Source organism: Carassius auratus, chromosome 4 (genome assembly GCF_003368295.1).
Source record: "Carassius auratus strain Wakin chromosome 4, ASM336829v1, whole genome shotgun sequence".
NCBI lineage: Eukaryota > Metazoa > Chordata > Actinopteri > Cypriniformes > Cyprinidae > Carassius > Carassius auratus.
Window position 1 is genome coordinate 10,150,554 of NC_039246.1, and position 125,914 is coordinate 10,276,467.

Here is a 125,914-nt window from a genome sequence, read left to right on the forward strand (position 1 = left end):
TGTGTGGGCTTCATCTTCTCTCATACCCTTTTATTTTTTTCATATTCCTGATCCTGGTGCTGTTGCTTTCTAAATTACGTTAGTACTACAACCCTCGACTGGCACACAGCTGCGCAAATCTCTTTATGGAATATCTAACCCAAAAATGAAAATCATGCCATTCCAAACTTGTATGGTTTTTTTTCTTCATCCATCAAAACACAAGAGGGGAGGTAAATAAAAGCGACTGAATGGATGGAGGAATTCCTGGTTTGGAAGTGAAAGTGAACCAGCAGAGATCATTAGAAATAAGCTAGACCTACTCTATTTTACGTGGCACATTTAATTGTCAAAGTTATCAGATTAAATCTCACAACCTCAGTTGATAAGTTGAATGTTTCAGCACACATCTCTATAACATCAAATAACTGGAACTTATTATTTCTGGACACTACTAATTGTTGATGTTTACTTGGGTATGTGTTTACTTATGGTAGCAAATACTCTATTGTCAAACTAAAAAGGATGTTTTATGATATCATAACTAGCACTGCCCTCACCACTTTTTTTTTTTTTTTTTTTTTAGAACAAAAGATCTAATAATAAATGACTGAATGAAGATAAAGCAGGAGAAATGCATTGTGTGAAAGAACACTTTCAGGTGAGTCTTGAGACACTCGTCTCATGCACTTTATCGCATTAATCGTCGGTTTTAATTGCCGATGGAATGTATGTTGTTTAATGACATTAAAATATTTTCACCGAGCTGTTATCTGCAGAAGCTGTGTTTAAAACATAGACTGTATAAACCCGTCTGCAGGTCTTGTTTGAACAAGTGTCAAACTGACCGTAAAGCCGCTTACTCCGCCTAGTGGCGGGAATGGAAATTGGATTCCAGTTTCTAGTTTAGTAGAAGATGAGCTCTAGGTTCAAACTTAACATATTTTACAATAAATATGATTTTGTCAAGGTCTTTACCAGTTTAGATAAATGAACCGGATCAGCCCTCAACTGATGTTTTTTATTTTATTTTATTTTTTATGTGTGAGCTGTGACCATCTCTAGTACACATTCTTCTCTAGTACACATAACTTCAATCTTGTAAATAAAAGCAAAATGCCCCATTAAAAGTAAATACATTTACACAGTTAATGTGTTCAGATTCCATTTTCTTAATATTTTCTTCAAGTGTCAAAATTTAACTGGTTTATATAACAGGTGACTGGTGAAATAGTCACTTGGTACTTCCTCATGGTTCAGAGGATGCTGGTTTCAATTCCAGCCAGATCTCTGCAATATGAGTGAGTGTCACGTTAATGGACCTGAGCCCTGGAACCATGTCCAGCTGTGGTTATGCTTCTTGATATACAAAGTATAAATAAATAATATAAATAAAAAATGTAGCTGTATAAAAATTTTGAACCACCATCCTTCCCACCCATTTAGGTTACTGTTTAGGTGAGTCTCCAAAAAGAAAATGATAATGACTTATATGTCAAGTACACAATAAAACACAAACACATAAGTCTCACTTATAATAAGTCTCACCTGTCCATGAGGAGATGTCCATTTTCACAGCCAATGTCTGTCCACACGCCCCAGAGCTCTGTGTGGTCCAAACACATCTCTTCTTCTGTGAGGGAAACACATAATTAATTAAGAAATTACACAATATTGTACACATTAAGTTTTAGTTTCACAAATTCTCATAATTTACATTTTGTAAATGTCTAATTTGAATACTTGTCTCTATCAAAGACTTTTCCCCCAAGAACATGAGTTGAGTCACTAGTGCCACTCATGGCTTTCAAACTAATAGATGACATTCTTTAAAGGATGCCCATTTTCCATCAACCCAATGTTGTGTGAACAGAACCACAAGTGTCAACTATTTTTGTAGAGTTTCTCACATAGACACGGCCTTGCATCAACCATAGACATATAAATATATTTATGTCTATGGATAAAAACAGTCATCATCTGAAATTTCTTCTTCTGTTAAACAGAAACTGTTCTTTAGTTTCTACCAAAAGGGATGTATTATACAGCTAAAAGATAGTAAAGATGTAATTAAGTTTATGTGACTGATTAAATCATTTAACATTTAACGTTTAACGTTTTTAACATTTACACACTCAAGAAGAATAAATTTATACAAATTATTGTGTCAAGTCAGGTAGAAAACGCCCCCTTGTGGACGATTAAAGTAACTACTATGACAAAAAGGAGGCAAACTGTGGAAGTTTGTCAGCTGATATTTAAATTTCATATTTGAAAACAAATCGATCATTTTCTCAGGATCCAGACCAACGTGGATTTGTCAGATTGTTTAAACTAACTATAGCCCTCATCTTATGCGGTAAGAAAGATATAATGCGTTGAACTCAGACACGTGCTCAAACATTCAAACACATAGCCTATTTAAAAAACTGGACGATATTATTATTTTGTCTAGATTTATCTGTTTAAAGTAGATGTCCACTTGTCCTTAGTTATTAAAATGTGTGTCGTGTTTGTTCACAGTTAATTATTTAATATTATCTCGGTGTTTGAAATTCAAGCAGCATAAAGCTTTAGGAACGATTTCTTTAAATGGTTAAAGTGCGCATCCAAATGCACGTTGATAATCTAGAAACTAAAGACTGAAATAACGACCAAACTTGTAAATTGTTTATAGTATTTGCTTTTTACTGATTAATATAAAAATCACATGCCTGAGATCAGATCAGTGTATCGGCTCGGACAGTAAGTGTATAGGCATTAATAAATTTAATACACTTACTATACGTAAGTACGTACTATAGTGTCCCGTAAGTAAGTACACTATAGTATAATCGTGCTTGTGAAATATCATGTATGCAAAATATTCTATATAATGTAATGGCTGAGTCCAGAGCCGGATTATCCAGGGCACTTGTCTTGGGCCAGTGCCCAGGGGCACCAACTATTCACAACAACTAGGGGGGCACCACATGATACAAGCTTTAAAAATATTTTTCTTAAATTGTTTTATTATTCATTTGAAATTCTTGAAAGACCATACATAACTCGTTTATGAACACAACAACAACAACAATAATAATTAATTATTATAAATAAATAAAGATTACATGACCACTATCAGTCCCCCCCTTCCGTCCCTGTCAGAGTTGAGTTGGTCCACAACAAGTAAGCGCAAATGTGTATTTTTTTTAACGGCTACGGAAAATGAATCAGATTGACAGACGTCAATTGAGTGGTTTTGCAAAAAAGAAAGTTAAAGAAAGACAAGGACGCTACGTTTAGCTACAATTCAAAATGTTCCAGGAATCGAAAGTTTTTTTTAAAACGAGTGAAGAATGAGCTCAGGGAGACAATGACAGAAGCGATTGAATGCACTCTCCCTGTTTACCATTGAAGTTAAAGTTAAAACATTACCGTCTACAGCCGCGAGAGGGCGCTCTATGCTGCTCAGTGCTCCTGTAGTCTACCACTGAAAACATAGAGCGCCCTCTCGCGGCTGTAGACGGTAATGTTTTCTCTTGTTTCTTTGTTCTAAATAAATGCGACTGATAGTCCAGTGCGACTTATATATGTTTTTTTCTTTGTCATGACGTATTTTTGGACTGATGCGACTTATACTTAGGTACGACTTATAGTCTGAAAAATACGGTAGTTGGACAAGTTATTAAATGACATTTGAGAAATCACCTTAATTATGTCTTGGGGGTGGGGGTGGGGGGTCTTTTGAGGTATACACAATGTCTTAAGGCCCCTGGCTGAGTCACCAGGGACACTGTTTTTTTTTTTTTTGCGCTTATTTTTCTATTCTGCGCGTTACATTGTTACGCCAGCAGGTGGCGACAAACGACTGTCTTTATGAACGAGTCATTTGAGCCGATTCGCATTTTGTAAGAAATAAAGCATTTAGACATGAAACACTCTGAAATATTAACTTATACAAAATCATTGAAGAATACCTTTATTGGTAAATGCAAAATTATTGCAGGAATGCTGTTTTGGCCATGTAGTCAATTCACATGAGCTCCAAATTTTTTCTATTCTATTCTATTTTTTTCTCTTTAAATACGTTTATAGGATTGAATTATGCATGAACTGGCTCAAATCAACAATGCAGTAGTATAAGGTTTACAGAAAGACACTTAATAAGTGACGGATTGAAATTTTTTTGATAATATCTTTTCGAATAGGGGAGAGAGGGGTCGAAAGTAACGTGGGACAAAAGTAACAAAGCGATTTTCTCCGAGCCTCTTATTGCATTTGCATTCCAAGCTATGACAGCATGTTCAACACGCAACCCTTGATGGAGCTGAGAAATATCACATGATTTCATCATCGTTTACCGCAGTTAGGTCCGTAAAACTGTTTTCGAGTACAAAAAGTTAATTATTGAAGCAGTAATTTTTTTAAATTAGTTGTGTTGTTTTTTTTTTGTTTCATATGTCACAGTAATGATCAATCTACAGGTTCTAATCTAGTGCTTTGACACATCCTAAAGTTTGCATTTTCAGAATTTTTTTCAATCAGGTTTAAATGTCAGGAGTTTCTGTTGATTGTTGATTGTTACTTTTGTCCCGCTACAGTTACAAGAGGTATTTATTTTGTTCCGGTGCATGTTATTCTTTAAATTTCTGTGTCTTGCATCATTTATTAAAATGTTTATGTCATATTATACCAAAATAATATGTCAAGATTGAGGGTCAGACAGACAGACAGAGGTCTGGTTTTATCCAGATGTTTATGAGGGGGCTTTTCTGTACAGAGAGGAACAGTACTCTCTGGACAGCTGCTAAATCACATTTACCAGTTATATATTTAGGTTTAGGCATACTTTACCTTTGAAACCTCCACCTAAGAATTTGCAGTGTTTCCAGATGTTTTAATGCGCATTTTGAATTGATGCATAAAAACAACTGGATGGAAACATGAATAGGCCTACTATTACATTATGTTTAGAATTTATGTAATTAAATGTTTATATTGTTCATTCTGTTGAAAAATGTTTTATAAAAATACGCTTTATAAAAATCAAGTTTGTACAATCAGGTTTTGAGACATTTGATGAAACTTAAATTTAAAAGGAAAATATGAAAATGTAATTGAAATGTTTTTTTTTGCAAAGATAAAGGACAAAATATGTTTGCAGTTACATATTAACAAGGTTATAGTCAGGTATACTTAATAAAAAATAAGATTAAAGCAGTCTAGCTTATATCGTTGTGTTACTTTTGACCCACCTGTGTTTTACTTTGGACCCAACCGACAGGGTCAAAAGTAACAATGTGCAACTTATTTTCAAAGTGAAATTATACTGAAGTCTTTCTATATTTCTACAAAATACATGGTATTGATATACCACACTTCCCAGTTACTGGCCACAGCAGAAATATATCCGTCTATAACAATATCTTAAAAAAAAAAAAAAAGAATTCTGAAAAATTGTATTTTCGCCCCTGCTCTCCCCTATATGAAATCTTTGGTAATATTCCAAATAAGGAAATCATTAATGCAGCTAAATTAAGTTAAATTAGCGAAGGGAAATTAAATTAAATTAAGTTAAATTAGCGAAACATGAATGATTAGATCACCTAGCATCTATGGTGCTATCCATCTCTTTGTCCACTAGAGGGCCTCAATGTTCAGCTGTTGAAATGAAGCCTTGTGTTAAGTGCAGTAACAACTGAAAGAACACAGTGGTGGATGAAGTACACACATCAGTAAAGCTGCTTGGGTTAAGGTAAAGATACCCTGATGAAATACTGAAGGAAAATAAACGTTCTGCTTCTGAAAATGATTTAGATTTAAACTAGACCATTACAACTCAAAGTTTATGTGGTGATGTAAAGTTATATTGTAAATCTGTATGGTCAACAACTGAATCACAAATATTATCAAAGGGATAGTTCACACAAACACACACACACACACACACACACACACACACACAAAAAAATCTGTCATTTACTCACCCTCATGTCGTTCCAAACCTTTCTGAGTTGCTTTCTTACTGTATGTTGAACATAAAATAAGATATTTTGAAGATTGCTGGTAATCAAACAGTTGGTGGTTCCCATTGACTTCCATAGTAGAGAAAAAAAATAATATGTCAAAGGCTACCACCAATTGAATATAATTTATTGGTCCATGACCAGTGAAATACACAGTGGGCAATCGATCAAAACAAACATCAGATGTAGTTTCTATTGATTAAAAAGTGATTAAACCTACTCCGATCAAATTAAAACGTAATGCTTGATTAAACTCGCTGAATTGAATTGTTTTTGCTACTTATTCTGTAGTTTAAATCCAAATGGTTCTGATTCCGGCAAATTCGTGCTAATATTTTAATTAGACTTTTCTGTGCTAATAAGCCATTTTATAGCATAGGCCTATAATGAATATGAAATATAACACAGAACTGATTTACAATACAGAAACTCTTTTGTTTAATAAAATGACTTGAATACTAAATTCGCCAGTAGGTGGTGCCATTTAGCAAGTTTAATTATTTATTTTCTTTGATTCCATTGAATTAACATCTGGAAACTCTTTAAAAACCATTACCATTTTCTGACACAATTCCATTTGGGTATTTAACCTGTAAACTCACGAATGGGTTCTAGTCTCGGGCCGGACGGAATTGTGGGGGGGGAGTAGCTCTCTCCACCTTCAATACCACGACTTAGGTACCCTTGAGCAAGGCATTGAACCCCCAACTGCTCCCTGGGCGCCGCAGCATAAATGGCTGCCCACTGCTCCGTGTGTGTGTGTGTGTGTGTGTGTGTGTGTGTGTGTGTGTGTGTGTGTGTGTGTGTGGGTCACCATACTTGGCTGAATGTCACTTGAAATGTATACAATTTCATCACTTGAGGAGCTCTGTAGAACACACTTGAGGTAATCAATCAATCAAGACTCGACAGTTTATCACAGAAATTTAATGACGACCCAACACAGTGGTCAGTCGTGGTCATTTCTATTGACTGTACACAGATGCATGTCATTGAACATTGTACTGTAGCACAAGTGTAACATTCTTGTTTTTTCGATTGTTAAAGTCAACCACATCCCTTATATTTACACCATGTTCCATAGATTTTATTTCTCTATATATCTTTTGTACAATGTACAATGTTTCAATCAGGTGAAATAATAATAGCAAACAAATTCCGTTAGACTCTGATCCAGCCAAAGCATGCAGGTTTTTGTCGAATAGACGTGTCAAAAGGTGTGCATTAGTGGAAAGTTAAAGCATGTTGAACAGCCTTAAAGCAGAAAAAGCTGAAGCCAAGAAACACAGAGGCAGAGCAAGTCTCTTTTTTTTTTATGCGAGGAGGTGTACAGCTTTTACAAACACTTCATGACACTGGCCTCTGCTTTACATTTGGCTACATGGAGAAGCATCCATGCTAAGCACAAGTAATAGGTCAGACGGGAAAACTAACCTTGCATGGACATATTTGTGCCAAGTATTGCTTTTACAAATCCAGTTTTACGAACACAAATGGTGGGGTTTACCGAAGACATTGCAAATAAGCAAGTCCGATCTTTTAAAATTACACGAAGATGATTTATTATCCTTGTCAGTTTTTGTGTTAGCTTATCAAAGTAATGGCTTTTTGCAAATGCAAGGACACAGATACAGTTACATTATGACTTATTATCTCTGTTACACAAAATAGCAGACAGGGATTTCACAATAAATGTACTCCGTAAGAAAATAAAGTAACTATGCTAAGTTTCTTTAAAATAAATGTATCTTCACAGTTTTAAATTATTTGCATCATGATATTGTTATTTCCATAGTCAGCTACATATCAATAAACTATGTATTTCAATGGGTAAATTTAGTAATAATTCAACCTTTCATGTTACATGAGGATGTTCATAACCAAGTTAATCCATTGCCGTACATGAAATAGAAATCATACAACACACCTCTAATCAAAACCGGACTCTTGGACAGCGCTTTACCAGCATGTGTAAGATGCATACCAATATTATCCAATATTCATATCTCATGTGTGTTAATAAATGGAGTATTTGGTTGAAATTCTACTGTCATCATCTTTGGATGAAATGCCTTATATACTTCTAAAATCTGTTACTTTGGGTTCAGCCAGGCAAACAAAATCTTCTGCTGGTAACACCATGTGTCCAGTACAGTCTTGAACTTACCAACATTCTGAAGGGTTACAGACGAACACGGGAAGAAGCGGAACATGCACACTTAAAACCGCTTGTTTTGAGCTGGCTTCACATTTTTCACATTGAACGAAAGCAGTGCAGCAGGTGAAGACTGGGAATATGTACATTGGGTCACGAAGGTGGCGACCAGTGCAATGGGATCTCTCAGAACGCACGATTTCGACAGACTCGCAAGCAACGACAGTAGAGTCCTGCACAAAGGGCGGAAATCTGCATCCACAAAAAGGAAAATAAGTTGTTTCGTATTTTACAGTTCCAGACGCGATCCATGCAGATTATTTGACAGATCGTTGGTTACGTGACCTCAAGGCAAGGATGAACTGCTCAGTTTGAAGTGTACTAAGCACAGTGCTAGATTAGAGGGGTTTTAAAATGTGTGGGTTGAAACAGATAGCTCAGAACTAATGCACAGGTGGACACAATTAACTTTTGACTGAGACGTAAAACTAAAAGCAACAAGTTAAGTCTACCATTGGTTGGATCATTTGTGTTGGATCAGTCTACAAATGACTGAAGGTAGCAAATCTCTATTCCTTAAGACCGCAAGCGTTAAACACAAGTGCTAGGATTTCAACAGCTGGCATATTATTCTTCAGTGACACAAATACCAAAAGTTGTAGTTGGATGCGAGTATGAAGTATACAAAACACCTCCTTTGTAAAACTCTACACCTAGTGGATGTTATCGTCCAGCTCGAACACAAATAGCTGCATGGGGAAACTTGATGGCAGCATCACTTAACTCAACATGCATTGTTTGCTTAGCATTAAGTGTCACTTTGAGGGAATGTTACACAAATTTAAGGTTCAGAAGGCAGGCTAACAATATTACGTCAATTGGAGAGTTATATATACTTGTGTGTGTTACTAAAACTGTCCTCGGCAGTTAGCATGACAGTCGTTCCACCTTAAACTGAACCCGATCCATCTGAATGCATTGCCGAGGCAGTAATGACATCAGGAGCCACGGTTTCCCTGGGCACTAACATTGGTTGGGTGTCATAATGTTTTCATTGCAATATTTTCACCACGTAAACGTAGCCCTTGGAATGGTACGAGTTCAGCAGGCTGACGTTTCTGCAACATGGTGGAGGTGTGAGCCTGTGGAGTGAAATGCAGTCTCTCGGTCTTCCCTACAGTACATCCCGTCAGGAAGGTGCTGGTCATGACGGCGGTGATGTTTGAAATGTCTCCATCCGGTTGGCACACAATAATGGAGCTCTCGAAGAAAGCCAGCATGGAGCGGTTGGTGTGAGTTTGGGGAAAGCGTCAGACGATGGAGCCCTTGGAAGTGGAGAGATGGATGGAGCGGATCCGCAGGGCCAGGGTTCTCTCGAGGTCATGGAGGACGTCGTAGGACGGGCCTGGACCAGGGCTCTCCGCGGGAACCTCATACAGTAGCTGCTTGAAGTTCTCCAGCTCGATCAGAAGCACCATGTTCTTCAGGAAGTAGCCCTCAATGAAGGCTGCCAACTCCAGAGCCCCCAGGAACTGCGGATGTGTGAAACATAATGTGAGACTTAGCATTCCTCAAAGAGATCTGAGCACTATTCTTAATTTATGTTAATTTAAATTTTCTATTAAATTGTATTGAATCCTAAATTATGAAGTCCTGCAAAGGAAACCAGTATCCAGATGTACACAATAAAAAACATGCAGTTCTAGAACATAATGCACCTCATACAGAAAGGTTTAGTTTGCATCTAAGGGAAATGGTTACAAATATTGGTGCACACAAACTTATACACTTTTTTTTTTGTAGTATATTTCTAAAGACTAAAGACCAGCCGAGAAAATTAAGCTGGTGACATTTGCACAGATTGTCAAGTAATTAATAATTCTTCTTGGTGTGCTGTATTAGTCTAATGAATGTTATTAACCTCATGAATATGCAAATATGAATGTTAATCCAGGGTTTTACAAATATACAGTGTGCAATGTCCAAACCTGACTACACAGATAAAATGACTAATCTAGGGAAATGTATAAACAAGGCAAAACATGGAGCAAGATAATAAAGGATTATGTTTGGCAACTGGCTAAACTGCAAAAATAATAAATGAATGATTAAATATCCAATTTACATAAGTCATTTTCCCTACTGAGTCTGTGATTTTATTATTATTATTATTTTTTTTAAATTTTTTTTGCATATTGTAATAAGAATTATACATATATATGTATAACATATATATTTAGATAAATATTAGATCATATATTATAGTTGCATATTATCAATAATATTCAAATTATATAGTATTACTATTAATGAAAAGAAAGTATACATAAATGTATAGTGCACAAAATAATATTATATTATTGTAAATTATTATTAAATAAACAAATATATTTTATTAAAAAGAATAAGCTAATAAATAAATGTAGATATAAATAATAACAACATGCATATACAAACAATAATTATTTAATAAAAGAAACAAAATAAAAAGTATACTGCACAAAATAAATAAATGGAGATTTGTAAGTATGAATATTCTAATAGAACAGAATGTTCTTGAATGAATGGTTCAGAGTACCTTGGCATGTTTGTAAATGTCCACGCAGGTGTCTGTTGTGATGTTCTTGGAGCAGATGATTTCACAGTGTCTTTGGAGAGCTTCAAGTTGGAAGAACTTGGCTGCAGACAGGAGCTTTGAAGCAGAGGAACCCAGAATGAGCCAAACTCATCGAGCTTTCAGGTTCATCACAAGCAAGAGCAATCACTTAATTCAATTGAAAATACATAAGCATTTATCACAATTTCTGCTGCAGTCTTACGTGTAAGAGAGACTCCACCTGTTTATATTCGTATATTTTTCTAAAGAGTTTTCCATGAGAAATCTTCCCCATGTTATCAGACCGTAACACATTCATTCGTCACATTAAACATCCTTTCAAGCCATCAGTCATTAAGTCATCATTAGTGTGTGGTTGGGAAAAAATGGTCATAAATGAGGAAAGAGAAGGGAATATTTAATACCTCCATAACTTCAGTGTTCCTGATGTGCAGTGACTCAGTGCCGCCACAGTAGAGGTACTGCATGACCAGCTGAAACACAACAAAACCTTCTCAGAAACATTATAAGACAGACGAGACGAGCTAAGCACTAGTCACAAATGCACAGGCACATTTTGTCATTAAGCTGAATTGTGCTGACAGAGGTAGGAATTAGGCTTGCATAGTTTGACTGTAATACCGACATGAGTTTGAGTGGGATTTATGAGTCAGTAGATTCCAACCTGAAAAATGTTGTACTTGACATGACTGATCTCGATGCACGTGTTCTCAGCCGCTGGTCTGTTAGAGAGCAGAGACTTAAACCTGGAGGCCAGAAAGACATGAAGAGAAATATGAACATCCTTTAAAAGCTGTATTATTACTAAATCAAGTATTCAAAGAGCTCAGTAAAGATATATGTAAGATATGTAGGTGTACTGAAAGCCGTGTAGTGGTGGAGGAATGAGTTCTAGAGTGGAACGAGTGGGAGGTCGATGAGCAGGCTGTGATGTCATGAATATGATAATGAACTCATGAATATGAATGAGCTCATTCTGACATTACCCTCCTAGACCATCCAGACACTTTGCATGAATTCATATTCTTGTAGACCTTGCAGATTGAAAAGGTCTGCTCAGATATTTTTAGATGAAATTGCATTATTTAAATGTTATCTTGAGATGGAGTAGAGCCTATTTACAAGATATAAAAAAATATCAATTTAAATTGTATATATATATATATATATATATATATATATATGTGTGTATGTGTGTGTGAGTATATGCTATCTCTATATATACAATTAAAATATTAACTGAAATTATTTTGAGATGGCAATTTAACATCTACATAGATAATGTATGATGATTTAAATTAATAGTTTACTAAAGACAGATATTCATATAGATACATTTAGATTTAAACTGAATTTATAATTTCTAATAATCTTGAGATGGCAAAATTGAAATATGCAAATTTAATCCGGCTATACACACACACACAAACACAAAAACTGAGTTTAATATCTGTCATACATATCATTTCTTATATAATCCGTCAATTTAAATGGCCTATCTCTTTTCATAAAAATAAAGTTCTCTCTTCTGAATTCCTTGAGATTTGTGAGAATTTCATTCCATTCAATTAATGAGCACACATGCTGCTGTTTGAAATAATATCAGGAGCTAAAACTACTGTGAACTATAGTTTAAAATAAAAAAGTGCCTCTAATGTGGGCTGGCTATTATGAAATCTGTGCTAAAAATGACTCCCAAGTTCAGGCGCCCCTGCTGTGTAATAAACTCCACAAAATGAAGACATACCTTGGTGAGGCAGTAAAGAGCAACACTTTATGAGCATAAAAGGGCTTTCCTTCCACTAGAAACGTCACGTCAGACATCTCTTTATTATTGAGAAAGTGTGGATCTGTAGGAAGCAACAAATCAAATGATGAAGTCCCCACGTCGGAAATGCAATATTACACAACAGTGATTACACAAGCTTCTACATTATTCAGTACCACCATGTTTCGCGTTTGACAGACTGTCGTCGACACATTACGAGAAAGAGCATGAAATATTTCTGTTTTATAATTGCAATAGCTTAACCAAAATATAGATGGCACTAGTGTTCCTCCAAAACAGATATTTGAACAAAATTAAATATTTTTTAATTGTATTTTCGTGTCTCCTAAGAGAAACATCCTGAAAAGTGTCCTTGTGTGCTCTAAAACGGTAGTTTAAATGGATTTAACAAGTGCACTTCACCAATTAATTCAGATAAATGTGAATCCCTGTGCAGCACAAGCTGATTTGGCCTTTTACGTTGAACTGAACTGAACTCTATTTTTCATTATCAGAGCAAAAATAGACCAAATTACTGGCCATATTGTGTCTAAAAAGTAAGTTATGCTATTTAACTTCTTGCTCATAAAACTGTTGTGCACAAGCAGTTTTGTTGATATACTGAACTGAGGTTCTCGCTTGTTACTGATATTGTATGTAAAGGCAGGGCAGATCTAGAGTCACTTTTGAAGATGCACTCAACAAGGGGCTGCAACTGACATACCCACCCAAACGAGACGTTTGCTTCTTTTTGATCTCGGTGAGTTTGGGGATTGGGAAAGGCCCGTAGCACTGGGTAAAGATGACTGACAGCTGCTGGCTGATCACCTCGTTCTGCAGAGCACACAAACACACACACTGGAGTTAGACCTTGAATTCGGCTTTCTAAAAGGAAAATGCATACAAGCCTGCAGTAATACTAACATGGCACTTATGATGAGCTCTGTAATTAGAGGATTTATCATGTTTATTACTGAGAAAGCTGGAACTGGTGTGGCTGACGTTGATTGCCTGTTCGCTCGGAGTCAGGGACTGACACGCAGTGATAACAATAATGCAGAGACTTATGAGGGACATTAAACTCTGAAGTGCCAGTAATTGGTAATATGACAGCGAAACTATGCCATAATATCAGACAGACTAAAACACACACTGCTTAGCCAATAGCCTCGAACAGTAAATAAGATACAAATTGAAGGTTTTAAATGACATTTGTGTATAATTTACAAAAAAAATTATAATAATATCTGAAAACATTAGCTGGGCAGAAGAAATTATTTTAAAATATTTCTTTAATATTAATTGCATACAAATGTAATTTAATTTAAGAGATAGATTTTGTCAAAAAGTGTTGTGTAATGCTGTGGCATTTTTAAACATGTTTGAGTGTGACTATCTGTAAAAAATAAGATATAATAAAATACAATTAGAAAAGCTGCCTTTGGTACATGAAATAAAGTACCAAAATTACTAAAAGTAAAACTGAAATAAAACAAAGCTAAATAGAAACATGTTTGGGTGAGACCATCTGTTGTATTAAATGAATTTAAATGAAATTAAATGAAATTTAAAAAATAAAATAAGTTTAAAATTACTCATTTTAAACTACAGTTAGAAAAGTTCCCTTCACTACATAAAATTAAGTATCAAAATTACTGAAATAAAATAAAACTAAATAGAAATATATAAAAGATAATAATAAAAACACAAAAACATAACTAAAATGGAACTGAAAATATAAAAATAAAAGCTAATGCAAAACATTATTAAATACTATAACCGTATATAAATAGTACTAAAATAAACTAATGTCAGAAACGGGGGTGTGTAGTTCACACTTGAACAGAAACAAACAGGAGCCTGCACAGGTGGCTAAATATCGATAAATGTCTCCTGATATGATCAGGAAGTAAAATAAAAGTCAGACTGTAATAAAGCCCAGAGAATGGACCTTGCTGGCTCGAAGGATCTGGAACATGAGCGGCAGTCCGTGTGTGAGGAGCTCCTCCGTGTACTCGTCCTCTTTAATGCAGCTGAAGTCTTTCAGCAGGCCTTGGATCAGCGGCCGCCGCTGCTGCACGAAGCACGTTCGCAGGGACTCCAGCCACGTGTGCAGGGTCCAGGGTACACCTGCATATGAAACCAATCTATCAGTTAATGTATGTAATGTACCATCAACATACACCAAATATAAAGCCTGCCCCATCCATCAATCTGTCAATCTTCTGTAAGGGATAACATGTGTTCCATATTGCAGCTACATTAAAAGTCTAGGGTCGGTATGAGTTTTTCATGCTTTTAAAAGAACACAGTATAAAAAAATCAGTAGCAGTAATATTGTGGAAAAACAACTGCAATTAAAAAAAAACTGTTTTCTATTTTAAAATGTCATTTATTCCTGTGATGACAAAAATGAATCCTCAGCATAATTACTCCAATCTCCAGTGTCACATGATTCTTCAGAAATCATTCTAAATGATTTACTGCTTATTTCTTATTGATATCAATCTTGAAAACAGTTGTGCTGCTTAATATTTTCGTGAAAATGCTAAAATATTAAGAAAAGAAATATCTAAAAAAAAATCATGATTCTTTACTTAGTAAAAAGTTCAAAAATCTGCATTTATTTAAACTAGAAACCTTCTGTAACATCATAAATGTCTTTACTGTAACTTTTAAATAATTTAATGCATAAAAAAAAAAAACTATTCTTACTGACCCCAAACTTTTGAATGTTAGTGTAAATAGTTTAAGTAGATAAATATGGTGCATAGGGATTTCTTCACAGAAAACAAAGCGAAATAAACGATAGATACACGTCATGCTAGCTACTAAGGCCTCAAACATCTTTCAAAGAGTGTCTTTCAAAGATTTGATGCCACTAACCTGGTAAACTTTGGCAAGTGATTAGTTCAGCCTCAAAAATGGGTGCCATCATGAGTATTAATCACAATGGACTAATAAAGAACGGGCTTTGTGCGCTTCAGCAGGACTGAAAATTTTAGCTAGTGCTTGTCATTTTTATGTGCAGTATGCATCAGATGGCGTCTGAGGCTGAGACTAATGGCTGCATGACAGAAGTGAGCCAGGCGGTTGATGTCTGTGGTAGTCGTGCAGTGTTTTTACTAACCCAGGCTGCGGATGTCTATGGTAATGTCCACATGGCCGTGCTCGGCACTGTGGTACATGGCCTCGCGAAGGGCCCTTAGTTTGGCCTTGCCTGTCCGGAGGGTGGCTTCGTTCTGTGGCACTCTCCTCTCTACGGTCTCGGAGCCCTCGGCTAGGATCTCCTCCAGAGACAGCACGTCCCCCTTGTCCTTTTCCACCTGGGACAGAAGCTTCCGGAACACGTTCCTGCAGGAGCAAGTGCATGTAACAAACTCACTCAGATATTCATACTCATTAAGAGAATAGTTCAATCAAAATTATATCAAGTGTTTCCCAAACCAGCTGTTACGTTTACCATGGAACACAAAATGAGAAGTCTATGGACCACTTTCATGATACTGTATACGTTTGTACTTTTTTAAAGATTTGTTTTTAAATAAGCACCACCTTTCGAATGTTTGGAATTAGTCAAATTAAATGATTTTTTTTTTCAGCAAGAATGCATTAAAATGGCAAAGTGACAGTACAACCATTTAAAATGTAAAAAAAAGATACATATTTCAAATAAATGCTGTCTTTTGAACATTCTATTCAAATTGTTGAATAGAATGTTCAACAATTTAAAAAAAAAAATTGTTCTCCAAAAAAATAAATTTTTTTTAGCTTATTAATATTTTTAAAATTACAAATATTAAAACAGTTTTCAACATAATGACAAATGTTCCTTGAGCACCAAAAGTTTTAGCATATTAAAATTATTAATAAAAATAAATAAATAAATAAAATATAATAAATAAAATAAGTGTGGAAAGAAGTGTTATTTAATGCCAATAAAAAAATTATAATAATAAAACTAAATATATAAAATAAATGAAGTATGAAAAAGTCTGTTATTTGTCAATCCAGTGTTTATACACAGAAAAATGTAAAAAGTGTGGAAATCTCAATAAATCATAGTGCTGTCAATAAATGAAAAATAAATCAAACAAAATGAATGCAAATATATAAATAAATAAATGAATTATGAAAAATGCTGTAATTTTAGAAAAGGAGTAAATTTCACATGACGCATTAATTAATTTAAATTTTTGTGTGAATTACCTCTTTAAGAAGAGCTTGACTGAAGGCTGTTATTTTTTAAAGTATCATAATCTGACTGTTTCCTACAAAGCCATTAGCCATGAGGATGACTTGCTTGCATCACTTATATATAATCAGTGGAATTGATGAGAAAAGAGAGTTCTATGAAACATCTATGAAATACTTTGAGCGCTTCTTTGTTTATGACTTCCATTTATCAATGCGTTCCAACACGCTTTGCCGCATTTTCTCAGGATTGTTTGTCTTTGTAAACTCATACACCTTCCTAAAAGTAGCAGCGCTCTGCAACTGATCTAATATGCATAAACAACCAATCACTGCGGCATGCACCACTGCAAACATCTCTAAGACTTGAAAGCCAAAGACATCCCGTTTCTGGCTCAGACCTCGCTACGCATCCTATTCTGACGCCCGTTATAACGGATCGCCTTAATTCCACAGAGGTGGGTGAGTTGGCCGTCAAACACGCTGGATTCTCATTCAGATGTATGCAGTGTGAATTTCAATGAGCTTCCATTATGCAGCTCTGGCCATAGGTGAGAGTGAATGAATGAGCACGCAGTCATCCATACTGTTCAACTGCAGTGCAGAGTGATGGGCTTGGAGTTATGGTAGTAAATTACACACGGTTTTGCGGCCAAATACACCAGCTCAGCTTTTATGCATGCCAATAATAACACATCAGGGGTTACAATCTGATATATTGACTTTCAGCAGTCAGAATGATGCAGAATGACATGGAAATAATGATATGTGGTGACAAATGGGTCAATGAGCTAATGAAAGCTGGGTTTCCTGTTGTGCTGGTGGTGAATGTGCTGTCAGTTTATTCACTTCATATACTGTCGAGTCATTGGGTGTATGTTACCTGTGTCCATGTGATGCTGCAAGGCTGTATGAGTTCATTTCACCCAGCGGGCCAGAGGAAATGCCATTACGGTAAGTGGTGCCAATCAAAGGGTCTGCTCCTCTTTCCAAAAGCAGACTGACCAGCTCAAAGTTGCCTGTTAAAATGCAAGACAATATATCTTAATTTCATTTGGTTGATGGTTTCATTCAAAGCAATGTAGTTAGAAACATTGCTGGCTACAACTAGTGGCATATGTAAGTAAAAAAAATAAAAAGAAAAGAATGAAAAAGGAAACGTAAAAGCAATGTAAAAATTAAAACTAAATAGAAAAATATAAAAAATTAAAAATTGGTATTAAACAGCTCATATAGCATATAAACCAGAGAATCAAACCCATGATGTTGATGTTGCTTGTTTTACCAGGAAAAAGTATTTATCAGTCAGAACGTCCCCAGATTGATTTGCTAATGTAAATTAGCAGTCTGTCCCGTACACATTCACATCAAGTAATGAGTGAAAAGTGTTTCTACATTAGAAGGAAAACCCGAATGCTGACAGTGGGGGTAATTGACCCAGCATACAGCAAATGGGGCGTAATCAATGAGGCCTGATGAGTTTTGGATCCGATGAGGCTCAAACAATCCCATCCACAGCCATTTCTTTTGGGTCACAGGGGAACACAGTCATATGGTTAAACCTGTTTCTAGACATTTTGGGCTTGTGCTCCTTCATTCTCCTCCTCTGCAGGAGATGATACAATTTGTGTGCACCCCATCCGTTTTTATCACCATGAAGGTGTCCATTACCAGCTAACTGAAACCCAAATTACCCAAGTCTTCAAGAGTTTGTTGGCTAAGTGGGGCAGACAGGTAATTTTCGGCATTATGCTGGAATACTGTACACCCAGCAAATGCAAATGAATATCACTCAGGTCAATTCATATTCATAGGACTGCCACAGCCGGGATTATGAAATCTCATTTGGAACTAGTTTCCATACATCATTCCACCATGTGAACTTGTCACATTCACACTGTGGATGTTAAAAAAAAAAAAGAAAAATAAAGCTGCTGTCGCTAAGGCTCATTAGCAAGTTTGCAAAGGGCTCTTGAGAGCGACGGAGCCCCATCATTCTCTGAATAATACTATTACAGTTCTGGAACCAGACTGGGGCACAAAAGTATAATGTCTTCAGTTTGTCAGGTACAGTCTGCAAGGACCATTTTACAGAAATTAGAGGCACAAAAGGAACAGAATGTAACCATTTAAAAATGGGGCCTGGATGTATCGTACAAAATCATCTAAAGCAAGTTAATCTAATGCACAAAAATGTATTCGTTCACGATGTCGTCAAAGATTTGACTCACATGAAGTCTTTATAATGTAAATGGAAATGTCACTATAGGGCTGTACTCTCAAAAGTGCCTAATCTAACCCCTAAATAGTGCATATGTTGACCTTAAAGTACTTGGAAAATATTTTGAAAAGAGTTGTTTTGGACTGTGTTCACTTTCTCTGTATACGCTAAAACAGTTGTATTTACTATTTAAGGTCCTAAAATGCACCCTTTAGTGGTGGATAAGGTACAAAGATGTACCTTAGATGGTACTACAGCAAGTAAAGGTACAGTTTTTGCATTTCTTTACGCTGCAAGTCACAAAGATAATTTACAGTGGCTCTATAAAGTATTTGGACACTTAAGCCACAGCACAATGTCACTGCATTAGTCAAACCATAAATATAAAGTGACATTTTTAACTCCGCTTAGTCAAATATATATATATATATATATATATATATATATATATATATATAGTAAACAAAAAAAATGGGGGGTAAAAACTTTTGAACATGATGAAGATGGCCAAATTTTTCTTATTTATTTTGTTGAAATATAATGGAATTTATTCCATTTAGTTCTGCCCTTCGTAAGCAACAGAAGATACTTGTATGTTTCCAGGTACACAAATTGAGTACAATTTACCTTGATCTTCAAATTCCAAAAGTTTTCACCCCCCAATGCATCTTGTTTCCTTCAGAGCATCAGTGAATGTTTGAATCTTTTTTAATAGTTGTTTGAGTGCCTCATTTGCCCTCAGTGTGAAAAGATGTACAGTAGCTCAAAATCATACAGTCACTGCTGGAAAGGGTTCAAAAATGCAAAGATGCTGGAAAACTGAAGAATCTCCAGGACCTTAAAGATTTTTCTGAAGAACAGTTCTCAGTTTAACTGTTCAGAACAAACAAGGGACTCATGCACAACCATCACAAAACAGAAAGACAGTCGAGGATCATCCAGGATGGTAAATAAAATGGGGTTATTTTAATAATTTCAGCAATTTTTTTGTCTTGTGGACTTAATGTAAACATCTTTTATGTACAATATATTACTCAGGACAGTACTAAATAAAAAATAACATGCATTTAGTATGATCTCTCTTATTTTTTCACAGAATCTGCAAGGGGTGCCCAAACTTTCAAGCCCCACTGTAAATGAAAAATTTGTATTGTAGTCCACCTTAATCATATCAATAAAAGGAAAAAAATGAATGAAGTGTAAAGTACTGTTAGTGTAAAAATCAAGATAAAGAATTAAGACTGTGTGAACTTGATGGGAACGGACTTCTTCCCTAAACAGTACATCCAATAAAATAACTCTGACTTAAAAACTTATTGTCTTACAATTTAGCTCTATGTTTGCAGATACCACTTGATTTGACATTTTGATATTTAATCAATTAAATGAGCAAATTTTCGGTGTGTTTTCTGTGTCCGAACACATTTTGGGGTCCCTGTACTGTGTCGATGAGATGTTTCGTGGTACCTGCTGCAGACGCCAGCTGTAGAGGTGTCTCTGTGTAGTTCTCTGTGCCATCTTGAATCGCTCCCTCCACGCTTGCTCGGGCATCCAGCAGAAGCTGCTCAATAATGCGAGATTTACAATCATTATAAACACATTTCAGAGGATTTAACTTTAATATCACCAAGACATCTTGAAATATAAATGCTGTAATTGCATTAAATTAGCCTGCTCTTTTCATCATCTAGGCCACCTCCCACTAGCAAACATTTGTATGGTAATCTGGTCAGAATTTCTTTCACTCTTGATGCTTTAAGTGCACGGTTTTGGTCTGTTTGTCTGGTTCAAAAAAGAAAATGGGGAAATTATTCCTACAGAAAGAAGGATCTCCTACTGTGGTGGATGTGTGCTTCTGGGAAATTAAGCATCCCAAGAAATATCACCTTGCCTTTCCATTTTCTTGGAGAAGCTAAATAAGTGGGCCTTAGTAGGTCAACGCATTCAACACTTCTAAGATTTATAGTCAAAGGAAGACTTTATTGCACTTATGGGGTAAGAATAGAGAGCACAGTCAATAAACTGGCCTCATTCTTCCTATTCCTATACCAATCTACGTCCTTCCAAGTTCATTTGAACCAGGGCAGCACCATTCGGCCCAAAACTAACATTAAACTGTCTCTTTGTTCTATTATTATTATGATGGTGTCATCATAATAATAACTGAGGAAAGTGCAGAGGTGGAAGGCATCAAATCATTGACAGCGGCACTACCTGCACGACAGGGACGTGTCCGTGTAACACGGCGAATGTGAGTGGAGTCCCCTGCCTGGTTTCAGGATAAACTGAGGGGTGCTTGTGTAGTGAGCTGGGCACCTGGGAATCATATAGGTCAAGTTCAGGGAGAGAAAAATTCAGCCATCATATACCAGCACACTGAGCTCCAATTGAGGAATCGCAGGAGTACGAGCAAGAAAAAAAGGGGAAGGAATGAGTGAATGAGTGAGCGGAAAGTTGGATAGATCTCCCGCCGTCTGGTTGTTTTGTTAATTCAAGCAAAGAGAAGAAGAAAGAGCCACTGCTTGTTTTGTTCTCCAAACCCATTCTTTCCATCCAGCCCACGTTAATCTAGAGTATACTGGAGTTCGCTCTCTTCTGGTTTATCTCCTTTGGAGAACTCCTACACGCCTTCATCGCTTTATTCAAAATCCTGACCACCGTTTTAGGATGTCGTTCATGGTTTTCACAGTGATAACGCGAAGACTGCAGGAAGAATCATTTGCAGCGAGTTCAAATGCTAGAGGTGTAAGTGAGAAGTGACTCATGTGCAAAGCACCAAAAAAGAAGGCTTGTCTGTGTCTGGCTTTAACGCTTACAGCTGTTCTGCATGCAAAACTCAGCTCTCCTGTAATCAGTGGTAAATTATGCAGGCATCTGTTCATGTCTAGGCAAACATGACCTTTTGGCACCCATTTATTCAGGTTAAACAATTGTTTTCACAAGGAAACTGTATATCTGCCCACTTGTTGATGCTCTTCTTGTGCTTAAGGCAATTTGTAAAACAAGGTAATATCACTGCATATCTATTTGGTGCTTTGCCTAAGTCAACGACTCCGTATAAAAATGCCCTCTAAGGGTCAAACGGGAAATACGACAAAAGATTAAAGAGCACAAGATCACATCATGACATATACAGGAGTGAATTTCACTAAAACGGTCAAGAACATAAGGTATTAATATGGAATAATTAATCCTAGTAAAAAGGCTATATAATTAAAATACATTTATTTCATACATAGTTCAAATCTATTAACATATTTACTGACATATCAATTGAGACTATAACTTTATTTAGAATACTACTTGTGCACAATGCACATTTCTTAATATTAGGCCTAAAATGTGTTTTCATATCACTACTGATAAGGACTTCATGATCTTCGAATAATATTGGTCTTCAAATGCAAGATATTTAAAGTGCACCTAAAGTTTACTTGCAATAGTTCTTTTAGCACAATCAAATATACTTCAGTATGTCTTTAGTTGGACTTCCGCACAAAGTGCATGAAGTACAATATTAATTGTTCCAATTAAGCAGACTTTAAGTATACCAGTTTAGTATACTAAAAGTACAACTGCAGGGTATTTTTATTATTAAGTATATAAATATGTACATGTATTTGTAGTATACTTAGTACAAAGTAAATGTAGTTCAAACACATTTTAGTATTTTATTTTTCTCTAGGGAAAGTACACAGTATTTATTCATTGCAGTGGTATGTTTTATGCTGCCTTTAATATATGCTGATTTTAATCATTTTCTCAATTACTATAATACAGTTAAAAATAAACTAAATTACAGTAATTAGAATCATCGCAAATAGTGAGAATTCTCATCCAGGCATGTTATGGCAATCAGAAAACATAATTAATTGTCATGAAAAAAGGCAAAAAAAATGATAAAAAAATAATAATTTAATGATAGTAAAAGACTTCATTATCTGTACGCAATATATTATTTAGTATGGTAAAATAAGACTTGGAAACATTCTTGATCAATTTTGGGAGATTCACCCCTAAGGCAAATACATGAAACATGTTACTTTAAATATAAATAAATGATTTTCCCACTAGCATGACTGAGTAAATGTTATTTTAGCCAGCTGAATCCATTTCTTATCATGTTTCATGTTTTCAACCACAGTGCTTCACAATCAGTGTATCTACTTTAGGCAATCAGTGCATCTTCCCACATTTTAGATAAATAGTCTTTAAAATACGCAATTAGTAAAAATACATTCATTACTGTGTAAATCAATAGCATATGGCATTTGCTTGTAATCTCATTAAATATTCATGAGATCCATGAGAACCTAAGTAGACACACCGGCATACACGCACAACCACTATTTTATCCTACACAAGCTCATGCAAACAGCATCGGGAAGATGACAGGAAGATTAGTTAGTTATTTTCATAGAGACAGGTTAGTTAAATTAATAGAGACAGAGCAACAACATGCTACAAGACAGAAACTTCCACCATTAAATCCTGACCTCACTGTTGATGTCTGCTCCAGCGTCCAGCAGCATTTGCACCATGGCCTCGTCCCCACGGACGCACGCGTACATGAGAGGGGTCATGCCCTAAAAAGCAACCAAAAACACTTATCACCTACAGTACATTTGCCATAGTATGAGCCCTGTTACTGCAGCTCTAGTTAAGGGCTATAGAGAAAAAACTCTGAAAATAACAGTTTCTTAAAACCCTAAAGTGATGGACTGATTGGAACACTAATCTTTATGGATGGTGCTCAATTAATGCACTTTAAACAGAAAGCTATTTACTCTATAGGCCATCAAATCTACTTTAGTGAAACAAACATAAGCATCAGTGCATGAAAGCACAAAGTCAGCATTTAGCCGAGAGCGTTTAACGTCTTTGGACAGCATAAACCAGTAGTACCTTTTCAGAGTCTATTTTTTGATTATAGTTTAATAAAGTAATAAGGCTCGTGTTCCTCTACGTCACTGTGCTTTAACCACAGGGAAAGGGGTTTATGCATTCTGCTTCATGTTGTGCCTATAAACTCTCTATAGACACTTTCCTCTATGACTAACTCAAGAGCGTGCAGTTCTGCAAACAGATTTCACCATGAAGAAGCAGATTCATTTGTCAGTTGAGACGTATTTTCCCTCAAGGCTCTTCTTGAAATAATGAGTACCATATTTGCCAGCGTGATTTCCGAGCAACTCTTTCAGTGTAAGACGCAGTTACTCTCAATGATTCCCAGCTGGACTCCAACAATTGACTTTGTCATCACATTCTCTGCGTTTGTCTGGTTTTGCCTGTATGTTAGTTTAATCCACTTTGTCATCGTCGGCACTTCGCCGTCATTTTTTGCATAAACTGTCTGCTGTATTCAAGACAGACTGTGACAATAACACGACCCCATCGCCGGATGCGGATGACACTATTTGATTCATAATACGGAGTGTCACGACTGCTATCACGTTAGATGCTTCCTACACAGATCGGCTCAGATTTAAAGCGATTTTCCTTATTTAAAGGTCATGCAACCCTTTATTTATTTTCTTAGCTTCTAAATGTCCATGTGGGTCATTTTTCATCACACATATAATATAGAAGAAAGCCACTAGGGCATTTTTCTTCTTCAAATGAAATGCTGCAGAAATGTCATTGATGCTCAAGTATTTAATGGTTTGAGGCAGATACCATACAGAAGAAGGAGAAAACATATAAAAAGTCACAGTTTACATTGGCATTTACATCAGGGAGTAATCACAGTGCAAGTGCTGACTAATACTAATCGATGTGTAATTATTTCATGACAATTATTTTGTGGAGCTGCTCATAATTACACTCTGCAATTATGTTGTTGGTGTTGTAATTAATTATATTCAATTCAAAATGACTAACATGGCTACCATATTACAAAAGGTGGTGTACAAACAGAACTAAAAAAAAAACCACAACAACAAAAAAAAACTGTAGGATCTTTCATCAAAATGCCAGTTTGAAGGACAGCTAATTTTACAGTTAGAGATGTAGTGTTCCTAATCTAAAAACAAATCTACACAGTAAGGTAAAAATCTAGTGAAGTCAGGCCTGAATGTCACACAAATGTGGGATTATTTGAGGGTGTGTGCATGTGTGTGTAAATATATCAGTGCCCACCTGTTCACTCATACTGTTAATGCCATCTGGCCCGAGCAGGTTGACTGCTTGCTTGACCAGGTCAGTTCGTCCGCAGTTGAGCATCCGGAACCCCAGGTCCTGCAGGAATTTTGCTTCTGTGGATGCAGCATCCAGTTTCCGTGTGGCACAGAAGCAGTCGTCTGCTCTGTTAAAAAATAAAAGATAATATATTATAATATATAATAGAATATATAATATAAGCGCCATCTGAAATGTTCTTTTAAAATAAACATTTTTTTCAGGCTCATTTTAGATTCAAATTTCAGACAGCACTATTTTATTTGCACGTGTGTGTGTGTGTACACCTACATATAATTTATAATGTCATTTATATAAATTTGTAATTGACAGTACATTACATTCACATAGAACATCACATCATATAAATATCATATAAATATTTTAAAATATAAATACAAATTCTTTATATTACATGTTACATATGAATTATATACACATGAAAATTTATAAAATATTATAAATAAATAATACAACATAATCTTATTATAAAATAATATTAAATAAAAAGAAATATAAAAAGAATAATAATTAGTATAGCCAGCTTTTACTTCTAAAGAAACCTTGACATGACATGTTGTTTGTTTGCCTTCACATCCTGCATCTGTGAAGGTAAAAGCATGAAAACAACTCCAGAAAATAACTATGAGCATGTAAAAAGCCATTAACACAGCACTTCAGAACCTATCACTAGGAAACTAAAGCCACATAGTACGTTAAAGACACTTAATTCATAAGGGATGCAGTATGAGTACATGTGTTTGTACCGTCCTTCAGCGAATGACTAACTGTTAATTAAGGCATTCTACGTGCATAGTGAGCATGCCGACTGTGTGTTTGTGCATATATGGAAGAGAGCTTGCATCCCAAACATACTTGAGCTGCCGCGGCTCACAGTCCACCCCAGGTAACAGCAGTCGGGCTGCCTGTCGTACATCGTCGCTGTCCACAGAGAAGCTTCGGCGGTGCTCTGTGTGCGCCAAGGCCACCCGGATCCACTCCATCAGTGGTGGCAACACCAGAAACGGCCTGCAGAGACAGGAGAGAGAAATATTTACCCCATCATTGACATTAAGTTATTGTTTTCATAATAGATTTTTGCCCACAAACTTCATTTCTAGCATTTAAGCACTAAGCCTTCAAATCAAAGGTTTTTAAGATCATAGGAAACTAATTCAGTCCAATGTATTCAATGTATTGTCTGTTAGCATGTCTGTTTTTCTAACCACCATTGCGATTTCCAATGTTTGAATGGACACATCTGTTTGCGTGCAGCTTTAGGATGCTTTAGAGAAGTAATCACAAGCTCTCTGGTGGGATTACAGTTGCTACTAATTACCAGCGCTAAGATGCATCTAATTAGAGCGGCAGAACATTAAAGACCTGTTGCCATCCTGACAAGTTTTCAGTCAGAAAAATAAAGTTGGAGACTCCAGCTGCTCATTACCAAGAAAACGCTCTCATTACAGATAAACAGATGAATCTGAATGCGAAAATATCGTTAAACAGCTGCAAAAGTACTTCTATTTCAATGTGCAAACCACCAGTTTTACATATATAAGTTTCACAATTATTCTTTACAGGGCAGAGGTCGAGGAATATGAGGACGTTGACTCAACTGCAGTGAGTCACGATGACTATGACCATGAAAGTCTTTGTTTGTTGAATAGTTTGCTTCAAGCATTTCCGATCAGCATATCCAGCATTATTGCACTGAAGTTTAACCGAGTTTAGAGTCTTTGCAGGGTTGTTGTGGATCAACGTGCTAATAATGCCAACAGCTAAATATGGCAATATGAGAAACATACACAGTTGTGTGAAATGCCCTCAGTATATGACTTTCAAGTTTGAAAACAAACCAACAATGACTTCACAGCTTTGTCCGCCTACACTTGTTTTTGTGTCAAAACTTGTTGCACATACTGTACCCCTCTGTGTGAAAAAGCATGCAGTGTGTGGGACAAAGCATGTATTGGTAATTTCCAAAAAAAAAAAAAAAAAAACACTTTTGAGTTGTTAGTGCACACACTTGAATGCAAATAAAAAGGAGCAGGCATTTGACCCTAGAAATATGCCTTTACAAAGTCTGTTGAAGGGAATAAAGCCGTCAGGCTTCATCTTGAGCCCTCCATCTCCATCTAATTGTGCTTCCTGTGATCTGCGTCTAACAGCTAGTTTTGCACAATCCACATTCTTCCTCCCCGGACACCTACCCGCCGCAAGAAGGCCTGCCAGGAATCTGAGCTCCGCCAAAACAAACCGCAAACCCTGCTCTGTTTCTCTTCTGCCTGAATAATGTGCTTCTCTGCTCCCCTCCCTTCGAAGAAATGTTTGGAGGAAAAGGACGTGGTTCTCATTCCAGTCTGGAGTTTGAAAGTGAAGCCACATCTGGCTGGAAAATGGAGACGGTTTTTTGTTGCACTGTAGATTTCGACTTAGTACTGACCAGAGGAAGGGAGTTGCCCTATCAAGGGTCTCCTGAAGAATGTTAAAGTCTTCATAAACATTTTGCTGAGATAAATTCCATTGATCTAAGGAAATAATTAGCCTGTCATGCTACTCTGAACTAAGGAGAAATACAATAAAAAGATCACCTCAATCATCTCAGCAGATGTCCCACATTACAAAAACAAACCAGACCAGAAAGAAAAAGACCCAATGAATGATAATATTTGTGAATATACCTTTATAGTTATTATATTATACAAACACACTATTTAATAGTAGTTTTATGATATTTACATGATAGAAAATGTATTATATCTAATATATTTTATTAAATATTAAGTTACTTTATTAGAATAAAAGATATTATTTGTCAAGAAGTTACTAAAAGATAATTCATTCATACATACAAAAAAAAATCATAATATTCATAATGGTTTTACATATTTTTATTATTATATAACAATTACATTTAATATTGCATATTATTATAACAAATTCTAATTGTAGTTACATTTTACATTTATTAATTGTAAACATTTTTTTATTATTTTCACATTTATCCATTAGTTTCTAATAATACAGTTACAATACAGTCAAAAAGCTATTTACATTTATTAAATATTCATAAAGTTCAAATCAATATTAATTTAGTTATTTAGTATCATATATAATACATATATATATATATAAAACTGATAATAAAGAACTGAAATAATAAACTAAATAATAATCTTTAAATTTTTTAAATGTAAATTATTGATAATCTAAAAATTAAATATTTCTACCACCCAAACTCTTGGTTTGAATGATTCGTCCTTTATAAAAATAAAAATAAAAATAAAAATAAAAATAATAAACGGTCTTTAAGATCTAGGAAAATAGTTTTTAGGAAATTTCATGTTAGAAACTATGCAGTACAGTGTGTGGACCAAAACAGGCTAAAAATGACACAAGTGTTGATAAGTGTTCACGTGCCCCTGGCGTATTTTCCCTCTACAGCAGGAAAGTTAAAGGGTTGATGAAATGTCACTGAGCACATCAACAAAAGTCCACTCGACTGAATTCTGAAATCTGAAGCCACCACCCTGAACCTCTCCAGATGCTCCTTCACTCTGATCTCTTGTTTTCTTTCTCCATCTCTATTCATTACCCCTCCACTCATTTTTATTCCTCTCCTCACCTACCATCTATTTTTTTTCTGTCATTCTCTTTCACTCTCTTTCGTTCTCTACTCTCTCATTCTTGTGTGAGAGGCCACGAAAAAAGGAATAAAATGAAGCAGACAGTCTGTCCCTGGGGAAGAAGGCAGCTTGCTCATGCACCTATTCTGTCAGGCATTGCATGGGCGTCCCACAGGGTCCTTGGATGGGGGCTTTTTATCACACCTGAGTGATGTGGGACAGCCTGGGACGAGTTGTCCAGATGGATATATCAATGTGGAGCGAATGCTGAACATAACTCTACAGCAATCCATTAATGCTCTCTTCCAACAGGAGTCAAGAGTTCTACTGTATCTTCATTGTGCTGCGACACAGCACAAGGGAATTTAAGATTACGTCTAGATCACGTTCTCCTTGGCATCCGTGTGCACTTATAGTGTAAATGCAGTCTAAAGCAATCCCCACGGTGATTGAAAAACCCTTGGGAATAAATTGACATGCAGAGAAAGGATGCATGCAAAAAACAACAGTGCACTAGATGTCATCTGAAGAAAATGTCGCCACCATCATGTATCGGGTCACTGGATGCTGTATAACACTGCCAAGGTGTTCTATGTGAGGGTTTCTTGTTGCTATGCAGTTTTTGAGTGGCTGCAAAAGACTCTATGATATTCTGGTCGTCAGACAAGCGAAGGGTCCATACCTGAGGAAAAACCATGGGATTTTTCTGATGTTTATTCATCTGCCAGGTGAAAAGAGTTGACTTTTTTCCTCCTTTGCTCTGTATTGTATCTTATGGCTAATATTAATTAGTAAAAAAATATATAGTTTCCACATGGTCAATACAAGTAAATAGAGATTTACTTGAATTTTTTTTATTTATATTGTACATAATTTCTAGTATCATTTGTATCAAATAATAAAATGAAACACAAATATCATCATGTAAAATAAATGCTAATTAAATGTATTTATAACATTTGTTCCAGTGAATTTTGAGTAAATATGTAAAATAAAAATCTAATATATATATATATATATATATATATATATATATATATATATATATATATATATATATATATATATATATATATATATATCTTTTTTTTAATTACAAATTATTTATTTATCATTAAATTCCAAAGAAATATACACACACACACATACATATAAACACACACATACACACGCATGCACGCACACGCACACACGCGCGCACACACGCGCGCACACACGCGCGCACACACACACACACACACACACAAACATATATATATATATAAATGAAAAAAGTGCATTACCTGTTTACAAAGCTATAGCCTGAATTGTCAAGGAGGGCATGGTTATGATCAAAATAACATCCAATTTACCAACTTGGATATTGTTAGTAATAATATTAGATTTATGTATCTACACGAACCCTCTGTAACGTCCTGTGCTGCCTTAATTAACCGCATTATTGTTACGTAGCAACTTTCATGCTTCTCATACATTCATGCTTCTTACCTCTCAGTGTGCAGGGTGATCTTGGAGGGCTCAACATTAGGGTTTTCCCACTCCATCTGAGGACAGTGCATGAAGTAGCAGAGTGTGTAGAGAGCCTCTGGTTCCCAGTGCACAGTGCCGGTGCGGTTCTGGTGTACAGGCGTCCCATTGCTGGGGTTCTTGATGTGCAGAGGCTGAAGGTGATGCATGGCACGGGACACCAGGTCACCTACAGGGGGCAGTATAGACATGCGGTTGAATGTATGAGAATGTACTTTCTTAAAGACCCCCCTTGAGACTGTGGCTTTGCATCAAATAAAGCTTTTACACTTTTACACTTAGTCTTTGACATAAAACTAGAGGCCTCATACATCACTGCATGCACAAAGAGACACAGACCGTGGCAGATTTGACAGCTAGACATTCATTACAGCAGGAAATGACAGCTACAGGATAACAACCTTTTCCCTTTCTCACCGAAATCTGGTACAGGGGATACAGAAGATATTGCTCATCTTATGAAAGGAAACTTGTCAACATGTCACAATATTTCTATTAAACCTTAAACTGACAAAAGCTTAAATTTCTACAAAAACAACAGAAGAATCTGAAAAGACGCAGCTCTTCTCTGAATTCAGCTCATCTAAACTCTGTAACAGACACTCAAGAAGTTTAAAGTGACTAAAAGTGCTCGAAAAGGCTCTAATCCAGCAGAAGTTTAGCATTTAGCATTTAAATCATTATTCATAAAAATTTTCCCATACATTTTGGATACATACAAATAATAAATAAATAATAACAATACACCTGACCTGGTAGACAGAAACATGGAATGTGTTAAGATCTATACATGCACACACACACAAACATATACTGTATACACACACACACACAAACACACACACACATAATTTTTTTTATATAAACACACATACACAGAATATTATAAACAAACAAAAAGTAAGAAATGTAACTACAATAAACATGATTAAAAAAAACAAATAGGACAAGAAACAAAAGTTATAACAAAATGATGTGCACCTACTGTGCATATGGCAGAAGTCTGTGTTTCTACATGTGAATACTGGTATGTATATAAACTTTGTTTAAAATATATACTTGTATAATAAGACCTATTTTATATTTTATATTCACACACACATACACTAATTGTTAACTTCACTGATAAAACGATTAGCTTGGATGAATCACTGAGTCTTCTTCGCAAAACAAAGGAAAATTTAATTGGTTCTTTCCGAAATCTCAGCGGTTAGAACAACATCACACACGGACACACACACTGCAAATAGTGAGAATGTGCGCAGAAGGAAGTCTGTACACTCCGTTTGAAACCTTAATTTGTTAACTTGTGTCTGTGTGTGTGCTGCTTTCTTAATTTTATTGGATGAAGCAGTAAGGCAGCAGCTGGTGAATATCACTCGCCATCAGACAAACACAAACATTCCATTTCGCCCCTCTTAAGTGTGCGCACACACACACACACACACACACACTCCTCCTTACACACAGCTACACTGACGGTGCTACTATAATGGCCTTGTGAATTATCCAAAGGAAAGCCTTATCAAGAGCAAATCTACTCTCCAAGTACACTTTTTATAGAAAAGAGCTGGCTTAAAGAAGGCAATCAGAAACAGGTTCCTAATAGTCCCTAAGAGCTTTTTTTTTAAAGAATTTAAATATTTGAAAGCAGAGTTTGCGGTTAATATGCCTCACATAATATAGGCTATATATATTTATTTTTTAGTAAGATGCAACTGCTTAAAAGTGATGATCAGCAGGCATGTTCGACTGCTCATGAACAGAAGCACACATTTCTTCACCTGTCCAGATGGTCTGAAACACGTCTTTCAAGCTCTGCCAAGCACCATTCATCTGAAGCTAGCCTTCGCTTGATTGTACCGGTGTGTGTGTGTGTGTGTGTGAGGCAGGAGAGAAGTGGCAGCAACTATACAGCTGAGCTGCTGTTGTTATTCAGTAACGATCTGTGCAAAAAGGGAACAACTTTCTCAGCAAGAATGCAAAAGGATTTGATTCCAGTGTGACCACTGTCCACCCTGGGAGTTACTGTTAACATTGTACATTTTGCCTGAACCAGTTTCTATTTTGGCTTTTGCTGCTTTTAGGTGAAATTTTACTGACTTAGAGCTGAGAGACGAAATAAGAGACGAAAACAGCCAAGACAAAATTGAAATCTTTAAAAAAAAATACTACATCATTGTGTTGACCTAATAAAAAGTAACTGATTATGTTACATCAACACACTTGATGGCAAATAACATGGTAGATGTTCAACAGGGGGTCTGCTGTTTGAAAGCAATAAATAAAAATGATTGGACCCCATCGGCCCGTGCTCCTCAAATACTCATCGCTTGGCTCAGCTGAAATGTGACCTGTGAATCACCTCTGGAGCTCACGGGTGTGTGAGGAGCACAGCTGCAGGCCAGAGGAGTGGAAAGACCTCTGCATAGCACTCATACTCACCACTGCTGAGCCTTACAGCCACTGACCTTTCTGAAGCACAAAACATACGGCATCAGCAGAAAATATGACTGCTCTGTCAAAATATTAAGAATCAGTTAACCAGTGTCGCTTCCATCATGATTAAATCTAATCATCAGAGCTGCACTGACCAACATAATAGAGAGGAAAAGGATAAAGACATCACTCAGATTCAATTCTTCTCTCTTGTATACCATCTACATGTTTTAGAATTAGTGTACTGTTGGTTAGCAAATAATAAAATAAAATCTAAATGAAAACCGTTATCTGAACTAATTTAACTGGAAAAACTGAAAAGACATGTTATTGACTCCAAAATGAATTAAAACAAAATTGGCCACAAATTAATTTAAGGTTTAGGGTAAAAAAAATAAATAATAATATTGTAATTGTATAACCTGCCTTCATTAAACATGCAAATGTGAAAATTGTCTCTCTTATACGTTAGAATCAGTGTAATTATGGTTGACAACAAGCTAAAATTGAAACTAAAGGGAAAACACTTTTGTTATTTGAAATAAAAATAAATAAATTTTATTAATGTAAACTAAAATATATTTGTTAAATATATATATATTTGTTAAATGGAAACTACATGTTTTTATTTAAATTTATTAATTAATACATTTTAAATAATGACATTAAAATAATTTTAAATACAATATCATTGTACACTACACTGACAGCAAAAGAATAAACTAAAATAAAAACAAAAACACTAGAAAACACTAAAACTAACAATCGTGAGAACTAAAACAAACTGAAAAACAAAAAACTTTGGCAAGCTAGCAATGTCTTGGCAACCGCCCACAAAATTGTAGTTTTGCACAGGCAAGTACCACTCAAAATGTCTTTATAAAACTTAAAAATCTAGTTGACACTATTATAATAGACACACAACAGGCTGCAAAACACCTGCTGATAAATGGCAAATATGGCCCACATATCCAGGTTAGTTAGACACCTCATCCTCCTGGAAGGTACATTCTCTTCACCACGATACAACAGAGACTCACATTTTTTCCACCCCAAGCCTTAAGGCTGTGATTCAGCTTTGAAATTGCTCCAATTATAGATCCACAAATTCTCCTTTACTTCCATCTTGGCTTGTTACAGAGAAACAGGCAGCCTAAATGATAGATCCTCTACATGGCCTTCTCTAGTCTGTAGTTTGGAGGGTGTCAGAAGAGGGGAGAGAGCGGAGGCATTCTCACATCTTTATACTCTGCGGTAATTATTCTCCGGTCGTTCCCAAAAGGCCTCTCAGGCACACCTGCATTAATCATGAAGAATGACTCGAAGGAACTCCCTCTCTCTCCTCCCTTCAGCAGATGCTGGAGTAGGAGATGTAATTATGAGGAACGGATCACGCCCCCGTCGAATATGATGCCGAAGAGATGCCCCGCGAGCCCCTCCACTCTGCCAAGTGCCATGCTGAGGCATAATACTCAACTTTGTTATTTCTTGCTGTATAGTTTTGCATAATGTTGAAAGAGGGAATCTTTAAAGGTAAGTGAAGATGGGGGCAGCTGTGGCCTAATGGTTATAGAGCTGGACTAGTTACCAGAAGGTTGCCGGTTCGAGTCTCTGTAATAATTTACACGGAATCAAAATTAAACGCATTTATAATGCAATATGTGCAACTTTCAGTTTTTGGCTGATGTCACCAGCCACCGTGTTTCATGATCGAATCAATTTCTGACAGATATTATGAACTCCTGGCTTATATTTCTGAACATCCTTTTTGAATATGGAAGTGTGCCACATTTTGGATGTGAAATAGGTTGCGAATGTGTTATTTTATGTTAACTTAAACACATTATCTTTCACTACGGACAAGAAACCATCAGTGAAAGTGACCTTCAATTATTAGAATTTTTTGTAGGACGCAATCTAATAATGATGAAGCACAACCTGAAGCTTCAAAGAGATGGCAAAGGACAAAGTCAAAGCTGAAAGACTGAATGCGTCCCCTTCTTTTCTCTCCTGCCCTTTCAATGTCAAAGAAACACAGCCCCTTTGAAGTTTATTTCAGAAGTGTGCACTGATGGCATTTACAGAGCCAGGCAATCTCTTCAACCTTACTGTGTCACTTTACAGACAACTCGCCAAGGCCTCATACAGACAGGAGAGGTTTTTTCTTCTCTAGAGTGTTTAAAGAATTAAAATAAGTATGCTTTTATTGATTTTACATGTCCTACACACAAATGATTTACTGAAAATTGAGCTAGTGAAATAATGAATCATTCATTTTTGACCTGGTTCACAACTCGAACTGAACGATTTGTTCATTAATCTGAGTTCAACTCACAGACTCAGTGATTCATACTCATATAGACTCTTATAGAGTATTTTTTGGACCTTTGCAGCAGCTGTAGTCCTGATAAAAAAAGTCAATGTAATAGTGTTGTTATCGGTAACTAAAACAGAATTCATATTTGGGGTGACTTATAAGTGAAGAAATTAACCAGGGAACCAGGGATTTTTAATCAGATTTCTCTCTGTTTTCAGTCTAATTTGTTTTTGTTTATCGGTAAAAATGCTGTCTCTCACCATCAGCGATTCTGATTTTGACTCAAGGTCAAAGCTAGCAATGGTTTGCCCATCAGCGAGGCAATCTGTAAGAGATCAAGGCCGTTGAATCACTGGTTATGCCTGACTAGTCAGCAAATGTGTCACTGAAATAGGTACCTTCATTTAAAAGTCACACACATACACAAACAAAATTATGCAGCGTGTTTGCGCATGCATATGTTCTCTGGAGACTGTCATACTGAATCCTCCAGAGAATGATGATTGCCTCATCCACCTTGTGTGGCTGTGTGGACCGGATTTATAAAGGCAAACCATCACTGCAGGCCATGATTCATCTAGCTGAGGACTTGACACCATTAACAATGCCGACTAACAATATCCATCACCCAGAGGCCAGAAGCACAGAGTGTCTCATCTATGGGTACATTTCCAACATGACATCCATTACAAATAACCACCTCTGGGAAGCCATAACTACACCCTCTTAGTGCAGTTACTATATACTAATGACACTCAGAAAACGGTTCGAGTCTTGTAATTTAATTTGATAAACCGTTTGTGTCATTCTTTTTGTATGTGCACAGGGAAAATGTAACTATGAGTGCAATATTGTACAACAATTCAATAAACAAAAGTTCATATTAAGTAAATGAGAGTTTAAACAGATTATAGCCAGTTACTTTGTGCAGTTTAGCTCCACCAACGGAAATATTTCAGAACAAAGTTAAAGGCCCATTGTTTATTCTTAAAGAATTGTTTTGTGTCTGAATAAAAGCTTTTGACTGAATTAAGTAAATGGTTCAATTACTAATTTATAAAAATGTTCATTTGTTTCCGTTCCTGAATGAATCAGCACTCTTGAATGAATCAGTTGACGGAATAAATCAGTGACTCACTGATAAATGAAGTCACCACCTGTCGCCACCTACTGGCAAATCAATGCAACTTTCAGAAAGAGTCACTAAAAAATCCCATCCACAAATACACAGACTGATAGACTGTTTGAAAGGAACACACACAGAAAAACAGAGTGATACAAACAGTAAAAAAATACCAGTTGCACTGTATATTCAGTTCCTTAATAAATCACATATATTACCACAGGCATGCAAAACACAGTAACCATAGAGTATAACACTAAACTTGGGATTCAAGTCAATTTATTTATCCCGAAGCAACCCTAAACCCTGATTCCAGCAGCCAGGGGTGTTGCTTTCTAAGCTTTTCTCATGTTTTATGCATGTGTATGATGGTACCTCTACAGGGAAACCTTTGCAGTGTAGGATTAGTGAGTAGCAGTCTGGCTTACCTTTATGCCCCCAAATCTCATTTTATGATGAACATATGTTGAGATGTCGGATATAAGACAACTCATCTCATAAAACTGATCTCTGGGGTGACATGGGGAATATAATGCAAGATGTGCATTCAGCTGCACTCTCAAATGCTGGGAAATGAGACTGAAGTAGTAAGATGATCTGGGTCTGAGGATGCTTAATAGCAAAGTTCATACAATAAACCTTTAAGACACTCAGGAGAGTCCTTCATTTAAACACTGTTCTTAAATGCTAAAATGAAGTGATATCTCTTTTACATGATGGTTCTAAACATTCAAAATTACAAAATATCGTCTTTTGTGGTCCACAGAAATAATTAAGTCATATGGAACATGATGGTGAGTCAATCATTTTTGGGTGAACTATATGCCTTAACAGTTAACCTAAAAAAGAAAATTTGCTGGAAATTTACTCTGCAGTGAATGGGTGCCATCAGAATGAGAGTCCAAACATCACATCTAAATAATCTGTAAGTAATGCACACACAACCATCAGTTAATTACTTGTGAAGTGAAAAGCTGTTTATTAGAAACAAATCCATCATTAAGGCATTTTTTACTTAAAAACTTTGCTTCTGCGCAAACTATGAGTTTATAATACATAAAAATGCTTCCACCAGTAAAAAAAAAAAAGTTTATCTCCCATTTTCTTCTCACATCAAAATCCACCAACATATTTATTTATTACAAACTGTTTTCACATGTAAACGTTGCTTAATCTGCAAATATTTCTCTCCTGATTCAGAAAAGACAACTTTTTAAAGTTTTTATAGTGATAGAGGATTCTTTTTTGTCAGTTAAAATGTCTTGATGAATTTATTACAAACATTACTCATCTTTTCACTTCACAAGATGTTAAGTGATGGATTGAAGTCATGTCTTACACTTGGGGTGATTATTCTAGTGTTTCTGTCAGCTGTTTGGACTCTTATTTTGACGGCACCCATTCACTGCAGAAGACCCACTGGTTAGGAAGTGGCATAATACTAAATTTCTCTTAATCTGCTCTGATGAAGAAACAAACCCATCTATATCTCGGATGGCCTGAAGTTGAGTGCATATTATTTTTTTGATAAACCACATACACTGCAATTGCTTTCCTGAAAAGTACTGCTACCGTGTTGACACAAACTTCCCCTTAGATCTTAGGTAAGTCTTAGCTTGATGCCGAAGCAAATTTCTGCTTAAGAGATTGTCTCCAGTAACGTGACAAATGGAGGTGTCTCAGTATTAACCACCAATGTGAAAGCAGCAGGAAATAGTGCCGGAGCCTTTATAATTACTCCCTCTCAGTATAATTACCGGGTTTTCCTTTGACCGTGAAATAAAAGGCACCTTGTTATGCAATCTGCTGCATAGCTCGTGGGATATTCTTTCCATTGAGGCAGCACAAGACTTTTGCCTCCATTAAATTTTAAAGGCTCTCACCTCATTTTCTGGAAGGGAGCACAGCTCAAGTGCACATTTATACTATCAATATTCAAACATATGGTAAATGCATATTTCATACTGTACTGTGTGTTATCATAAAAATTCACGCATAAAACTCAAGCGTGTGATTTCCCTGCTGACAAACGCTGTTCCAATGACAACCTTGCCTGTCTAAGCTGCTGTGACTAAACTGTTTAAATATAATCTTGTGACGACATAGTAGATACTTTTGGCCCAGTGTAAAAAATGATTAACAGAATGTCTTGGCTGATTGGATTGAAAACAAGGATAAGATTTGAACTTATATTTTAAGGTATGTATTTCAAAAGTGTTAAGCAACCCAACATATTCATTTCACTATTACAAGCAATTACACTAAATTAGCAGCTGTTCTATGAGCCAATGCGGATGTATGCTATCTTAATTACACTACAATCAAACACAATTATATTTTTAGTTTGCAGTTATCGTATGCAATATGAGCGTCGTCAAACTGTAACAGTCAGGAGGCTTGCATTAAATCTCACAGTGATGGGATTATTCACTTGAATCATCTCATGTACAATGCTCTGCTTAAGGTGCAGGCTAGTAAGGTGAACTAATTAGAATCAATTCTTTCAGCTATTGTTAAAATACAATGCCCTTTTAATAGCAATTATTGAAAGGTGACTGCTGAACGTTGGGGTTATTTTCACAGTTTGCTCTTTGGTGTTTAGGGCTTAAGACTTCAGCTTGTAAAAAGGATGAGACATATTCATTCCTGTCTTATGATCTGTTTTCTACACCAAAGAGTCAAGTAGGCGGCAAATCTTTGTGCTGTGCATTTAGATTACTAACAAAAATGCTTGAACAAGGATTAAGTAAAGTTCAGAGCATGTACCCTTTAGACAGAAAGCTTTCAGACAGATGATCAACTTGGCAGTAGCTGTGTACGTCTAAATGTACATGTAAGTTTGTGTATGCGAGTGTGTGTTTGGCAAATAACTGTTTTTTTTTTTATACCACAGTCTGCTGTCAAGGAGTCAGAGGGGAAATTGTGTATCTCAGCGGGTAGAAATAAATGGTGAAGAAATGATAGACATGTCAGGTTGAAAGGACATTGTGCCCTAGAAAACAGAAAGAAAGTAATTGAGAAAAATGTCTGAGCATCTACATTTGCAAATTGCTACACTGAGTTTTTCTAAACTTTGCATAACTACAGTTATTAGGCAGTCCAAAGAGCAAGTGGTGTGTCTTTTGTAAAAACTAGAGCTGTTAATTTTTCCCCTTCATTTCTCACAAAAGAGGTGAACAGCCCAAATAATGTTGGAGTTAAGGAGAGCTATTTAAAAATGACTTTGTACTTTTCACAATAAGTTTAATTATCACACCAGTGATCACTCTTTATTTTAGAGAAGAACTTTAAGGGAAAGTTTGAGTTTTAAAAAGAAAGAAAACTTCAAAAGTGACAGTAAAGACGTTAGACTACTTTCTTTAAGTTTAATTGGAATCTATGTAGTCAAATGTGCCCCTTCCTGAATAATTCACCCTGTCCTTATACTTCAAATTTTCTCTGGTCTATAATTCTTCACCTAGAAATGACTTAAAATTAAGTAATTTCAATACGTCACATCTCAGACATTCTGCGACCGCAAAAACAAGAGTAACAGATGCTGAGTAACATGATGCGACAAAACCCAGCAAACATGTCTGTTGGTGCAGTGTGAATTAGCATCAAACAGCTGCTCCGATACTGAAGTGGCACTTGGGTTTTTTCCGGGTTGCTCAGGCCCATCAGGAAACATCACAGAGGATGGGGAAAAAGGGGCTTGATTGGACCATCTTCGTTTACAGGCAAAACGGAGATGATTTCACTTCTCTCACAGACACTGGACATCCTTATCATCAATACTGCTGGTGACATTTAAGTGTAAGCTAGAAAAAAATGACACATCTTCAGCTATATATAATAGCTATAATTTAGAACCCTATAACTAGAAGAAGAAAAACCATTAGCTTACAAACTTGACATGTAAAGTCATTTTCATGAAGCCAGTCACAACCAACTTTTAATTGGTGCATTTTAAGCTCACATCTTAAACCAGAGGAATCTTTGTTTTAATTACACAGAATGAAAAATATTATAGATAAAAAATAAAATAAAGTCCCTGGTCTACTGACTAAGGTGCAGGTCTATAATTAAAACTATAGCCATTCAGTTTTATGTTTTAGAACTTTGTGTTAATATTCGATTTAGACTTAATAAAGCTACTTCAGTTATCCCGCCAAGAGCAGTGACGGGTATTCTCTTTGCATTGTCAAGATTGTGGTTTGATTAATATCCTGAAATTGCTAATTTCCTATGCATAACCTAAAGGCCTCTGGTAAATGAAACTAATAAATTTCACATGCTTCTCATTTTGTTTTAGCCCAAATACTGAAAGCAAGAGCTTGGACTTTTTAAGCTCCGGAAAAACATGTATTGGAAATTCTTCAAAGATACCTCAAGGTGTGAATAAATAAATATATAAAATAAATAAAGCTGGGAATTATTTAGAAAACCAATGAGAAAGCTCAGTACAGGCCAAACTCTTCAGGGGATTCTTGGAGTGAGTGGAGAGACAGATGTCTGAATTACGGCCATATTGTAAAGGGAGCTTCTTCTCACATATAAACAGAAAATAATTCGGAGTACTTTTTGAGAGAAATAAATAGGGTAAAATACCACAGATGATTCTTGTCAGGGGGCTTGAAGGAGAACGTGAACTTAGAGACATTTACTATAAAAAATATGTGCTTGTTTACTTAGATTGTCACGGATACACTAGTGATCATTATGACAAAGTTGATTTGAAAAAGAGTTAATCTGCTTTTAATCAGCGGTGTATGTGGTATCATACTGAGAGATGCTGGGACGCTCATGAAAAATACTGGTCACTCACTAACAAGTACTGTTATGCATTACACCCCACTGACAGTTATAGGTCTGTGATAAGGACACCATGAGATAATTAGAGTAGACAGAAATGTTATTTCACTTAGCCAAAACTGAGATGATTCAACAGGAACATGAATATGCATGGGAACTTTTCATCAACCAAAAAAGCTTTTGCATAATCCAGGTCTTTATATCTCGTTACACAGTGTGAAAATGAGCCATAATTAGTTAATGGTCAATTAGGTGGCTTTTGAAGGGTTTGCAATCAATATTTAAATGCTTATCGTGCATTGTGTACACAAGGCTGGCAAGGAGGAAAAAGACAATTACATCTGATTATTATGCCTCATCTGTTGGCACAACAGCTAATATTCTGCATGATTACATCACCAATGCTGCATTATGACAGCAACCTCACATCTGTGCTAATACTTCATACATTCAATAACACAAATACCCTGCAGCTTTCCAAATAATCCACCTAATATGCTGTGCCTGTCTAGGTCGATTTAGTATTCAATATAAATTAGTATTGAGCACTATTTAAAAAAAGAGAATGTGTACAAAAATGCTTTAAATACACACACACAAACACACACACACACACACACACACACACACACACACACACACACACACACACTTAATATTGTATATATTTAATATTATTTAAAAAAAACAATTCATACACACGATTGCATACATTAATCAACTGTCCAATTTATTTTTATTGTAGTTTTAAATATGATAATAAATACTAATAAATATACAATTCAAATAAACAATTATATATACAATTATGTATTAAGGTGAAACAATTTAGCTTACTTAAGAACTTGTCTTGAAGCTAAATGTTATATATAGTTCTAAATATGACCTAGAATTGTTCTTGGTTCTTGTGATCAAAATCAATTAAATAAAGAAAACAAGCAAGCAATAGCCTGGTTGCAGTGCTTGCTTTATTGTTTCACATTGCTCGAGTCTGTTTCCCAGCAGAACGCAATGTTGATTAGAGTGACAGAAGGGTCACTGGCTCTCTGTAATTTACTCAAGTCCCTCTGCACACATCAAATTTCCCCTCCTCAGTGAGGTCACATGTATTCATTTATCAGGCACACATGAGGAGACATAATCAGTGTGGATGACGTTGTTCTCTTTTGCATCTTGACTTACTGGGTGTTGTTTGTGTTTGCTATGATTATGAAATAACCTTGGCTTCATGCTGTATGGACAGGCTCTGAAACTCACTGCCACACACAGGCTAACCACCATCACCAAGATAAATATACAAGACGACGGTTCAGTGGACACTACAGGGATACACACCCCGCTCAGTTAGGGTAGGGCCTTCCAGCTGCTGACCGCTGGCTTCAAACACCCACACAAGAGACTAAAAACAGCAGTGGAAGTCAGTGGATCATCCAGATGTTAAATAGCTCAGGGTCCTGACAAGGAATGGACACCAATCCAGGGTCATTGCTAAATACCATAGGGACCAGGATAAATATTTTGACTAAATTTAAACATTGACTCAATGTTCGCTTTTAGCAGGTTATATGTATTAAAAACACTCTTTCTCTTCTCAGAAAAACAAACCAAAAACACTGATGACTAATCCTGCACTACACAGTTTTTCTTCCAATCAAATGCTCTCTCGAATGAGACGTAAAAATAGTTGCTAGTAAACATTTTTACAAAGTACAAGACATTTTTTCCTGATAACTTACCCTTCGAAGGTTTAGGGTCAGTATTATTATTTTCTTTTAATTCATAATTAGTTCAAAAGTGACAGGTAAGGCATGTTCCATTTCAAATGAAGGCAGTTTTTTAATTCACTAGAGAATCCAGAACTAATATATAAATATATATATAGATATATATATAGTAGCAGCAGCCCAACTGTTTTCAATACTGATAATAATAAGAATTATTATTAATGACACTGAAAAAAGGAGCATTGATGCTGAAAATGAAGCTTTACCACCCCAGGAACAAATACAAATTTTAAATATGTTAAAATAAAAGACAGTTATTTTAAATTATAATACTTCACAATATTCACGTTTTTACTGCATTTTTGATCAAATAAATGCAGCCTTGGTGAGTATAAAAGACTTATTTCAAAAACATTTTAAAAACATTTACCAACCCCAAATGTTTGAATGGTTGTGTATAGGCCTATAACCAAACCAACACACATTTCTTGGCATGAGAACTTACTGAGCTCTGCAATGCTCCCAACGCGGGTTGCCAGGAGGGACTGTTCAATGGTGCGGAGTTCAGCCTGGCTGTATGCATGGCCCTCTCCAGTTTTCCCTGCTCGCTGCTGGTCACGGTGCAGGTTCAGACTGTCCGGCAGGCTCAATACACCTGTGGGCCAAAGATCAGACAATCAAATATAAATAAACACGTGAACAAGCCAAAACCAGATATAAACACATCTGCAATGGGACCAAGAGACTTTGAGAACTAAGTGTTATGACATTATCATTGTTTAAGAGGCAAATCAACAACCCCCGAAGCAATTCAAACCTCTGTTTTTGTGTTGGACCTTTTTCAAGCAACAAACCACGCGCCCACAGGTGAGTTCAGCAGCATGTACTGGCTAGAGCCCTGGTCGTCTAATGTTCATTCAATAATCCTAATCAAATTACTTCACAGCGCTGCTGCCAAGGCTTTTTTTTGAATGGAAGAATAGGCAAAGACAGATGGGATATTGAGCTCAGCCACCGGTGAATCAAGACAGACAAGCAGCTATCTGAGCTAAAGGTTTCATATGTTGGGACTATATTTAGGTTCTGAACTGTTTTTTTAATTAGATTAATTAACGGGTGATATCTGTAATTATTTGTCTTTCAGACATCTCTAGCCATTTGCTTTGTAGTGTGTCAGTCTAGTACATTTAAGCAATATTGCTTTAGTGAATAAACTAGTTCATATCGAGTTACTAAGATTTCAGACACAGTATTGTCAGTGGTGACATCTATCTGACATCTATATGAACCTCTTAAAAACACTCAGTAGTGGTGTTCTTGAATGAATATTTTAATAATTCACTGATTAAAAAAAGGAATGTTTCATTTCTGAATGTATTAGTGTTCATGAATGAATTTATTTAAAAAATGATTCAGTGACTCACTCATAAAGGTAGTCATCTAATTAGTTCCTGGATGAATAAGTGTTTTTAATTAAACTGGTTGAGGAAACGATTCAATGACTCCACTTGTTCTGTTCCTCAATGAATCAGTGTGCTGAATGAATTAGTTATCTAATTTACTCCTTATGGATTTATGTTATTGACTTGCTCATAAAGACCGCAACTTCTTTCATCCCAGAATTAACCAGAGAGCTGATTTGAGTCAGTTGTGTAAATTATTAAAAGACTCACTCATAAAAGCAGCTCTATGATTTAATCTTGAATGCATCAGTGCTTCTGGATGAATAACTTACAAAGGCAGTCCCATTAATGGCTTCTGAATGAATCAGCTGAGTAATTGATTCCGATGACTTGTTCATAAAGACAGTTAACTGTCACCACCTACTGACAGTAGTGAACCAAAAAATGAAAATTCTTACGCCTGTTTCACACATACTCTGTCTGCAGTGCGTATGCGTTTGTATTTTTTTATGCACCCATGTTAACGGATTACAGCGTACACACTGCACACGGTTGCAGTCAGTCAGTGCGTTCCAGAAGCGGAGCGTCTGCAGCAGTTTACGTACGGCGTCTATTTTTGCTGTGCTGCATGCACTGAATTAAAGTAACAGTGCATTGTTCACAGTAAAAATGAACATGGATTGACACAGAAATGCAGTAATTTCACAATATATGTGTACTAATTAAAGCCTACTGTGTTTCACACTCAACACATGGGTTTTTGGCTTAGTTTAAAACAAGAAAAAGAGCACCTTTAGATAAACAAGGCAAAGTAATATAAGAACTTTTAAGGAAGCTGAAAAACTAAATTCATTTAGACGCGTGGGATTGCTTGTAATAAAGTTTTAAATGCAAATAGGCACGAGAGTGGTGTTTTAATTTAAAATATTTGTGATAGCCTAACAAGAAAAGTAGGCTAAATGTTGCGTTTAAATGTTTTTGCCGCTTGCTTGAGCAGCTTATTATAGAAACGTAGAAGTCAAATGCATGTAGAATAAGTTGTTTATATTTATTGAGTTTAAACTAATGTCTGTGAAAAATTGTTACTGAACTGTGATAAAAGAGTCACATTGCTGAAAAAGTTTATTTTTATTAATTTTATTTTTGAACATGATTTGAAATAAAAATAATAAACAAATATTGTGTTTGTGGACCAAACAGTCGCGGATCAGTAGCAGTCTGCAAACGCGTCCTGTGTGAAAGCTTCTGCACCACATACGTAACGCACACGGACTGCATACGCACTGCAGACGGAGTATACAGTATGTGAAACAGGCGTTAGTACCGTTATAATGTACCGTATCTCAACACTCTTTTGACTAAAACACACAAAGTAATCTAATGTACATGCATTACTTTGACTAAACTTTAATGATAACATATACTAATAGCATTACCAGTTTTATACAAAAAGCACAATATTTAAACAAGATACTTTTAACAGTAACATTCTCCAACACTGCACACAAACAAGCAAGAACCTATCAGGAAGCTATTTTAAGCAGGTTATACTCCTGAATTTCATCTAAAGGGATTTGTGTTGTCAGTCTCCCAGCGGTGGGTAAACATCCCGTATCCTGTTGTATATTGAATGACACCGTTAGCACAAGACAACACAGGGAAAGAAACACAGAAACTCATGAAGTTTTTATAACACCATGATTAAAATGACCTGGAACGGCGAGTTCTGGTTGCTGCGAATCTCTTTGTGGTTAGTGAGTTAATGCATAATGGAGGATGTGCAGTATTCACCAGATGGGAGACAAGCTGAATGCTTTGTCAAGACACACAATGTTGTTCATGGGTGACATGATGCTTTTAAGGAATTCTGAAGGGACTTCAAGAGAGGGAATGCTTTGTCTTGGGTGATTTTATCGTCTCATGAAGGTTTAACACGAGTGCCGCAACACTGCGTGAGGGGTAAATGTTTGCATGTGCACGGTGTCTAATGAAACCGCAGAATATCGTACAAACCAGAACAGATACAGTAGTTGCAGTATTTTGCTGCAGGTTTTTTGTACAGTTGAGTGAGAGGTGAGAGAAGATGTTGTTGTCCAAAAACAGGATCCCCAGGAAGTTAAATGGGATTGCTCGACCTGTTTTTGACAGTTACAAAAACCTGCCAGCTGTGGCTGCCATAACCTTCTAATAGAAAAATAGGGTAACAATGTCACATGCATTATGGGATGGTACTTATGTAAGTTTACAAATCTGAATGAAATAGGAGCACTAGAATCTAATATACCAACTTAACTGAGCTTTCAAAATCAGTTTTTACAGGAAAAAAAGTTTGGATGATAAACAGGTGGTACAACTGACAAACCAAAACTGCTAAATAAAACACATACCAGAAACAAAAATGTGATATATAAATGTGATATATATATAATCTAAACAATTTTTATTTAATTTTTTACCTTTTTTATTTTTATGGCATAATAAGGTAATTCACACATTTTACTTAAAAAAAAGTTAAATATATTTTGTTAACATACACATTACATAAATTATTTAAAATAAAAATAAAAATTCACATATATTTTATGTAACCAAATATTATAAATATAATATAAATTGAAATTATTCTTTTTTTATTTATATGGTAAGGTGAATTAGAGTTATGAGATATTATCAAAGTATATATATAAATGTATTTCCTCTAGATATTTTCATGTTATCTTCTTTTCTTTTTAATAAAGTGTTTATTCTAAAGTGTTGAGTTTTTAAATCAGAGCATGTCTAACAATCTGCTTTTCTCAGAGACAAAAACAAAGAACAAACACCCAGTTGGAAAGCTGTCATCAACCAGGGATAAATCCCAGAATGCCACGGCAAGAGAAATGGACAGTTTTCGTTTGCTAGAAATCTTCTCATGACTCTTTCGCTTGGGTCAAAAATATGCACTCCACTGGGAGAAAAAAACAACAAAAAACAGGCCTCAATATTTTATGACCCCTCCGCCCAATCAACATTCCCTGCTCTTGAAACTCTTCACTCTCTCTCCCTCTATACTCTCAGCACATTAACTTTTTAATGTCATTACAGACGCTAAAAGATTCCCTGCATGTTCATGCAACCAGATCAAATCACGTAAATGTGTGGTGGAACATTCTCGTCACTCCAGCTTTGCAGCCTCACCATGTATCAAGCACGTTGTCTTTTTCATGCACTTGTATTCCCTACTGAGAGGATACTGAGAATACAGAGGGAAGGTGGGTTTTTTTTTTGCCCTTCAAAAGGTTGACTTTGGCCAAATGGTGGCAAAACACTTCCCTACAAATGTTCCTTAGCATGATATTTATGATATTAAAACGTCCTCTGTACTTGTATAGTGAAATGGGAGAGGACACTGAGTCATAAGAATGCCATCAACTCAAGAACAGTTTGCAGTAACTAAGTTTGAGATAGAATGGCATAAATAATACAGTACAAACACTGCTAGACACATCAGTCATAGCTGGGGAAGTGAAAGGAACACAGAGAGCCTTCTATCGCAGGAACAGTGTGAAAACGCTCTGTACAAGACACTCTTAATTTCAAAGACCATCATGTAAACTGATACTTAATGGACACCTGAAGAGATTGAGCTGGAAAAAATATCTTCAGAATTCATGGAGATGGACATTTCGATGTCATATAATTCTAAGCCTGAATCCCCACGTCCTTGTTTTAAAAAAACGTACCTACAGTCCTCATGTCTATGGTGCTTGGTTAGCCAAGACAGGTATATCCTTTTTTTATTAAACTTCCGGCAAAACAAACATTTGCAAAGAATATGCCTGAGCACAAGTCAAATCTTCAGTTTTTCAAAAAACGCTCCCTGACTGTAAGCTGTTCACTGACCTGAATACCACATTGCTCGTAGTACAGAAGTAATCCTGTGCTTCTGAAATCCAATTTATTCACAAAATAAGACAATATCCTGTGTTAAAATGGGTTAGTAAAATATTTTCCCCCTTCTTCTAATATTAAATATTTAACCCTGCTAAAGTACAGTACCTGCAAAAAAAAAGTCCACCTTAAATTGTCACAAGTGTTCTTTTGAGACTTCTTTTTTTTCCCCTATGCAATAAAAGTTACAATATTTTATGGAACACAAAGTGACAGCTAGCATTAGTAGCAGCCATTCAGAGAGTCAGATGACAACTCAAGTCATTTGTTAAAAATGCTTTGCGCAGGCACATCTGTATTTATAACAATAGCTACAACTGACTGATAAAACGGCATTTTCATCAGTAATGAGCGAATACTTTTAATGGACATTAAAATCTCATTAAAAGGCTATAAGACGTATGCCTTTGGGGACCAGTCATTATGTGCAGTATTACTGCCATGAAGATGGGCCATAATTCTCTGCTGGTTTTAGAGAAATTTAAGCAATATCCAAAAATGACTTGGACGCCACAACATTGATCGTAAACTCAGAACTTCGAAAGACTATCATATAATCCCCCTCTGCCGCTACATCTGTCACTTCTTAAAGAGCCAGCTTATTTCTTTATAAGGAAATGGAGAGGAATGTCAGCCAACCAGATGGAAGCAAAATGAACACTATAAGTGCAGGTGAATTGTATTAGCTAAATGGCCTAAATTGATTATTCATATGCTGATGCTGGTTTCAAGCTGCATTACACTAAAAATACTACAAATAGATGCATTAAGACATTAACCTTAAGTCTTTGAGTGGCACTATAAACAGTGTCTGAGACCAAAGAATAAATGCTTCTATTTTGATTGTAATTTTTCTTCTAATTTGCATTACAAATTATATTATTACTGGAGTAAAAAATGACTATGAATGTCCTAGAATTGAATATGCCTTGGTTTTGCTTTAATAACAGCAGCACTCGAGCTGTATACACTCCACAAGTTTGTGTAAAACCAGATGATCATGTTCTCCAGCATGATTTGAGATAATCAAGAGCATCTTGAGGTTCAGTGGAAGATCATCTTACCATCTGTACAACCAAGTTCACACAATCAATTTCACACATCACTTATTTAATTAGTGACCTAGAAACAATGCAAAATCCCTATTCCATTTTGCTTCATAATGCTTTTTTGTTTACTTTTTTTTGAAGAAGAAGAATTTCAGTTTAGGATAGAATTACATTTTTAAAGCCAGATTTCCAATGCAGTCTCATACATAACAAATGGGGCGGAGGGTATACATTAGATTTGCATTTGTGCACACCAGCCAATTGAGTTTTCCCACAGTTTTCGCACTACAACAGATTGTTCTCTTTCTTGGCTTGCCTGTAAGTGGCGGTTCTGCCAGGATGAAGAAGTGTGGTGTATTCTAGCTAGCCTGAAATCCCCTGCTCTGCACTGCACTGAATGATTAGATCTACAATCAATATGTCCCATCCTTTTCTGGTGACAGAAACACACTTCTTCTCCCGAGTGCAGACTCAGACACTTTGTTTTGATTTCCTACAGCTGTTGAAGTAATAAGTTATTGGCAAAAAAAATGTCAAATCTTCATTCCAACGCATGCTTTGTTACCGGAGTCATGGAATATCAAGAATACAGATTAATTCCAAGACTGACAATCAACCTTTGCAGAAAATATCAAATTGAAATTTGACAGAATTGTTCTAAATTTCAAAGGGGTTCAGAATAGCTTTGTTCCAGCAACTTAATTAAAGTATCCTACTGAGGGAACGGTTCAATTGCAACTCAGCAAGGGAACCAGCCCTGTCACAAAAAAGACAACAAAACTATTTAGCTCGCTTTCAATTTCTCTCTCTTTTTTCCGCCTTTCTGCAATGCTGTATATTTGCTGGAGGAAAGTCCCATCGATTTCTCTACGGTGCACGGTCGGTCTCTTATCAAAGTGAGACTCGTACAGAATATTAACAGCCAAGTCTCCATAGCAACAGGGCAGAGCTGCCCAGCAGGCACATGATTGGTGGAAAGAGAGCAGGGGTTGTGGGGATGTGCTGGATTTGGAGGTGGGCGCATAACGAAATGCGCAGTGTCAAAAAACTAAAATTTTAGGTGGTCTGTGACTGTACCTCCCAAAATATTACTTAAGGGTGTGTTTGCTTCCAAAATGTTGCATTCAGGATAAGAACAACCCTGAAGAAATAAGATAAGCGGGTCTCGTTTGCACTTGAGTTTATAACAGCTTGAAAATATTCAGAGCATGTCTATTTATTGCCATTCAACATGACAGTTTGACATTTCCATCTGAGTCATGCATTAAAAGCATTATATGGAAAGAACATCTGAAAAGTTAGACTGAAAGTTTACTGAAAGTTCCAGAACTTTATGCAATAAAAATGTGCGTGTTTCAAGCACATCCATGGAAAATATATAGACCGTTGCATGAAGGTTTTTGGTGTCTCGGTAAAATGATAAACTCTGATGAGGGAATTCTCAAAATTCTCAACTGTTTGCACCATTTAAAACATGGTTAGTAAACACCAATTCTGTATCACAATTTATGAGGCAAGATGTTGCTTAATTACTGTAAATGCATGCAGATGCATTTTTGCTAAACTATCCATTTAGTTTAAATCAACTGATAGCTCCATAATTAGGTCAAATATGTCTAGATTAGACCACTAAACACTTCTGTTTTTGGTCATTTCTTGCAAAAAGTGGGTCATACAGTGCTGTTTTTTTGACTTGCATAAATATTATGTAGAAATTGGGGTTGCTTCATCTCACATTAGAGGAAAACCTTTCAGCGTTGCCATTATGAAATATGCTACAAACAATATACTGCATTGATCATATTATAAAGGCAGTAGCTGGAAATCAATGCACTATCCATTGACTAGGTATCAAAAAAGAACTGAAAGGCTGAATAAATATCATTATGGACAATCCGAGTTCAAATGTGGAGACAGACAGGGTTATGCCTCGAGTGCTAAATCATTAAAATACTGCTCAAGCAATTCTCCTTCACCATGACAACTGAGGTGAATGCCCCCTTCTTCAGAACAAACACTGGTTCACAGCTGCAGCGGGTACGGGCAACATTTTGCCTTTCTGACATTTTACATCAGCTTGAAGCAATATGATCAACAAGGGACACATGGAGATTTTAATGAGGGCCGTGATACATACTGGTACTGTAGAGCTCGATTTAATAAACTTTTTTTTTTATGCAAACCTGTAAATTCACTTTTTATACCTCCGGTGCCAAAGATGTAAAGGTCAATGTATTCTGAGGTAATAAACAATCAAGGCTTAAATCTTTCTTAAAGCACAAAGTAATATTTAATTAAATGAAGATGTTAAATGTATGCAGCGTGGCCTACGGTCATATGAAAATATATTTAATTTAGACTTTAAATGTCAAAGTATATTATAAAAAGAACTTCAAGGTGCAAAATATATTTTAAAATATATTTAAAATATATTAATATATAAATATATTTGCCTTCAAATTAATTTGTTATATAACATATTTAAATTGAAATCGAAAAGTCTGTAAAAAATTATGATGTTATTATTTTCTCTATTGCTTCTTCACAGGTGTTTTACTTGAATTTAGAGAATTAGAATTCAGATTTTCTACTTTTTGTTTTCTTACAGAGCATAAAATTGTCAAAATATAAGGGAAATAAGGTAAGCTTACTTATATAGCTTATCAAAAATACTTTTATGTAAATCTATTTTAAAATACATATCAATACCTTTTTTATTTGTAATATATCTTGGTAAATTGGAGAAGAAATGATTCCCTAGGGTCCATGAGTGAGACCTCAAACACATTTTCTAACAACACAAGTTTTGGCAATAAAAGAATGTGTGCAAAACATTGTTTGCCTTGAGACTGTGTGCAGGGCATGCTGGGACTGTAAGAGGATTGAGTGACATTGACCCGGACACAGCCTCTATGTGAATGATGATTGACAGATGAGATTACTTTTAGGAAAAGGACACTGAATTTCCAAACCGCAGAGATTCTGGCCAAGAGTTCTATCACTGGATGACATTTCATTCTGCTGGGGAAGTGTTTCAATTCCATTTCCACATTAACCCATTAATAACTCACTGGTGGGCATGGGTTTAGATAGGACAGAGTTCATTTCCCACAAGCAGGAATGTTTTAGCAGGGTAAAGGGTCTTTCTAGTGCACAAAACCCAAGTGGTTTGTGCTCAATCTCTGTCTCTGGCAATAGAAGTCAGAAGGAAACGTACTTTGCCACTGTAATAAGCATGTGTGCTGCGTGTTGCTTAGAAACTGTAGCTTCCCAAGCTACAAATAATGTAAAGTACTTCTACAGTCAATCATTGGAAAAAGCAGTTGAACAAATTAAACATGTCTTTGTTTTTTTTTTAGGTTGGTCTTTCGTCAGCTTAGATAATCAAAGCTCTTTTGATAAAACACTATTTTTCGATGAAGCATTAAGGAAGGGACAGGATTCTGAAGGGCGACGGGCTCTTACTCAATACTGGTTCATTTAACTGAAACGTTCGAATGAACAAATTAATCTGACTTCTCAATATGAGAGAGAGAGAGAAAGGACATTCTAGTAGATTTTATCTGACTGCTTCTTCAGTTGGCTTGGTTGTAAACTTGAGAAAAATAAATAAATACATAAATAGTGTCTTTGTCACGCTACACTGCAAATACATAAAAAAGCAGCTCATTACTTTGAAAGTAACTGTTTAGAAATGAACTATCGTCTTGCTGCAAAAAAAAAAAAAAAAAAAAAGCTATAAGGTACTAGAATCATGTTTTTAGTTACAAAAATGCACTTTACTGCACTTCAGTCCATAAAGACTACTACACAAAACACTCCTATTCACATAGTCAGCTAAAGGTCTTCAGTCAACTGCAAAGGTTATTTTAGCACAAATATTACAAATAACCCCAACAAACCAGCACTCTCCAAATAATTAACACTGTTCAAATCATATAATAGGATCAAAAGAAAGTCCCATGCTGCTTTGCAGCAAGCTCCTGCTCTCCATCTGTGCTCTCTGACTCATCACGGCAAAAGACATGGAGAGTCAAAACCAACCAATCAAATAACAACTAAATCAACAGATAAAATACTCATATCTTTAGGCCCTCCCTTTGTCCCCCTACATGGTCCTGATGATTTACAACATGCTACATTTGTACAACACACATCTGACTGGTCTTTAGTGTTCAGGGACACATCAAACCAGTTGTTAAAGCAATTAAATTTTAATGCTAGATATGGGTTAAAATGTAAAATAAACAGCATTTCACATTTTAAAATGTATCACAGAAAGATGTTGTGCAAGAAAACATTTACAATTTCAGTTTGTCAGTATATGCAAAACTCACATAAGATGCTGCCCAATGAATGATTTCAATACAGCATCAATGTTTGAGTTTTTGATTATTTTATATCATATTTATATTCATATATCATTTTTTTATATTATATTTAAATTGCAATTGTGTCATTTGTTTAATATCTTATAATTGTGATATATATATAAATATATATATATATATATATATATATATATATATATATATATATATATATATGATATAATGATTAATTATATTTAATTTAAATTGTAGTTTTATAGTCAATTTTACCTTTTATTGTACCTTAATGACATGATTATGATGTTTATATATATATATATATATATATATATATATATATATATATATATATATATATATATATATATATATATATATATATATACACACAAGCTGTAAAATGTATATATATATATATATATATATATATATATATATATATATATATATATATATATATATATATATATATATATATATATATATATATATATATATATATATATATATATACACAAGCTGTAAAATGTGGTCTGGACGGGGTCATGACGCAAGCACTTTTTGGCCCTCAAGCCTTGGTGTCAGTCAGTCACTGCTGGGAACAATCAAGGAATTTCAAAGCCACTGCTGAAGCCAGACTCAGTGACCTATTCACAACTCTCCTCACATGCTTCTTATCTGCTTTACAGGGACAGAAGGGAAGGACAGAGATGATGTGGAGAATTGTATAGAGGCAGACTGTGACAGAGAGTTGCGTGAGACCAAAAAGACATGTGAGGAATGTGATAAGACAATGGCTTTTATGTATTTCACAAAAGCTAGTCTGCTTTCTCCCTACTTTTGCTTTAATTCTGAATATTTCTCAAACCTGACCAGACCAAAACAAGTCCTTGAGAAAATGAGGCTTTAAAGAACATTAAAGAAACTAGAAAAAGGACTATCAAAAGGCTATATACTCAAAGCAGCCGAGGTGTAAAACTAAACATGAATTTATTCTGTGTTCAAATTGATATACTGTTCATCCTGCAGGTGTGATGGTCCATCTTATGGGTTAACATGACCCAGAGGCTCCTGCTTGGGGCCCAGCATGTGTACCTTAGTGCGGCCAGGCCCAAGCAGATGGTGGCCATATGTCCCCAGAACATGGAAGAAGAGCCACAGACATGAGGCCAGAAAACTGAGCTATATTCACATTTGAGAGAAGACTTAGAGCCCACTCTTCTTCAAATATCTGCTGTGAGCATGAAGCTCACACACACACACACACACACACACACACACAGAGACACTGTCAACTACTCATACCGGGGGTTAATGCTTGCAGTCAATGAGAAAACATACATTCCACCTACAGACTTAAAATAGAAAACACACATACAGATATTCAGTTTTGCCTTTGGCAACAAGGAAAGGTTGTCAAGTGTCTGAGAAACAGTTAGCACTGGTAAGTAGCCTATAAAACAACATTCCCCGCATCTGAATATGCCTACCTCCCTACTGTACAGCAGGTGAAAAACTGAATTCATGTAGCATACTTAAAACAGTAGGCAAAAATTACCTGGATGACCTACTACTTCCACAAAGATTTCAATCTAATATGCATCTAAAAGCCACAGGAGAGGGTTTGAATAAAGGGCAGTGAAGCAATGCAACTTAAGTCTCATGACAATTTCATTTATGCTACACACATTCATACGATATAAAACATTGCTACAACAGACACTTTTAGGACTAATACTGACACATAGTGGAGTGGACGTCATGCAAACGCAACATTCAGTTTCTTTTAGCGCTGTATCGATACGATACACTGTTGAGTCTAAGAATACAATATTGTGCAAGTGTTAATATAATAAGATAATAAGTGGATTAAAAGGTTATGTGATCTCAAAATGCCTGCCTCCATGAGGACTCCCCACTCCAAGTAAAATAAGATTTTAGGCTACTGGATTAAGTCTTCATTTTGTGTGTATTTATTTAAATAGTACTAAAAAAGTACAAAGAATATATACGAAAACTTCAACTTCAGTTGAAATTTCAACTGGGTATGATATCAATCCCAAGTTAGACATTCACACCAATTGTGAATAATTGTGTAAAAATGTTAAATATTTTTAATAAAGAAAAATTTTACGGAATTAAACTATACTAAATATATAATAAAACCTAAAATTTCAATTCTGGTATAAAACCAGTCCCAAATTAGAGGTTCCCACTCATAGTGAAGCAAACAAACGTCTACCGGTAAGTGTAATACAGGACTAGAATGCTGCTTTGTTGATTTTCCCACGGTCTTGGTGTTCTACAATTAGGAAATGAACCATAACACTACACAACGAACCTTTACGACACAACACGGCTTTTGCCTTAATCCCAGACATATTACACAGAATAAATGCATAGGTGTAGTCCAAAATCCTCTGAAAATACCATAAAACATGCCCGAACATGTGGAAATTAGCCTAACCTTTAGGCAGCAATTACAGTTTCTCCACTGACATTTACTCCAATTTGTCTGGCAGCAAAAATGTCCTTGAAGTCACGGCTCCTAGATAGTGTGTCACAGTCACAGGTTTCATCATGCCCTAGTCAACAGCTTAGAGAAAGGCAAACCGAAACATCTCTTGGGTGAACATTTCTAAAGACAAATTCTGATGAACTCAAAAAAAAAGGCCAAAAAAAAAGAGTACAGAATACCTCTAGTAGAAAAGGCGGGTTAAGAGTCAAAGTCTTCACTAGAAAACTGCATTTTCTTCCCTTGTTTGGTTTGTTCCCTGCTGCGTATGAGATGAAAGCAGCACTAAATTAAGATTCACATATGAAAAGACACGACTTGAGAGTTAAACACCTTCATTATAATCCGAAATTAGTCTCTAACCCAGACCTCAGCATGAATTATTTTCTTTCTTTCTTTGGAAAGCGCTGATGCAAACAGAGAAGACAGAACATTCAGGCAATTCTAACAGCAGAGGAACATTCAGAGTTGAAGAGAGGTGAATGTACAGTTCAACCGAGCCAAGTGTGTTTCCCTATCTGAAACGCTCCTTCATCCGGTCTATTTCCTCTGTGCCTCTGCACATTCATTTCCCTCTCGGTTTTCCACCATCCAAGCAGGTTCCCGCAAGTTCTGCCACGGGCAAGCAACACTCGGTTTAATCACTGCAGGGAGTTGAGCTCGTTTGACAGGTCGACCTACTACACTCCATTTGATATGAATAAGACAGTGTGATGAGAGAAAAAAAAAGAGCAGATACAAGACTAAATCAAAAACAGAAAAGGAGAGAAAAAGAGGAAACAACTTTTCATAGTCATCAATAGCAGACTACAGACAGATATATATTTTTTTATATTCTAAACATTGCATAACATAAAAACCAGATCAAATGATAAATCTCTGGATGCCAGTAATTATCTTACAGAGTGATTTTTTTTGATGGTTTGTTTAATTCAGCAAGGAAGCATTACATTGATCAAAAGTGACAAAGGCTTTTACATTGTTACATGTTGTTCTTTTCAACTTTCTATGTTTATCAAAGAATCCTGAAAAAAAAATGCATCTGCAACTGGTTGTCATAAATGTAAAGCTTGCAAATCAAGCAACCATAAGCGAGGAACATTAAAACATCACCTATCATCTGGATGCCTATAAATGTCACTCGCCAACTTTGAAGGACATTCCTGCCCCTCACTGTGCTTTGATAGTCTGATGCTCACCGATGTAGTGGTGACAGCTCCAGCAGAGGCTGTGGGAGCCGGTGGCCCACTTTCTCCAGGACTGACAAATCAGAGACACCAGGCAGAGTTTTAAAAACTGATTACAAATCATACCCGGCAGACCACACTGGAGAGACACAGACGCTCCTCTGCTGTTAGCCTCCGGTTCTGTCTGGCACTTAAAGGACGATCTTCATCAATTCTTAACCTTACCGATCAGAATCTGGTCATGACCCAGAGCCTCTGGGCTCGGACCCCTGCATCCTGTGTGCTCCTGAGTGATGTAAACAGCCTGGTGCATATGCGCTCTCATTTTGTGTGACAGTAATTATGTCGTGAGAAAACAAGCTGCAGTTTTCCTGCTCTAAGCCCGCAGATACAACCCAGGGAGCCAGGAAAGCACTGATGGGAATGTTTACCATGCAATATGACTGATTTGGGTCAAGAACATGAGAAGAACTAGGAAAACTCCAGGCCAGGGGGAAAAGAACGGACTTCCCTGCTAAGTGACCCTCATCTTGGTTTTAAAAACGAGACAGCTTTTAAAAGTGGTTACATTCACATTGGAACAGTATACAGTTATCAGTCCTGTTTTACAGTGCAAAGCACAAAATATTGGTACCATGTCAGTAACTGGCCAATTAAAATTTATCGGTGAGGGTCTATACCGAATATTTAATTGTGCATTCATACATAATCTTTCTTAGAAATTCTAACAAAATTAAGATCTATTTTTCATACTGTATATACAATGTTGAGTTAACTAAATGCATTTGTAGCACTTAGTGTTATATTTTACATTTATTTAGACAATAGCATATTAATAGAAATATAAATTATTTATAGAACAGCTATTTATCGTTTATAAACCATAATATGAAAATACTGCAATTATCAGATTATCGTATCAGCCACAATTGTTATATCTATTATTTTACTAATTTATATGCATTTAAACATGTTTTTGACATAATAGTATATACAACAACAATTATATTATGTCATAATATGAAAATACTGTAATTATCGTTTTATCAATATCAACAAGAACTGTAATGTCTTTTTTTAATTAATTGATATATATATATATTTTATTTTTTATTTTTTTGACAAAATGGAGCAGAATTTTAATATTTTCCATTAATTGGTTTAGTCATCAGTTATCGCAATTTTTATTTAGTCAAAACAGTATATTTATAGACTATAAATGCTATTTATTGATTATACATTATAATAAAATACTGTAATTATTGGGTTATCTGTATCAGCCAGAATTGTGCTCTCTTTTTTATTATTCATTTATATTTGTATTTTATTTATTTAGACAAAATATTATATGCATATACTATAAACAGCTTTTTATACATCATATAAATCATAATTTGAAAATATTGTAATTATCAGATTATCGTATTAGTCAGAACTGTACTTTCACTGTGTGTTTTAAATAATTGATATCTCTTATTAAAACAATTTTAATATTGCCATTTATCAGTTATTACTCAATGTGAAAATAATTATCATCGGCAATAATTTTATATTGTCAAATCCAATCATTGTGAATATAGCCGGTGCGATGAACTCCATAACTGAAACTTTATGGCTTTGAATTACTCCCCAAATCCTCATAGAAATGCAAATGTATCTGGCAGCATGTGCACCTCGTTTACTTCTGTGGCATAAATTAATCTAATTTTGTCTGAGTGTTTTTGTATTGCCACACTGACAAGGTAAGAACTTTGACTCAGTCAGTTCCAACAGTGAACACAATAAAACCGGTGGGTTATTAAAATTATGGATACAGTTTATGGTTGTACTTTTCTTCACAGCTGGCATCTTTAGCTCAAGCTCATCTTCATGTTTCTGCTCATTTTCCACTCCATTATAGCTAGTCTCAGAGTCCCTGCACTACCTCTATTCTCATCTATAGCATGACAGAGCAATACAGCAAAACACAATAGCTGTCTGTCACTCACAGGCCGTAGAGGGATCCTGCGGAGGCCAGAGGCACTGGAATGAGCTACGGTTGAGCCCTAGAAATATCAACACATTGCCAAAACTAATGAGGAGAATAAATATGAGGAAATACGATCCGCTGGGATTTGCTGTTCATTATGGAAGTAAAAACAATGGCCCTATGGTTATAAGGGGAAATATTTTGGAATTTGTACTTATTGTGAAGTTTTGTAGTTTTTAAGCACTTGGAATGAAAACACAAGATTAATCAGAAGAGAGACTAACTGCCCAGAGATGGTTTGTTTTCTCTTCTGTTCATCGGATGGCTGCTGCCCAATGAACTTACAATAAAAGCATTTTTATTGGCTATCTATCATTACATAAACAAGTTTATAAGCTCATCGCTCTATGGGTGAATGACTGTGTAAAGATGTGGTTCAGAAAAATGAAAGTCAAGCCCAAAACATAGTGAGGTCTAAAAACCCGCACTCTGTGCTTTATGAAATGAATGCTAACTCTGGCATTTATGATTTAAAATGTCTTAAAATGATCCATTAGCATATGTGTGTAGCATAACATGCACCCTATTATAATATATAATAGCAGCAATCATACAGCGCCTCTGCGATGAACATAAATATACTATGGAAACCTCTTTCTCTGAACCTTCAGATAAATAACAGGCTGAGGCTGTTGTCTCATTCTGGCATACCAATAACACTTCTATTTATTGTTATGAGAACGTATTGTTTACCAGAATAAAGGGGGAAATCATTGTTAGTGAATCTGTTGCTTTGTGGTAACTAAGGACATGGTCTTTTTTGCTTTACACAGTTTCAGAGAGATGCTTGACAGGAGCTAGGAACAAGGTACCAGACGTGCTATTTTCTCAGTTTTGACAGGTGCTAGAGTAAACACTGGATTGTGCCACTTTTATTTGTATTATCCAGACAAAACCAAAGCCGTAAAGGGGTCATATTCTGCATTATTCATTTCTTTAGCATACACTGTTTTTAAAATCTACTTTACAATGCTTCTAAAGTGTTGTGCACCAGAAACAAAATAGACTAAAAGATAAAATAAATTAAATATAATAATATCTAATGCATTCTATATGCATACAGTCATTCATATCATGCATTATTAATTTGTTTACCATACACTATTTTATAAATCTACTTTATGTTGTTTCTAAAGTGTTTTACACCAAAAATTTAACAGAATATACAAATATTATTTTTATGCATTATATATACATACAGGTATTCATATTATGCATTATGCATTTATTTCTCAGATTTCTCTACTTTACATTATTTCTAAAGTGTTTTGCTCCAAAAATAAAATAATAATACAGTTATTTGTCTTTTGCATTATTAATCTATTTATCATACAAACATTTTGCACCAAAAAATATATAAAATACATGAAATATAATATGTTTACAAATGTGTTTAAAAATAAAACTTTTAAATCTTAAAAGATCAACAGAAGTTCTATTTCTCATGAAATAACTCTTTCAAAAAGTCTTAAGAAAGAGTGGTGGTGGGTAAAAATAAAGTGTTTTGATTGGCGGACTGCTGAGTGGACAGGGACAGGGCTGGCTGACTCATGAGGGGAGAGAGGCCAGTTGGAGAGCGAGTTGGGTCAATGATTCAACTGGAATAAGACTGAAAGGCCACTCAATGTCACTCTCAGCTGTCCCACAGCCACTCTGGGTTACAGCGCAGCCACTTACCACAAAACTACACTTCACTCTGTCTATCAAATCTCACACAACTTAAAACCAAGCCTTCCCAAAGAACAATCACTATTTATGAGCCTCTGATTCAAACGCAAGAATTAGAATATGAATAGAACATCTAGTAATAAAACAAAGGTTACAGCCCACTCTAAAACTACAGACACGGCAATAAACTTCAGCAAGGGTTCATATTTGATGTTATCATGATGACCTTAAAGTGCTGAATATAAAACACCTTTTTATAGTTTTAGACTGGACATTACGAAGACTCAAGACAATTAAAGTCTGACAACACACTTTGATGTGGTTTCAATGGGAGGCATAATCTGTGAATGTAGCCATGCTGCATTCACTTTCATTTCTTTCCCTTCACACTGCGGAGTGTTATTTTTCATAATTATGAAGAGCAAAGATATTATATTTAGCGAGCATGTTAAAGGCGCCTTGTGAAGAAAACACTGTGCACTGGTGTCAAAGCAAAAGAGTGCGATTCCATGATATCATTTGAGATGAGCTTATACATGATACAAGGTGAAACAGCAAAAAGGTTTTACCAGGAGGCACAAAAAGTTCTCCCTGCACTATTTTACCATATTTTTAAATAAATTTCCCACCATAATACTATGATGTTGTTTAAAGTACCATGGTATCTGATACCATCACTGTACCATGGTGCCACCATAGTCTTGTAAAAAAAAAGAGTTTGCTGAAATAAAAATAAACTCTAACCATTGAAAATATTTAATTAAACAAATACATTCTCATGACTTCAAAATAAAATTAAATAAAATTAAAAATTGAGTTATAGATATATGGTATTAACTGAACTGATAACTGAATTTTAAACAAAAAATAGAAGAAAAGAAAACATAATTCTCTCAGGATTTTAGAAAACAGAAAAACTAAAATTACTATTTTTTACCATTTGCCACAGCATTTCTTGTCAATTATGAGAGATACTTCCAGACTGCAAATATATGCATCTGACGTTCATTTTGAAACCAGAAAATTGAAATGATATATAACCCTAGAAACCCAGAATATCTGCATAACGAGTGAATCAGATTCAGAAAACACACACGACAGGCAGATGCTCAATATATATGGCATTAGCTGCACTTGCTGCTGAAAACTGTTCAATCTTTGTCACAAACAGCCACAAAACCATTACAAGTGCCGCTGCTTCTGATATAGGTCACAGGCACTCGAAACACAAGGGGAAGTTACAAGTAATAACCAGGAACGACAAACACCAACCGTTTTGTATTCACACTTCTAGCACTTTCTCAGCTTTGGGCTTTTCTACGCAGCTTCTGGAGGTTCTCATTCACTCCCTTGCACTTCTGCGGCGAGCGCTGTTGCCTGGTAACCCGAGCACCGTATAAGTGCTGCAATGCGACCCATAGAGGTTCTGACTGCTGCTACCGCTCTATTTGGGGGCGAGAATAGCAGAAGGAAATAAGGGTTTGGGTCACTCAGGGTTTCACCCACTCATCCAGGCAGGTGGTGGAACTTCCTCTGGGCTATTCTGAGAGGAGGGGATTGTAATCTATGGCAAGCCAAGAAAAAAAAGGATTGTGCTTTAAAGACTTTGTGGAGGCAAGCTCAGTTCCCCTGTGTTCCTTTAAACTTTTTCACACCCTTTATTTATTGATTTGTTATGCGAGACGGAGGTTGAAATGACCAGATGGATTCCAACACAAAGAATTCTTAGTGCCTACACACAAAAATACATGTCTAGAAATTTCCTAGGATAGAAGCTAATATGGAAATGACAAAATGGGATATAAAGTGTGATGTGGATCTAAAACAATCCTAACAAACAGGTAACTTTTTAAACTGATAAATCCAACAGATGTTTTATGTTGAATTGGCAAGATCACACTGCTACTAAAATGTGTTTTGTACCTTTAAAGGCATAGTTCACCCAAAAATGAAATTAACCTCATGCTTTACTCACCCTTTTTCTGACAAAGGCAATCAGATTTATATAAGAACCAGAAAAAAAGTTATGTCTATTGAGTAATTTTTCATGTCATTAAACTGAAAAAAAGAGAAAATAAAAATTTAGAAAATTTATATTTTATTCATGTTATGCCAAGTCCTCTGTAGAGGTCACCAGGACTAAAAAAAACAACAAAAAAACAAAAAAACAAAGGATAATTAAATAAACAGACATGAAAGACAAAAAGGAGCTTTTTTTCGGTTTCAGGATTTTTTTTATACCATACTATGAAAGATGTAACAGAATGCTTTGATATACCATTTTGATATGCAATATGTGTGTAAAATGTCTATAAATGTGTTTTCCCATTACATACAATGTATATACACTGTGTCTAATTTGCATAATATGTTCTTGGGGTAATAAGTAATGAAAAAAGAAGTGTAATAATGGGAATAATAATTGGGAAGATTTTGATAATCATGTCTAATATTCAATAGTGAAACTGAAATACAATTTCTTTCTCTATTCATTTGTTGTCTCCCAAAATGCATAATGAACATGCTTTAAATCCTGGAGTCTTCTACAGTGGACATGTATGAAACTGATGTGCTGCTTGATAACAGAAAGTCATATTTGGATTAGAAACCCCACAACATGTCCTTGAGATGCTGATTTATGACAAACAATTTAAAATTAGTCAGATTAAGATGATTACAAAATATCATATTTTCACATTTAAAGGTACAGGTTGTAGGACCTGCCACTAGAGGGCGCACTACCAAAACAATAACAATCGCGTGGTTTGACGACGCTAAGGAGGAGCATGGAATCATGGGATTTGTTGTCTTCTACCCAACCGCTGACGGCCATCAATCAGACGGAAAGATAAATAATGGATTTAATGCAAGTTCAACGTGTTGCGCGAGTAGATTACTTACAAAGTCAATGCAAAGATGCGATCAGACCATGGATCAGACGCGACCTCATGCAGGGTCTAGAGAAGCGATGCCCCGCGTTTGGCATGTATGTCCCATAATACTAATCTTGTTGATCGTTATAATAGCATACGTTTTCTGTAAAGATACGAATCAAAACAACTCACCTGTCGAGTAAACACAAGCGAGATCGGCATCTCTTTCTACATGAAGTTCGTCACGGAGCTTCTTCCGCATTTGTCCAAGAAACTGTTGTTATGTTGTTTCTACGTCAGTAAAGGTGGTAACAAAGGGTAACTAACATCATTGACAGGCGACTGCACTGCCCTGTGTCACTGTTCAGAATGGGAATTTTCTCATGATTTACAAGTAGTTGAAAACATTAGAGACATTGTTAGTAATCAGCTGGACAAAATATATAACACTAGCCTAGTGGTTTTTGTATATTTACCGCAAATATCTTACAAATTGTACCTTTAATCACTAAATTTATGTCAGCCATTTTTAAAGCTCCCAAACATTTGGCTTCTGAAAAGCCCTGTCTGTGCTCTTTACAGGACATCCCTACCTACTGTAACTCTGTGACAAAATATGATGTCCACTACAAGGAATAAAAGTATATTCCTGGGTCCCAAAAGGACATTTTAAAAATGTCCTTGCTCTTCCAAAGTTATAGTGACAGTGAATGGTGGTCGAGATTTCGAAGCCAAAAAAAGTGCATCGATCCATCCATCATAAGTAGTACTCCACACTCCGTAAATCATGATCATTTTCATTTTGGCCGATCTAACCCTTTAATATAAACGAAAAACCTCCATAAAGATAAAGGGAAAGTTACAAGATTCAAAGCTCATCCCAAATAGCCTTTCCACAAGCTGAAGTAAATACTAATATATATATATATATATATATATATATATATATATATATATATATATATATATATATATAGAATGCAAAGTTGCCAGGTCTGCTCAAAACTCGTCAGATATAAAACAATCATGGTAACAGACGCAACACTAAAAGAAAATCAAAAATAAGTAACAACATAATATGTAAACTTAAAATCCTAATGTGCGTAACTGATCAGTAAAAGCCATCAAGAAACAAAATGATTTAATCCAAATACCATCAAATGTGAAGAGTCACATAGTATCTTACTGAGAAATAACAATGTACGGTAGTTTTTCATTGTATACAGTAATGGAACTTACTGTTAACTAATTAACAGTCTTACAGTTTACAGTTACAAGGGCAATCATTTATTATAGTTTATGTAAAAGCCTAAAAACTTGATCAAATAAAGAACATGGCAAATGAGTCACTGGTTGAATGGAAAATCTTGGAGCACTGTTTTACCGTAGGGATGTAAGGCTTTTAACACACTAGCCAAATGAATGTAAAAATGCAGTGAGAGCTCTCAAAATACCAGTTTTACCCTGCTATCTTTCTGATGAGTCAGAGCTTGAAAGCAGGAGCCTCTCTTGGGAACGGCACACTGGCTGCTGGAAATATCCAAAAGACCCCTGACTCACATGTCTGAACAAAATAAAGCTATTTTATTTTTTTGCTAATTTAAGCCACTGGCTTCGACCTTAATTTGCAAAACACCTTTCAGACTGCGAATTCACCTGTGGACAGACAGCTCTGCAGTCTCATGCTGTGAAAACACTTCTTTATGACTCAGCTGAAATATACTAAATGCACACGCTACCAGTAGCTAAATAGGTACAGATGAGGATTCAATTTAATACAGATGATTTAGTACAAATAAAGTGCTGCACAGACAATAACATGCATATAAACAGAGAACTACATATTCAGTTATTTTTATATATAAATATATATCTATATAAAGAGCAAAATAAACAAGTTAGTGAATGCTTTTTTTGTTGTTGTTGATAAAAGTCAATGCTCTAAAACAGGATATTTCATTAAAATACAGAAACATGTGTTTGCTAAACAAGCTAAATTGACCTAAATCATTGTTTTAAATCATTTTATTGCAGATTTGAAATGTATTTTTGAGGGATGATGTCAGAGAAAACCAATAATTTCAGAGACAGTGCAAACGATCATATTATGATCAAATAAAATGAAGGAATACAATGATAAGAAAACAAACAGATAAGTAAATTATGAATTCATGTTGGCTGCAATTATAATTTTGACAGCAATATACCTTTGCTTTTCCTTTTGAGACACTGAATGCTATATAGAATGAAGAAGATGAACTGAAGCCTTAATCAAACATTACAAAGCTCAGAGGAAGAGATCAAACCTATCTTTCATTGACTCTGATATAAACCCCAGTGAAGAGGATCAAAAAATGAATATTTCAGAGCCAAAACAGAAGCTTCAGGGACACAGACAAAACATTGAAATACAAGCACCTTCTCTGACAAAAATCAAAACACTTATTAAAATGCTTTTTTATTACCTGTGAAACACAGTTCTACATTTTCGGAATTGTGTTGTTCATCTCTATTTATGTGTTTTCCAATTTTCACTGAAAAACTGGTATTTGACGGGGAGTGAAACACTTTGACTAAAATCTACGGGACTGATATTTGGATGCCGGGCTGCTCATTGTGGCTGAACCGTACAGTGAAGTAATACAAGCTCTAGAGGATTTCCCTCAGTGCACAGGACTACTGCAGTGTCAGAGTGCATTCATATGCACTTTCTCAGGAATAAACCCAAGAATGCACATGTAGTCAAACTCGCTGTACTTACCATCATGAAACCCCCCAGAGAGCACACTCGGGCCAGAATAACTTTGCTGATATAATTCGTGCAGTTTTTTACTCAAGATTTATCTGTAACAAACTTTAGGAAATGACACATACACACAGCAATACAGACATTTGATTTCATCATAACAAGCAAAAACAAGCATCATGGGGCTTTACTTTCACCAACCCTATTATCCAACACTATTATCCCGCCTGCTAAGATGCGTCAATGTGAAGATTATTATTTTAGCATCATTAAGTCTTTGAATGGCTAAAATAAACACAGCCGGACCAAATACTGAAACCTCATTGTGAGTAAATCGCTACTAAACTCAATAGACCTGTATCACTGGAGACAAACACGAAAGCCAGGCAGATTTACTGGAGATGAGCTAAAATACCTTATAACATGAACATGTACACATTATTATTTTTTTTTTTAAAGCCCTGAGAGCTTCTTGCTGCCATAGTAACTGCAATACAGACTGATATTTTGTTTTGAATACATTGTATGTGTAAATGGACATTTTGTCCAAATAGGTTTAATGGAATAGCTCACTCAAAATGAATATTTGCTCTGATTGTACTCATCTTCAGGCCATCCAAGATATAGATGAGTTTGTTTCTTCATCAAAACAGATTTGGAGAAATGTACTATTGCATCACTTGCTCCATAATGGATCCTCTGTAGTGAATGGGTGCCATCGGAATTCAAACAGCATATTAAAACATTACAATACTCCACAAGCAATTCACACAACTCCAGTCCATCCATTTGTAAAGTGAAAAGCTGTGTGCATGTAAGAAATAATTCATCATTAAAGGGGGGGGGGGTCTAATTCATTTTCATGCATGTTGAGTTGTTTACACAGCTTCCCAGAGTTGGATTTAAATGCTAAACATGGCCAAAGTTTATAAAACAATTTGCTTACAAGTGTCAGAATTTGTTTTTAGCTTGTGGATCTTCATGACATCATGAAGTGTGGAACTCCTTATATGGGCATTTCTCCAGAAAGAACACACCTGCACATGCATCCACCAGAGCGAGAGCAACATGCTTTATTCTGCAGAACTGCATGGGACTCGCTCAGGAAGAATGTCTCAAAAGAAGAGTGTTTTGGTTGTAAGGGAAAGATAACCTTGTTCAGCTTCCCAAAAGAACCCCATGTTACGTGAACAGTGAATGCAGTTTGTTCGCAAGTGTGTTTGTTGATGAACATTTTATAAAGGCCCAGTTTGATGCTGGATTTGGACATCCTTTGATACTGAAAGCTGGGGTGGTCACAGCTTTAAAAGATCCCAGTCATGATTTGGAATTGCAGACGGTAAGTAAAACCTCATCTAATGTCTGTGTTTTCTTGAAAATTGGCGCTCAAGTGCTTGTCATTCTTTAGCTCTGCCCACAGCGTGCCTCTAGAAGCTCCGCTGTTTTTTAAGAGAATCGTGAAGCTGTATCTTTCTTTTATAAATATGATAAAACTAACGTTTTTTTTTCTTTGTAGATATGAAGGATGCAATAGTACTCTATAGGTACTCAAGATTAACATGAGAATGGGTGAAACTGTGTATTATGTCCCCTTTAAGGCATTTGAACTTTACGCCAAATTAATAGTCCATAATCCATAATAACACTTCTTCCAGTAAAAAAGTCCATTCCCCATTACCCCCTCTCATATCCACAAACATATTTGTTTAAAATGGTTTGGGCTGTTTTTGCTTGTAAATTGTTCTTGATCTGTACGCATTTCTCTCCTGATTCAGACGAGAGTTTTATCACTGGAGAAAGCAATATTATGGATTTTGGATTCGTATTTTAGCCAGAAGCAATGCTTTGAAGTAAAAAAAAAACATCTTGATGGATTATTATTTTTTTTTTTACAACCATGCAGCTTTTCATTTCAAAAGACATTACTCAGTGGAGTGGACTGTCAATTACTTGTGGATTACGGTGATGATTTTGTCAGCTGTTTATCTTCTCATTCTGACGGCACCCATTTACTGCAGAGCAAATTATATAATGCTAAAGCTCTCCAAATCTTTTCTGATGAAGGATCAAAGTCATCAACATTTCGGATGGCCTGAGGGTGGGTGGGTAAATATTCAGCAAATTTTCATTTTTTGGGATAAACTATGATGTGCAGGATGGTTGAGTTATCGGGACTAGCTGTCATAATTTAGAGTTACTAAAAAGCAGTAAATTCTGCAATTTCTCTTGAAAAGAAATGACTTGGTCTAATGTAGCAGAATCCAATTAAAGTGGTGGCCAGTGAGCCTCAAGCGCTGTAGCCACAATAATAGACATGGGGAGGCTGCCAGCTTACTGTTCGCTTCAGTCATTGGCTCTGCACAGAACATTTCTACTTGAATTCATAAAAGTGCTGCAGGTTTAATGAAAGGAGAATGATAGAGATGGATGGAAAGAGAGAATAGATGGAACGAGAGTGAAAAGCAAGGGATATGCTGAGATTTAGTCAGTGAAGGGACAATTGAAAGAGTGAGGAAGTGGGAAAAAGCGATTGAAGAAAAGGCTGTGTGAAAGAATGAGGGGGTGGGTGAGACAAGGAAAGCAGGATATGGACCAAAGAAATGTGGTAGCCCAGTTAAGATACAGAGTGAAAGAGAAGAGAAGGCATCGTTGAGATGAAATGTTAAAATAAAATAAAAATATATATAAAAAAATACAATTATTAATACTTTTATACGAAACTACACTAATCGACTGGTTGGTGACCCTTTCATACTATTAATATGGCACAAAAAATAGCTGGTGCAATTTTCCTGAAAGGGCTAAAAAACTGCTACAGCAGAACCTCAAATAAAGCAAAAAATGCACTGTCTCCAAGATCACATGCATTTCTAAACAGAGCCAGCAAGTTCGCCTGAGTCCACGGCCTTAAGCGCCCAGCCTACGCCGTCTAGTACAGACCCTGTGTTTTATATAACTGCCACTGGATGAGACATATCAGAGGGACTGAAAGAAATTCCCAAGCCTTGACTATAACAACTAAACAGACAAAAAAAACATCCTTATTCCTGAATTTATGCCAAATATCAAAATGATATACATCTTGATTTATTCACTGACAAGAATTACTACAGAGAGTGTGACATACATTTTTTTTTTTCATTTCGATGTTTTTTTTTTTGGTAAATATTACAATTACAGGCTTATGTTTAATGATATGGAATATATATAACATACATATCTGGGGCATTTCCTCTGAGGAGGTAAAGCAGGCAGTGTCTACTTTAAAATTTGATAAGGAAAAAATTCACAGTACAAAAATGAAACAACGCAAATATTACAAAACATAACAATGTATAAATCACTCCTCCTTCTAAAGGAGCTGTGATCGTGATAAATCCCGCCTCTTGTGTTTGTGCACGTTCTGCGTTCGAGAATCAGTCTGATTAATCGAATTAAAAAGTAAGTAAACACACTCAACCATTTTGTTATGTCAAAATAAGATTTAAAAGGGCATGAAAACATGACCTGTAGGTGACATTCAAGCTAAATCTCCATGTCTGTGAACAGTATTTATTTTATTTTTAAATATTAAAATTACAGGCTAATGTTTATTGATATGAAATATATCTTTCAGTTCATTAATTTAACATGTTTAATAATCTGACAGCCCTTATCAAAATCTCTCACATCAGTAATTACATTAAACCAAAATATTCAATATTTCAAATCATATTAATCTAGGCATTGAAATAACAAAATGTTTGATGTTGGAGATGACTAAGTAGTTATGCTAAAGCCCCATGGGACCTTTATAGTGCCGGAGGGGGCGACTTCCTGTTTGGGCAGACTTGCAAAACACTTGTTCTAACAGTGCTGCTTTAATACCATGACAGTGGTGGTAATCCACTTTGTCAGTGTTCTGGTCTTGTTCTCTAACTGCATCAAGCAGAGTCGACAAGCCCCTGGGGTTTTCCATTAGACCCATCAGGGCTACACCGCTTCATCCCTGTGGGTGATTCAAACCTATTGACCGCTGCCTTACTGTCACTCCCTGCCAATTCAGAAGCCATGGTGGGCTCTAGGATGTTCATTTTCTACAGATACTGCAGTAATGGGATGCATTAATTTAACAGGCGATTGCAACAGAAGCATATTGATTTGAGAATGATCTGATTACAAGGACCAGTTATATGATATAGATGCACACATCAATTAAATCTGTTAATGTGCATGAACTTCAAAACAAAGAAAGTTCTGGGAGATGGGTTCCTAATCAGGAAGCTTGAGATTTATCTAAATTATTAAAAACTTTGCCTCTATTGACAAAGTGCTAACAATTTATTCCTGTGATACAAAGCTGAATTTTCAGCACCCATTATTCCAGTCTTCAGTGTCACATGATCCTTCAGAATGGGGTTCGATTATTGGGACTAAATTATTATTTAATGCATTTTTGCTGAATTAAAGTAGAAATTCATTTCTTTGTTTTTTTTTAATCTTACCCCAAACTTTTAAAATGTATAGTGGATAATGGTTTCCAACAAAATTATGTTTTCAGCATCGGTATTAATAAGTAATGTTTCTTAAAGACCATATTTATCAGCACATTATTTCTGAAGGATCATGTAACTCTGAAGACCGGAGTAATGATGATGAAAATTCAGCTTTGCTACACAGGAATAAACTGCATTTAAAAAAATATTCAAACACAAAACAATTTTACACTGTAGTAATGTCTCACAATATTACTGTATTTCGATCAAGTAAATGCAGACTTGTTGAGTATAGTAAAATAATTAAATGGTGTATTTGATTTTATGTGAGCAATACCACAACTTATTATAAATGGCAAATATTTAAAAAAAAGACAGATACCAGTAGAAAAACCTCACATTAATGTGTAAAAAAAAATATTTAAACTATCTAAGGTTTCAGGCCCAGTCAGCCTTCGGTAAAACTTTAATGTAATGCTGCACTAAAGCCAAACCAAAAATGACCAGCAAATGTTCCTACTTATGTGAACATCAAAGACAGTGGTTTTGCTTTGCAGTTTTCACTCTGCAGGATCAAACCCCTAGAAGTCTTTATCTGATGGGGACACTCGATGCTGGTGGTTCAGCACTATCTCTCTGTTCAGAGCCGAGTCGGACTAAAGCGACTCATAAGAGGAACCTGCATTTTGTTAAATTAGCTCATACATCAAAAGACGCAGTGAAGGTGAATACCTCTGTTAACTCCTGTTTATACTTGGAAGATGGTGCAATGCATTTTGGGTACACTTACACAAACATTTTATGCCGTTTGGATCACAATCAGACAGCTACTGAATGTATACGAGACCAGAAACATGAGCTGATGCATTCCAGCTAATTGCTGCTTTTGGCTGCATTTTACTGTGCAAAAGCCTTGACAGCAGTTAATGAAGTGCATTACATAAATATTGCATCTTTTAACAAAACCAAACATAACCACACAGGTGTTTGGCCCCATGGGGGCCCTGACTGCTGTGAGTAATGAGAGCGTTACATAACCTTGAGTTGAGGGGTAGTCCCATTTGTGTCCTCTTAGCAGACAGATGTTTGATGTCCTTGAGCTAAAGCATGAGCAATAGACATTAGTCAGGGTGGATGCATGGCTTACAGTCTTTGCAATGGCATGAACTGTATTTTTAAAACATTCAAAAAGTGTTTACGTTTACTGAAAGGTTTTGGAAATGGTCCTAAATTCCACTTCATTGGAATGGGGGGGGGGGGTCAACTTATTAAACATTTTCAAAAACTGGGCCCACTGAACAAACTATAACTATCATATACAATAGCCAATATTTACTGTTAAAAATGTATGTTTTAATATATTTCTAATTCTACTGTTACCAAATGCCCCAAAAATTTATGAATATGTAAAATGAATATTTTCAGGCATTTAAGAAACATGTTTTTGTGATATGAGTATTTAAAGTGAATATAACTTTTGATTTTTTATGATCAGTCTTCGATAATTAGAACTCAAATCTGGCATCAACGCATTAATGGAATTTTTCATTATAAACAGAACAACTATCTTACAAATTATTGGTTGTACATGAGATATTTAATGGTCAATCAATGTTTCTGAGAAAAAAAGTAATTAAAAAATAAGAACGAAATGCAAAAAAAAGTTAATCTGCTTTTACTTAGTATGTTCTATAAAGAAAATAGTCTAAATTCAAAGTCAAATTTCATGTATTCACTGAAAAGAATGCTAAAATAACAATAATACATCAAAGAACCAATTCTTACCATTTTGTATCCTATTTAGTCCCAGTACTTTAAAATCAGTGTAAAATATGTGATAGCTCAGGCCAACGAAACACACACTAGGATGGATGCAGGAAATGTTTAGCCTAACATGCCGTGAATTCAAGCTAATATCTTTTAAAAGTGATCTTGGCACTGAGAACAGATCTACTGTACTACACTGCACTAGCCAGCTCAAACACTGATTTTGTTTTTCTTTTCTTTTCCCGGCGTAGCTGTGAGGTAATTTTCGTTTGAGTGTAAATGCTCCAGGAGTTGATTTAATTCTAAAACCACTGTGACTCTTACCACGTCACCACCTTACTCACGCTTTCCCTAATGTGCCTTACGCAGATTTCAAGAGAAAGATGGATCCCTTAAGCCTTAACACATTGTCTTTGGCTCTTACTTCAAAAACAATGGGACGTCTTATATAATAATGAGTAAGCTGCCAGGTTCATGAAGGCCTGTGCTTGATCTATAGAATTAATCAAGTAAAAACTCAACCAACAGAGCATCTGTGGAGGAGCGGCTCTATTCAAAACCACCTTTTTTGTGGTATTCTTTAATATCTTTCACCTCTAAAGTGCTCCTCTGCATTTTGTTCCCAGCTTAACAATGGAGAACTTGCACACAGGGATACAGTCACAAATGTCAGAGGCAAAACACTAATTCAAATGTAACATTATAAAACAGGTTTCTGGGACAATAACTGGTCACGACATCATTAACATGCAGCCTGCTGTCAGTGTTGCAACTACAATTTTATACTCAATCATAATTCAAATAAGTGTACATCTGTGCAGAAGGCGTTAACATACACACACACACACACCTCTAAAACGTGGACTATTATTGTGGCCATAATTGTTTTGACATTTCCAGCGTGGCATTAAGAGTTTTGACCTTCAGTCGCTGAAAACATACCTCAGAAGCCAGATCTCACTACAATACAGCATCATGCACCTGGATGAATCATGTTTTATTAAAAGGATCCTGCACAGATTACTAGCCTGTTGAAATATTCATAAATTAACCATATAAAGGAATGTGCATTTAATTCTTGGCATCAGATATTCCCGCTTTGAGACTCTAAAAGAAATTAGTCATCTTGAGAAAATAATTACCCTCTTAACTAGATGATACTAAATTTACCATGCCTAATTAAACATTAAAATATCTAAATGAATTTTTTCCTACTTGTCACAATAGAGATGATTAGCTCATCTCTTTCCATTAATACAAAATCATTTGATAAATTCATCCGGCACATGAAACGACTGAATTCTTGACCTTGATGTGTTCCTTCAGCTTGGTTGAGGTTGAATAATCTGCACCTCCTTTGGTTTAGGATGATGATTAGTGCCGCCCACCCTTGCAAGATATTGCCAGGTAGTTTTTTTTTTCTTTTTTTTTTCTTTGGCATCTTGCATAATAAGCAACCCCAATATTTCCAACAAGACAGGGTCACATTGAGAGCTCATCCTCAACAAGTGTCTTTATAATTATGCAGGACAGTATAATCCTTGAGATGTGTCAGAATATGCCAGCCATGCAAGATAAAATTGCACTGTTCAAGTGCTCTCCGCAGCCCGAGGCCCTCTATTACACCTTAGATAACACTGAAAATACAATATATGCTGTAAGGCTCTTAAATACGTTGATAAAGGGGACAGAGGATCTAGTACAATTCAATTCTCCACCCACTACTGTCCACCTCAGCTTTCAATAAAAGGCTGAGATTAAACCTGTGCTGTTAAAGGGCATATCACAAGCTAAGTCGCCAAAGGCCTGTAACACTGGCTTTGATCCATCGGATTTCAACAGACTGCTGATGAATAAGGTTAGGCCAGCATTGGCTTCCCTAAATTTCTATAATGCAAGACTAGAGGTAGATATGCACCTTATGCACCTTTTTACAAGATTTAATATTGTTCTTACCCAACATATAATTTATTATAACAGCTAGAAAATGTTGTAAAAAAAAAAAGCTGTTTTGGAGTGTATCACTTTAAATGCAAATGAGCTGTATATTCCCGCCCCCGTCTCCAGAAGAGGGCATAGCGTATACGTCACACTGCATGAGAATCAAAAAGACAGGCCTATTGAGGCTGACTTGGTTTAAAAGGTATTACAAAATTAGAAGTGGGTGGATTTTTATCATTGTAGGGGTGGTTGTGTTCACACACTGCCAACATACATTTATGTCCAAACACCATGTAAAAGTGGATTTTGCTCAATAGGTGCCCTTTGAAGTTTACCTACTTTTTTCACCACCACCCATTTTTATCCATTTTCTCTAGTCATGTAGCACAGATTTATTCTGTCATGAATTACTCATTCTCATCTAGTTACAAATCCATAAAACCTTTGTTCATCTTCTGAACACAAAGTACGATTTTTTTGATGAAATCCGGGAGCTTCCTGACCCTTTGACAAAGAGGATGACTTGCAATTATTTGCCTAGCTCTGTCAAGATTATTTACTAAAGACATGCAGTGAAAAAGTATGGACTCTTACCTTGCATATACATTTATAGGGTTTTCCTTTTCAGATGCAGAATTTGTGGGAGGAGAGTATTTAAATGAATCTCACAAGGGATTTACTACAGCTTGCAGTAGTCAATTTACTGGTATTTGTGCCATAATTATTTACCACACGAAACATGTCTTACCCATTTTGCTCTGTGTTGTTAGTAATTACACACACCTGCTTATCATTGGCTCTGCTTATTTGCGACCCTACAATAATTTGCGCTGCTCTTGGTAGATTGCGTTGGTCATTATGGATTTGATCTGGTTGCATCTGTGTTCTTTAAATTGCTTATTGTCAGTAGATCACCAGCAGACATTTCCTCTCTCATCTTCTTCTCACAATAATTTGTCTTGTGGATACACTTATACAATATTTTGTTTTTAGATTTCATACTTATGAAGTGCTTTATCTCATATGTAAGTGCTTTATTGCAAATACAGCTCAGCTCAAACTGGGTGACGAGTCAAAATTATCTTCTGTAGTAATCGATATCACACTATGGATGCTGTCAATAAAGCTGAAGTTGTATTGAATCTGTAAAATTACTTTAAATTGCCCAGTGGGTTTTATTTAAAGCATTTTTAATCAAAAAAGACTTGACTGTGTTTTGAATGGAATTTACAGTTGATCACAAAATAAGATGGATCAAAAATAGTTCCTGCACAACAAAGTGCCCCCCATGACCCGGTCGACTATCCCACCGATCAGACGCAGTTGGATTCACTCTTGCCCACCTGCAGGAGGCCAACATGCATGGCAAGAGAGCAGCCTGAGGGATGACACCAGACTGAACAGTAATTCACTTTGATAGCCCACAATGCTCTTGGCACTCTTGAGAATGCCAGGGCTGCTGTGTGCCTCCGTGAAAGACTCCCTTTGTGACAAGAAAAAAGCCAGCGTAGCTTGGACCGGACTTAATAGAAGTGCTCTTCCAGAAAACCATCCAGTTTCCACCCATCCAAACTCATTGATCCGGTGACAACCTTCTGTTTATACTCATGTTCATTTAAATGTCCTCATCTAAAGGACCTGATGGGCTGCCCGTCTGTTCTGATATAGTTGCGGGCAACAGAGCAAAAAAGATCACAAAACACCCTCAAAAAACTGAATATAAAAATGTTAATTATTAAAACACCTGAGCAAAATAAAGCCAGGTTTCCCATTGGTTCGCATGACTATTATTAAATGATATTTATATAAGTATTTTTCCTACTATACCTATATACGTTAATTTGTTCTTCTTTAAGAAAGCAATTATATCTATATATAACTATATATATTTATATATTGAATTAAATACAAGTTATTATTGTTCTTGCTATTACTGTTAAAAACAATCAACCAATGGAAACCATATGTAAATTAATGTGTATAATAATAATAATAACAATACAACCATCAACATTATTTTTATTTGATTTAATTAAATAGAAGGTTTTACTGCTGTGGTTCTTTTCTATAATTTTAGTAGTAGTAGTTGGGGTGACTTTGGTACAATAATGAATTTTGGTAGTGTGTTGGGTCACTACTTAATGTACAATATGGGTATTGACCCATCAAAGGCATGCTAATATAAACCCAAAGCTGTTGCCAATATGTTTTCTACAGTGCTATTTGATTTGCATCTTGGAGTCCACTGAGCACATTGGCGGGCACAGGATTGAGTGCAGCTTTCAGTCAGCCTACTGTATTTGGTCTCTAGCTGCCTTATCGATTATCTGTTCTCTGCATAAATAACACCTTCGCCAAAGGCTCTGCTGCCAGTCCAAGTGAATTCCCACAGATACGCTCGCTTTCACATACGTCAGAGGGACAGTCACAAACCCAGCATGAAGGCAATGAGTCAAACGCTCCTGCGGCACACTAATGATGGTATAGCTCGCTCGCTCACTCACTGATGCACGGTGACACATTTCCGAGTGTCATCCAAAAAGAAGTTACAAGTCAAAGCTATCAACATCACATACTGTACATTTTTAGATCGCTTTTAACTTAGATGTCTCAGATGTCGCATTCTGTCAATGTCTCTTTATTTAGTATGTACAGGCTATATTCCACCTTCCTAATTACTTGTGTGAAATACAACGTGCAATTTAAATGAATCAACAATGAAGACTAATGAATGTGAACAAGAATAACAGCCTCTTACTGGAGGCATAACTCAAGGGAAATGCTTACAATCAGCACATGTTAAAAATAAGCACATGTACAGTATTGGTTTTAATGAGGGCATTTGCATTTCCACCAAAAATTATCATTCATACTAAATTACAGCAAGAAATTGTGCTTATTTTTGTAAGGCTCTTTTTTTAAGCATTTGGGCCAGATATGAGTTGGTTTGACAGAGACCTCAAGCAGCAAGGAAAGACTTCAAAGTCTGAAAACAGCCAAAAAGAACAAGGTTCGTGAGCATTTTCACTCCAAAAACGGGATTTCATTTCCCTGAGAGCAAAACCACACACAGACCACAGATCTTTATAGTGTGTGTCATAGTTGAGCTATGGGTCCATTCAAATGGCTGACCTGGAGCGCTGATGCCTTGATATCAATCAATAGAGCCTGGCTGTGATTATCTAGCTGGTCACTTGAATGAGAGTAAAAGGATAAGACGTGACAATAGAGGATGATGGAAAGCTGGTGGAGAGAAAACAATTTCAAAGGAGGGCAGCATTTTAAAGCCTGATGAGGAGGCTGTCAGGCGCTGTTATACGACAGATATTGACTGCAGCAGTACTTTGAAAAAAGTATTTTCAAATAAAACAAAGACTTCTTGAGTATGTTTTAAAAGAAGTTTAAAAGAAGTTTGCCACTTGTTTGTAATTATCTGTTACATTTAATAGTGATTTCTGATAAGTGTTTTTTTAGTGTAGGAGATCCTCTCTAGTGATTAAATGTAAGTATAATATAGCAGACTACTAGTTGAGATTCTTCACGAAAGATAAGTAATGAATGTCATTTGGTGACAGAATTCAAGAATTATGGAAATATTGTGCTCTTGTGACATTTCAGTAGCAGCATTCAGTGGCATCATTTCCCCCCCGAGAAAATCTAGACAAACATTTTTCTAGCTGCATGTAGGCATCAAGTCAGAAACACTGGATTTCCCTGATCTCGATGTGTTTTTCAGAGGAGAGACTCCTGTCTGAGAAAAGCTCTAGATTTAGCTCCTAACATGACGAGGGGCACAGCGAGGTCCTCAGTTCACCGCAATACCTCAAGCTAAAGAGCCACCTTGCATCTGACTCATCATGATGAATGACCCAATAACTTCTTCCCCACGTTTGTCCCTCTAGGCTTCTGCTGTGTATAGCGTTGAACTGTGAATGATTTAAGATAATGCTTCTCAGTGTGTAAAAGAAGAGCTTTTGACCTTGCCCTGAGTGTCTGTGGCATGAGTAAATATAAATTATTGAGTCTTTCCAGCTGCACATACTGTACATGCACAGCCTGAAAAATCCTTTACCTAATCAAAACTGATCGTAAATCTCTCATTGAGCCATCTTATCACCAAATATTATATTAAAACTGGGGGAAATAAAAACTAGAAATAAAATAAAAATATCTTCCTTCCTTTAGTTCAATGCAACACATTAAATGTAATAACCTGATTATACAGATACTCCATTCTACTAGCTGATGCATTTTATCCAGAATGACTTGACACTTTCTACCAGGACAATGTAAGACTTTTGCTCAAGGGCACAACTCAGCAATGCTCACAGTTCACAGATTGTCCTTTGAACAAATGGCCTTTGGGTTCCCAGCATGACCTTGACCATCTATGCCATCACAACCTATACCATATGACATGTACCTTATAACATAAGCATTCTTGTCACTGAAGGACAACGGAAATGGATATGATTATGAAAACACACATAAAAAATGCTTGTAAAACAAGATGTATGACCATATAAAGTAGGTGAATTTCATAACCACGCACTGGAGAGATCGCACTGAAATATTAAACGTGGACAGTGAGGGAAACCGTACAGAATCAAGCATCACTGGAAGGTTCTTCTCTGGTGTCCAGAGGGAGGACAGTGTGGGTCATGTAACTGTGTTTACAGAATCATTTCCTGGTTTGGTTAGGAAGGATCCAGTTTCTAAGGGAGTTGGCAGGTAAAGGATAAAGTACTGAATAAATCACATGTGGGTTTCTGGTTTCAGTTACTTGAAAATGTGTTCGGCTACATTTGGTGCAATGAAGTATGTTATGGTGAGATGTCAAAAGCTCTTCGGATGCCTACATCTTTAACTGTGATTATTCTGGGAGAATATTATATTACCTATGCTGAACATCCAAGAGAATACTTTAAGTCAAACCTTTAGTGTGACGTGCTCTACAGAGACATACCCTGGATTCTGCTCTTTAATTATGAGGAGTTTTGATGGATAACCTACATAGTTATATTTTGAAAAACATATCTCTGCTTTTTTTTGTCCAAACAATGAATGTAATTGACATCAAAAACAACACCAGACAACTGACTTTCATTTAAAGTCTGTAAAAAAAAAGGGCCCAATGTTGGAATTTTCTGTATTGATTTTTCACAGGTGTTTTACCTGTATTTTAAATTATGCATGGGACTGTGTTGAGTTTTAAGGCAATGCAAATTATTTTCTTACAGCGCCTGGGTAAAACATTATTTATTATATTTTATTAGGTTTTATTCACGTTTTGAAGGCTTAATGCAAGTAATATATTACAAGTGGATCATAAAATCCAGTTCTATAGGAGGAAATTATAATATTTTTTTTTTTTGCCATCTTGGATAAATTTCTCACAGTGATATTCCACCAAACTAAAAGATCTGAAGTCAAAACTGTCAGCCTCAACCTTCTTAGATCTGGAAAGATCAGAGGAGAAAACATGCAAACACTTTAATCACGAATAGACAGTCACTTTAGTAGAGCACTCATGCGTCTTTGAATTGATTTATCAACAACACTTCTGTCAGATTAAAGAACACCAAAGGTCAGACTACTGTTTGTGAAATTTAAACCCAAACAGGCAGAAACTAACATTGCATTTAGAAATGTTATTCACTAAGCTGGCACATGAGTGCAGAAGTAGCATTAATGTATTTGTACCAAACTATGCATCATACACTCAAAAGTTTATTCTTATGCACAGCTAAAAGAAAAGAGAACCTGACTGTCATGACAACAGCAATATTTGAAGACGTAAAGTGATACTGGGATATTAGTCATAACTACACCAGGGAGAACAACATTAATTATAAAAAGTCAAATTTTATGTTTTATACAAACAGTTATGGAACCATTTTAGCTCTTGAAACCCCCTCAAAACTCCCCCTAACACAAACAGTAGGGCATGATGCTAGCAACACCAAGATCGTGTTGAATTCTGAGAATAACTGAATTTATACATTTCTGAGCTTGAATGCAATGCATGTCGCCTTCAGATAAAAGCATCTTCATGTAATTGCATTCATGTAATTGTAAACCTCAAGACTGGTCAAGAATGAAATGTCCCTGTAATATGCACTTGAAGTCCCTTTGGATAAAAGCATGGGCTAGTAGTGAGACACAGGCATGGGAAAAGCAATCTTCAAAGCAAAGTTCAAATTTACAGATCCTGTTCAAACTGCTCAATAACTGGAGGTCATGTCCCTTTTCAAAGCATGAAATGATCATGTATCGGTGCAGTGTTAACACAATCCCGTGAGTCTGTAATAGGTGTCCAACATCTGTTACCATTGATTTGTACTACTTCAACCCGCACATCAAGTAAGTGCAATCAGGCCTAACCCACTAAATCTAATCAGGACGCTTCTGTGATTCATTCACCCGACGTCACACCTCAATTTGTCCATTTAGTCAATGTTGAGTACTTCTTTCTCTAATGGATAACACAAGAAAGCAAAGGCCATGCATAAATAAGGGTTCTATAAAATCCTTTGACTTCTCAATTTTTAATGAACCTCTCTCCCTCCATTAACTAATTAGATACTATTATCATGTCATCAGCCTGTTTTAAAAAAAAGTTCTCACGCGCATGAATAATGCATCAGAAATACATTACAAAGGTGCCTTATGAGGGGTTTAACATGGGAACATTTACATGACGCGTCTCTCCTCCTCCAGGAGAGATCATTTCAAGGCCAAGCAATCTCTGGGCCATTAAAATATTAATTCTTTTCATAATTAATGCACATAAATATGTGACCTCGGTGAAAGCTGAATAAATGCATGTAGACAGTCTCTTGAAAACACTGATAGTAAAACACCAGACAACCAACTGCTATCTTTGTGTTTCTTTTCTCCTTAGCTTAGTTAAGCACTACTGGCTAGTTACTGTAAGTAATGGCCTTATTGAGTTTCTCTTTTTCACTCTTGTCTGATAATAGTGACAGTCTGATAATAATTGTTCGATGATGCACTGGCGGTCTGGCCTTTGTTTCAGAAGGGCACTTTCTTGTTCCTAACTATTCTAATTATCACCAATTATGGGATCTTTCTCCTGTTTCAACACTCTCTGGCCCTGTGCTTAACCAGTATTGACACCACAGCAAGTGCTGGAGGTTGCCTCAGTTATTGACCCAAAAGGAGGGTAAATTAAGGCACCAATGTGGCCCTTGACTGCCCATCTAGCCTGTTATATTGGACTACAGTGTGACCAGACCAGACATGTTTTACTGCCTGTCTAGACTACAAAGTCAATACTGTACTATAGTCTGGACATGCTTGAAATAAAATAAAAAAATAAAATAAAATAAATGGTTAATGCTTTATTTTAAGGTGCCCATGTTACACGTTACATGCATTTACTATTATAATAACACATAATTATTTATAAATACATGCAAGTAACCCTAAGCCATACTCTCATTTTAACCATATACAGTAGTAAGTACATGTTAATTAATTATTACTTATAATTACACTGTTACAAAATAAAGTGTAACCCAAAAAAAGTAAAATAAGAACAATAAAAAAAAATCTCTCTCTATTATTGTATATATTCTCATAGAACTTATGTAATATCATGCATTATATCATCTTCCCTTTTTACTGAGTTAATATGAGCCTAGTTTGATTCTCGAGGGCTGGCTTACAGGCATTCAATACACAGTGCAATTACTCTGATCTCGGTTTTACAGATCCCTGGAAATCAGTAATCACTGTACTAAAGTTAGCAAAATCATTCTGAGAACCAGGTGCCGCAGGACTAATGATCTGAAACAGTTACAGCTCAACCACTGAAATGCATCCTAGACTACAGCAATCCACAACCCACATTCTGTGAGACTCCTGTTCACAGCTTTCAGTGTTACAGCTCTTTCAGTTTCTTTCCTTGTGGTTTTTTTAGTCTTAGTTTTTTTTTTTCTGTGCAGCATCATAAAAGTATTTTCATCTCCCTGTGTTAATCTGAACCCAGAATGCTAAATGTAGTTCACGTCGTCATTGTAGTGAGGGAAACATTATATTTATTGTTCATACTTAGGAATAGAGATTTGTACAAAACACTAACCCTCCGCTTTGGTGAATTTATGCTAGACATGAATTACAAACAGATAAAGCATAGCATAGCAGTGTTCTAAAAACCTCACAGAAGACCCTATAGAAAATGCACATTGAGAATCCACCAGGAACTCTTTGGCAATATGCTAAAACCCAAACCAACCAGAATACTGGAGTTCTGCATTAGTAAACAGCGCTTACATTCTTTTTCAAAGTAAAAATCTAGGTTGTATAAGCGGTAGCAAGAGGACAAGGACGAGATTTGGTAGTTTAACATGAAGAATTGTCCTGGGAAAGAGATAATAATAAGTTTATTTAAAAGTGCATCTATGTGATTGCAATTTCTGTTAGGGATCCCTTAAGGTATTTCTGCATATATCTTTTGTTTTGAAAGCCAATAAGAGGTCGCTGATTCGTGACAGTGAAGTTTATGTGAAGAAAAATGAGCTTAATAACCACGTCCTGGCTAATACAGGCAACTAGGTACTTATTTAAAAATTTGAAGGGCAAATGTTCCAGAATAGAATACAGCCTTGATTAAAATGATAGAGCAACCAAAACTGTTCAGAACAGATGAGACCCTTTCCCAGTAGGGCTTTTCACTGCGACTATCTTCACAACCAGAAAACTGTTTGATCTAAATGACCAGATGAAACCAGGACAGAACGTAACAGACCAAAACGAACAGCTGCAAGACAGTGTGTGTTTCAGTCCAAAAGCCATTAATCATCGTGACCTCCCCTTTTACAATTACACTTCCCTCTGAAACAAATACGATGCCATCCATCGCTGAGTGCAGTCGGGGGGCCAAGAGACACGTTTTTCTTTGTTAAAAGTCTAATGTGCTCATTAATGTGCCATTATTTTCTCATTATTCCTATAAGCACTGAGCATCACGGTCAGGTTAAGCAACTCCAGCAATGGGAGAGAAACGCAAATAAAACTTTATTGTGACAATCACATTCTCCAAGCTTCTGAGTCAAGAGGTCAGACCAAAAGGGAGAAGCATGATCGAGCTCTAACGAATGTCTCGCCAGAAAACATATTGTGGGGATATGAGAGATTTCTATGTCAAAATTGAAAAGCATTTTCCCATGTTCGGGTTTTAAAGGTGCAGTGATGAATGTCAGCTGAACTTGCTTAATGGTGCTCATTTATATTCATTTGCGTTAAACCGATATTGTCAGATGCTTAATGGAGTTAGATACAGTACTTGACATGTCATCATTCTGTGGTTGAAAGAAGCAAAGGAACTGTATGTTAATCTTACCTGTCATCACAATGACATCAGCGGCGACATCAGCAATCATACAAAAGAGAAAAAGGAATCGATTAGAATACAATAGAATCATTAAAATACATAAAACATGTCTTAGTGGAAAGTAGGCAGTGATTGAAGCATATAAGAAAAGGTGGGAGTAAAATGTATAAATGTTATTTCTTGAATGTTATGTCGTATTAATAATGCAGCATCCTAATTTCATAATGCATTGTTGTAAACTGCATCTTTTCAATTATCTGATGGAGTTATGAAAGGCTGCTCATTTTCCATGATTTTTATGGATGCTTTCAATTTGTAATGTCATATTCCTGACTTGTGGATTGATGTCTAGATGACATCTAGTGTGTTATGTAACACAAAAGTCTCTATAGTATCTGGTGGACACTTTCTCATGGTTATGACTGAAGGTGACTGTCGCTGTCAAAAAGAAGCTCTCGTCCCTTGAGCCTCAGACTGTGATGACCTTGAGAATCAAATACTGGCTGGCGAAAAATATCAAGTTATCAAAGACTGACTGAAAGATGTCACCTTTGAGAGAATGAAAAAAAAACAGACAGGTGGGAGAGAATAGGAAGCAGAATCCAATCACTTCTGACTTGGTCTATCACTTCCACCGTCTGAGGAACTGGAAAAAAATACAAATTCATCACACGCTCGGATGGGGGGTCAGACTTACGCAACAGTATTAAAAAGGCCTCAGCGGCTCAGACTGGATGACAACCGTGACTAAAACCTTGTGAGGTGATATGGAGAGCTGTGCATGTCATCTGAATATATGAAACTTTTTAAACATAGTTTGGATTTCCTGTAACAGTAAAATTTTCACTGACAAGACGGTGGCTAACTAAGCTCATGAAGGTTGTTACGACCTTGGCAAGCAACGTGATGTGAGATGTGAATACAAGGAAATATTGCTCTATTGCTCAATAAGATGTTTTCAAGACTGCTCACGAAGAAGCGATGCAAAAAATGAAATGTTGCAAAACTGCCCCTGGCTTGAGTTAGTTGTGTGCTGTTAATGTTTGCCTTTATGAAAAGAAAGGGTTTTATAGGTTCTTGCATCCAAATTTGAAATGTTGGGATGTAGAAATGAAATGAACCATAGAAAGATGAAATAAAATGACAGAATAAAGCTAAACTAGTTTTTGGTTTCCAGCTTTTTCAGCAGGAATATATAATAAAATAAAATAAAACCAGAAATGTAAAAAAGCTTGTAAAATGAAATCTGATTTAGAATGGCAAATTGAAAATAACATAAAAACTATAATTATTCTGCTCTGTTATTAAAACGATTGAGCTTCACACACTATCGCGCACACACACACACACACACACACACACACACACACTAGCGCGCACACAACATGACTGCTTGTCTGTCTACAGTTTTTCAAATTTCCCAAGGATGAGAGTTTATAAAGTTCAAATCCTCTTCCTCTAATCCCCAAGGAGGATCAGTGGTATAACAACACCACATACTAAATCTAAGCACAGATAGAGGCAAAAGCGTGTTCAACCACAGAAAGAGCATAAGTGCATTACATCAACATCTGAGATTCATGAGAGATTGAATATGACTTGGAAAATGAACTTAAATGGCCTTAAAGTTTCCCTCATGAACCAACTTCTTAGCTGCAGAAATCAAAAGACAATTCTCTATTTTGAAGGAAGTATTTCACACAGAGTTAACTCATATAGCTGCACCGAAGAATTACAAAGAGACTGCTTTTAAAAGAGACCAAATCAAGTGGGGTTAAAAAAAAAAAATAAGGAATTAATTTAGGAAATAATCATACATTTGTATATAAACTTTTTTTTTTAATAATACAAAAAAAAAACTTTCAAAAATATTTATAAACTTTTTTTCTTTAAAATTTCTGAAAATGTTCAGAACAGAATGAAAAAATATTCAAGATTCTGCATGCTATTTGAGATATTTATATTTAAAAAATACATTAAAATTTTTATGATATTATTATTTGTAATTTAAAAATATATATACATAAAGCAACAACAACAACAAAATCACTAATGGTCTCAGACTTCTGGATATCCCTATATCACTTCCAGATTAAACACTTCCTCCTCATCAACAGATATCTCATGCACACACTTTGTGTTGCTGCCAAAACGAAAAAAAAATCAATGATTCTGCTACTTGTCTATTGATTACATTCTCTAATTAAATAAATAATCTGCCAATGATTCTCAGTTGAGCGATTGGCCAAAAGCAACGATTTTCATAGTGTTGCGTAAGTAAAGCGCCCATTAATCATTGACCTGAAATCAGATTTCACGCAGTAAATATGACAGTGGGCCAGGCTCTGTTTATCTATGCACATGACAACATTGGATTTGGGAGGGGCAATCCTTAATACTACTGACACGTGCCATTCTGACTGCTCTTTCCGGAGGAGACATGAGACATGATCAGGCACATGTGACATTGATGACGGACAGACAAGAGGCCAGCTCATGGGACTGAAAATAAACAAGAGGAACACAACTGATCTGGTCTCAGCCAGAGTCATCTGCAAATGTATTATTAGAGTGATTTTATAGTGATTAGAGTCATCTAAGAAATATCCAAACAAGTTATTTTGGGTAGAGGAGAAGAACTAAGAAAATTCATTAGTGTAACATTAATTCTGCATTTGACCTTTTTCTGACCATGTTTTTGTGAAAGAAGGAATATGCCATTTGCAAAGTCTGCCAATATTTATTTGACGATTAAAAATTTATCCGCTAAATATTTATGCTGTTAAGTTTTTAAACAAATATTTACTTGGGTGCTGTTATTTTTTAGAACTAATCAGACTCAGACCAAAATATTCAGGAGTTACACTGAAGGAGGGAATTTAAAGGAAAGGAAAATTTGGACTCTCAATCTGATGGCACCCATTCACTGCAGAGGATCCACTGGTGAGCAAAATGTAATTCTAAATTTCTCCAAATCTGTTACAAATTTTTTTCCAGGTCCTTTGCTGGCCTGGAGGTTAGTAAAAATTTTTTTTTTTTTGGCAAATATTCAACATACAAAAGCAGGTATCTTTTCAAAAGGCACAAATACTGTATGTACCAGTTAGGTAATAATATTTTTAGTTTAGGTACTTATATGTACATTTAAGGTACTTGTATGCATCCCTCAGGGATTTATAAGGATTATTATTTATTTATTTATTATTTTTTTGTATGTACCAGAATATAACAATGACTTGGGCTCTTTTGACTTAATTGGATGAGTAAGTAGCTAGGTGGGCCTGTAGCAACCAAATAGAAACAGAAAATAAAAACACCTAACATGCAAACACCTTAGCATATTGAAATGCACTGGCACCAGTGATGTGTGGGTTGATCCAAAATGAGCGGGTGCCTGCGGTCGCCCGCGGTTGCCAGCGGTTATGAGTCATCCTAAAATATTTTTAATAATATTCGGGTCGCGGTCGGTCGGGTCCTTTGAAATAAAAATGCCAATTAAATCTTTGTCATATATATAGTACTAGACACATTTTTGAAATACATAGCCCTACACTTTATTGGCTGAATAACTGGCATGAAGGTGACGCACGAACTCAGTCTGCAGGTAGAGATGGAGGTGGCAAAGAAGACTGCATGGGGAGCAATGTTGCTGTTTTTGGTAAAACATGATTTTGACGACCTCATTAAGTTTTTTTTAATAGAAAACTCTTTTTAAAAGATTTTCGTTTTGTATAAATTGTATCTTAATTTTGATCAATGTTTTATCAATCAGTTGCCCATATTTAATGCGGGTCAGGAAGCAGGTCTGGTACAATATTTTATTGTTATTTTTTTGCGGTCCGAGTTGTGGGCGGGTTAGTTGAAAACGTCGGTCGGGTGCGGGTTATTAATACATTGACCCGCGCATCACTGACTGGCACACAACACTAACATCATAACAACAATTTTAAATGAAGCCAAATACTCATTTGTCTTCAGGTAATGTTAAAAACTTACTGTTTTATATTTTAATTTGCTAATAAAAAGGTTTTAAGCTGTAATCAGTACAGTAATATTCTATACCCAACGGCATTCCCCACATCAGTCAATCACTTATTCATTAACCTTACAAATTACAAATGCAGATTTTAAAGTGTAGCCCTCCAGGTAATATGTAATGGTTTATTTTTGGTTAATCGCTTAATAAATGAATCACCTGAATGAACAGCTTTTCACATCCGAGCAACCGTTTTCAGGACAGCTCATTTCCAGCCAGACCGCATGACACAGCCGTTCTTTAAATAAACACCAAGAACATCCTGCGAACGGTGTTTCTTATTGGAAATGCAGCACAATTATGTAAATCATAAGCAGTCAATCAATGTCATCTGCATCTTAGTTGCAAACGAACATTTATCATCCCATCTGTATTCGTTGGATTGCATATCTGTTATGTAGTGCAGAGAGTATAAATTCCTTGTTTTCTAGTTTGATCACTGTAGGACCAGTCCAAAGAGGAATTCTGGGAACACGCCGAGACAAGAACATAACTTCATTACTAAATTCAAGTGTATTTGTATGATGCAGTGGCTGGACCAGAAAAACATGGTGGATTATATAAAAGCCAAAATCAACAGGGAAATAAACCAGTCATTTCTACATCTTAAGCTCTAACAAAAAGTTTGGCACCATATTCATTTTCAGATTCTGTCTTATTACGGCATCTGATTCTGAAATAAATCTGTACTCGGAAGTGTGGACATTTTCCACAGGTGCAGTGATATGTGGTAGTTGGTTATTGCTATGCATGAACTTATCATAATTAATGTCTTTCCCATGGTAACCAAGCTGTGACCCATCACTTATACACACACACACACACACACACACAGCAAAAGAGGCAAGAAGCTCTCCATTCATTCTGCAGTGTGGTACAGAATCTAAATTGACATACAATATATGTTTTATGATTGATTATCAATAATTTGCTTATTTGTCTTTGCTGCGGTTCATGATTATGTTTATACTCTCCACAATATATATCAGTGTAATGTTATTATTATTGGTATTAAATGTAAACTCATCTGTACACAACCTGTACAACTTCAGTCCAACAATAAATGTCTTGTGAAAAGCTGTGAGTCTGTAAAACAAATTCATTAATAAGATATGTTAACGTTTTAAATCATCCCGTATGGCCAAAATTCAAGTCCAATTCCCCAAATACTACTTCTTTCAGTGAAAAAGGTCATCCTCATCCTCAAAATCACCACTGACATATTTGTTTAAGACTGTTTTAGACCCTTTTGGCTTGTAAACAGTGCATAGTTTTCTCCTGATTCAGAAAAGACAATGTTTTCACAGGAGAAAGCAAAAAAAAATTGGAAGCAATTATTTGAAGTTGTAAATGCCTTGATGAATTTGTCTCCAACAAACATGCAGCTTTTCGATGATGTTAAATGATGGACTGGAGTCATGTGGTTGTCTGTAGATTATGGTGATGATTTTATCAGCTGTTTGTCTCTCATTCTGACGGCACCCATTCACTGCAGAGCATCCACTGGTGAGCAAGTAATGTAATGCTAAATTCACCTAATCTGTTTTGATGAAGAAACAAACTCATTTACATCTTTGATGGCCTGAGGGTGAGTATTTTTATCAAATTCTCATTTTTTTTAAGGCACATATTCCTCTTACTATAAATTCAGGAGTATATAGAGTCTAGCTTGACAAAGTGAGCTACACATTAGTGTCGTTTTCAGAGCAGTTCTTGTTTCTGTCCAGTAGAGGAGAAAATGAGACAAAAAGAGGTTTTCCCGCAGACAGGACATTAGGTGATGGGTGTTTGTGGTGGCGCTGACCCTTTGCTTGCCCATCTGAGCCCAGAGACCTCTTGTCATTTCGATCCCCGGCCTCCTCACAAACACCAGACGGCAGTCCTTTATTCTGGCACAGCTACATAAGCATTACAACTGGCCAACATTTTAATTAGAATGTGATGAAGGGCCATAAACTGGAGTCGATTTGTGCTGAAACAGGAAGAGACAGAGCTGAATTTGTACAGAAAACATATGCTGTGAGTTCACGTCGCCAAACCAAAAACAACTGCTACAAATTTTGAGATACTTTACGATAAGGTTTGATTCCTTAACAGTAGCTGCTGAACTAACATGAATAATTTTATAATATTTATTGCAGTGTGTCCATTTATTGACTATGGTGTTTTTCACAACACTTCATTTCACCAATTTCTATTCTGTCTTAATGAAACACAGAGCAAATGTCATGTTAAAAGTATTCTGAATAGAATTATACATTGCATTGTATTTTTTTATTTTGGATATAATATTATATTATCAATAAGATATAAAAGAAAAAAGCATATGATGCTACTATTACTACTACTATAATTATTACATATATTTATTTTTTGATTGAAACATTTACTATTATTATATCCATAACAATAGATACAATGAAAATGTATGTACTACTACTGCTAATAATAATAATGTACTGTATATCAATGAATAAAATAAAAATACATTTTTATATAATTTTACCATATAATTGGTATAAGAACAATAAGCACACATTGATCCAATAAAATGGCTACTGTAAGATTTTCACCATTTATATTCATGGATCCTTTGCTGAACCAATCCAAACCTTGACTCCATTATTAAGAGTGGAGAGACAAGCACTTCCAACATTGAAATTAACTTAACTAATGTTCGTCAGAAAGTGGATCACTGGCACTGAATAAAAGTGAGCAATACTGTCACTGATACGATGAAACATGAAGTTTCATAACATTTGTAAAAAGAGCTTCAAGATTTAATGTACTTCAAATCCAACGCTAAACTGATGTTTGCGGTGGCACTGCATCTAATGACCTACCAGTTGCATCTGGCAGAAGAGAATCATCGAAGTGATTTTCAAGAAAAAAGCATGACACAAAAGAGCAGCTTTTCTCTGGAGAAATAAGAGCAAAATTCTCAGAAAAACACATTAAATGATGAAACCTATTTCAACAAAGCAAACCAAAGTTGTCAAAGTCTCTTCAGGGCTCAGATACTAAAGTAGCAAAAAGCTTAGCAGTTAGCCTAATCGCCTTGGAAAAAAGGTTACTCTTACCCAATACAACCTTTCCATCAAAGGAGGCAGTGAATGCACATTCACGGGAATTTAACTGCACTTTCCCTTCAAAGGATTCATGGATTTGGCAGATAAAAGCATCAGTTAATTAGCAACCCGTTAATGCACTAGAAGGGCATGTTGTTTTCTAAACCAGGAGCCATTGATTCCTAACCATGTGTAGACGACTATAGAAGTGATTCTGTTTAAAGCATGTGAGCAATGAGTCAATAAGCCTTTGTCAATCACAACGTCATTTCAGTCAATCGATTCACTACGATTCAAAACAACAACAACCCGGACAGCGCTGAGTGTGCTCTCGATCATATATGATCCTGATAACATAACAAAACTGGGCAAGTTTCTATTCAGACTGGTTCAAACTAGTGCAAAATGACCCAGAGGGTCAAAACAGCTGTGAAGTGCTGTATTTGGGATAACAGATCTAATTCCAGGGATTTATTGACTGCTTTAAAAACACCACAATTGAGGTTAGGACATAATGAAGAGCAAAATAACAGCCTGTTCTGTGATATAATGGGTGAATGTCCCTAAATAGCACTATGAATCACTGAAGGCTAGTAAAAATAGAAAACATTACCAGCAACTCGTAGGTTTTACTCATGGCACATGTAATACAGAGAAAGAGATATTAAAAAAAGGACTATGCATTCCACCGGAAAGCATCTAGCTGAAGTGGAAATAATTCATTTTTGCTTTCTTCAGTTTTCTGTGGGCAGATGATGACGAGATTGTAATTTCAAATAACAAATTCATGGCTTGAAATGACAGGAAAATCTTTATTTGCTTTAGTAAATCCGAGTGGGGTAATCTCAACTTTGACTTGAATTACTCCACAGAGAAATGAAATAGAAAAACATATGAAAATAATAATCCTAATCATCTGCCATCTTCTGAAATTTGTAGAAAATAAATTTCTACAACAAAAAACTAAAATATATGACTGCATATTTCCATAAACCAGATAAGAAAAGCTTTAAGTGTAGCAGCATTATTCTTGCATCAAGATATTATTATTAGTTTTTATTAACATATATTATGAATTTTAATTTACTGATATTTTATTATTTCATTTTAACTTAATCTGATGTTTTAGTCATTTTGTTATGTGTTTTTATTTTTATTCATTTTTTTAAATATATTTTATACATTTTATACTTTTTTAATACATTACAAATTCTTCATATTTTATTTTATTTCAGTTAAGGTTTATTTTAACTAAGTTTATTTTAATGAAGACTTCTTTTTATGTTAGTTCCGTGTCATTTTTATTTGCAGTGTTTTAATAATAATAATAATAACAACAATAATAATAATTTTAAATTATAAAATATACTTTGACATGCAAAAAAATCAATGCAATGCAATAAAATACTTGGCCCTTTATTAATGTATAGTGATATGCCTATATATACAAAATATAAAGTTATCTTACCCCATGCACATCTACACATTAGGAGCCAATTAAATCAAAGCTGATAAATGCAAACTGGCTAAATGTCCAGTATGGCAAACACACACTACTTTATCAAGTATCATTACATGCTTCACTGGCCTTTAAACAACAAAAACAAGCTCAGAATCGACTTAACAATCTAATTTAATGGCATGTCTGGCGACAACCCTTTAATCGACAACAAGTGAGGACAGATAATTGAGCATCATACACACATTAACCCCTGAAACATACTGCATCGGATAAACCCTGCTGTCTGACCACCACAGCACAAGAACAAGGTCTTTGACTTACTCACGTTCCACCGATAAAAGATAAAGAGAGCAATCAAAACCACAATAATAATTAATAGGCACAATTACAAAACACAACACCCGCCAATGACAGGGGGTATCCTCAAAGGGCCGTGTCCCAAAGCTGTCGTCGACATCCATCTCCGTTCTCCTCCATTAGACCCCAGACAGGCTGAGAAACGAGGGATCGTTACAGGAGATAAAGTTTGCCGTGATGGATGGAGTCACTCACAGAGCCAGGATAAAAGTCATCAGACATCGGCGGCAAAATCGAGCCAGGTGTCTGTGCGCCCTGCTGCTCAGGACAGACATTTCTGAAGGACCGAGCATTTGTAACCCTTTACAAAGTGAAGTAGTTTCTCAAGGGAATGGACTTCACTTTCTGTAGTCATAAGACCTCCACCACAGCACTATGACTTCTGAACATTTACTCTAGAGATTGGTAAGGACGACACTAAAGCAACATTTCAGCCAGGGCTCTCCACTGTGCATGCCATTTTGAAGTACCTGTTCACAACTGACCATCCAGTAATTTTCTGGGATGTAATAGTAATACTACTACTACTAATTATTATTATTATAGCTATTATCATTAGCAATACGCCACTCCTGCTTAATATAAGTATATTAAGGGTTGTTGAAGGAGAAGAAGAAGCACAAGAAGCAGCAGAAGAAGAAATGCTAAATTCATATGAATAATATTGACCCCCAATATTCCTTTAAGTTTAAAAATGTTGTTTTAAGCATGTCAGATACATTAATAATATTAATATTTACATGGCAGTCACATCTAAAACAAAAGATTTAAAACTTAAAAATATTGTGGGTTGATTAAGAAGAAAAGAAAAGGAAAAAAGAAGAAATAATGCATAATTAATATTAATATTAACCCAGAACACTCCTTTAAGCTTAAACAATGTAAGCATGTGAGCCATATTTAAAATAATAATATATTTACAAGCCAATCACATTTAATACGAAAAGTTTTAATACATAACAGAATATTTTTTTGTTAATATTTATAATAATAATTATAATTATTATTATTATTATTATTATTATTGTTGTTGAACCCCATTTTTTAACTTTAATCTTTAAAACATTTAAATTATTTTCAGATGCTTTGGGTAGCTTTTAATATATTTACACAACAATGTTCTTTCAAAGTGGTTTTGAGGTTCAAAAACAAACAGTTTATACTTAAAACACAAAACTTTAAAAGTCTCTGTAGCAGTAATATGTTGTCCAATTCTGCTCTGTCAAATAAAAGCAAAAAATAAAACACTATTATCCACTTCTCTCTGGTCCCAATATATTTTATGATGTGGTCTCTGTCAAACAGGATAAGTAACAAACACATAAAAATCCAATTAATAAAGGACTCAGGCAGATAAATCCATATTTTTGTCCGTCATTACGACATTAAGAAGATAAATGGTTTGGCTATGACACAATGGGTTAGGAGGATCGTGGGAGAGCTCCAGTGGGAGCCTTACCCTCTCAGCGTCTGTCTGTCTCTCTCCTTTGCTGGGCATATAATGATGAATGAATATCAATGAAATACACACAGATGCTGCGGCGCCACAGAATTAAACCCAAAATTGTCAGCAATGCAATAATACAAACATTTGGTACTATTGCATTTCCTCCACCGGTCTTCTCTAAAAGCAACATCTTTTCTGGCTGAAAATGTTTTATGAACTAAACTATCTCTTGTATTTTTGTCATGTAGACAAGGATAATGAGTTTTTCTATTCCAATACTCAGTGTAAATCTATCATGTCAGTCCTGTTCGAGGTGGGTGGCACTGTAATATCTGCAGACAGCTCTTTTCATCCGGATGTGCTAATGATGACAGACATGTATAATAGACATGATGGGACAGCAGCTGCTAATATACAATGAAATGTCATTCTTTGTCTGCTTTTGAGGGCACGAGACTCATTCCCATTACTTTAAACATCCGCCCTGCTCCTGGAAGATTTAATAACGCCAATGACTTTTCTACTGCTACTTACCCCTTCATCTCAGCCTTTTATTTCTGCTCTTTAAGGAAAAGTTCACCCAAGAATGAACATTTTGTTATCATTTACTGACCCCGTGTCCTTTCAAACCCATACAATTTTCTTACTTGCTTGGAATTTGTTATATATATATATATATATATATATATATATATTAGGGGTGTAACGGTTCACAAAATTCACGGTTCGGTTCGATACGATACACTGATGTCACGGTTCAGTTCGGTTCGGTTCGATACGTTTTAGATACAGCAAAATGTAAAAACATCTCAACTTTTCAGAATGCCGCAAGCGCACCGCGGGTCATGTGACAAGAACCAACCAATCAGCTTCATCCTTTCCCGTAACAACGTTGAGAGCTCAGCCAAGATGAAGGATCAGCTGATCATAGTTGTATATGGATTGCAATTTTGAAATAAATTTAGTAGCAGAGCTACTGCAAGCGATTTTTAGAGCTGCAAATCCATTTATCCTTCGCTGAAATTTCCGCGTCTCATGGAGAGAGCACGTCATTGTTGCTTAGCAAAGACAGACGCCTCATGAGCGCTTCTGCCCGAGCGCTTTGGAAAGGAGGAGAAAGACGCGCTTAGCGTTTTCCATGCGTTTTTAGGCACGATATGTGAACGGCCCCTAAGGCGCTCGCTCACTCAGCACGCGCTGAAGGCTCGTTGCAAAATGTCGAATGCATTTAACAGACCAGAAATATAAGTGTACCCTGTCATGTTGCAGATGCGACATACCGTTGTTTTTTTATCCACCACTCTCTTGCCATCACCATTATAGCTTAAAGGGAATCCAAAGTGCACCCAAACACCAGACCTGTTGGTTATTGGAGGATCTTCTCATTTCTAGTCTGTTAAACGCATTGGCTATTTTGCAACGAGCCTTCAGCGCGTACTGAGTGAGCGAGCGCCTGCTGAGTAGCCTAACATAAACATATAAGATGGTGTTTTTTTCTTCTTCGGGAGTGTCAGGGGCGTTGCCTGTTACGTTTTTTGGGTTATTGGGCTACCTTGTTGAACGCATATCATTATATTTCTCTCTCTCTTTTTTTTTTTTTTTTTTCAAATATAATTAATTACTCCAACGAACCGTTCGGTATACATAATGCGTACCGCGTACCGAACCGAAAGCGTCGTACCGAACGGTTCAATACGAATACGCGTATCGTTACACCCCTAATATATATATATATATATGTATATATATATATATATATATATATATATATATATATATAAAATAAGATTCAAGCTAACAATAGTTTGAGCATTCAAGCTCTAAAACAAGTATCATAAAAGTTGTTCATAAGACTCAAAATAATATATTGCAAATTTTCTGAAGACATGATAGCTTTGTGAGAGGAATAGACTGAATTGAAGTCATGTTCCCTGATGACCTCGACTTGTCTGAATATTTTGTTCATGATTCAGACTGAACTGATTCGATACATGATAACAGTGTCTACTGTATATCAACATGCAATATTGTTGACAATAAAAGACAAGACTAAAATGTATTTTAAAAGATAAAAACTATAACAAAATCTCTTGGTATTTCTGTCTAAAAAGGAAACAAAATTTATCTTGGACTGCTGTTCATGCCACGAGAGCTTTAATGTGAGTGGTTGCCAGGTATCAAGAGCTCAAATCCTGTTAAAAGAATATATTTTTTGTCTGTTGTTTAGCTTAATTTTTGCAGCCTGGCTACAAATGCACTTGCACTCGCGCTCACTCTTCATTGCAAAAGCGCTGACGATGATCTGAAAACACTTATGAACAATTAAAGAGCCACACAGATGGGAAATCAAAAATTACCTGTATTACAGTGTATGATGTAGCTGTCCATCAGTGTAAACAATGTGCAAAGTAATTAAACCAAAAAGTACACGATTTATAAAGTTATTGGCTTCTAAAGTAAGGAGTCGACTCTGAATCACTGAAACGAGTCGTTATAGATTTCAAATCTTTTGCCCATCTCTATGTACGTCACTAGAAACACTTTGCATAATAATCTCCGCCTACCGTCTTGAGAGAAACAGAACTCTGACCTGCCCCCCCCCCACACACACACACAGACGCTCTGGTTGGTGTGAGAGCATCATCTCGAGGAGACAGTGTGTTTTTAATTGTAAAGGCAAGTTTGTTTTATTTTCACTGACAAAGAATGAAGATCAGAAGAAGCAATGGCTAAAATTCATTTTTACCACAATACCAGAGCAGTACAACAAATCCTTGTTGTGTTCACAACATTTCACTTATGACTGCTTTTCTAATCTCGGTGAGTACAGCGGGATTTTCAAAGCGTTTGGCCATAAAAGAGGGTTCATTACCAACTTTATTTAGACCAACGAGCATCTCCGAATCACAACGCAAAGTATGATTATGAAGTTATGTGTTTGTTTTCTCCCGAGCGTCTTATCAGTATGTGTGCTGTCTGCAGCCTGTCTGCGCTGATTTTCATTTACAAACATGTCATTAAAATGAAGTGTAACTCTGTGAATACTCAACGAAGAGACATGAGAGAGATATCTATAGAAAGTTTGACATGTCTACTTTAAAACTAAACAAGTGCTGCCGAAAACAGATATTCTGTGATAAAGTAATCCATATGAAAACAACGCGATGTCTGTTTTTCATGTCTCCCTAACACATTGTTTACCGTGAAGTTGTGTGCGGAACAACCAATCAAAACTATGTTAGTTGACCAATCAGAACACAGTATACTACCGAAAGGTGGGGTTTAAGGAAACTGAATCTTTTGAACAGTTTTGCGTGAACCGCTTGGGGATCTCTGAGAATTGAGGTAATTTTAAAATGATATTTTGACAAAATGACAATGTTTTGTAACCTTGGATGGATTTAAACCTAATGTACAGGACTTATAAACAGTGATGGGAAGCTTACCATTTTCATCTTACGGGATCTTTAAGCTGAAGTTTACCGATCTCCATGTAAGATGTCTGCTCTGTCATGATATCTCGACTATTTTGTTTGTGATTGCTGAATAAATGCATTTACCCAACTGCTGTTGTTTTAATAGAGAAGCATTATAGCAATTTGGACTGACTGGAATTACTATTAGGAATTTTTCCTTGTTAAAATGGTTTTTTTTTTTTTTTGCTTGTTTCTAACAGTTTTTTATAATTTAGACAGAGAGAGTGCAAATCTAAGTCTTTGATATTAATTGATATATTAGGCAGCCTATAATAAATAGATAAGGAAAAATAAACCATGTGTATGAGTCCACATGATTTGTGCTTACTGTTAAAAACGCTACATTCATTCAGCCATTCAAGACATTCAGCCCAACCAGATAAAAGACAATTATGATTGCTTGCTTCCCAAACTAAAGCCAACACAATCCTGTAGTGAGAGGGAAATTGTGAGGAAGTGAGATTATCTATCTAGTGACCTGTGATCGGTCCTGAATTTCTTTTGTGCCTGTTGAATGCTCTTATCAGTCCAGATGGCTACAACTGCACTGGGTCTGCAGTGTAGAGTTTCTAATAGCAGAAGTCAGTCGGCTTCAGAGCTGAATGTATGGATGACTGCCTTATCTGCAGCTAAGGGAAATGGAGAGGGCTTCTGTGAAAGGTTGCTTTTGTGTTGGATGTGACTAGGGAGGAATTTGTAACATGCGATCCATGGTCTCGTCTTATCAAACAAAGGCCACCTGAATGTAGAAGTAAATGCAGTATCGAACACGAAGCAAAGGGCAAAGTGACAAACCATCTATTCTTAAAGAAGTGACAAGATGAGACGACTTGGGGTATCACGAAAGGCAGCAGGAAAACCATCAAAAATACAATCCCACCAGAACAAGCTGTAAAATCCAATTTCATCGGCATTAAAAAAAATTAAAGGGACTTTTATGTTTGCGTTGTGTGCAAAACAATGTGTGCATGTGTAGTTTAGGTGGCATCATTAAAGCCTACAATATAGATTTCAAAATGATTTCAGGATTTGATCTCTTTAAAATAATATCAAAAATGCAAAAAAAAAAAAAAAAACGGAATATCAAAACAGTAACAAAAATATTAGTACATAAAAAAATATTAAAATAAAATAAACAGTTGAATAATTGTTTAAATAAGTATTAAACTGATATTTATTTGAATAAAACAATACCTATTTAAATTGTTTAAATGCTAAATGAATAGTAATAAAATAAATAGTAAATAATAAATAAATATTGATAAATAATACAATTATATATATATATATATATATAACATATTTATATATATAAAATAAATAATAAAACCAATCAAAATTTAAATGAAATAAATATTATGAATAATTGTTTAAACAACAACAAAAAAAGATCATTTAAATAAATAAATGCTTTTAAAAATTTTAACAAATAAATAACTATGAAACAGTTAAACACAAATAAATAAATAAATTGAAATTAAACAGAACCATTGAAATAAAAAAGTCCATATATTGTCCTTTAAAAAACACCTGCGGAACATGTCAAATAAAGTCCCTGAGGACACGAGTCCAAAATGACACTAACACTCAACCAGTAGAGCTGTGCAATGCAATCCCTGTGGACCATTTGAGATTTTCTTTTAAAATTAGAGAGCCTTTATGCACGGTATGGTCTTTGTGCATGTGGATGAACCCGTATTCAACACAGCATGATGTAAAATGAAACTGAGATGCCCCAGATGACCTCTCATAGTCTGGTCGATTCTTTCATTGTGGCCTGGCTGTCGGCTTGCCCGCCTTTTGCTCGGGAAAGCCTAATGAAGTATGAATGGAACCGAATGCAATAGATGGGTTATATGTAAATCTGTGCCTTTCAGCTAAATATTACACCAATTACAGAAGTCAAAAATAGTTTGCACGTACAACCAATCTTGTCAATTTCTTTCTCGCTTCATCTAAAATGTCCTCTCAGTAATAGCGGATAGTCTCAGCGTTTAATTCCATCCATGCAGCAAAACCAATGAAACGCCAATTTAAAACAGTGGCATCGATTGGACAATTACACGACAGACCATGATCCTTTCTGAAAGTTACTTCACTTTGGTGTTATTATTACAAATCTCTGCTTTTATCCTTTAGCTTCCCTGCTTTGAAACCTTACCTTAGAAGCGGTGATGTGAAATAGCAACAGTTTAATAATAAAACGGACCTCACCAAGGTTTTCTAAAAACACACAGCAATAAGATACAAAAGGTTATAGGTTAAAATCAACAAGTTTTAATGAGTACATTTTTTACCAGTCCAGCAGAAGATGTTTGTTCAGTTATTTCATTTTTTTTCTAAATTGGCCTTCGCACTCAAGTGGGACTTTTACAGAAATCTTTTAATCTTACAAAAATCTGACATACCTGTTGAGCCGACATCAAATCTAAATGTAAATTGAAAAAATAAATAATTATGCCACACAAACGATAACATCTTAGACAATTTAGCCTGGAGAAAATTCACACGGCATGTCAAAGAACCCATTTACCTTGGACCCTTTTATTCTGCCTATTACGGGAACCTGCCACCGGTTCAGTGTACTTTCATTAAACACAGACGCCCTTGGGCGAGATTCTAATCAAGTATGAAAGAAACACACATTTTTTATTTTCCATGCCCATGACCAAAGGCTGGACCATCATAGCTCATTCTCTCTAAGATCTTCCACATGCCCTTGGGGAGTTTTTCAGAGCCAGTTATCTGAAATCACATATAATTGTTTGTACACTTCTCTGACACACATGCTGGATACTAATACAGAGCTTACTGAACAAAAGGTGCATTGTAGAAAATCTTCACTGAATAAATAATTAAATAAATAAATGTATTTATGTCAACAACGAGATGTCCCATTTTGGTTTCTGCATCAAATTAATTTAAAAAAGTGATTTTATATACATTGAAATCATTTTGAATGCAAGGAAAGTTTCTAGTTTAATGTTTCAAACAATGTTTGTGAAAATAAAATGTCAAAATGTGACACATTATTCTTACCTGCACTTATTAAAATATATTAAAAAGGAAAAGTGTTACAATGACATTATATTTGAAATGGGTGGGTGTCTTCTGTAATGAATCATTTTGTTGTTGTTGTTGCTGTTGTTAAAACTGTATTAATCTTTTAACTGTTTTTGTGCTTGAAAACATCTTTTTGTATTTGACACATAAAGGCTAAGTTAAAATTAAACTTATATAGCTCAAAAACAGTGAACAAGCAACAAAGAAAAAAAAAAGATTATTTACCAATATATCTACACATCCATCGCAATAATAGATTGTTTTTATTACTGTATGTTACTTCACCAACTGCACAATGCATGAAAGAAGTCAAACTGGGCTTTGATACCGGTCTAAATCTATTCCCAAATCTCTCAAAACTGGTTGATCTCCATTGCTTCTGTTATAAGCTCCTCAGCCACACAAATAATCTTCAAACACAAAAGCCTACTGTGACCGACAACCTGTGACACACCAAAAGCAGTTGGCCTGGTGCGAGTGAGCTGTGACTTGGTGGTGGAGAAACCCTGATGAGAGTTAACTAAATATTTTCATTCCATATCTCCCCCCCCCAGTCATGCTGTTAGCGATAAATCAGCACTGTTGGAGCTCCTGTTGGTTTCAATTAAAATCATGGAAAGTTAGCTTAATTCTACTTAATTCTGTGTGCTATAGGCACTGTATGAGAAGGTAAAACATGTCATTAGCTTGTCTGGACTTCTACAATACCCACTGAGCTTATTGCCTTGTCACTTGTACTTGAGGCCTACTTTAGACACCACTGGCAAACTGCTGCCCAAGTCCCTGGCCTTTAAATACACTGGTATAAATAAAAAAATAAACCAAAAATGAACTAAATTCAATATTTAAAGGTTATATTTAACATTTAAAATCAATTTATGTTATTTGTTTTTAGACTGCCTGCTGAATGTGCTGTGCTTAAGAGGTTTATGGTAAATGGCATGGTAAAAACTTTTCAGAAAAGCATCCTTAAATTCATAAAGATGGCAAAAAATTATTTTAATACTTTTTTTTTTGTACTTAAGCAACAAAATATTGTTTATTTTTGTTCAACCAAGTCTAGCAGACCAGTGCAATTTTTGCCATGAAGTGTATCAATAGCATATTTAGAAACAATTTAGAAATAGTACATTTCAGAAATTCAGGAAGCTTATAGGTGCTGGAACCTTCTGTAAAGTGTTTTCTTTTTAAGTAAAACACAATACTGTCAATTACATTCAGAACATTAGAAACACTGACTATTAGAAAACATCTCTCTGTTGCTTCAGAGGCCATAACATACTTAGTCCAACTCTCAACAACCTTGGCCAAAACAATAAAGAGTTCAACATAAACTGTTGCACCAACAAAATAATACATAGTTCAACATAAAGTGTAAAGTCCACGCTAGCTGCTATATGTTTTGCGTTTTGGTGATACTTGAGGCTCGATGTGCTGCAGTGATATGCGAAAGCTAGTTTGTGCTTCAGTATAATCGGTCCGCCGAAACAAATCCAGTGAGAAACATTCCGCGGTGCAAAAATAAATTATAAAAAATGCGGGAATTTTTTTTCTGTAATTAATTAATCTTAGTTAACGCGTTATTTTTTGTGTAATTAATTAATCTCAATTAACGCGTTAAAGTCCCGGCCCTAATATATATATATAATAATATATATATAATTATATATTATTATATATTATTTTATAATTATTATTATTATATTATTTAATATAGGGTTTTTGCAGACCTTTTAAGACCTTTTTAAGAACAAGTAAAGAAAATGTAAGTAACAAAATGTGTTGTACAGCATACAGCAAAAAAAAAGGGAAAAAAAAGAAGTTTACATAAACCATTAACAGACATTTTATTCTTGTTTTTGTTTAATTTAAGAGAAAAACAATGACTTATGAACTGATTCTTCAATGAACCAATCAAAAAGAACCAGTAGTCACAATATGTAGTTAAATATACACATACAAAATGGTCAGTTTTTTAAAAATGTAACCAAAACTGAATGGAATGGTTATAAAAAAGAACATTTTTATAGTTACATTTTTCCTATCCCTAATGGACAAAACTGAAAAAAAAAAAAAAAGTACTGTACAAAACATATTTCAAAGATTCATTGCAATGCATCATGCAGATCTGCTACTGTAAATAGTTCTAATAGACTAGTTCTTTCTCAAAAGAGTTTATGATACCAGCTTGGTGCCTTGCATCCCATCATATTCATGAAATCTTGTGCACCATGACTACCGGATATTATGCAATAGCCATCCAATTAGATCTGAACGGTTGATTTCAGCCAGCTCTCACCATTACCGTACAATATGCGTTCCACGTTGTGTGGGTGTGCCGTCTGATGCAGAGACTCATTATGCCTTTGCTTCTTTCCCTAAAGCTCTCTCAATCTCCAACTTTCCCTAGATCAGCCAGGCTAGGAACCCAGCAGGGACATACCTGTAGTACACTTCCTCAACTTCCTCCCAATATCGTTCTCTTTCTCAGATGAGAAGACACTTCCATCCATCAGAGCTGTCAAGCGAGTGGGCCTCTAGGCACGGGAGCCCTGTGTGGGACTCGCCTCATTTCCCTGCTCTGATTAGCCTGGTTCGGCACTAACACTCTCCACCTATCTAGGTGTGTGCGTCTGTGTGCTTTGTCCCGCAATAAAGAGCTGTGGGACTTCAGAAACAGTATGAGATTCTCATTTTTGCACGGTCTATAATCTACAGAGATCATATCCAAAGCAAAATGTGACACTTATTGTGACATTGGTTATTTGTAAATGCGTGACTGTGTTGCAGTTGATCTTATTCTATTCTTCATTTTTAAATGTTTACATCTGGTATTAACATCCATCTCAGATGACTGGATGTTAAACTGCTATTTCATATTCCCAAAAGTCAAAGTTGCACCAAAAGGTGACACACTTTTGTTTCTGAATTTACAAACACCTGAATTGCATGTTAGTGTTTCCTTAAAAGCCACTAAAGCTAAGAACTCTGTATTTAGAGCAATATTTTTGCCATATGTAGCCTGAAAATGCAAGAATTTTTCACTGAATGTGGTTTGACTGACTAGATCACTGAACCCAGTTTGAACCCAGTTTAAACCTGTATTAAATGCTCTTAATTCGATTTTAAAGGGACATTTCACCCAAAAAACCCTCAAGATGTTCGAAACATGTGGTGTCTTTCTTCTGATGAACAACCTTAAAAATATTTTCATTTCAGGGTGAACTACCCCTTTAATACTGCGTATACATGGTATGTGCTCATAAAGAAATATGTGATAAATAATATATGATAAAATATAGAATTATTTATTTATAATTATTAATAAATTAATAATATGATAAATATAAAATGTATACGTAAACAAAAACAAAAGAGTAAGCGCTTTAAAATAAGGTTCAGTGCTTTAACATTAATGCATTAGATTGTATGTATCATGACAAAATCAAAAATACTCTTTTGCTAAAGCGTTTCTTTCTTATGTTGAACATAATAACTTATGTTGAAGTATTTTGAAGAACCAAACATCTGTTGGTCCCCGCTGACTGAGAAATACTATGGAAGTCAACGGCGGCCATCAACGTTTTGATTACAAGCTTTTTTTAAACATCTTAGTTAATGTTCAACATAAAAAAGACACTCAAACAGGTTTGGAATGACATGAGGGTGAGTAAAAGATGACAAAATTAAATTTTTGGGGTGAACTATCCCTTTAACAAGTTCATGACACCTACAAAATGTTACCACCAATAATAAAAAAATTAAAAAACACGAAAACTACGAAAGTGTGTTAGTGTGCCTGATGTGCTCGAGGACACTTTGGTCCCAGTGGACCCCGTGAGCCTCTGCTTGCTGAATCATTTGGCGCATCTGCTCTCAGGAACAGCCTGGCCTAGTTGCAGCTGTACACTAAGTAGGCTACACAGCTCAGCCTGGGACCCCGATAACCTACAACTCCTTCAGAGCATCCCCACAGTCCTTCCTGTTTTTCTTCTTTCACCGTAACTAAAAACGCCTTAGTAAGATGTGTAGCTGTGTATGTACAGCATGTGCTGTGTGTACATTATCAGCAGTGGGAGAACCTACTGTGTGGATAGTGAGAGATCCTGTTACACTATCAACAAACTCTGGCCGCCTAAGGGAGCCTTTGCCATGTGTGCTTACAACAGAAAGGAAAAACTCACAACACTATCCATCATACGGACAGGTACATCATTTACAATACATTTATTTAAACTACGGTCAGCTGCGGGTTGTCACTGCAGTCTAGTTTGACAGTATAATGTTAAGCAAACAGCTATAAGGAAAATCAAAGCAGTGTGGCACTCTCTGATGCATGGAATAAACTAAAAGACAATCTTTATTATGATATATTTTAAGAGAGTTACACATATGTCCACTGCAATTAAAGGAAAATATTATTATTTCTTGCATTATAATATATGCAACAGCAAGATTAATTCTGCAGTGGCAGAAAGCTGATTTCATCCCTATAAATAGTTCATATTATTCATACCATCAATATGGTTCGCATGATGCACAACTATGATATTTTAACAATTGTCATAATTGAGATCTGCAGATGGTGTTGTATTCGACATTATTACTGCACGCGGCCTCCATATGGTACAACAAACTGACAAATGTATGGGATTTTCCATGCAAGAAGCCATGCATTATTATTTCTATTCGTCTTGTTTTGTCATGATCAAAACTTTTCAGATCACCTAGCATAGCAAATGTTGTTTTCTTGAAACCTTATCCAGAGTAAACTTATTTGATTTTTATAGAATATGTATAATATCTTACATCATTTATTTGAAAAGGTTAATTGTTAATTTAAAAATTATTTAAATTCAGTTAAAAAGTTTGTTAAGAAAAAACAAATGATACAAACTCAGTCAAGGAGATGCATCGAAATTACACTCTATAAATATATAAGACCTACATTTTGTATGTATAATATTTATATATTTAAATATAATATTTGAGATCTAAATATTTAGGAGGGATAACATAATAGCAATAAATTATGAATTCATATTGATTAATTCCACTTAATTGGCCACAATTAGGATGGATAATGAAAATATTAATATTAAATATTTAATTTCTTCCTATCGGAAATCACTGTCCACAAAGCCCTCATTTATAAATAGACACCAGTTAATCAATCAATGGTCACAATGCTTTTGAGTCAACACCTTTTATGCTGAGATCAAGAGATCCTGGTTGAGAGAAATCAAGATAATCACAATGCATAGCTTCTTAGGGGACTATACTAATTTTTGCTTTTCTTTGTAATGACAGGACAAAGTCAGATGCACTAAGACACCAAACTAATGCGTTTTTCCTGTAACTGATGTTGAGAGAAAATGCTTTCATACAATTTGCAGAGCAAGCTGAAAAACACATTAACCAACTGTTGTCTCGCTTATACAGTTATAATGCTATATTTCTTCAGTGTTTTCAGACTTCTGACGAAGCGAAATGCGACCGCTTTCTCAAGTGCTAACGTTCCAAATCGATAAACAGCACTGGTGTGCTCTCATTCCTGAAATATTTCCACCACTTTCTCAAAATACATATGCTGTGCTCTCCAATCACTGTGGGCATTGCAACCCAGATACATTTGCTGCTTTAAACAAGTGTTGCAGAGGGACTGTACACCCCCATCAATGGTGAAAATGAGGAGTTAAAACTTCTGTTACACCTAGACATGAAATTTCACAGTTATGAGGAGTGGGGAAAGGGGGATGAGAACTACACAGTTATGCAATGCCAAAAAATGCAAGTATAACACAATTTCAAATGCCAAAATGAAAGCTGGTTTAGGGATCTGCAAAACGACCCCAGAGTGTGCACCATATTTCTGAGCTGACACATAAAGACAGCCCACGGAGCAACACCTGCTGCTGCCAACTGGGCAAGAGCTGTCAAATGAGGAAGATTTCCCACCACGTACACACTACATCAGCAGGACCGTTGATACAGGCCAGAAACAGAGGCCTAGACTTAGACTGGTTAACTTTAAATATGTGCTAAACTGCTGTTATTCAGCTACACCACAGAGAAGGGAAACCGAGATACAACGTTACATGTGTATATGCAAACTGCATCAATATTAATAGCAAACTAGCATATAAATGGCCTCAAAGCTAACATTTGTGACTAAAAGCTATAAGACTCATTTTGATTTGTGCTTGAAAAAGTGAAAAATCTGTGTAGTTCTTATGTTGCTATGTGGATGCTAGAGTGTTCCGAGTAGTTTCGAGGGTGTTGCTAGGACACAAAAGTCAAAAGCCACTATCTCTATTACAATTCAGAGACCAGGTCATGCAAACCTTAAGATAGAAGTTAACACGTTTCTTAAGATAAATTCTAAGAAAGTGAAATCTCAAAAAATGTTAAGAAAAAACATTTCTAAGAAAGGTTGCCTTCGCATGGTTTGGGTTGCCACAGCATTTGGATGCAATCCTATGAATGGTTTAGTCGTGTCTGCACATAAAACTAGTGTTTTGATAAAAATCTCTCACTTCACCTTTATGGTGTGAAAGAGAAAATCAGCCACCATTGTAAAGAAGCATCCTCGCAGAAGAGCTCATGACCTTATGATTAACAGCACTAAAAATTATAAAGAAAGTAAGAAGGTCACAAGGGAAATATAAAACTCAACCATGTAAATACAAGTTCACAATGTCATTATAACATATCTTAAATCATATTCAAAGCTGAAACCCAATCTTGGCACAGTATAACTACATTTTACTAGTTATATATTATGAATTGTACATTTTTCTCAGCTGTTTTTTCTCACCACCTGGGGACCTTCCTTTGAAGATAAAAGCAATGAAAACATGTCTGAAATATAGCATCAATCAGCTTGTCAAGTGTTTAAGTATTATTCTGTAATTGAGCATACGGATGCAACAGTTATGAGTGACACAAAGCTGACTTTTCTTTGTTCACAGTCCATCAATGAATCACTTAATATGCACGCTCACACATTTACAAACAAACCCACTGCTGGAATACACAGATCTTACGTGATACTGTTGACTCAGTGAAATGTACCAGAGTCCTACACATTTGGCAGGAGGGCAAACAATGCTTTGCCACACACAGACGCAAGCTTATTTAAACGCCTCTCTTGCACACTCAATTGTTTTTAACTTAAGAGATGCACTTCCACAAGTTTCTTGACAAAGCATTTTAAAAGGTTACACATCTTCACATCTAAAAATGTAATTAAGTCTTTTATTATCATAGTCATAGCTTCAATGGGTGCCAAGCAAGCATGGCCAAGCAGTCAAAGCATATATTGAATAGTCATAATATATGCTTAACATAAAAACTTTAAGGGAACAATGGAATTTTGGAAATTTGTACAATATCTCTTCCAAAAGTGTAAAAGAATAGGAAGTACTGCACAGTCCCTAAAGCAACACCATTAGCTTGCAGGTTCCTGTCCAGTCAGGCAGTGGTAATAGAGTTGGACGTCTGACTAAACGAGAGGAAACAACGGAAGGTGTCAGAACAGCTGGACTGTGATTCCCACAGCAATGGAGGGAGTGGAACTGAAAGTCATTTAATGAGCTCTTTTTCCTCATCTGCACCCACATCACTCTGTTTCCTGTAATACTCAGCAGTGAATTTTTACTGCAGTGGCATATGCAGCGAAAAAGATGCGTTGACAAATGGGCAGTGAATGCTGGAACGTTTGATATGTTGATATATTTGTGAATTACGGCTTTTAAGTCGATGCTGGAGATAGAATGATGGTTTGGCTAATGATTTCCAGAGTGGATAATTCAAGGTGAAGATCCCTTAGCAACAGAGAGAGTGGGTGTATGAAAAAGAGAGTAGAAAAGGACCAGGGAGGCAGGGAAATGGATATAAAGCGAGCGAGAAAACAGTGTGTGAAAGAGAGAATGCAGAGCTGCTCAGACCTCACACAATACTCTTGTACTGTTTTTGATGGAGCTCAGCTTTGCTGATTCACATTTTTTCATATTTCACACTGTTTAACCGAGGAGCTATATTATCCAGCTTTAAGAAACATCAGTTTGAGGCTGAGCTATTGGGACTATGTCCAATTCAGTGTTAATTTTGTAACATTAATAATAGCGTTTGTCGATATTTTAAATTAGATTCGATTTTTCTGTGTTTTGTCCTTTTTATTAGCTTTTGCATTCTTTAAATGTGTCAAAAGCGTCTTATTTATTTTAAATTGTAATTATTTGTTTATTCAGCTTCAGTTATAACAGAAATGAGCTTAAATAAAATAATATTAGGCTGTTTTGTATTTTATTTTAACTTTTTTAGTTTTTTTTTTTTTTTTTTTTTAAGTAACAAAGTAATGTTTTTTTATGGTTGTAGTTTTATTTAACAACAATAACCCTGGCCCAATTAAACAAATGTATTTTCTCTAGTAGTTATTTATTTATATAGCTTTTAAACAATATAAAAAAATCCATAAAAATCTATAAAAAAAATTCTGAATTCTAAATTGCAAGAAAAAAAATCTAACTAAATTCTTACAAATTTACACTATTTTTTTTTATGCCCAAACAATGTTTTATAATGGTATGGTTTACATTTTGCTGAAAAGCCTATCATGACTATTTAAACGTCAGGATTCCATTCTGACAAATAACATTATGTTTTTCTGTGGCAAAATGCCCCAAAATGATTTTTTTTTATTTTTTAGGTCTGTATATTTAGCCTAAGAAATATTTACTAAACTATAAATTGTGACAACAAGCCCCAGTCTTCTAGATATCTCAGCTTTTGGAAAGAATAAAGTAATAACACTGTGTGTGCAAGGTGAGCTGTTAAAGCATCATAAAAGTGAAATGAAAGACTCCCAAAATATGAATCTCTCTTCCAAGTCGTCTCAGGGCAATTCTTACAAGAGCCTCTCACTATGAAGCAAGCGGCTGGATGGTAAATTGCATTGTGGGAGTTGGTATTACTGTAGGTGATGACACCAGAGGTTAAGACTCTTAAATCCCCAGCCCATCAATGCCAGACTGTGAAAAGTCACAGACTACAAGCTCCTGCTGAGCTTGCATTTATGTTTCTGTGGCAGAAGGAAAAAAATAAACTTTCTTTCTATGTGCCATCGTACCAGGCAGCCTGAGGGGAAACGAAGATAGATTGATGGTAAACATGGGGAGTTTCTGCTGTGGGTGAGGGGGGGAAACAGATAAAGAAAGATGTTTTTCCATGGAGAGTAAAAGCGGGGATATATTTGTAGGAAGAGCAGAGCCGTAAGACTGGTTTCTGCTGCTATGGCAGGCACAGGGTGTGGTGAGCAGCAGTAACTGTGCAAGCAGCCTGCATGTGGGTGTGTGACTATTACCGATAAATCTGCAGTGTGTGTGTATGTGTCTGCATGTGATAGCATATGCATGTGTGTGCCAGCTGATTCCTGGATGTGATGAGAAGAGAGAGGAGAAAACTAGAGATGACCTGCAGTGGTTTATTCCGGTTTCCATTCCCACCACACCACATCAGTTACCCACAAGTCCAGACCTGTCAACCCCCAAGGCATGAGGGTGTTGGCTCCCTAAAGCCTGAGCGGGCACAACCAGATAAATGCACAGAAGCAGAAACAAACAAACAAATAAATACAATAAATAAATGAATAGATATGTATTTATTTTAAGTACTTTGTGCATTCATTATATAATATGCACAGAAGGCGCATTTATTTCCAATCTATTATGTATTGCCAAATGCATGCACATATTCAGTTAATTTACTATAAAAACAACATATTTGCAATTAAAATTAAAATGCATGTAATGAATGACACGACCACATCAGTCAGTACAGGTGTAAATCTCTTGTTGTGGCTTAATGGGTGGTGCACCTGTTCTGACATGTTGTGGTTTTACAACCCAAATTATGAGTCCAGCTCAGTTCATTTCCAAATCACAAGCCCAATGCCCTTTCTTCCCTCTCAAGCACGTGATCCGTCATCCCTAAAGCAGATTAACATGCAGTTGTTTTGCTGTCAGTGCACCCAAAAACCCCTCTGCCACCCACCTTCATCTTACCAAGTCAGCCTAATTGTTTGTTTCCTTCTGGCTTCTGTCGAATGAGAGACGCTACATTATTTTGCCAGTTTCTGTGGACTCTCCCCTTCTCTCCAGGGACTGCCAGCAAAACAGTAATTAGTAGGACTCTTGAGAAAAAGAACAGGAGGCCTTTTGAAAACTGTTAATTACAACTTTGTGAGCATGACAAAAGGGCAGACACTGATGCCACCAGAGCAAGACATCTGAATCACAATATCCACCACTACACATGCATTCTCAATAAAGACTACAAAAGATCTCCGGATGTGAATATGGACAGACTGCATTCAGCGAAATGAGGACTGTAGGCAGAAATAAAATTACATATTCTAATTAAATGTTTTGTATATTCAGTGTTTTAATCTGCCCCAATGACATATTGTCTTTGAATAATCTAATCTAGGCAATTTTTCGACACAAATTAATACGTGATTAAGTATTAATTAATCACAATATCATGCAATTCCATTTTAAATGGCTGACAGGCCTAATTCTAATATTTAAATACGCTGCTCCTGAAAGCATGTCAGTGCAATGCAACCAACGCAACTGAACAATCCAGTGCACTTTTGAAATCATTTTTCCTTGTCATTCCAGATGGTCATCATGTCAAACAGCTCCAGGCTGTAACGCTGTGATTCACAGTCACCGTCAGAGGAAATTACGGGAATGATTCATCAGCTGTTTACAAGAAATATTCCGAAAGCAATTACTATAAAACCCTGTACTGCGAATGCAACTGAATATTTAAAATTACTTGAGATTTCTGTTTTTTTAAATGCTAAAACAAAACAGTAGCCCAATAACAATGTTCTTTTTTTGTCTTTCCTTCAAAAAAATAAAAAAATCTGTCATAGAAAAGCTCTGCACTAATCAACAGCATCCTGCTTTCAAACCCTGTTCAAGGGGGAAAACAAAATCACTGCTCTTCCGAACACACCCCAGAATTCATTATGGTGACCTGAATGCCTTAATCCAACACATCTGAACACAAGAATCAAGCCAAACAAATTAAAAAACTTGCATTACACAATTCTATCTTTTGCTTTGTCTGGCTCATTTCACATTCACAAAGAATATATACAGTTAACAGCAACAAATTACACCCTGTAGTACACATAGGGTTAGTTCACCAAAAAAAATACAAATTACTCAACCTGATGTCGTTTCAAACCTGTAAGACTTCCTTTCTTCTGTGGAACACAAAAGAAGATTTTGGCCCATGCAATGGAAGTCAATGCTGTTTGTGTTGGCTCCACAAAAGAACGAAAGCCACACAGCTTTGGAATGACATGAAGGACATTATTTTCATTTTTGGGTGAACTATTCCTTTAAGGACACATAAAATGCCTGCACATTGCATCACAAGTGAAGTAGGGACATGTTTGCTGAATTCCAATAGCATATGTGTCATACAAAATACACATGGGAAGATTCCTCAGAGGAGTGTGGGAAACACTCATTAGCACAGATGGATGAGATGGAATCTGACGAACATAAATAATCGAAAACCATAGACATATATCCATGTCTCACCATGTGCCTATGTACACTCACAAACAGCCTTTGGGGTTCATCCAGTGCAGAGCCTGAAATAGCCTGGAAAGAGGAGGCCACAGAGATGCCCGATGCTTTAATATGCAGCTTATGACAACAAAGTCATTCATTTGCTTCCCACAGAGCGACGTCTTACTAATGGCACCTCTGTCAAAGTCTGTTTTAATGGAATTCACTTCACCGAATCAGAGACTGAAAATGAAGGCAAAACTGTAACAGTCATCTGAATAATGCAAAGCTTGGAGGAATGTAAAATAAATGACGCATGGGGCTTGCAGAACTTCTGGGCATGTTTTAAAGATTATATGAAACATTAAATCATGGTTTCAATGGAAATAAACTATTTTGTAAATGGCAAATGCAACAACAGCGTCTCGTTTTTTACTATGCCACGTAATATCTACTTATTGGATCCTGGCCATTGTTGACTGCTGTCATAAAAGACTCAATGAAATTGAAATAAGATTTCTGTGCTGTAAAGCCAATGTCTATTAGCTTTGAGGACACACACGCTCATATAAACTACATATATACATTTAAACTGGACCTCCTAATTATTAATATCCCCTTTTGAGGGACCCCGATCCTCAAAAGGTAAATATAAATGCTATTTAAATATAACCATATATAACCCATAAAAATATTTGCCAATGCATACCAATACATGATTCAACAGGAAATGTATCCACATCAGAAAGTAAATTGAATTCAGTGCGTCTTTAAACCAAACTGAGCAGAATTTAACAACATAAACACATTTAACTTCCACTTCCCATCTCAAACACAGGTCAACACTGCAGAGAATCATCAGGACATCATTCTCAACTCAAAGTCGTCCACACTACAAACACTCCTCATGTGTACAGAAAGAAAATAAAAAAGGGACAAACAAACACTGCGACAGCTCAAGGCTTTCGTTGCTCAGGGAAAGAACACATGCAACTTGTGAACAGCCTTGTAATTATGCAATTATGATTTAGACTGCATCAAAACATCTGAAAGGATTACGCGACTTTAATGTCAAAAGGCAGTCAAGGACGCGAGAACTCAGTCTACCGTGAAAGCGTCCTTTTGAAATCAGTGTTCCTGCAGCTTTCAGTGGCAGAACTCAAATAGATTGGATTTAGCTAAATAATCTTACATGTCAATATGGGGAATCTACAACCAGCTACATGCTCCACTGGCGTAAAGAGACTGAAACGTGACTGCAGAAAACAAGAAGTGTGGCATGCAAACGTGATCTGCAGTGTCTTTTGGGAATATCTAAAGATCTCCATTAAAGATGATGTTCATACTGGATGAAGCAGTGTCAGGTTGATCTTAGAAATTAGGTATGTTTATGATGTTGTCTAAAAACCTTCACTGCCCACTGCATTTCATTTATTGCATTACATTCCTCCACAGCAATAACATTTACATTACATTTTATCCAAAGAAACTTACAAATGCATTCAGGCTACACATTCTTTTGTTCGTTCTTTTTTATCATTAAGTGTGTTCCCTGGGAATTGAACCTACAACCTTTTGCACTGCTAACGCAATGCTCTACAACTGAGCCTTATGCTGTGCCTTATGTAAAAGCGTTCTAAGAATAAAAAATAAAATGACCGCAATAGTGCAAAATATTAGATTCAAAACTATGTAAATCAGCTCAAGTAATAGTGCAGTGCCTCCATGTCACTATGATTGGCTGGTTATTCTGTCTGTGGGATAATACTGTCTAGGGCTGCACGATATATCGTTCTGTAATCAGCAGTAAATCTCCATCTGCGCAAAACATGTGCAAAATATGGTTGTGGTTTTGCGCAGCTTGTCTGTGAACAACGGCTCTGTGTAGTTAATTCTGCTCCATGTGAAAGTAAATATCGCATGCAATTTATCGAGCAGCCCTAATACTGTCTATTATATTAAACAACAAATAAACAACTCAGACATCCAGCTGGATGATGCCTAAAACTGAATTAACCTAAAATAACTAGGGACTAGTATTACCTTTGAGATTACCTTTGTTGTCATCTAATGCTCACTTAAAATTAGTCTACAAAAACACTATAAATTTATTAACAATGTTAAATGTAATCTTTATCAAATCTCAAAATTAATATCCATTCTGTACTTTAAAATACTGAGTTTTTTTTTTTTTTTTGAGTGTTTAAACCAATTAATTTTATTTTTATTATTTTATTTTAAATGTATTTATACAATTAAAAAAAGCTAATTTTTATATCGGCCACATATTGGCTATAACCAGACATAACATGAAAACAATGATCAGTTTATGGACCAGAAACGTTGCATCATAAATCAAGGGGTATCAGGAGTGGGAGAAATCTGGCTGCGAGCTGTCCGTGCTGAAGAGAATCATGGCTGACAGTGTGTTTCACCGTTGGCCTGAGCTCAGCGTGGGCTCAGAATATACTCATCAGCCACCTGCTGGAGCAGCATTCCTACAGTCTAATCCTTCAGAGAGGTCAGGGGGCAGTACACCGTGCACACTGACTAAGCAGACCCCATCAATACATCATGTAGCGCACGCCAGCATTCACTAACTGAAATCCTACAAAGAGTAATCTGCAGCTGATTAAAACTCAAACCAATGTGTAACTAACAGAGCTACATGGCAGGGCCTTATATCTGCAAATCAGGGACTGTCAGAATTGGAGATACAAGCAGATTTTTAACATTGAGGCAAGGTCAAGCTCAATCAGAAGAGTGTGGGAGGAATGATGTGAGATACAGACACAGGACAAATTGTGATTAACACAAGCTTTGGCGTTTCATGATAATGATGGCCAAGATTCTGCTCTGATTTGACTAAAGGATAACACACACACACACACACAAAAACAAAATGTTTGAATTTACTGAACCTCATGTTGTTTCAAACCCATATGACTTTCTTGTATAATCAATTGTTTTTTGATTATTAAAATTTAATCAAAAAATTAAAACAGAATCGAAAGAAAAAAAAAAAAAAGAATTTGGGAAAGAATAAATCAGAAATGTTTTGTTAATCTAATTTGGTATTTTACAATTTGGAAATGGAGTATATCATGGAATTTCTGAAGGATCATGTGATACAGAAGAACTGCTGAAAATTCAGCTTTGACATCAAAGAAATAAATAACATTTTTAAAATATATTGAATTTTCAATTGTAAAATGATTTCAAAATATTACTACATTTACTGTATTTATGATAACAAATGTAGCTTCGACGGGCATAAGACACTTCTTTCAAAAATCTCATCGACACACACACACACACACACACACACACACACACACACACACACACACACACACATATATATATATATATAAATATAAAAGAAATGCTGTTGATAGAGTTTGGAAATAACACATGGAAGAGGCAACACTTCAGTAAAGTAAGTTAGGCCTCCGGCTGTTCTTCGCTGCATTTTAAATCAACATGGTTGACTATTATTGTTTTGCTCTACTGTCCTAAATCTGCCATACATCCAACATGATACATCAAAGACTTCACAAGCTTCACTGGAGCCAGCAGACCATCTGTTGCATTGGTATCGAGTTCAAAACACCCAAAGCAACATTTCACAAGCACATTTAGTTGGTGAAACTACCTCTCACTTTTCAGCTGTCCTAGGGGACACTCTAATTTTCTGACTGACGTGTAGCCTATATGTGCTTGACAAGTAACAAGTGAAACGACTGCTGTCAGCAACTCATGAAAAACAAATTACACCAAAATCGAGGAGCGACATTAGCAATACATCAATAATAGATGTGAAGGGACAGCTTGTGCACCGAACGAAATTAAAGAGACGCAATATTTTGCAGGAGGCTACAAAACCCCTTCATATCAAGAACTAAAATTACATTTTCTTGGCTTATCTGGGACTCACAGTCTGCTCTTTTCACGGCCCTTTCCGATTTCCACCTCCTACATAAGACACAAAAGCCTATCAACAGTCCTTCTAGCTCTTTTATCCTAATATTGGTGTCTTCACGCTAATTTTCTTCCAACTTTCTCATTCCACTGTCTCACCTCAAGTCATTTCTCTTTTTCAGTATCATTTTATTCACCTTTATCACCTCTCTCCATCCAATTCCGACACTGTCATCTTTTCAATATGTCCCTCCAAATCTTTCGCTTTAACTTTGTCTCTTTGTTCTCCTCCTTTCTTGAAGCAAGAGAGTGCATTATTCCTGCAAATGGTCTGTCAGTTGTGCGTGTCGATAATCAACCCTGCTGGGTGGGCCACGGAAAATTGACCATAACCACTATTCAAACAACTATACACTGTTTGACAGGCTTTCTTGTAAGAGTAGGGAGCCAGGCATGAAAAGAACGAGAGTAAAGGGAGAAAATGAGATAATCATTGAGGAGAAACCCACATATATCAATTAATCAACTAATCAGCAACGCATAACAAGCTTGGATGTGCTTATATAAAAAAAGGGCTGCTTCTAGTCTAGTATAAGGTTGAGACATAGGAGCTGATCACAAACTAGTGCTGCAATTACTGCTGTATTCTGAAAGCTGCTGAAAGCAACACCAATTTCCTCCAAAATTGAACCTTCTATGGCCATTTTGACACTGTAAAAAACACAAGAGGCCTTGCAGAAAATCTGCCATAATCTTGGCATTGGAAAGGCGGCAGATACAAAAAAAAAAGGAAAAATAGAAACGAGACGAGACGTGAAACAAAGCACTTTTTGGATCACATTATGTTTCATTATATTTTTTGCAATATAATAGTGGCCTTTCATCAGGGACAAAGCCAAAACGATTAAAGGAACAAATTACTCCAAAAAAGATTACACAAGAGCATCCAGTACATTCTTCAATTACAATAAATGGAAACCGGAGCTTTAATGCATCTATGTAAATGTAAAAGCACCATAAAGAAAACAATTAGAAAAAAAAAAAAAAAGAATTTTTAATAAAATAAATTAAAATGCACTTCAGTTAAAAAGTCTGGTTTTGGTAAGATTTTTACAAATTAAAAATAATATTTTATACTCACCAAGGGTGCATTTATTTGATAAAAAAAGCGGTTTTCTAGTTTAATGTATTTTAAAAAGTAATGCATCACTGTGACAGCAAAGCTGAATTTCAGGCATCAGTTTTCAGTGTCACACGATCAGTCTAATATGATGTTGGTAAACTCTCCAACTGTCCATCACATCAGATTTGCAGAGAAAGCACAGGAATGCCTGTGATAATGCAAAGTGTGTCACCTCCTAGAGCTGTGTCATGAATAGCAAAGAGTGCAATTTTATTGCAGGAATCTTTATGGTTTGCCGGAAACTGACTCAACCATAAAACAGACCTAGCCCAAACTGATTGCTCACTGTGTGGTGGTTGTTACACACATTCAGAAATTGATAGCAACCTTAAATGATACTTATTAGTCTCCTTGATTATGTCATAAAAATAAGTCCCTCATGATAGAAACCAAAATCGAGTTTCAACAGGTGAAGGGAAAGGGTACTGCGTGCAGGACACAGTGTGACGCCCTTCCCGTTGTGTTTGCACCTGTTATAGTGTCTAAATGAATAAGATGTCTGAAAACAAACATCCTGCTGGGACTCACTCATGTCCTCCCACAGAAGTTATTTATCTCCCAGAGAAATAAATAAGTCAACAGTGCTGCAGAGAAGCTGACATCATTTATGAAGCTGGGATCATACACAACAATGTTACCAACCAAGGAGGAGCATGGATCTGATTAAATAAAGATTCACTGTCATGCCACAGAAGAACAGCTCTGGGCTGCACAAAGATCCATTCGCCAAACAGTTCTTAAGAACCACTGTTTCTTAGAATTGAACTAAAAGACCCTTTTGTGCAATGTAAAGGTTCAGTGGATGTTCTAGATGTTAGTATTTTAAGGATGCATGTTGGCAGCTATTATGAAACACACTTTCAATTGTGCTATCAAAAAAAGAAGGTAAGTAGGAGGTAAGTAGGTAGATGGGTAGAACAACTGCTGACTGACCTCAAAATAGGTTTTTGACTGAGTTCAGGTGCATTTCACCTTACAATAAAGTGTAACCTTGAAAAAAGTGTAAAACATTTACCGCTTGCGTTCTTGCCACAAATGAGATGCTGATACGGCTGCAAAAGACCCCACAGCTCCGAGTCGTTATTTATGGCCTGTTCCAGGGACTCCACTGAAAACTTTGGCACTCCGTTCTCCTTCTCCACCAGCGCGCTCCTCTGCACCCGGCTGAACGCCTCTCGGAACAGGCTCTCCATACAGGCGCTCAGGTAAATCGCCGCGTGTTCGTGGATGCGCAGGGCCACCCGGCTATCCACCATCCACCTGAAGAACTTCCCGACGGAGAAGACGAGTCCACATCGGGCAGACTTGCCCCGGCTGAATTTATCGCCCGTGTTCATGTTGTATAGCGACAGTGCGCTGAGCGCCGCGGTGATGCAGTTCACGGAGATGGTCCACGAGAGGACCATCTTGATGGCGCTCTGGATCTCGTGCTTGGTGCATCTGGCGTAACGCAGACTGAGGCGCTGCGCCTCCCGGGCGATCCTGACCAGCGCGCGGCTGACCAGCGCGGAAAGCTTGGCCAGGATCTCCCGCGACGCGTTCCCCACGCACAGCTCCTCGTCTTTGCGCAGCGCGCCTTCCACCTCTCCAAGACTCCACGGCACGTCCTCCTCCAGCTCGGGCAGTTTGGCGCACTGGCCCGAGCACTCCAGGATATCCGTGTCTTCCGCCAGGACTGTATTGACCGTGTCCAAACTATTGTGTCTGCTGTGCATGGATTCAGTCAAATGCCAACAGTTGCCCCCATGCGCATACGACAGATGCGTGTCCGAGCAACAGAGCGACACGCTGGACGACCTGAAGGAATCCGCCGCTCCACCATAACCGGAATCGAGGGTTAAATCCTCCAGCGTCCTCGCAGCTGTCTTACCCTTGCCTGCCATGGCTGCACCTCATAATGTTATGCTTATGCCTGATATTTTAAAGAAAGCCCAAATCGCGTACCTGTGGCGCGCCCTGTCCTCGAAGCAGTAGAGGAATGTATTGCCAACAAATTTCAGGCGCAAACACAATCTACAAGCGCGCGCAGTGACAGTTCGTTTAGTGTTTTGGTAAATCACCAGAAAAAAAAAAAAATCTCCAACGCGCGCCTCTGCTCCCAACTTTGGCTGCGTAATTCGAGAGCTCAGAACGCCTTTACCATCCACCGCATCGTTCACAGCAAAACCACTCATCAGGGGGAGGAGCTATGGATATAAAGCACTCATAGGAGGTGGGGCTATTGACATAAATCCCTCTCAAGGAAGACTATGCAAATTAAAATAACTTATGAACAAATCAACATGCTGCCTTTTTTCACTTTCAAAACCATAGTCTCATGAAAATAGTCTCATTCTAGTAGTGTCTTTCAAATATTAAAACCGACATCCTTAAAAATCACATATATGAGCAAAATGAAAATTTTATTGAAAAGTACCATCCGTACCAAACGAATAATTAAATATAATTATTTAGCTATACTGTTACAGTATTATACAATTGTAAATAATTATTCTATATGTGATTGGATTTGGAACAAGATTATAACCTCATTTAATCTCTTCGATACAGTCTTCTCTCTTACCATCTCGACATTATTCTCTATAGCCGGAGGATGTTTACGCGATGATTCTGAAATTTTAGATCAAAGCAAGCGCTTGCACGGCTTCTGCACCTTTCATCTGTCTCTATCCATCTAAAACTGAACTCAGGCAATCACTTAAGAATTGTCAAAAAAGTTCTGGAATGAAACAAGCACGCTGTACAAGAATAGATTTAAAAACGTCGAAAGGCTTTGTGTGTTAAAATGTGCAAGTGTTCTAGCGTGAAAAGATTCTAATTGTTTTGACGTGAGAAGTCTTGCAGTCTTGTCTCCTTATCAAGCTCATTATTAATAGGCAGAAGACGACGTTTGGCGCATTGATGGAGAATTGTTGTGTATCTGGCGCCCTCTCTAGGTGATACTGAGTAATAGCCTTTATTCTGTACTAGACTGGTTACCCTCTCTGCATTTCAACAGCGCACTTGTCCTAATATCAGGCTATACCCTCTATTCTCACACGGCTAAAAATACAAAATTTGTGACAGGACAAAATTAATTAATTAATAAAATAAATTAATATAGAAAACGATTAAATCACTAAATAAATAAAAAATATTCTGTTCACAGCAGACAAACATGCTGTTTATAACCATAATTCCCTTTTTATGAATAAAGATGCTTATTACAAAAAAAATACCTTCATTAAAAAAGTCATTATCAAAAATGTGTGCTTTATCAAAAATTGGCTGCAATCAATGTAACACTGTCTAATATTCTTATTAAAACCACCTCTAATTTCCTGTTCATTGAATCAGTAATAAAGACAATATTTTTTTAAACAGAAAAAAACTAACTATATTAGTACTAAAGTGTTTTATGCTATTAAAATAACTGATTCAACTGACATTCATTATTTGCTATAATAAACACAATTATGCTTTCATTCAAATTTAATCAATTCTACATCATTTATTAATTACTGTACCTTAGATTTGCACTTCTTGTGAATAAATCAGTCCGCAGCAGCGGCAGGCTGGGATACAGAGGTTGTTCTTCTTAATTTCTCCTTCACATGTTCTTCTATGATTGCTTGTTGCCTGGAAACACAAAGGAGACAATGTATTTGGTGCTTATGTGTAGCTCACATAAAAAAATCAATCTTATGTAAACATAGAGACCCTTACGGTTATATTAGGACAAAAAGAACAAGTATGAATAAGAAATGTGTAATTAAGTCTAGATCTCCAGATTCATTCCTCATCTGGAAGGTTTAATTAGGTTATACAAATACTATAGTACATGTTTTATGGTTGTCATTACATGTAACTTCACACATTCAGACATTTTTCAAGCTACTATTCGGCTGAAACAGCAACATGCATACATAAATAATGTTGCATAGAAAGAAAAATTGTGATGAAATATAAGTATTCTCATAAATAAAAGTGCTATGTTATTGCAGTATTTAAAATGAATTAAACATATGCATACTTTACAAGATCATCTAAATATGATTTCAAATTATTTGCTTACATGATTTTCTTTTTAGCATAATTGACTACGGTATATTATATGACCAGCATTTATCCTAAATCAGATCAGTTCAAAATGAGTTTCTACATGCTTTTATAATAGTGTAACAAAGATTTCATAACATACTGAATTAAAGACAGTGTGAATGCAGAGAAGTAAAAATAAGGTTAAACAGAGGAAAAGTTCACCCAAAAATAAAAACCTGGTGAAAATGTACTCACCTTCAAGCCATATAAGCTACATCTAAGATGTAGACAAGTATTGAAAGAGAAATTTAGTATTACACTACTTGCTTACCAAAGAATCCACTGCAGTGAATGGGTGCCGTCAGAATGAGTTCAAACAGCTGATAAAAACAATCACAGGACTCCAGTCCATCAATTAACATCTTGTGAAGTATAAAGCTGCATATATGTAAGAATCATTTGGGAGAAACATTAAGGTGTTAACATCAAACCATTGCATTAAAATACAATGTATCTGTCCATCGTATTGCTTTATCCAGTGAAAGGTTTGTCTATTCTGAATCAGGAGAGAAATATGCACAGATCAAGTAATTTGTACAAATATGATTATGATGCTAAATTTATCTAAATCTGTTCCAATAAAGAAACGATGTCACCTACATCTAAGATGGCATGATTTAAAGTAAATTCTCAGACAATTTAGATTTTTGGGTGAAGCACTCCTTTAATAACAGATGCTCCTCTGATTTGTATGCTTCTCTGACCATATGCTCTTCTATCAAAGGACAAAAGGTTATCCAGTGATGTCGATCTGAACTTAAAGAGGGGTTGGAAAAAATGCTTAAAGAGTGTTAAAAATTGCACATATGATATATTTTCTTTATAGCTGTGCTTGAACAGTACTGGCAAAAAGCAGCATATACTCAAAACTCAAAATATCTGAAATTATACAAATGATCTTATTCCAAAGTGCACACATCCTTGGCTCACAATATAATCCAGCAGCGGCTGCTTTTGATAGTTGTACATGTATCTATTAATTAATTGGTTCTCAACTCCTGGGGACCCACTGTTCTCCACGTTTTGAATAATGCTGTGCAAATATTTTCACCAACTAAAAATGGTTTTAAGTCAGTTATTTCTATGTTTTGCTGTAGTGTGTCAGTAGGTAATTTCAGTTTACATTTCCAAACATTATTTTTGTCATTCAATATAATAATCTAGTGTGATTTTTGTTTGGACAAGGAGTCTTGACAGCAGCCAGTGCTCCGCACAGAGATCTGAACTGATCATCATCAGTCTGTCTGGAATAACTCACTGGATTGTTACAATTAATGGCAAAAATAATGTTTGGAAATGTAAACAGATATTTACTACTGACACAATACACCAAAAGATAGAAATAACTGACTTAAAACCATTTTTTGTTGGTGAAAATACTAGTGGCCTAAGACTTTTGCACAGTACTGTATGTCTCTCTTATCTTACACACTCGGTTCAGTTCATGGAGCTCCTTGTAACGAGTCGAAAATAAGAAAGACAAAATGGGCAGAGCAGTGGGAGTTAAGAACCTTAATTGTCCTCGGTGACAAAGCGGGAGCTTCAAAACTTAAATGTGCAGACTATGCTGGCAAAGCAAAGACCTTACACTACATGGAGGTGGGTTTTCCCCCATGAAAAGGCACAAAGAGTCACTAATGCTAGATAAGGCAACACGTGATATTAAAAGAACCAAAGTTGTATGTAAACATATTTAAAGGACCATTATAATTTTGTCATTTGCAGTATAAGTGAATATCTATTGTTAAATAGCCCAATCATCAACTAAATGGTAGGCTAAACAAAATGCAATTTTGCTAAAAATGATGAGTTTGTTTTCATGCAGACAGCTGTTGCTTTCTATTGTGTGAAGAACGCCAATAAGTCCAGAAAATAAATATCTGCCAACTTTTCTTGAAAAATGCAATTTTAACAACACGTCTCAACAGTGCCGTCTTGCTACATGAAAACACAGCGCACTGACACGGGTTTGCTCATGTCGCTTCACATGTGCTCATCCGGGTACTGCAGCTCCAGCCAATCAGCTTAGAGGACTGAACACCAGTCTCTGATGGTCTTTATGGAGTGGCAACGTATAAATCAAACCTTGCAATGTTAATATATGCAGTTTTCACATACATCAATTTTTTATAATGTTTACAAATGCAATTAATATTTTTTATAAACAACAGCATTGTAATTATATGTATATATGTGCATATTTACATAAACAACATCAAGACTAATGTTCATTCACAACATGTAATGAACAGCATTTTATTAAATATAACTGGTTAGTGAGTTATTTAATCACACCAAAGGAACGTGACTGAGGATCACTACGTCACTCTAGGGCTTGACCAAACAGAACGCGCTATTTCATGTGCGCAATCCACTAGGTGGAGTTTAGTCTACCGATTGAATTGCATGGCTGGAAGTCTATGGAACCTTCTCCGTGGGAAAATATTTACAAGTGGACATAACGTTGAAGGAAACAACCAAGACACGCTGAATACCTAATATGAGATCTAACTTCATGCGGGATATTGCTTTATTTTGCGACAGCTGTCAGTAACGCGGTTCGAAGGGCTCGGGCCAATATTAATATTTACATAATCGCGCTGATTTAGGGCTCGCTCGTCTCTGAATTGACTTCAAATGGAAGACTGCGCGCACTGATATTTAAGTCAACTCGCAGATCAACTTGCTTCACAGGCGAGATATAAAACATGTACAGTATTGTTGATTATTTTGGGTAATTCAGAAAAACAAGTTATACAACAGGGAAGTGTAGTTTGAGTTGCGCCCTGGTCCTAAAGCCGGTCGTGTATTCGGCCGTTGCGCGGTAGCCAGCGCGCGCCCCAATGCTTCAACTTTGGTCGTGTTCCAAATCATTGGAAATAAAGATGGATAGTGTTTTGTTAGAGCAAGGCTAATTATTTTTTGCAGTATATAATCCACAATCACGCGCATACATAGTGACTTAATTAGATAACTTGTCGTTTTTTTTTACGCTTCTGAAAGCAGTTTCTTCTTGGAGCGTGTAGTAAAGGCAACGCGAAGGAGGTTCTGTATCGAAGCACCCACAGCATACTACAAACGGTTGAAGGGATTTTAAGTGGAGTAATGGTGGTAAACACGGTCCACTGGTTCAGGAAGGGCTTGCGGCTCCACGACAATCCTTCACTCAGAGGACTCTATCCAGGGAGCGGACACTGTCCGCTGTGTGTACATCCTCGACCCCTGGTTCGCCGGATCCTCCAACGTCGGCATCAGCAGGTGGAGGTAATGGATCGGACGCCAAATATTAAAATATGTGTGTTTGGAATGCACTGCAAAATCTTATTTGCAGTAGTCTACTAATAATCATCTGTTTCTAACAAAAAAATAAAAATAATAGGCTACTGTCAATATACTGCAATCTATCCATTCTGTTACTATTCTAATCTATTTCACTGAATATTTTCTATTCTACTCTTAGTATACTTTTAATATACTAATTATTGCTAACATTTTATAATTACATACATTAATGCATTAAGCAAAATTAAAGCAAACTGTAAAAAATGTATTACTCATCATTATTCATGTTATTTAGTAAAAATACAACTGTCCATTGTCAGTTCATGTTAACTTGGGTCCATTATAATAACATAATCAATATAAAACTACTGACAGATTGCAGCTTGCCATCAGTGTCAGGGCACTTCTGAATAGGTTCCTAAATGACATTGTAATAAAACACTGACTTCTACAAAGTCAAGGTTTATATGTACGGCTATTTTCGTTTTTAAAGAGGAGCCAAAATGGGTTCATAAACTTTTTTCTGACCCCGTGTCCGAGTGAAGTCACGGATAAATCTCAACCACGTAAAACTGTCAGTGAGTTGCTGCTAAATGCTCAGCACGTGGAGGTATATATTTTGGCAGTGGTTAGACTACTGAAATCGTATTCCAGTAATATAAAAAAATTAATATTTAAAGACTAAATATTATATATATATATATATATATATATATATATATATATATATATATATATATATATTTCATATCCATAAAGTTGCATATACAAAAAGCTTAACATCTGCATTAGTTACAGTCTTTGTTTTTGTGTTCTTGTACTACAAGAAGTATTACATAATACAGACCCTTGCATCGGTCTTCCACACCCATGCTTGCTTACTATACATCTCTTAAACTCTTAAAGGGGTAGTTTATCCATAAAAGAATATGTCTTTATTTACTTACCCTCATGTAGTTTCCAACACAGAACACAAGGAGAAAAATGTGTTCTTCCATGAAATA

The 125,914-nt window shown here is 36.0% G+C and overlaps 1 protein-coding gene across 3 annotated transcripts; it reads right to left on the bottom strand.

Annotated features, from left to right (window-relative positions):
• Positions 1 to 6,899: 6,899 nt before the first annotated feature.
• On the bottom strand, positions 6,900 to 121,167 carry LOC113067692 (ankyrin repeat and BTB/POZ domain-containing protein BTBD11-A). 3 transcript variants are annotated; one of them, XM_026240114.1, is made up of 17 exons: positions 121,055 to 121,167; positions 43,178 to 43,327; positions 30,237 to 30,444; positions 25,996 to 26,148; positions 25,081 to 25,246; positions 23,439 to 23,528; positions 21,157 to 21,258; positions 20,410 to 20,503; positions 17,605 to 17,740; positions 15,658 to 15,881; positions 14,479 to 14,657; positions 13,256 to 13,361; positions 12,507 to 12,609; positions 11,424 to 11,505; positions 11,164 to 11,232; positions 10,721 to 10,834; positions 6,900 to 9,674 (listed from the first exon to the last, which is right to left on the bottom strand). In XM_026240114.1, exons 3-17 carry the CDS (start codon positions 30,422 to 30,424, stop codon positions 9,453 to 9,455), a joined length of 2,028 nt encoding a protein of 675 aa, XP_026095899.1. In that variant the 5' UTR covers positions 30,425 to 30,444; positions 43,178 to 43,327; positions 121,055 to 121,167; the 3' UTR covers positions 6,900 to 9,452. The 3 variants fall into 3 exon arrangements, with proteins under 3 accessions (XP_026095899.1, XP_026095882.1, XP_026095889.1); XM_026240097.1 differs by lacking the exon at positions 121,055 to 121,167 and adding an exon at positions 118,564 to 119,703; XM_026240104.1 differs by lacking the exons at positions 21,157 to 21,258; positions 121,055 to 121,167 and adding an exon at positions 118,564 to 119,703.
• Between the last annotated feature and the right edge of the window lie 4,747 nt (positions 121,168 to 125,914).

Coding starts and splice junctions, on each gene's coding strand:
- LOC113067692 (XM_026240097.1), bottom strand. CDS start 119,431: ATGGCAGGCAAGGGTAAGACAGCTGCGAGGACGCTGGAGGATTTAACC. Junction 25,247..25,995: donor TGTGAGCCGCGGCAGCTCAA/GTATGTTTGGGA, acceptor ATTTTTTAACAG/AGCAGACGACTGCTTCTGTG. Junction 9,675..10,720: donor ACATTTACAAACATGCCAAG/GTACTCTGAACC, acceptor ACACATCCGCAG/TTCCTGGGGGCTCTGGAGTT.